The sequence below is a fragment of the Dipteris shenzhenensis genome, chromosome 23 (genome assembly GCF_047967505.1).
Source record: "Dipteris shenzhenensis isolate YYH24624 ecotype China chromosome 23, Dip_SZ_1.0, whole genome shotgun sequence".
Taxonomy (NCBI): Eukaryota; Viridiplantae; Streptophyta; class Polypodiopsida; order Gleicheniales; family Dipteridaceae; genus Dipteris; species Dipteris shenzhenensis.
The window spans coordinates 7,719,277-7,863,455 of NC_141618.1; the positions used below are offsets into that span (position 1 = coordinate 7,719,277).

General features: G+C 44.2%; 1 protein-coding gene across 3 annotated transcripts; it reads left to right on the top strand.

Annotated features, from left to right (window-relative positions):
• The first annotated feature begins 6,550 nt into the window (after positions 1 to 6,550).
• LOC147886941 (urea-proton symporter DUR3-like) lies at positions 6,551 to 103,213 on the top strand. 3 transcript variants are annotated; one of them, XM_087394449.1, is made up of 16 exons: positions 6,551 to 6,846; positions 7,318 to 7,410; positions 18,071 to 18,249; positions 47,823 to 47,885; positions 48,055 to 48,184; positions 66,188 to 66,275; positions 74,862 to 75,004; positions 75,111 to 75,198; positions 75,357 to 75,469; positions 77,337 to 77,529; positions 87,114 to 87,217; positions 87,564 to 87,671; positions 101,751 to 101,921; positions 102,067 to 102,212; positions 102,334 to 102,502; positions 102,685 to 103,213. In XM_087394449.1, exons 2-16 carry the CDS (start codon positions 7,324 to 7,326, stop codon positions 102,874 to 102,876), a joined length of 1,974 nt encoding a protein of 657 aa, XP_087250575.1. In that variant the 5' UTR covers positions 6,551 to 6,846; positions 7,318 to 7,323; the 3' UTR covers positions 102,877 to 103,213. The 3 variants fall into 3 exon arrangements, with proteins under 3 accessions (XP_087250575.1, XP_087250577.1, XP_087250576.1); XM_087394451.1 differs by having other exon boundaries at positions 6,551 to 6,757; XM_087394450.1 differs by lacking the exon at positions 6,551 to 6,846 and adding an exon at positions 6,885 to 7,218.
• Positions 103,214 to 144,179: the final 40,966 nt, after the last annotated feature.

Below are 144,179 nucleotides of genomic sequence, written 5' to 3' on the forward strand. Positions count from 1 at the left end.
CATAATCTGTGCACTATTCTTATCAAATTGAACTTTGAGGTCCCGATCCGTGATTGCGGAAATGGCAAACAAGTTCCTCTTGATATCTGGCACATAAAGAACATCAGATAACTGTTATACGACTCCATCTGACTTGAGAGAAATCATACCTTTTCCTTTTGCTGGACATTTTGCATCATTGCCTAGTGCTACCAGAATGTCATTCCCTACTAGCTGTAGAGAGGTATACCAATCCTTCCGACTGGTCATGTGGCGTGATGCACCACTGTCAATGATCCACGGTTCATCCACATGTACATGAACTGCCTCCGTGCAAATCTCCTCAATTGCGATGAATAGCTCTAGTGATACTGCCTGCGCGCTATTGCTGGACTCTTTCTTTACTCCGTTCTTCTCATCTGCAATCTTCTTTCAGCACTCATTCTGCTTGTGCCCTGCCTTGTTGCAATAGAAGCACTTGATCTTCTTCTTTCTCTTTTTATCATCAAAAGAAGATGGGTTACTAGAGTCCTTACCCTTACCTTTCTTTGATCTGGTCCAGAAAGCCAAATCTTCTCCAGTCCTCGTCTTTTGACGCATCTCCTCCTCCAGAAGCATCGCACTGAAATCCTCAAAAGTTGAGGGGTGAATTTCTGTTCTGTGTATTTAGCGTCGCAACAAGACCGTCATACTTTGGTAGGAGAATTAGTATGCACCTTCGTGCTAGATTCTCGCTGGTGATGGTGATGCCAATCACAGTCATCTGATCGCGCAGATTCTTCACCCCGGTGATGAACTTCTCTGCCGCTTCAGACTCAAACAACTTCTCGTTCGCGAGTTGAGTCTCCAGATTCTGAATCCGCGTCTGATTCGTGGTCTTGTACTGATTTTTCAAGACCGTCCATGCCTCCTCCACTATGGTGTCATGTTGAATTAATGCCATGACGGAATCACTAACACTGCAGATAATAGAACACAGCGCATCTGCATTTCTTCTTGTCCACGCGAGAATCTCATCCGCAGTTGGTACTATCTGTTGTCTTGCATTGGCTAGATCCGGTCTCGCAACCGGCCTCACGTCCACCCCAGTAGCAGTGTCCCAAAGCTCGTATGCGCTTAGGATGGTCTTCATCTTGAACTTCCAGAGCGGATAGTTAGAGCCATCCAACTTTCCGCTTTCGCCGAACGGTGGGATTCGCAGTCTTGCGAGGTGGGCCATCTCTCACAATCTGCTCGCAAATAGAAAACACACTACCAAATCTTCTTGCTAGAGTCTAGGCTCTGATACCATGTAAGAAAATAATACAACATCTGTGCTCAACAGATAACTGGATCTCGTACGCAAGAGAGAAAATAAGATAGTATGGAGAATCAAAATTTTGATTACTGTAGAACTGATACAATAGATGGCGCTACCTCCCAACTGTGCACTCCTATGAAAGAAGCTTCGATGGCGTGCTTCAATTGGGTGACCGACCCAGTCCGCCCAAAACGGTCGACTGGGGGTCGGTCCCAAAATAGGCCATTGACCATACGATAGAGCCGGTGAGCAAAAGATAGCAACTAACCTATGGTCTCCGTTCGGCCCAGAGCCATCCGGGATCATTTGAGGCTCCAAACGGGCCCCACAACCCGAGAGTGGGATGCCCCGAGAAATGCTCCGTCTACCCTCAGTGTGGCTAGTTAATGGATGCCTTCCCACACTTGCATGTAGCCTATTTGGCGGTGTGCCAACTCTATCTGAAGCCGTCCAGCCATCAGGCCACACATGGCTCCCATCTGGTGTCCAAACCAGGACTTACCGGATAACCGAGCTACCCAAATGCCCTCTCCTCATATGGGGGCTTACAAGTAGTTTTAGCTGGTTCCCGCGTAGTTACACGAGAGTGGAGCATTGATATCTAACAAAGTTATGCCTGGAAACAACATACATTCATGTGTGGAGATTTTAATAATGCTCCTCAACTAGGTGATAATACATCAGGTCATACTCATATGTTAGCATCTGAGCTTCAGCATTGGTCTACTTTATTGACTCAGCTTCCTCTTATTGATTTGTGGAAAGAATCACACCTATGCTGCCTAGTTATACTTTTCAACACAATGCTCAGTTTGCTTATCGGGCTCGGTTGGATAGATATATAGTTGATCCTCAACATTATGATTTTCTCATTGTCAATTTATGGGTGGATTACTCATTTACACATTTTGATCATGCCCCTTTGTGGTTGAGGATTGCTCTCCATGAGATACCTGATGACACACTTGTTCATAAAAGATTGCTCATTGTCAACAAGAGTTATTTGCAGCATGAAGCATACAAGACTCTGGTTAAAGATGTGGTTCAGCCACTATCTCGACAGGCTGCCATTGGTATTGATTCTTCTTGGGCAGCTTTTGTTATACGAATGCAAGCTATCATTCGTAGTTATGGCAAAAGCTACATGAAGACCTTGTAGGATAATGTTGCTCGGGCAAAATCTCAGTGTCAGTCTTTGACAGAGTTGAGTCACCTTAGGAATCTTTCTTATAAGGAAAATCAGATTTTATGTCAAGCGAAATACTATCTGCAATGCAATGACAATAGCAAAATAGCTAAATGGGAATTACATGCAAGATAGAGAGCCTTTTTGGATAAAGGCTACTCCTCTAAAGCCTTTTTTAAAGGGTTGCACTACAGAAGGTCTTCTCAAAATATTTGCAGGGCTTTGTTATCAGATGGTGTTTGGACTTCTTCGAGGGCACAACTTGCTGCAGCTTGTGTTCGACATTTTTCTTCTCAGTTTGGAAAAGCTGATTTACCTTTGCAAGAGGTTATTACAACAAGGGGAAAATTATTACAGCATGTCACTCCAATTGTCTCTCAGGCACAGGCCTTGGATTTGGAAGCTCCTTTCATTGAACAAGAGCTAAGTGATGCTGTCAAATCATGTGGTAGATGGAAATCTCCTCGCTAGGATGGTCTCACTGTGGAATTATACATGCGAATAAGATATAATATAATATATTTTACATTACTTTATTATATTATTAAAAGTATATATGTATATATATATATATATATATACATATACATACATATATTGTATATATATAACATACAATATGTAATGATATATATTATATATTATATTTTCCTCTCTCCTCTCTCTCCTCTTTATAATATATTATAATATCCTCTGTGTGTGTGTGTGAGAAGCTTGTCAGAATTTACGTCCCCCCTCTATGCATTAGCATGTCAGGAGCACAGTCTGCTCACTCATTTGGTCGTTGGCAATGCAACACGTGGCCCGTGCAGACTGGCAAACTCGTGGCGCACTGCGATATGTGGAGCAAACTACGGAGCCGCATTTACCGCGTTGCAAAACGTGGCGCAACGGTTCGCAGACTGCATATCCGTGCCCTCTGGCCTCTGTCCTCTCAGTGTCCAGACTCCACTCCACTCAATGCCACGTGGCACTCACTCCTCGAACCTCCATAATTCCTCCTCCATTGCAGAACCTCCCATGAAGCTCGGTCCTGGCAGGTTTGCTAGATGTTTCCTTAATATATAGTAAGGTAACATGAACAAGGGGTCATTGGACGTGCTCGATAGCACTACCCCTTACCAAAATATGAGACTTTGACCACCAAGGTTTCATCAAGGAGGATGTTGGTGGTCTTCACATCACTGTGAATGGAGACGATGGCAACTTAAAGATGATTTGGTGTTCTACGCTAAGGTAAAGAGTTAATGACCCCAAGGTCGCTAAGGTAGAGAGTGTGTGAGTGTAAGTGGTTGTTCTTCTCGATTTCAAAGGGCTCCCAAAATAGCATGATTCTATATGCTCCTAACTAACGGGGCAGTGCTAACAAATATATTTATGAGAGCTTGAACATGAAAATTTGTTTTAGATAAACCAAAAATAAAATTGTTCAAAGTTGTCACTTCACCCGACATGGATCCTTAACGAAACCGGCCACTCAACGACTTCACTCTACGACGTCCAACACGCCTAATAGACTATCATAACAAGCTAATCGACGTTAATCAAAGCCAAAAACAGACAACAGCAACGAGGAAGCCGCAATGGCACATTTACGAACTGAGATGTTTTTGTTTGGAATGAAAGCATTGTTCATACACAAAAGAAAACCATGCATTACGGCAATCATCTTCCGTGGATATATACAAGAAAGCAAAAGTCGACAAAGCGAAACATCCTTGAAATCTTAAGTTGCCAAGTTTTCGATGAGAAATCGACCGTCTCAAAACAAAATATAAGTTTTTTGCGATCACAATATGTTGGTTATTATTCCCCCGAATACCGCTTGATGTGAGAGCTGAATTTTGTACGCGGATCTTCCCCAAGAGGGCGGCCGAGAAGTTATCTGAGGCTCGCACAACTGAAAAAGCATCCTTTGCTCTGCAAAAGCCAGTGATACAAAGATCGATTGCTTTTAAATAGATCGCTCCATCTGTCAGGTGCGACAACAGCTGGTAGATTAACTATATCTCTGGATTGTAAAATTTTGCTTGTCGGTTCCTGTGGGAGAATCTATTCGATTTCTCGTTCGTGCGAAATGCAACAAATTAACTTTTAAAATTAATTACCCCCTTCCAAGTCTAATGTAAGGACGAAGTCATCGTACGATTAACATAAGCAAGAACCAACATTAATTATTTGCAATCATGAGTGGACGTCTAGCCGATAGGATCGAAATGCAATACTCTTGTAGCAGACCGATGGGACACTCGGTGGAACTCCACACACAACTAAGGCTTCCAATGTCGCCAAAATCGAATTAGAAATCTCTTGGTTAGGAGAGCTTATTCTGATGCTTGAATTCATGTACAGGACTTGAAATGATTATGAAGGGCAATAGCAAAATGTCACGTGTAAAATTTGATCATACGTTGAGGCAAGGGAGGCGACATACAAGGGGAAGTAGATGCGAAGTTTCAAAGGGATGGATGCAGCAAGAGCCAATCTTTAGTTGGTCTCTAAGAGGTTGGAGACAACGAGAGTGAGGATACAAGCTCACTACAAGTTGGAGCAATGAGTGTAGAAGGGAGTTGTCCAATATTTATGTGGAAGTTGGGTGGACGCAACTGACAATTATGAGTAAGACTTTTTGTTCTTTTTTTTAATAGTCTGACCAATGCCACACACCAGAAATACCCCCCTCTTTGAAATTCTGCTACCCAATTAATTCTTCGATGTACTACGATTGATCTTGGCTACGTTGTTTGTTTAAAGTTTATGGCTTGATTTTAGATGTCTCGGGTTGTGATTTACCAGCCCTCCATATGGAATTGCAAATGGAGATGGTGGCGATCGCACTATGGGCATCTCATCATTGTGCTCGTCTCGCTCAACTCTCGACATTGCTCCGACATCGTGGAGCTTGTAATTTAATTCTCTCCTTTTGGTAGTTGATGCACATGTGTGTATTTAAGATATAATGTTAGCGAGAGGGGAGAAGAGACGAAGAGGGTAGAAGAGGGAGAGAGGTAGGAAGAGGAGGGAACATGGGCAGAGGAGAGGGGAGATAAGGTGAGGGAGGTGGGGAGAGAGTAACATGCGAGGGGAGGGGAGGTGAAGGGGGCAAGGTATGGTGGGAGGGGAGAGGACAAAAGGAGAAGGGAGAGGGGGGATGAGGGCATTGCAAGGGGAAGGTGAAAGGGTGAGGGGAGGTGCCCTTTGCACTAAGAGAGGGAGGAGGGCAATAAATTATTTCATTTGGGGGAAGGGGGTTTAACTTACCTTAAATTTTCAAGGAACATAACGAAAACTCATGCTCTTACCTTAATCAAGTTAATTAATGTGTAGTTATTAAATGCATTTGGCATGATATTTTTATACTCAAAAAATAAAAAATGTTGGCTTCGGTACGATGGTAATAGGATTTTACGTAAGCATAAAGCTTACATAAAAGCTTTATTAAAAGTTACAAAAATTCACATAGGTTGCTTACGCATATGAGGTCTTATTGTGTGGTAATTGTGAGTTGAAAAAAAAGGCAGTGAATCTACAAACAAGCTTTTACTACATCAGAGTTGGGTGTTGGGCGTAAACAAAAAGATTAAGTTTCAATATCGACACTCCAATAAAAATTTAAAAAAATTCAGCTTCTTAATAGAGCTATCAATCAAGAAATTCGATAGAAAAATATTATTAATAAAGAGATTCACTTCTTAATAAAGAGATTCACTAAAATACTAATCCTGAAGCATAAGTAATATATATATGTGTGTGTGTACATACAATGCTTTTGATTGTTTAAATAGGATAATTAATTATATGAGTAACTTTATAGGTTAAAGTTGCACTTTGTAAGAATTTCATAGAATACTTGGAAGACTTTATGCATAGCTTTATGTACAATATAAGCACTTATAAAGTACACTTTACCATATAAAATCCAACGTGGAAGACTCTATGCATAGCTTTATGTACAATATAAAGCAACAATAATGCGTTTTGAATAGTCATATAGTGACTTATCGATATGGAAAGGAGGTTCTTCTATAATATGGTCAACAAAGACAACAAGAGCAATTATGTTTTTATGGTTCACACACATGTATGAGAGAGAGAGTGAGCGTGCAAGGACTTGGCAAGTCATTGAAGTGACGACGCACGTAGGAATAAAGTAGGCAAAAGAGGTTGTCAAGGCTCAGACAAAAGTTGTTCCTTGGAATGAGGCGTGGGCATTTTTATGGGCAAAAAGAGAGCATCGTTCCAGAATCCACAGTCCACAGCCCACAGCCCACAGCCTGCAGCTTCATCTACAAGTATGAATGTTCAACCAGACGCATCCATCCAGCCTCCAGGGTTGCTGCGTAGCTTCAAACTGACCTAGCAATTCTTCTAACTTAGGCTCGTGAGTACTGTCCTTACCTGTCTAAGGATTCTGCTAATTGCTCTAATATTCTCTCAACTCCGTACTACGTAGCAACTGTCACCTACAAATCTTGTTTTTGCAAAGATGGCAACGAAACAGTACAGCAATTGCCACTTTGTTGCGTTGTGTTTCCCATGGCCACAAGGAACTTGAAATTTGTTGTTTTGGGAGGAGTTCACGCCTGTTACGCAGTCTTCAGTGATCGTTTGAGCTGAAATAATGGCACAGTCGATCTAGCTTTTGCACTTCATCAACCTCTCTCTCTCTCTCTCTCTCACACGTCCTAAGTATTTCGCGGCATCCCTCACTCCTGTTAGCTCGTCTCAGCTTCCCATGTAGCCCTATCGGGAGGTTGCTCCGAGAAACTTTATTGTCGAATTGATAGACACTCAAGAATCATATACGAGCAGAAATGTTGCAAAGTCGCTTATGTAATTTCCTTCTCCACAGGGAATCATGCCTGTTGGAGGTCCGAATCTGTTTGGGCTGCACCAATACGACAATAAAACAAGCTTTTTCAACGGCGAGACACTATTCTCTCCGGTACGTCTTTATTTGACTCGTGCCTCATTTTTTAGCGACAAATACGCTTCTTGCATCGACGATAGCTGCTAAGATTCTCACCAAGTTAGTCAAAGAGCAAGAAAATTTTCACATGTGGCGCGGGAATCCGTGGGAGTTGGAACGCTTCTCTCACATCGCGACAAACTAATTATTTGCCTATTAACGGGAATGCTCAAATAATTCAACGGCAAAATAGACTCGAAGACGTGCACGTACACTACATGCCACATGAACTCCGTAGGACAAATAAACTTCAGAAATGGAATCCTCACTACATATGCCGGTGCATTTTGTGAAACATATACGACTAAGGTCGCATTTCTGCGTTCGTGTTACGTACAATCGCAAGCATAGGTGCATGAAGCATTAAGTCTTACCAAAGCTCCAGTTCGTGTGCCCGCAACTTAGGATATGTCCTTTGCGTAGCTTTGTCCTTAGATTTCCCTTCCATTTCTCATTCACAACAGCGGCCTAGAAAAGCAATCGTATTTAATGCGCTGGAGGGAAGGGGAAGGAGCTCACAGAACGACAAAAAAGCAGAACCAAGCAATGTTAACGGAGCAGATTAATTCCGGTGACCACCCAAGATGGCCAACCTCGGCATAATGGATGCCAATCAGAAGCTGAAAAATGGCATAAAAGATGTAGAAAGGCAGAAGAAGAAAGAAACTGATGGAGGCAGTGGCTGAGGAGGCAAATAACGAGACATATTAGCTTCAACCTTCATGTGGCTGATCTGACAACCCAGAATGCTATCCACAACCTCGCCTATCATCTGACTGACGGATGGCTGATCCATGATGCAATGTGCATCCATTGACCACCTATGCTACTGCTCATGGCTTCTCCTCATATGGGGGACGGCATCATGGCATCCATTGACCACCTATGCTACTGCTCATGGCTTCTCATATGGGGGCCTTAAAGGCAAAGTTACCAGGGAACGTAGTTCCTGCTTTCTGGAATGGGGAAACGTTGTTCTGGGTTTACATGGACCTGGGGAACATCCAAAATGTTCCCGGAATGCCATGTGGGCAGAGCAGATGTCGGAATGCTGGGGAACGGTGTTCTGGCATGCCCAGAACACCGTCCCCTGGCATTCTGCTGGCATGACAGTCCACGGGCTGTAAAATAGCCCCGAACTGCCACTTTGGCAGTTTGTCTCACGCTTGTGCACTCACCCTGCATCCTTCACTCCTCCCATCCTCTCCAACTATCCTTGTACACCACCCCTCCTCTTCTTCAAGCTTCTACCTTCACTCTCCTATCTCCACTCAAGCCGCCCTTCCCTCAAGCTCTCTTCCTTCCTCCTTTTTCTCTCTGTGTTGTAAATTTTTATACGACGATGTGTCATATGACGTAGCATTCCTGTTCTGGGTCCACGTTCCCCCTTCCCAAAATGTTCATGTTCTTGGATCGGAGTTCCGGGAACGTTCCTATTACCTGGTAACTATGGTCAAAGGTGAGTGTCTACGTTAGGTGCATGTCCTATGGTGGAGCATTGATTCTCCAACATATCATACAAGACCTTTCAACCATTGCAGCCATTTGTATATCCTCCTCGTTTTCCCGCAAATGCTTACAGCTTTGCAGGGGTTAGGAGGGCAAGGTGAAACAATTGGTAAATGTAGGTTGAGGTGGACTAGTGGGGTTGTGAAGTAGCTCTACCGGCCATAGAAAAGAAACTTATCTGCTGGCTCATGAAGTGAGTGATAAGTCATTGCAGAGGCACTTATCGGCAGGAGGGGAGTTGATTGCATCGAATTGGGTCAATTTTATTTGAGCTAGAATGAGGATACCTGAAGTCTGGGTTTCCTTGCTCATTGAAGTCAAAACTATTTCAACATGTGGAATGGCAAATTCTTGTGGCATAGGTGAAAAAAGTAACATCTAGATCAAGTGGAATCTCTATGGAAAACGCTGATACTTCTGCAGGCCTTGTCTTTGCCTTTTTTTGGGGCATAATCAGAGTCTTCACTGGACTCAAAATGCTTATCCAGGTCAAGACTTTGTCGTCGATACAGCTCAGTTCATCCTCATTTTGGGATGAAGTGGAGGAGTATGTGAGAGTGTGTTGGCCTATCACGCGCATGTTACGATTGGTGGCTATGTTGTGCTACTTTGAAGAATCTTCCCCCAACCAACACTAGAGGACATCATCGATGCTCAGGGCTGCCCGCTCTCACCGACTCTCTTTGGACTCTACATTGATGAGATCACATCTTTCATAGATCGCCTAGGTGGCTTAACAAGATAAAGGCACGTCTTCACAATGGATGTGCAATATTCTGGAGCCTCCTATTGATGGCCTTGCATTGCCCCCTGCACATCCTAATTTCTTGCAGCAGCAATGCCGGCGTGTTGTTTCTGGTTTTTCTAGTCAGATTTTTATGAAAGCCCATTTCTGGCCACTGAGGCTGGTAGTTTCTTCTTGGTGCCATGAGCGCAGAAAAGAACAAAATAGCTTGAAAAAGCACTTCAAAACAGTGCAGGAGCCTTCTTAAAGGCAACCTCTACTGATGAAGAGTGGGGGATTGTTGATCATTCATGGCAAGTGGATGATTTAGAGCTATGCCCATGAAGAGTGCAAGAGAGGTAAAGGTAATCAAGTACAGACAAGGATTGTTGTAGGTGAAGACGCGGATGCTGGCGAACAGGAGATTGTAAGAAAAGCAATGTCCATGGGCTCAGCAGGGAGGTGGAGGTGATAAAGAGAAGAGGAGAACATAGTCGGTAAGGGGCTGGTCTTGGGTCCACATTTGGTTTGTGTGCCTTATGTCTCCTGCTTTATAATTTTACTGTTTATTGTTTGTTTTTTCTTTTCCTTTAAAGTGTTCTCATCTTACCTCTATTTTCACTCTCTGTTGGCTCTTCTCTCGCTTGAGGGTTTCCCTCTGCTCTTTCTTCTGCCTCCTCTTCTTGTTCGTGGCTTTGGGTTACTACTTGAGATCACAGGTGGCAGGCCTCACAGAGTTGAGGCTCCTGATCAGACAGGAGGAGGAACTGCTTGTTGACTCTGAGTTTGTAGATGACACGGCCTCGTATGTTGAGGGCACCACAGCGAGTTTGGAGAGAGTCAGGGGAGCCTTGGCTATTTACTATGAGGCCTCGGTTGCGTGGATCAACTGGACAAAGTCCATAGGTTTCTTCATGGGCTATGAGGAACACATGATATTCGTGAGTGGGGGAGTGACTTTGGCTTCAGATGGATACCGCGGGGCCAGGCAGTGAGATACCTCGGATGCTAGGTTGGTATTGACATTATAGTAGAGCAGCAGATCGCCCCAGTCCTCGAAAGTATTTGCCGCAAGCTTCTCTATTGGAGTTGGGCCAAGCTCTCCCTAGCAGGTCGTGCCTTAGTGGCAAGCTAGGTCCTTCTTGCCACGGCCTGGTATATTGCCTCCTGTTGGTGCTTTCACAGAGGATGCATTGGGCAGCTCCGACGGTTGGTTCGAAACTTCCTTTGGGTAGGTTCGGACGACACGCGGAATACTAGAGCCCGGGTTGCTTCGATCCCGCACTACCTTTGGAGTTGTCGTAGAGCAGCGAGGATCTAGATGGGAGCCCTCAGGATCATGACCCGTATGTAGAGTCTTCAGAGGGACTACACCTGGGGGATGGTGGCCTGGTTGACTGAGGGAGGACACGCGTTCCAGATTGATGAGATCTCCCCAGCCTACCGGATACAGGGTCAAAGCATTTAGAGGATAGCGCTCCATGAGGCAGTCCCTCCTGATAGCCTAGCTCCCCCTTCTCCTCTGGAGGACAGCGTTTGGGAGGTGGTAGCCAGTATCACTGCATGGAACAGTCTCGTGATGGGTGAGCATCCGGTTCCACCCTGGGCTACCCTGGTCGCCATCTGGCAGGATATCATTTACAGTCTACGCTCCACCTGGGAGCGTGGGACTCCAGGATCTAGAGCGACTATCGAGAGGCATGCTCGATTTTGCAAGGCATGGCCTGCAGGAGTTTTCTACATCTTCACCCCGCGAGGGATTTGCTGGTTGTATAGTCCCCCCACTTGGCTGTTAGCCTCAGTATCAGAGATCCCCTAGGTAGTGAGCTGGGTTTCTCTGGAACAGGCCGGTTCTTTTCTTTCGTCCTTTTTCGGTTTTTTTCCATACTTAGCACCTTCGAGGCTGCTATTTTGTATGAAGTCTTTCAAGCATTAATAGAAGGTTCCTTTCTTTGCAAAAAAAGAAGAAGAAGAAAAAAGAAACGGGAAATACCTCTCTCAGGACATCTTGCTCTAGCCAATGGCCTCCCTCGAGGAGGACCATGTTGCTGCCTGAAGCTGTAAGCAATGCCCAATACGAGTTGTGTAGGAAAAGGAGGAGACCTCCACCCATTCTGATTGCCCTATGCGGGCATGCCCTATGCGGGCTGGCCAAAACCACTCTCTTGGATCCCAATGACTGTTGCATAAGGGTCTACCCTCCCAAATCCACAAGCACCACACTGCTCCCCTCAGATTCTCCAGGTCCGCCTTTGAGTCATCATAACCTTAGTCTTTGCCTATACCGAGCCTCCAGGTCCCACCCTATAAAACCGAGAATGGCAGGATCGGAGAGACTCTCGAAAGAAGCGTATACTAAGAGATACCCATGTCCGCGAGAATTGATTGACCAGCAGTGGGGGGTCTAAGGACTCCCTAATCCGTCCCACCATGAATTCGGGATTGCCGCATCGATCTCCAACATTCTTGTACCTGCCCCTCGAAGATGAGAGAGGGCCTACCTATGGGCCTTTGTCTCTCTGGGAAGCCGCCGCCAAGCCCCAAAGGATCTAGTTGGTCCACTATGCCTGACCAATGTGAGTTCGCTGACCTAACATGCACCCCTCTAAATCTCTAACCTCTGGGAACTCCTCTCTACCTGACAGCCTAGCTTGAATGAGTCCTCCCGCCAATCTCTGCCACAGTCTGTAGAGACTCCCCATCAATGGAGAATCCTTCCCTGTCAAAGGAGCCTCGGAGAAGATCCACCTATAAGGCTGCTGCACTAACCTCCCATGCGAGGAGTGTTCCCAAGCAGGCCCCGCTAGAGGAGGATCTTCCAGGGTTATGCTCTTGGGGTGGGGCCTCTCACTGCCAGCTTGCCCAAGAGGGCTCTGCTCTACATCTTCGAATCAATAATACCCATTCCACCCTGTGCCTAGGGCAAAATCACAGTCTACCAAGCCACCCTTGCTCTGGTGTTAGGCATTCCATCCAATCCTGACCATAGGAAGTTCTGCACCAAGTGTCGTAGCTACCCCATGCAGCCCCAGTGGAAACACCAACAAGAGGCAATATACCAGGCCGTGGCAAGAAGGACATGGTTAACCACCAACACTTTACCTGCAAGCAAGAGTTTGGCGGAGCTAGAGTACAATACCTTACGCCGAACACTCTCTAGGACTGGGCTGAGTTGCTGCTCTATCGAAATGTCAATGCCAACCTGGTAGCCCAGGTACCTCGCCGTCTTCCCTCTCTAGATCCACCAAAAGCCAAAATCAGCTCCCCAATCTCAAACCTCCTGGATCGGGCTTGTGAAGAAACCAACAGATTTGGTCCAATTCATGCGAGCTCCAGAAGCCTCACAATAAATGGACAGGGCTCCCCTGACCCTCTCTAGACTGGATGCTGAGCCATCCACATAGAGAGATGTATCATCTACAAACTCCGAGTCTAGGAGCTCGTCCTCCTGCCGGATTGGAAGCCTCATCCCCATAAGGCCAAGTGCCTGAGGGCGTAGAAAGTAACCTAGGGCCTCTGCTACAAAGAGGAACAAATAGGGGGCCAGTGGACAGCCTTGTCTCACTGAACAGGAAGAAGAAGAATGGTGAGAGGCTACGACTCCTCCTTGGACCAGTCCATTGCCTCCCAGAAAGTGAAGATATTATCCAGGATGCTCCTGGACAAAACCGGTCTACGTCTCGTGAATGATGTCTGGCAAGTGGGTTCTCAAACGCAAGCTCAAGACCTTGGCCAAGGTATTGTAAGCCATGTGAAGAAGGGTGATCAGCCTCCACTGATGAATATCTGACCTATGTCCCTCCTTTGGAATCAGACATATCCAGCCTCTACTCAAGGAGGAATGTGGAAGGGATCCAAAGTTGAAGATCTCCTGGCAGCCAAAAGCACCGAAAGAAGCTTGAAGTCGGGCTTTTCTCTCCAAGGCACTTCTGGGCTGGAAGGACCTACAAGGCCTCCCAAAGCTCTTCATCAGTAAAGGGCGCCACCAAACATCTGCAGACTCGGGAACTTGCTCCCATACTGCCTCTCTAGCTGAAAGAGTGGTGGGTGAAGCCTCCTCCGATTGAAAAAGCGCACGATTTGAGGATCTCCTGAGGGTCTGTGTGCATGTCCCTACAAGTTCCTGAGTCGCTTGAGCTGAATCTTTGCAACCTGTGGTCTGGAAAATTTGTCAAGTCATCATGTCACCTGCTGGACCCATCTGGCCAGGGAAAAGTGATATTAAAACTCTGCTCTACAGGCCTCCAAATCCTGTAACTCCGATCGTGCAAACTCCAGAAGGTCTTTGAGCCACTGGGACCCTGGATCCTGCTCCCTGAGTCTCTCAATAGATGCTACCCGACGAATTTCTCTCCCGCTTCTGAAGAGAGGCTCTCCGTCTTAAGAGCCTGGCACTGGAGCTCTTGACTGCTCCGCTAGATCATCTCAGCCACCCATGCCGCCCATCCCTCACTAGGTCTTTCCTCGTGGGGGAGTCCACAACGGGGCTGCTCCAAGTGAAGGACCGCCAAAGAGTGGTCCAACATCGTGGTTCCTGCTAGAATGCCAGTGGAGCTGCCTTTGTGTAGAGCCCAGTCCCCTATGTAGAATCTGTCTAGGCACTTCAGCAGCCCATCATGACGCTGCTGTCGAAAGATGACTTATTCTTTATTCTCTGTGAGATGACTTATTACATTAGTAATTCAAAGTTCCGAATGGAACCAAAACTAGAAGTCCTAAACATATAACAACTGAATAGATTTTACAACGATCTCTCCTGCAAAGAATGGAAAATAACTCTATATAAGCTTTGTTACATATTTGAAGATGTCCAGACAACATCGAAATCTCTCCAAAGATGTTTGAAAACACACCTCTAAGAATGTGTCCACTATGTAGAAGACCAATAACCTTGCATCAAGCACCAACTATGAGCTCAAGCCGTCTAATGCAGAAGATATGCCAGGATACTACAACCACTTTATTTCACTTCAGCATGTGCACACAAGTAGGCACAAAGCACATATAGATTCTGGATAAAGTACATTCAGATGTACAGTAGAAAGGAAACAGTAGAAAGGAAACATATATAATGTAGAATCCAAGTACAAAACCTGTCAATCATGTACGAACCCTTACAGCATACAGTTGCTGAGATATGGCCCCAAAACTGGCTTTATATGCTGACTCCAACTCACTGTTAGTATTCACTCTTGTGTGCCCTGGGAGCATGCCTCCTTGGCTGACTGTTAACTGTTCCTGCATAATGAACTGCTGAGGAGCCCCAGGGGGCAGGTTCCCTTTATAGGGCACAAGGTCCCCCTGCACCCCGGCCAACTGTATCAGTCTGCGAAATTGACCCAGACAGGGCCGTCTGAGCTTCTGCTCTGCCAATCCAGCCCAGTGTGCCGACTGGGATAGCACACCTACTGAACGACCTACAAGGCCAACCAGAGACTGCTCTTCTGTGGTAATAAAAGGCCCTGCAAGCGGGTGCTTTTCTTCATGCTGTGTGGAGCTCGATGCAACAAAGACCTTCTGATGAAAGCCATGCAGTTCCAAGTCATAGAGATCCACTTTGTTTAATCTAAGGAACTATCCACCCTTGTGCTTTCATCAAACCCATTGTTGTACAAACAAGCAACAAATTTTTGTAGTAATTTTCATCCTCTCTTTCCTGGCTTGAAGTACTTAAAAAAAGGCCATTGTTCCATCCTTCTTGGGGACTAATAACAAATGAATGGGCTCTCTTTCACTGCATAGAAGCCTATGATGCCTACATGTCTACACTCTTTCGCTTTTTCTTTGAATTCAATACCAAGCCACCAAGTGGTATAGTGATAACTTTTATTTGATGTGCCTTTGCTTGCTTCATTAGAGTCTTCATTTCAATGTATGTTGTCATCAAGACGACTCAGCAAATGCTAAAGAATGGAACACCACCATCAAGTGTGTTATCATTGACGATGGACCATCATCTTTACAGATTCGGCTCAAAAGCTTAATCTGAGAAATCTCAAACATTCAGCCTTTTCAGCACATATGGCTGATTAGAGGCGAATACTCTCAAATGGGATGTTGATTGTAATTAGTATGGAAGATAGTGGATATCCTATGCTACTTGGCCAACCCTGGTTGAAGGAAGCCGAACAAAAAATAATGACGATTTGGATTAAGACCAAGGAGGTTCAAGCTCCATCGAATCTTTCAAGAATCATCAGTAAGTGGTATGGAGAGTTGGTACTCCATCAGTCTGTGCCATTGAAATTAGGTTTGGAATAGAGTAAACAAGAGTGCCAAAATTGGAAAAGAAACTGTTGTATAGAGTAGGTAAGCTAGGAAATAGCAGGGTCATACAGTACCCTAATCCAAAGCTAGAATTTGGGAAAAGATCAGGTGCTCATGTTGCAAGGGAGACAAGACAATCTTGCATACAGATGAGGGTCCTCCAAATATTTGTAGAGGCTTACTCTTGAGAAGCAAAGTGAAGCTGGAGGAAGCCATGGCTGAGAATGATAAAGATAAATCCTGTCTTTTGAGAGCTCTCTAAGATGAGCTTTTGGAAAAGTCTTAAAAAGCGAAGAAGATAGACCAGAAGCCCTTGTATGGAGTAGGTAAGCTAGGAAAATGGCAGGGTTCTAGGCTACCCTAATCTAATGCCAAAATCTAGGATAGTTCAAGGAAAACAATGCAATCCTCTTGGTTCCCCAAAGAATGATAGAGGCTTGGTATTGAGTAGCCAAATGAAGTTTGAAGAAGCCACAGCTAAGAAGGATAAATCACATATTTTGAGAGCTCTCTAAGGTCAAATTTGGCTAAATCCACTTGCACATCAGCACGAGAGAAGGATGCTGAAAGGTGACGTGTCCAATAAAGACTGTCCTCACTAATACCCTAGCGTTTGTATTTAGTTTTTCATGCGACTCTTTAAAAGAAAGAATCCCATTCCAATAGGTTGGGGTGGAGTGGATATACAAAGTCCTTTGATCCAAGAGGAGTTGAAGAAGTACGCTTGGCTGCAATAAGAGGAGGGACCGAAATAAAATTGCATGAAAGACAAATAATAAATGGACGGAGTATGGAACACATTGGGTCTTGGAGAAGAAATGAAAAATAATAGAAAAAGCAAACTAAAGACCAAGGCAATGATTTGGATGCAATGAGAAGAGATGTGCTCGAAAAAGGATACTGCTGGCCAATAACAGTAGGAGGGAGAATAAACTGGTAAACAATAAGGCCGACGACAATTGTAAACCTGACGGTTGACAACCTCATGAAGAAATGACGGCAGGAAATTTGCCTGCTTGTGGTAGAAATTGCCACTTAATCTTGGAGAAGACAGGGGTCATGAATCTAACACTTGAGGAACTAATAAGAGCAAGAAGGCCTGAAATTGGCCAGGCAAAGGAGAATTTTCTAAATCAAGGCAAAAACGTAAGAGGCAGAGGAAGAAAAACATATATGCAGTGAGTGTAAAACCACACAGGATGAGCGGATAGTAGTCAAGCATGTGGAAGGAGAGGCCTAAAGTTGAAGAGGAGCGGGCAAGCAAAATGAGGGCATGCAGGCTAGTGAAGAAAGAAGCCCTTCCAAGCACAAAGAAGGTTACTAGTACTAAGAGAGGTTAACAGGCACGAGATTGCAACTGGGATAAGAGAAATAAAAAACTTGATTATAAGACCCCCACACCAAACTTCTGAGATTAGTATTTCATGTATTTGCAATGCTTATTGTGGAATTTTCTTTGTCTACTTCAACTTGTTGAGCTTACTATGTTGTTGAGTTTTTGAGCCCACATTGCTTATACAACCCCACATCTCTATACAGGTTGAAGGTACAAATTTTCATTCATTATTTCCCACCTTGAAGAAGCATTAAAGAGAAATTATAATTATAATACAAGACATCAAAAGTAAGCACTTCATCTTCGTTAGTTGTAAGCCGCCCATACGAAGATAAGTGATTTTCTTTAAGGTGAATGTTAGACAATTAGGCACTTATTTGGGTTTGGGACAAAAAGATGGTCAGTATCATATGAGTCAGTGTTTTGTCCATCAATTTTCTTTTTTCAATTCTCACTTCACATAGAATTTTTCGAGAGTTCTTGACTCTAGTAAAAGCATGAGGAGCAAAAACTGAGGAGAGCCTATATTTTAAGGCTTGTAGAAATAGAAATGTACAATCTTGAACAAAAGTGCCAATTCTCCTTTTTCATTTCAACAATTGAAAATTTGAATTAGTGGTTCACACATTGATGACTTGTTTCGACCAACAATAGGGGTTCCCTAGTTGAAATGTGTGCTGTGCAGTAGGGATATTCAAAGGAAATGTCAAGTACAAAAATTTTAAGGCGCAAGATAAAATGGTGTCTCATTGAACTCATTTACCACACTGGTCTGATTTTCTCGTGAATGTGCCTTGCAGGGTGTAGGATATGCAATCATATTGGGATATGGTGCATTTTTCGCTGTATTGACAATATTGATCACATTTTTTGATGGAAAATTTGCTGGTACAAAATATGATTCTGAAGAATTCAACACAGCTGGTAGATCAATCAAAACAGGTCTTGTGGCTGTGGATGTTGTGAGCCATTGGACTTGGTAAGGAAAATTTCATTTTGCTATACTCAAGCTAGGATTTTTGTGCGTTTATTTAATCGTTTCAAACTAAAGCAAGAATAAATTCAAGAAGCCAGTAAAAAGAAACTACTGAGTTTTGTAGATTTCATAGACATACTTTGCACATGCCCTTTTGTCCTTAGACACCTTTGTGCAATAAACAAGCAAACTTGAGCCACATACTTGCCGAATAGAAAGTGACTATGCATTAATTGAGAACGAAGAAGTGCAAAAAGAAAGACAGAAATACTTTGTTAATGTTTAAAGTCATGCATGAGAGCAACAATAAATGCTAATATATGTGTGCCAAAACGTGAGAGCCTGGATGCTTCTTAACAATGCTAAGTAAGAAACCGAAATGTAATCCTAAATAGACATTGCCAGGCAAGGGTCAAGTAGAGTATCACAAATTGAAGTCTGAGCATTTGTAGTAGACACCCTTAGGCAGTCCATCAACCTTCAAGCAGTCATTTGTTTGAAAGAAGTCTCCTTAACGGACAAAACCTATACCACAAATTACCAGACCTACTCCAAAGACAGTATCTCAGGATGGATTGAGGGAGGAATTCGTGAGTGGATGAAGCACTCACATTTAGCACCACCTTGCAAGGATATTGTGAAGGTTGTATGTATGATGGAGGTTTGTATTTACACACTTTTTTTTTTTGGTGAAAGCTTTGATTGATTATATTACAAGAATAGTCACCTTAGAAAAGAGGCACTAGAAAATACATCAACTAAAGATCTCTGTATAAGCCAAATATACATCCTAATCTATCTGGCGAGTCCGCAAGCAATCAAAGAAAGATTGCTGCAGAGCACGCTTAAATAAAGCAAACAAAGAAAAATTGGGATCACTAAAGACTTTACAATTGCGGTTTGTTCATAAAGCCCAAAGTGCCCAATAGCGAGCCCAAACAAAGAAAAGATGAAACTCTAGTCGCTGTGAATGAAAACCAAAGAGCCAAAAAAAATTCCTAAAGAGAACAGTTGGGAATCTCACTTGTAGCCTCTATTGAAGAGAATCCAGAAACTGCCGACAAGATGGGCAACGCCAGAATAAATGAGGCACAATCTCCTGAGAAATCAGACACCGATGACATAAAGCAAGAGCAATGTGCCTACAGGCCAGCAACTATCCAAATGGAAAAATTCCCAGAAGCACGCACCATAAAAAGAGCTGTTGCCAAAGTGGAATCTGGTCTGCCCAAAGTTGCCGCAGTCTTTCTGTCCACCACTTAGCTGACTGATTCATTCGCAAAAGAGAATTACCCCTTTCTGAAACCCAGGGTTGAGGCAAAAGGATTTTGTATAATGCAGGCACAGTAATCTGAGATAGCCTCAAAGGACGAGAGGAGGACCCAAGGGAAGTCAATGTCCGATCCTCTAATCGATCTTGGAGTTCCAAAGGGGAAATCGGGACCAAAGGTGGAGGCATACAAGTGATTCGCTGCCACAATGTACGATAATGAGAACCCAAACCATACTGTGTGGCTGCCAGAGAAAAGGGAAGCATAGAGCCATCATCATGAATAACATCAGCAACAGTATTGATCCCTTTAAAAGAAATAAAGTAAGAACGGCGAGGTTCCTGTAAAGCAAGCGGAGGCTGAAAAACTTTTGACCAGTGAATGCTTTCAGCCCGCAAAGAATTACCCATCAGAGAAAGTCGACCGTGCCATTCCAGGTGAGACAGAATATGCTTCCAGTCAAGAAGAAAATTGGAGACCATAGGGCAGCAGCCATGCAAAGTTCCATCAATGCACCCAAACAAGAAATCCCACTGACTGGGTTGCCAATGACCAAAAGCAGGAGTACTGATATGTGTGAGCAGAGATTGAATCATGAGAGCCCAGGGCTGATCACCTTTGGGAAATTGCAGCAACATTTTCCCCTTGCGAGCAAGGATGTGCACCTAGATATTAGTGATATTCAAACCTCTATGCATCTTAGGGAAACAATTTCGATGCACCGAAAGTAGTGTGAGACTTTTTCTGCCATGTTTGGAATGCCAAAAGATATTCATAATGACAGACATAAAGGAATCAAGATCTACCTTGGTGAACATGATCAAAGGCAAATAGAATTGAATGTACGCCACAAGTATGGACTGCACTATTCGGAGGCGAGCATGTAGAGATGGGCCACAAACAGCTGTCTGCTTGCGGTCAATGTCGAGGTGGTCGGAGGATGTCTAGTGTGCAGACGAAGGCGCTTTTGTGAAGGTTTCGAAGGAGAGGCCGGATCATCAGACCCATCCTCTAAAACCTTCAGCAGAGGGGAAAGGCCCTTCGTCCCATGGTGGTAAGCTCTCTCTAACCAACTCGAAGCCTCCGCCTGGGAAATACTGTAGAAGCCCGCTACCTTTGAGGTCCTCCAAGGGCGGAGCCCTTCCGCGTAGATCCACTCCAGAGGCGGTCGAATGATGACCAAAAGGCGGAAGCGTTTGGCGCTGTGGCGCCATCTCAGACGAACATCACCTCCTTCCACTGCTGCTGAAGAAGCTTTGCTACTCTGCTACCGATCCAGTCCTACACCTGCTCCTGGGACTGATCACGAATCGTCTCCCAAACATTTTCATTCGTCCATTGCTCATTCTCGTCACTGGTGATAGTGAAGGAATAGCTAGGACCATCATGAGGGGCAAGGACGGACACCTTACCCTCCGCTCCCTTTCGGAGGCAGAAGATGCTGATGTCTAGGCATGCAGGGAAGGAGCCAATACTGGCTGCATCCAAGTAATCCCAAGGTCCTGCTCGGTAAAACTCCAACGGTAGAGCTCTAGGAGCTGCCCTTGGGTGGGGGGACAGAGATGAGGAGTCAGAACCAGAAAGAGGGGTGCTGGCTGTCGAAGGAGCTGGAGTGGTGGTGCTGGCTGTCTACGGGGAAGGGCCTCTCCCCTCCACCTGGCCAGGGGGGATAGGCACGGAGGAGGTCTGTGCTGGCTTCGGGGCCGCAGGCGGATGGGGGGGTTCCCACGGGAACATGCTCGAGGGAGAGGGGGGGCTGAAACCAAAGGTGCCGGGGGGGGTCCCAGAGGGGGGGGAGATAGAGGAACCGAGGAGGAGGGGGGAGGAGGGGGGGGGCGGGGTGAAGGATGAGGGGGAGGCTGGCTAACCTTCTCCTTCCCTTTCTCCTTCCCCTTACCAGGCTGCTGCTGACTGGTGATCACAGGGGTCTCTTGCTCGAGAGGGGGGGGCTTTTTTGTTACTGTTTTGTTTCCTTTCCGTTTCCTTTTGACCTCAGTCCAGCCTTCCCCTTCGGGAGGGGGTGTCGATGCCTGGCGGGGGGGATCCTAAGTTGCCTGGATGGGGGCCATCTGAGGTTCTGTCCCTTGAAGTGAGGGCAAGAGCGCGCCTGGTGCCCGAAGCCGTGGCATCTCAAACACTGACCTGGGCGACCAGTGACCATAATGCGCTGCGTCACCACACCTGTGTCCGTCTCAATCTCGAACTCCGAGGGGATACTCTGCGGATCTAGGACTACCACTTTGACACGTGGCACCCCTTGGGCTGCCGCCGCATCAACGAAGGTGTCCTGCATGGGCCAGCCAAAGTGCGCCCCCAAGTCCTTGATGATCAGGCGAAGCTCTGTTGCGAGGCTTGGGAAGATGAGGGTAACTGGATGGCAGGGAATGCGGAAGCGGGCATCGAAGTCCGCTACACTGAAACCCCTATACCATGGGACCATAAGGATGATCTTCCCACCCACAGAGGTAGGGGACCGTCTGACCATATCGCTCGCAGCCTATGCTGAGGAGAGCTTGAGCCAGAAGATACCACGTCCCATGAGTGCGACCTCCTCAATGTGGCTGTCCTCAAGGTAAAGGATAGACTGCAACCAGTCCCTGATGTCTGCTCGTGAAGGGGCGTAGCCAATGACTCTCCCATAGACGGACGTCTGGGAAAAGTCAGTGGTAGCTTGCTTCACCAAGGAGACCTGATGCTCTGTCAGTGTTATGCGGTAGGCTGAAGGAGGGGGGGGTCCGTCTGGGCGACCGGTTCCGGACTTACGGCCGCCATACCGCACCGACAAACTGCGAAAGCTCCAAAAGGCGGGGGAAAGGAAGTGGCAGAGGAGAGGGAGGGAGGAATGGGGTGGGGGTGGGGGAGGAAAGAGGGAGGGATGGAGACGTACGAGGAAGCGGGGGAAGGAGAGGTGGTAGAGTGGGGAGAGAATGGCGAGGGAGGGGAGGAAAGGAGGAGGAAGGAGGGGGTGGCAGCGCGGCGTACGATGGGGAAGGAGAGGGAGGAGGGCGAGGGTGTGGCAGCGCGACGCGAGGGGGGGCGGGGAAGCAAGGAGGAGAGGAGGGAGGGGAAGGGGGGGGGGGTGGCAGCATGGCGCAAGGGTGGGAAAGGGGGAGGAAAGGGGCGGGGGGGTGGTAGCGCAATGCGAGGGGGGGGAGGCGAGGAAGGGTGGAGGGGCGGAGAAGGAGAAGAGGGGGACGGGGGGAGGCGTGGCGGCTGCAAGTGGAGAAGCGGCAGAGAGGGAGGAGGGGAAGGGGGGAGGGGGCCGTGCAGCGCGAGGGAGGTAGACGGGAGCGGGGAGGGGTGGGAGCATTCGATCTTTCTGCTTTGATGCAAGGTCTTTCAGTTTATGGTTTGGCAGCTGGCCTTCATGTTAACTTTCAAAAGTCTAAGCTGCTCCCATTGCATCTTAAAGACTGGCACAGTCTCTTATGGCCAAGGGAGATCATCCCACCCACTTAGTTAGTTCGACACCTTGGTTATCCTTTGGGTTGGGGACTTACTCGTCGACAACAAATTGATTGGGTTCTAATCAAGCTCCGGAAAAAGCTTGAATATTGGAAATTGGCAACCTGGCCTTCTCTTCATGAGTATACGCATTATCTCTTGGAACGTCAACGGGTTCCACTCATCAGGAACCCGCGGCCCCAGGAAGATGGTGCTCAGACAGGAGCTCCAGCCAGCTTTGGTGGGAAGGGTAGATGTGCTCCTATTACAGGAACACAAGCTTTTGGCTTCTCAGACCAGTAAGTGTGGGAAGGTCCTCACAGGACGCTCCCACACCTACTGGGAACCTTCAATTGGCGAGCAGGGGAGGAGCGGGGCTGTCTGTACCTCCATCAATGCTTCTCTAGTTCAGCATGTGTGTGGTTTTGGCACCTTGATCCCAGAACGAGCGCTTTGGGTGGGCTTGAATATTGAGGGATCCCGCATCGGCATCCTCAATATCTATGCCCCGACCGACCTTAGACAGAGAGCCGCTTTCTGGAGCTCTTTGACAGACAAACTTGTTGCCAGAGATGGATTCTTGGATTGTAGGAGGGGATTTCAATAACCTTGAGACTTTAGAGGATCAGCAGGGACGGGGCCCAGAGTTCCTCGGTATAGCTCCAGCGGAGCAGGCGGAATGGGACTCCTTCGTGTTCGCTGAGGGAGGACGGGACAGTTGGATGGAGCCTTCCTTCTGCAGATGGACAGGGAGCCTGGACTTCTCTTGGGGTTACAGGAGGGAGGGAGGCAGACTTTTGGAGCGGTTGGACCGTTTCTATGTCAGTGATTGGGCGATAGGCAGAGGTGGAGAGTCAGGGGTGGTTCCAGGGACGACCCTCTCTGACCATGCCCCAGTCATCCTAGTCCTGGACTCAGCCTCTCATTCCTTACCTCCCCGCTCGTGCCGGATCCCAGACTCCATCTACTCCAGAGCAGCGGTTCACAGCAGGATAGTGGACTTGTGGGAGCAGGATTGGGACCCCATGGGGGATATGGCAGCTCAGGTAGCTCAGGTTCTTGCTGAGTCTAGTCTCATATGTCAGCAGGAGGCGACTCTGGTCAGGCAGCAGTAGTGGGCGAAGGAGAGGGGTCTCAGACGAGACCTTGCCTCCAGGCTCTGAGGAGCTCAGACAACAAGAGGTTAGAGCCCGAGCTAGAGGAGATCCCCCAGCGACGCTCAGAGTTCTCGTTTCATGCTTCCAAGTCCTTTTGGGCTAGGAAAGGCGACAGGATGTGCAGAGAGTTCTTCAGGACTCATGGCCAGAGGTCAGCAGGGGAACAGCTCTGATCTCTTAGAGCGCAGGATGGTAGTGTCAGGACAGATCCAAACGAGGTCAGGGACTTGGCGACAGATTTCTACAGATCCCTGTTCCAGCAGGAGCCCCCAGACCCTCGTGCCCGCCGATGCAGGGAGGAGGTGTGGAGGTATACGCCGTCGCTCATGCAGCCTAGCATGAGTGAAACCCTTCTCGCCCCTTTCACCGTGGCAGAGATGCAGGATGCTGTGAGCGATATTGATGGGCAGAAATGCCCAGGTGAGGATGGGCTCTCTAGAGCTTTCTTCACCACCTTCTGGGAGCAGATCCACCAGCCCTTGCTCGCAGGCTTCTAGCATATCTTCTCCAGCGGACAGATGCCAGAGAGCCTTGCGACAGGCTTGATTTGCCTCATCCCCAAAGGGGGGGACCGTCAGGAGATCAGACAGTGGCACCCTATCACCCTCCTCCCGACTGCCTATAAAATCCTCGCCAAGATGATATCCGACCCTTGCTACATGACTTGATCCATGACACCCAGACCGGTTTTGTCCAAGATCGCAGCATTTTGGACAACATCTTCACATTCTTAGAGGCGATGGAGTGGGCCCAGCATAGTGGCCAGCACCTTGCCATACTCCTTCTTGACTTTGAGAAGGCGTACGACAGGGTAGACTGGTCCTTGTTGGAGGGCACACTTTCTCGGTTCGGTTTCCCGGACGAGTGGATCAGAGGTATTGCTAGCCTCTACAGATCGGCCTCCAGCCGGGTTATCATCAGTGGCAGGATGGGGGAGAGATTCACCCTCGAGGGCTCGGTACGTCAAGGCTGCCCGCTTGCGCCCTACCTCTTCCTATTTTTTGTGGAGGCCATGACTCACTTCCTACGAGCCCGTACCACTGGTCTTCGAGGGATGCGCCTCCCTATTTGGGATGATGCAGAACTTCTGGATTCCGAGTATGCAGACGACACGGCCTTGTATGTGCAGGATGATATCGAGTCACTGGAGCGAGTGAGACTATCTTTAGAGGTTTTTTGCCTAGCCGCTGGGGCGAAAATCAACTGGCATAAGTTAGTTGGTTTTCTTACGGATCCGGGAGCTAGTTCACAGTAAGGTATTTTCCTGGGGTTTCGCTGGATCCCTAGAGGACAGACGACACGTTATTTGGGATTCCAGGTAGGGCTGGATATCACGCCGGCTTAGCAGTTCCTACCGGTCCTAGTTTCCATACGACGGAAGGCTATCTCTGGCAGACAGGGCCCTTGTGGTCAATCAGGTCCTTCTAGCCACCGCTTGGTACGTGGCTTCTTGCTGGTGTTTCTCGAGATCGTGCGTAGCCTAGCTGAGGAGACTGGTGCGGAACTTTCTGTGGTCTGGCTCAGATGGTTCCGGCACCACCAGAGCCCGGGTGGCCTGGCAGACGGTCATTCTCCCCCAGACAGAGGGCGGTCTTGGCATCATAGATCCAGAACTGCAGAGTCAGGCATTACTTGGCAAGTTAGTCATCCACGGTCTGACCCCAGGAGGGCAGACGTGGAAGCTCTTGCTTCAGCATGGTCTCAGCGCGTGTATCCCCCAGAGAGGGGGCGATTGGCAGCCGTCTATCCGGTGGATCTTCACTTCAGTCCCGCTGACTCAGCCCCGTTCCCCCTTCCTCCGCGGCCTCATCTCGGTCTAGAGGAAGTTGCGGCACAACCTCTCTCAGGTTCCCCCCAGCTGTCGAGAGGAGGTAGATAGATAGCCCCTGATCTGGAGCAGCCAGGTGACAGATGATACAGGTCACCAGCTTGGAGAGAGATCCCATATCCCATGGGCGCTCTGGGCGCGTGGGCCTGCGCGCTCGCTCCGGGTTTGGAGGGACGTCTATAGCCAGTTGGGCCCAGGCGAGTTGGCAGCAGCAGTAGGTACGGCACGTGGGATCCAGGCTCGGCGAGCGGAGATCGATGCTGCCATTCCTGCAATTTGGAGGATTCCAGTGATCACCAGACAGCTCTTCCCAGGAGATGAGAGGTGGCTAGGGTAGTTCACACCCCGCGGCATTCCTTTGGTGGTTGCAGGCCTCTTCTCGGACTCCTCGATCCACTTCTTCTCCGTCACCGATGGTAGCTGTCTCTAGAGCAGAGAGGCCGTGATCGACCCCCTCGTGGAGTGTGCGACTAATCAGGGCAGCACGGTCCTCTATGAGTGGTATGTGATCGATGTAGGTTAGGAGTCTGTTTAGGCGTCCAGAGTAGGCTGGTGAGAGGCTGTGATCAAAGTGTATGTCGTGGTAGGTGTCGTGCTTCCTATGTGGTGTGGCTAAGCGTGGGGTGGCGATAGTGAAGAATAGGTATGTGTGATCAACTCCTGGAGTGGTGCTATGGTGAAGTCGGTGATACATGAAGTGAAGGTAGGGGATCCCATGATGTAATCTACTACACTAGTGCCCCCCCCCCTGTGGGAAGCAAGTAAAACCACCTGAGGAGGGCCATAGGTCAAGCCCGTTGTAGATGATGAGATCATGCATCCTGCCCAGATCAAGGAGCGCGTGTCCATATGGTGTAACAAGCCCGTGTCGGTCCGATGCGGTCTTGGTCATATCTGCTCTGTCTAGGTCCATGTCTAGTAGCATGATAGAGTCGTCTCGGAAGTCCAAGAATGGTGCCTGGCGCGTGCTCGTCCTGGCGTTAAAGTCCCCAACGAGGAGAACTTCCCTGCGGGTTGAAAGGTCTAGGATATCCTGATGTAAGGGTGCATATGGCGATGTCTCACCCTCCTCTCGTGCCACTTTGGCGAAGTGGGATGTGTCTGGCGGGAAGTAGCATATTGCTATGAAAAGGTCATGGGTATCTGTGCGTCAGATCTGGATCCACATGAATCGGGAGTGTGTGTCCTTCCTCTCAATGGAGATGGCTCCAACGAGGGAAAACCTGTACATACTATGACCCCGCCTGATCCTCGGACTCCTCATGTATCCCTCATCTCATCCCTGAAGGCTAACTCCCATGTGTAGCCACTGACTATCGGTAGTGGACGCTCTGGGCTCTGGTGTGTCTCCGTGTAAAAGACTATGTCTCGTCCTGTATAAGATTCCGAGAAGTTCCCTAGGTCTGACCATAAGGTACCATTACAGTTCCAAATGGTGCAGTCTAGGGTCTTGAAAACCTGAGTCTCATAGGCCCCATCCCCCTAGGAGGTACGGGTGGGAGCCCGACGGGTGCCGGTCAACAACCTAACATCTCAAACCATGGCCCATTTTCCCTCCTTGCGGGCAACATCCCGTTGTTGCAGAAGAACTCGTCGCTCCTCAATCTGTAGTGGTGTCAAATCCTCGTCCATGGACAGGGTGGGATGCTCTCGTAGAGAATTCGGCGTCGGAGTGTCACTAGTCAAGCATGTGAATCTCTGAAGCGAATGACTAGGGGCTGCTCTCGGTTGGGATCTCTCCCAACACGCCATGCTCCCTCTATGCCATGGTTGGGGACTCCCATGGTGGTGGTCACAAAGGTGATCGTCTCCTCCATGGGCGTCGTAGTGGTGCTGATGCTGTCTCGCGTGATCCCTCGTATCCAGATGTTGAGGGCCTTCGAAGCCCTCTACTACTGCTCCTATATGGTGGCTGAAACGGTTGCCTTTGCGGGCTCTCGTTTCGCCACGTCCACCCATCTAGTCGTCTCTACTATAGCCGACTGTATCGTGGCTATCTGTGCCTCCATCTCTGTGACTGGGGTCCCTCTGGGCACTGCTCTGAGGGTCCTGAGCTCCTCTCGAAGCTGTGTGATGTCGTGTCTGAGTCCTTGGATAAGGGTGCCCTGCTCGTGTATAATGCGCGCCTACTCCTGGGTGTAATGTGTCAGCTCTGCCTGACGGGCCTGGATGCTGTGTATCTCAGCCAATAGGGAGTCCTAAGCATCTGGTGGGGGCCTAAGATGTCCTAGTCCAGGTGGGAACTGGATCTCGAGAGGGGTTGGAATGAAGGTGGGCTGCTGAGGTTGTACTGAGGGTGGGGACAACATGATCTGGGCGGGGGAGTGATATGTAGGAGTAGCGAGGCCGGACGAGGTAATGAAGGTTGGCTGACTGAGAGGTAGAGGTGATACGAGGGGAAAGTACTGTAGAGCCGTGGCTAGTGGGGCCAGTGGTGAGGCTACTGGAGAGGAGACCTGTGATGATGATGCAGGAGAGGGGGAGGAGAGAGGTGGCGTAGATGATGAGGCGGATGATGGTGGTGAAATAGTGGTGGTAACCATAGAGGTCGAGGATGTGGTGAGCGGCATGGGCTTTGGGTGGGCCCCTTTCTTTTGGGCTGCGGTGCTGTCCACTGTCAAACCGCTCCGGTTGCTACGTTTGTTGAAGTCCTCCAATTTGAGTTGCTTTTGTGTTTTCACTTTGTCTCCGTTTCCCTTCCCCATCTCCATGCGTATGCAGATTTGGATCGAAGGGTCTCCCGCCTAGTCTCCTATCCTTATCCCCCTGTTCCCTTCATTATGGGGGAAACAACAGTGGGCAAAGAAGGGATTGCAGGAGGTCGAAGCTGCCTTTTTTTTTTTTTTTTAAAGTTGGAGTTGAGAGCGGGTTTTTTTTTTTTTTGAGAGAGAAAAAAGAAAAGGGGGGGGGGGTAGCAGAGGGGTAGTGAGGGGGTAGCGGGGGGGGGATAGCAGAGGGTAGCGAGGGGTAGTGGGGGGTAGTGGGGGTAGCGGAGGGGGTTAGTGAGGAGATAGCAGAGGTAGCGGGGGGGTAGCGGGGGTAGCGGAGGGGGTTAGCGAGGGGTAGCGGAGGGGGTAGCAGAGTTAGCGGGAGGGGGTAGCAGAGGTAGCAGAGGTAGTGAGAGGGGTAGCGAGGGGGTAGTAGAGGTAGCGGGAGGGGTAGCAGAGGTAGCGGGAGGAGGTAGCGAAATTATTTGACGACGAGAGAGAGAGAGTATCCCAAAAAGCAAGAAAGAATTCAATAGTGAGGCCATCCCATCCTGGAGATTTCCATTTACCACAAGATTTCACTGCATCTGAAAATTCCCTTTCAGTGAAGGGAAGTTCCAGCTCCAAGGCCTAAGCTTGAGAAAGAATTGGATGGACATGCTGTAAAAGAAGCTGACGTGCAGACAAAATCTCAGGAGAAGGAAAGTCCACATGCCCAAAATGGGAGGAGAAGGGCTGCACACAAAAATCAGCAAGTTCAGAGTGAGATGATGACCAAGAACCATGAGGCATTCAGACCCAACATATATTTGCAGCCTGTCGTTTGTAATGCAAACTTTTGAAAAATTGCTTCGAAGAGCAGCCTTTTTCCAAAAAAGCCCTTTGTCGAGATCGGGTTTCCCATTTAGCAAGCTTTCTTCGATCATTTGATTGGAGGCAAAATTTGGCCCGACATAAGTGCATGCTTTCATCAGAAGACAAAGGCCGAAGGGGACTAAGCTTAGTCAGACTCTGGCAAGTAAGTTTAGCATGCACAAGAGTCTCCCATGTGGCTCACATAAATGATTTACCATAATTTCGAATCACAGCTTGCTTTCGAGCAACAAAAGCCTGCCATGCATAATCCAGATCAAAAAGCATTGGAGAAGAGAGAGGCCGGAAGGCATCAGAAACCATAGCTTTAAAATGTTCCAGATAACTGTTATTCACCAACAAAAGCCTTCTGCAAGGCAATCTGTTATCAGGAAAGTCATGCATGGAGAACCTCAACCAAAGAGGTGCATGATTAGAATACAAGAAGGCATGATCAACCCAAAGTTGACAAGTAAAGGCATCACAATGCTGCGGATCAATATGATATTATCTGTCTAGGCGTGCCTGATAGGAAGATTGAGCATTATGTTGAAAGGTATAGCTTGGGAGTGTGGGCTATAATTCCTTCTAGAGATCCACCAAACACAGAATCAAAAAGTCAGACCATGCCTGCTGTCCAGAAGCCAACATATGAGTGTGGCCCAAAGTATTATCTTCCAGTTGCGGAGCATTGTTGAAATCACCACAGATGAAAGCATAGTGTCTCCACGGATAATTATGCATGGCATTCCAAATCAATGCTCGGCCTTTGGAAGATTGAGGGGCATAAACCGATGCAAATTCAAATCTCTCTCCTTGAATCAGGCATTGCATAATAATCCATCTACCATGGTGATCATTGAGAGCCACAACGGGCTGAAGATCATGCCTCACCAAAAAAGCCACTCCAGAGAAAGAGTGCTCTTTAGCATAGAAAATATCATAACCAGCAAAATGTCCTGTGTGGCCAGTATAGTGTCTCCACGGATAATTATGCATGGCATCCCAAATCAATGCTCGACCTTTGGAAGATTGAAGGGCATAAACCAATGCAAATTCAAATATTTCTCCTTGAATCAAGCATTGCATGATAATCCATCTACCATGGCGATCATTGAGAGCCACAACGGGCTGAAGATCATGCCTCACCAAAAAAGCCACTCTAGAGAAAGAGTGCTCTCCAGCATAGAAAATATCATAACCAGCAAAATGTCCTGTGTGGCCAGTATACATGTGCAGATTATGTTCCTGCAAAGCCACTATGTCTGGCTGCAATTGTCTGATATACATCCACACAAGTTTTCACTTTGTACGATCACACAAACCTTGTACATTGAGTGTAACGCATTTGATGTGGTCAAGCATATTTACAGATATAGGACAAGTATGTACAGAAAACAAACAAGCTGACTATGTCTGCATCTCCACCTCAAGGTCAGGGCCTCAGCCTTGAGAAGAAGAATCAGCTTGAGGAGAAGACAAGAGAGCAGCAACTTCCTCTTCTGGACGGAGGGTACGATTTGCAGTGACTGCTGCCCAAGTCAAACCAATTCCAGAATTTTCACGGGGGTTTTGCCCTGTGAGGATGCACTATTCCAAGTCCTGGATGGCAAAGGTCTCCTATCCAAATTTTTTCCCTTCACTTGAGGCTGAGATGCCAAAGGCATAGAAAGAGGAGCAGGAGCATTCGAGGCAGCCGGGGCTTTGCCTTTATCGTGGACATAAAAAAACTGTTTGACCCCTTTGTTTTTCATCACAGAAGAGGTATTTAAATTCTTACTTGGAGGTGGGACTGTTTTCGCTTGCACTAGTAGTTTGGGAGCTCGAGAAGGGCACTGTGTAGCCATATGCCCAAACTGCTTGCATTCAAAGCGAGCTCTTGCAAACAGCCTTGTAAAAAGCACTCCCCATGGAAACCGAATAACACACTTTTTTTTTGGTGAAATATTTGATTGATTATATTATATGAGTAGCAACCTCAAAATAAGGTGCTACAATTACATCAACTGAAAATTTCAGTATATGCCAAAAAGACCTCATGATCTATGCAGTGGGTCTGCAAGTAATCAAAGAAAGACTGCTGCAAAGAACGCCTAAAAAAGCCAAACAGAGAGAAAGTAGGATTACCAAAGACTTTACAATTCCTATATGTCCATAAAGTCCATAGTGCCCAGTAGCGAACCCAAACGAAGATAAGATGAAACTCCGGTCTGGATGGATGAAACCCAAATAGCCAGAAGAACTTCCCAAATGGAACAGATGGGAATCTCGCTCGCAGGCGCTGTCGAAGCAGATAAAAAAACTCACGAGAGCACGGACAATGCCAAAACAAGTGAGGCACAATCTCCGAAGAAGCATAACATTTGTGGCAAAGTGCAGGAACAATGTGTCAATGAGCTAATAGCTGCCCAGATGGAAACACTCCCAAAAGAACTCGCCAAAAGAAAACCTGTTGCCGAAGCGGTACTTTATAGGGTAACCGAATAACACACACACACACACACACACACACACACTTTTTTTTTTTTGGGTGAAGAAATATTTTATTGCTGTACAATAATTACATTTATAGTTACTTCAAAAGCGGAGTAACTACTACTCAACTGAAAATCTCAGTATAAGCTATATATACATCATGATCAATCAAATGAGTCTGAAAGCAATCATAAAACGATTGCCGCAGAGATCGTTTGAAAAAAACAAAAGATGGAAAAGTAGGATCACCAAAGACTCTATGATTTCTGTCCATCCATAGAGTCCACAGTGCCCAGTAGCGCACCCAAACAAAAAATAAATCAAAACCCTGTCTAGCTGGATGAAAACCAAATAACCAGAAGAACCTGCCAAAAGTAACAGTAGGAAATCTTGCTTGAAGCCCTTGTCGAATGAGAGCGAGGAAATCACAAGTGTGTGGACAGTGCCAAAAGATGTGAGGCACAGATTCAGTAGAATGTAGACATCTGTGGCAAACAGCCGGAGCAATATGTCTATGCGCGAGTAACTGCTCAGATGAAAAAATGCCAAGTAGGACTCACCAAAGGAAAAGCTGTTGCTGAAGAGGGACCGGTTTCTCCACCACATTAGTGGGCGATCCATATGCCAAATAGAATTTGCTCTGTCAGAAATCCAAGGCAGAAGTAACAACACTTTATATAGAGAAGGCACTGTGATATGTGACAGGTTCAAAGGACGGGCTGAAGAGGAAGAAGAATGTAGAGTCCAATCCTCAAGCCTATCCTGAAGTTCCAAACGAGGTACCGGCAAGAAAGGTTGAAGCATTTCAGAAATTTTATGCCATAAAGGACGATAATGAGCTCCCAAACCATATTTACTAGCAGCCGTAGAAAAAGATAAAAGAGTGCCATCATCCTAAAGTACATCCGTCACTAAAAAAATGCCTTTGAAAGATATAAAATAAGAACGCCTGGGTTCTTGTATAGCCAAAGGAGGGTGGAATACTTTGGACCAATAAATATTCTCAGCCCTCAAGGAATTTCCTGACAAAGAATCCCTGCCATGCCATTCCAAGTGGGATAACATATGCTTCCAATCAAGAAGCTTACGAGAGACAAAAGGGCAGCCTCTGATCTTGCCTTGAATAGAGCCAAATAGAAAATCCCACTGTGTAGGCTGCCAATGCCCAAAAGCATAAGTATCAATATGCAACAAAAGAGAGCGGATCATGAAAGCCCAAGGCTGATCCCCTTGCATAAACTACAACATCATTTTCCCCCTGTGAGCAAGTATATGCATTTGAATATTGAGTATGTTCAGACCCCCGTGCATCTTTGGAGAGCAGAGATGATGCATAGAGAGTAATTTGAGACTTTTCTTGCCATTTATTGAACACCAAAAAATCTCCATCAAAATGGATTGCGTTATTCGCAATCGAACACATAGTGGGCCAGTTGCAAGTTTCCAATATTCAAGGTTTGCCCTCAACTTTGTGAGCACCCAATCAGTTTGTTGAGAACGAGTGAGCCCCCAACCTAGAGGATAGCCAAGATGTCGAATCAATTGAGAAGTTGGAACAATTTCCCCAGGCCACAAAAGACAATGCCAGTCTTTAGCATGCAACAGCAGTAGCTTTGATTTCTGAAAATTGACATGAAGACCAGCAGCCAAACCATATGTAGAAAGAGCCTACATAATCATGGAGAGATCGCTTTGAGTATTTTTTGGGGTAAAGAAAGAATCATCAGCATATGCTTGAGCAATCATGCTACGGCTGTGAGGAATTTCCAATCCGTGCAACATGCCAGTGTCCAAAAGGTGGTCCATATATTGAAGCATTGGATGAGTGGCTATGGCAAATAGTAAAGCACTGAGGGGACATCCTTGCCGAACAGAACAACCAAGAGTCCAGGTTGTAGAAATATCCCCTGAAAGTATGCAGGCAGCTTTACTATCTTGATATAGCCAATTGATAACTTGTTGCATTTTTATGCCAAATCCCAAGGCCTGCATAGTTGATGATATAAAGTCCCACTTAATAGTATCAAAAGCTTTGGTAATATCAACTTGCAATAGCAAAATATCCTGCTGCATATATTTGGCATATTTTATTCCAATATAAGCATTAGCAATGTTATCTATGATATGCCTACGAGGAACAAAACCATATTGCGCAGGATGCAACGCATCATGTAAATAGCCTTTTAGTCGATCAATAATCATTTTGGTAGTAAATTTGTAAATGACTGGCATAAGCGTGATAGGTCTCCAATCAGCCAAAGATTCACAAATTTGCTTTTTTGGAAGGGGTTTAACAAGACCTCTCTTCCATGTGTCTGGCATTTTCTGATTTTGCCAAGCAGAGTTCACCATATGCAGCACTGTATGCTTCAAAAGAGGCCAATATTCTAGAAAAAACTCAACTGTAAGACCATCCCATCATGGAGATTTCCATCTACCACAGGGTTTGATTGCATCTGATAATTCCCTCTCAGTAAAAGGTTCCTCCAATTCCAAAGCTTGAGTAGTGGAAATAATAAGAGAAACATGCTGCAAAAGTAAATTTATTGTAGACAAAACCTACTGCGAGGGAGGATCTGCAGAACCAAACTGCTGAGAGAAATGATGTACACAAACAGAAGCAAGCTGTGACCATGATGTAGTCCATGAACCATCAGGTAGAAGCACCCTGCAAACGTTTGTTTTTAATCTCTTCTAATGCAAGCTTTTAAAAAATTGTTTGGAAGAGCAGCCTTTATCTCTAAAAGCTCTTTGTCTTGCTCTAGTCTCCCATTTAGCCAGTTTCTTGTGATCATTGATTTGAAGACAATGTTTAGTTTGGCATAGTGTTGTTTGCTCATGCAAGGACAAGGGATGAAGATGACAGAGTTCAGTGAGGTCTTGACAAGTCAATTTGGCCTGAGCAACAGTTTCCCTCAAAGTCTTCATGTAAGACTTGCCATAACCTCTAATTACAACTTAACAAAAGAATCCCATGCATTATCAATATCAAAGTGGCTCTGAGAAGACAGAGATTGATATGCTTCAGTAACCATTGCCTTGAAAACAACATGCTGCAAATAGCTATTGTTGACAATCAGATATCGCCTTTGAGGCAATCTATCATCTGGCATATCATAAAAAGATAACCTCAACCATAACGGTGCATGATCTGAATGCACAAAGGTGTAGTCAATCCACATTTTGCATGTAAAATCATCATTTTGTTGCAGAGCTACACTATACCAACGATCCAGACGTGCCTAATAAGAAGAAAGAGCATTATGTTGGAAAGTGTATCCTGGTGACAAAGGCTGCAATTCCTTCCAAAGATCAACCAAATCAAGATGCATCAATAATTGAGACCATGTATGCCTTTTAGGGGTTAACATATGAGTATTCCCTAATGTATTGTCACCCTGTTGCGGAGCATTATTGAAATCCCCACATATAAAGGCATGATATCTCCATGGATATTGTTGCATGGCATCCCAAATTGCACTTCTATCTCGAGAAGATTGAGGTGCATAAACAGAAGCAAATTCAAACACCTCGCCTTGAATGATGCATTGAAGAATAATCCATCTGCCTTGATTGTCATTTAAAGCAATAACTGGCTGAAGCTCATGCTTAATCAGAAAGACTACATCTAAGAAAGAGTGCTCCCCAGCATAGAAGAGATCATAGCCACATTAATGACCTGTCTTTCCTGCATAGACATGTTGATTGTGTTCTTGTAATGCCACTATATCAGGCTGAAATCTATTGATATACAGCCACACAGATTTCCATTTCCTACTGTCACACATCCCCTGAACGTTATAGGAGAGAAACAGCTATGTACAGCAGCAACCTTCAGGATGTCAACCCTGCATTTCTACCTCAGGGTCAAGGCCTCTTCCCTGAGAATAAACATCCGCCTGAGGAGTAGACAACAAAGCAGCAGCCTCTTCTTCAGGGAAGAGGATTCTGCTAGCTGTCACTGCAGCCCATGTGATCCCAATTCCTGAATTGACCTCTGGAGAGTTTCCACTAGAAGATGCACCATTCCAAGTGCGAGGGGGTGGAAGTCGTCGAACAAAAATAACTTTTCTTGGACTTTGCCACCCATCAATTGGAGTTTTTTGGTCCTTTAGCTGAGGGTTGAATAGCAGGAAGCGAAGGGGAAGAAGCAGTCCCATTTGAAACCACTAGAGCTTTGCCTTTATCCTGATTCACAAAAAACTATCTATTACCTTTATTTTTATTCCCAATAGAGGCAAGAGCATCCTTATTGGGCAGCTGAACACAGGCAAAGTGGCAGGAGGCATTTTATGCTGACTCATTGGACACTACGAAGCCATGTGCCCAAATTTTTTACATTCAAAGCAAGCCCCTGCAAATAATCCCCATTTCAATTTATAAAATGCACTTCCCATGTCAACATTGTTCACCGTGACTAAATAAGACTCTAGTGTGGGATTATCAGTATCCCAGAGAATGCAAAATCGATTAGAGTTGCTGTTAGGCCGCGGTGGGCAAACCACTTTGCCTAAAGTTGCTGCAATTTTAGGCAAGAGTGAAACCATGCATTGCGGGAAGTCTATAACTTCAACCCAGACCGGACATCTGTGTTGGACCAAAGCCTGAAAATCCCTTGTGGGAGACCATGGCAAAACGTGCACCATTTGCTGCCCAAAAAAGAGTGGCGAATATTCCAAAAGCATTTGCCTGTGAATCTCATCTACCATAATGACCTCAAAAAAACCTCTAGCTGCATAGCGTACCTTCCGAACAAACGAGCCAGCCAGTGTGCGGGTCAACCAGTTGCCTACCTCTGCAGCAAGTGGCATCCGACCTGGGAAAAATAAAATAACTGCATTTTTGGCATATTGTCTAACTGGATCCACAATTTCATCCACTTGAACCATGAGACCAACCGATGGAGCAGAGTCTTTCCACTCTTTCCTTGTGTCTGCAAATCCTTCATGCATGACATCATAAACCAGTTGTGCTCCAACAGAATCATGCACTGGGTCATGCTGACCCTCAGCCTGCTTTTGCTTTTTGCATTGAATCGATCGATCCTTTTGAAAAGTTTTTTCATAAGAGTATTCAGCCATGTCTCTGAAGAAGATGGAACCCAAAAAGGGGGGTACCTGTAAAGTGATAATAGAGAAAAAACAGTCCCAAAAAACAGCCCACAAAGAAGAAGAAAATAGTGTATTTGCAAGGAGAAGAAGGGGAAAGAGAGATTTAGGGATTTAGAGAGAAGAAAATACAAGTTCTGTAGAAGAAAAAGAGCAAAAAACCAGTAAAAGTTCCAAGATGAACTATATTTCAAGAAAAGAAGGGAGATTCTGGCAATGGAAAGAGTACACAGGACCCAGAAACCAAATAGGAGAGAAAGGGGAAGAGAGAGCCCTCAGAACCAGCGTATAGATGCAGTCCGTGAGCAGCCCCGAAGGTGCTGAGTATGAAAAAACCGGAAAAGGCTGAAAGGAAAACCAGCCTGTTCCAAAGAAGCCCAGCTCACTGCCTAGGGGATCTCTGAAACCTGGGCTAACAGCCAAGTGGGGGGACTATACAGCCAGCGAATCCCTCGTGGAGTAAAGATGTAGAAAACACCTGCAGGCCAAGCCTTGCAGAAACGAGCACGCTTCTCAATAGTTGCCCTGGAGCCTGGAGTCCCACGCTCCCAGGTTGACCGTAGAGTGTAAATGATATCCTGTCAGATGGCAACCAAGGTAGCCGAGGGTGGAACCGGGTGCTCTCCCATCACAAGACTGCACCGAGCCAGCCAAATGTTCCATGCTGTGATACTGGCTACCACCTCCCAAACACTGTCCTCCCTAGGAGGAGGAGCTAGGATGTCAGGGGGGACTGCTGCCTTGTGGAGTGCAATCCTCTGAATGCTCTGACCCTGTATCCGGTAGGCTGGGGAGATCTCATCAATCTAAAACGCGTGTCCTCCCTCTGTCAACCAAGCCACCATCCCCCAGGTGTAATCTCTGTGTAAACTCTGCATGTGTGTCATGATTTTGAGGGCTCGCATCCAGATTCTCGCTGCGCACCGAGAGCTCCATAGGCAATGCGGGATAGTCTCCAGGACACCATTTGAGCAGCAGTAGCACTGCCGCTGCCAGCCAGAAGAAGTATGAAATCTTCCTCGGCCGCAAGCTGTGGACCACAACCGCATCCAAAACCTGGAGCGAACATCCCAGGGCACTCTCTGGGTCACCTAGTGTCTTTCCCTCGAGGGAGTCCACCTCGACAAGTCCATCTGAAGTCTCCTGCCAATCTGTGTGGTGTAGGAAAAGAAATCTATCATCTCAGCTAGGCCGCCCATGGAGGGCCAGAACCACTCTCCCGGGTGCCACTGGACCTCCCTCAGGGGTCTACCCTCCCATAGCCAGAGACGTCCTGCTCTGAGATACTGGGATCAATGTGCCACTCCTTCCCCAAGCGTCCTACCACTCTGATCCTCTGCCAGTGTATCCCATCAAGACTCCCATCCATCTCAGGGTCACTCCCAGTGAGGGGCTGAAGCAAGCCTCCAGGTCCCACACGGAAGAAGCCGGGGTGCATGTTGCCGCGCTGCATCAAAATCCTCAAGGGAACACCAGTACGAGAAAACTGCCCCAACCATCTGCTGTCTCTCCAAATGTGAAGTCCTTCCCACCAGGACTCAGGAATGGCTAAGTCGATCTCGCCCATCCGCTGCCCTGCCCCTCTCAGATGCGCTATGGCGTCATGCCTCGCCTCTGCCTCCATAGGTAGTCTGCTCTAGTGACCAAAAGACCCTATTGGACCACTGTCCCACTGTGCCTAGCCAATGTGAGTCCGCTGCCCAAGCATACGTCCCTCCTGATCTCTGACCTCTGGGTGCCACATAAGGGGCTAGCGCTCAAACTCCTCTCTGCATGTGGGCGGAGCACGGATGAGGCCCCCTGCTAGTCTCTGCCAAACCCTGTGGAGGCTCCTCATCAGGGGGGAGCCCTTCTCTGTAAGGGGCGCCTCTGAGAAGATCCATCTATGTGAAGGCTGCCACTGTCCCCCAGTGCATGGGGTGTTCCTCAAAAGCCCTCTCTGTAAGAGGAGCTTCCAAGGCTCAGCACCTGGGGTGAGGCCACGAACCACCAACTTGCCGAGAAGGGCCATGCTCTGCATCTCTGGATCAATGATACCCAAGTCTCCCAGTGCCTGCGGCATGATCACCGTCTGCCAAGCTACTCGGGCCGTAGTGTTCCTCGTGCCGTCTGAACCTGCCCAGAGGAAGTTCCGTACCAACCGTCTTAGCTGCCCAATGCATCCTCTGTGAAAGCACCAACAGGAGGCAATATACCAAGCAGTGGCAAGAAGGACCTGGTTTGCCACTAAGGCGCGACCTCCGAGGGAGAGTTTGGCCGAGCTCCAATAGAGAAGCTTACGCCGAACACTCTCAAGGACCGGGGCAATCTGCTGCTTTGCTGTGATGTCAATACCAACCTGGCATCCAAGGTATCTTGCTGTCTGGACCCACGGTATCCATTTGAAACCAAAGTCACTCCCCCACTCACGGATCTCCTGTGTCTCCTCAAAGCCCGTGAAGAAGCCTATGGACTTCGTCCAGTTGATCCGTGCCCCCGAGGCCTCACAATAGATATCCAAGACGCCTCTGACTCTCTCTAGACTCGATGTGGTGCCCTCAACATACAAGGCTGTGTCATCTGCAAACTCTGAGTCAAGGAGCTCCTCCTCCTGTCTGATTGGGAGCCTCAACCATGTGAGACCCGCCACTTGTGATCTCAAGTAGTAGCCCAGAGCCTCCGCTACAAACAAGAAGAGGAAGGGAGCTAGTGGGCAGCCCTGGCTAACCAAGTGAGAGAGAGGAAAGGCCTCGCCTGTGTGTCCTCTGATAATCATCTGACTAGAGCTCCCTGCGTATAGCGCTGAAACTCCTCTGGCCCAACAGTCTGAGAAACCCAATCTCCTCATAGTGCCCTCAAGGAAAGACCACTCCACCCTGTCATAGGCCTTCTCGAAGTCCAAGAGAAGGATGGCCAGTGGATGTGACTCCTCCCTGGACCAATCCACTGCCTCCCAGAATGTGAAGATGTTGTCCAGGATGCTGCGCTCATGGACAAACCCAGTCTGTGTGTCATGGATGATGTCGGTAAGATGAGGTCGTAACCGCAAACTAAAGACCTTGGCGAGGATCTTGTATGCAGTATCAAGCAAAGTGATCGGCCTCCACTGTCGGATATCTGACCTATCTCCCCCTTTAGGGATCAAACAAATCCACCCCCTACGCAAGGACTGAGGGCCTATGTCGAAAATCTCCTGGCAAGCTAAACGGAAAGGGGTGGAGATAATCTCCCAGAAGTTCTGGAAGAAGGCCAAAGTCAAGCCATCCTCCCCCGAGCATTTCTGGGTTGGGAGAGCCTTGAGGGCTTCCCAGAGCTTCTCATCTGTGAAAGGCTCCTCAAGTCTGCTGCATAGGTCCTGCGAGAGTACTATCGGAATGTGATCCCAAACTAGCTCTCGGGCCACAAGACCGGCTAGGGTCATCCTCTCTGTCTGAAAAAGCTAGCTATAAAACTGGTGGTCATGTCAAGAATCTCCTGCAGGTCAGTGTGCATGATGCCTTGCGAGTCTTGGAGACGCTATAGCTGTGTGCCGGTCGATCGGGACCCAGTGGTCTGAAAGAATTGCTTCGTCATCCTATCTCCCTGCTGTACCCATCAGGCCCGGGAGGAATGATAGGAGAACTCAGCCCACCGCAGCTTCGTGTCCTGAAGCTCGAGACAAGCGCTCTCCAATCTATCACTGGGTCTTGCTCCTTGAGCCTCTCGATGGAGGTGAGGTCTCTCCTCAAAGCCCGCTCGCGCTCTTGAAGGGTCTTCCTCCGCCTGAGGGCGTGAGCCTGCAGCTCCACACTGCTCCTCTGAATCGCATCGGCAACCCATGCCGCCCAGCCCTCACTCGGTGCCATCTCTGAGTGCTCCCAGATCTTTGCCATAACGTGCTGAATCTCCTCATCCTGCAAGAGGTCCTATGGGATGCGGACTCCTTTCTAGGGGAGACCTCGGCGGGACTGATCCAAGTGAAGTACCACTGGAGAGTGGTCGGACATCGTGGTACCTGCTAGAATCCCGGTAGCGCCACCTCTATGTAATGCCCAGTCCCCAACATAGAAGCGATCTAATCTCTCGAGCAATCCATTGTGTCTCCTCTGTCCAAAGGAGAAGAGAAGGCTGCCAGGAGTCCTGCTGAACTCTGGCTCTCTCCATGGGTCCTCTGCCACTGATCATGAAAATGAACTACTCCTAGGTACTACGCTCTGCTGCTGGCATCTTAGAGAACAAGGCGCCACCCTGCTTGTCTTTCCCAAACTCCAGGTTGTTGAAGTCCCCTCCAACAATCCAAGAGTCAACATCCGGAAGACACTCTGACAGCCTCCTCCAAAAGGCCGGGCGATGCTGTCTATACGCTAGGGCATACACGTTCAGGATTCCAATCCTGGACTCTCCCGTCCGAACTCCCATCCAAACTGCCCACCATCCTGGAATGAGGTCGCCCTAATCATAGACCTCTGGAGCCAAGGTCTGTGAGATTGAGATGCAAACCCCTCCGCTCCGTCCTACTGGGGGAGACCATTCCATTGGACCTCTCCCTGGAAGAAGGTGATGGCGTCGTCTGATGTCTGCTACTGAAAACATGTGCTCCCGAATCATAAGGATGTCCACTGCTCGCCCTACCACTTCCCTCTACAACTCTTGCTGGAGCATCAGGTACTGCGGCTGGCTACGACACGGTCGTGGAGCCCGTGTACATTCCAACTCACTATGGTCCAACTCATGAGGACAGGGAAGTCGGGAACAAGGCTCTCCTGTGGGTGGGTGCTTGTCCTAGAAAGACTGACTTGTGTGATTTTGCCGGGGGTTTGGAGGGCGAGTAGTCAGTGTTTGTGCGGCGTCATACTAGGGTGGATACCAACTCAATACTGATCTTATGTGCCCACTTTATCATGAAGGAGGCTTCCACCCCAAACAAATCCACACACGTCTGGAGGGGCCAAAAGTTTGCCTGGTTCACCTTTGCCTCCATCGGCAATCCGATAACTCCCGTCGCTAAACCACACACCGGCTCCTCGCGCATGAAGCTCAACTGAAAGTTTACCTCCGCGCCATGGAGCGTACCAAAGATCTAGTCCCTATGGTCCCATCCACTCGTCCATCATGAGCATAAGATGATTACCCAAAATAGCATCAAACACCTCCAAGGACCACTTCTCCAACCCTTTGGAGGCAAACGGAAATCTCCAAACGGGGTGTGTCTGAGATCCCACTGCACTGATCAAACCCCCCTTGCGGGGCTGAAGGACCATGAGCATGATCTCCAATGGTAGAGGGTATGAGTCCGGAATCTCCAAATAGTTCCAGGGTCCTAACCTCCAGAAGTCCCGCGGTAAGGGACACCCAGGCTGGAGGTTGGGAGCTGCTGGCTGGGAGGACGAGCTTCGTCTCTCAAGATCCCTCTCTGAACGGACCCGTTGTTGCGATGAGGAGGCAGAAGGGGGCGTCGTCGTTCCCTTGCTTGATGGCAGGGGTGTCGAAGCAGAAGAAGCTGCTACTGAAGCGGAGAGGGGAGCGGCGGGAGAGGGAGAGGTCGGGACACGGGGGACAGAGGGCGGGGGGCGGGTGGTGAGAGTGACCATTGGAGGGGGAGCGGAGGGGGGAGGAGGGGGCGGGGGAAACCCTGGAGGGGGAGGGGAAAGTGAAGAGGAGGAGGGGGAGGGGGAGGAGGAGGGAAAAGGGCAACCTCAGGCCCTCCCTGCTGATTAGGCTCGTCGAGGCTTTGGATCGGGACCTCCACGGCCCTCGTCGGGCTAGCACAGGTGGAAATTGCTAAAGCTTTTGGTAGTATACAATGGGATTTCATGTCGCAAAATATGAAATCTCTAGGATTTAGAGTGGTCGAGCGAAAGCCATACCCAGAGGGGGTCGCATCTGCACTCTATGCAATCACCAAGATATCGAGTCAGAGGAGCACTTTGTGCTCAGATGCCCTGTGTCTTACGAGATCAAAGGTCGTTATCATTGCCTCTTCATGGATGGATTCGGACCCCTATCTAGTCTCCTTTCCTACCTAGATAAGGCAGCCTTCATTCATGAGGGCGTCCGACACAGGGATTCTTTGCTCAGGACACATAGGTGTCATTAGGGTACCTAGTTGACTTCTCTTAGAGCATGATCATTGAGTTCTTCAAGCCAGATAGAACCGATCAACATGACTTATAGAGACAATGGAAGCAAGGACCCGAGCCAGAGATACTAGAGACTCACCATAGCAGACTGAGGCACTGATCATTCTAGGGGACCTTCCCTCTATGCTCACTAAACGAGAGACACGACCCACAGGCAGAGACACGACCCATTGATCATACCAAGAGACCATAGCGGGCCATGCATGTTGACCGGCACCAATGCTCCATCACATGCTTTCTTTCTTTCTTTCTTTCTTTCTTTCTCAAGTTTCTGGTCCTTCTTCAGAATGTGTGCCTACTCCTTACTCTGGGCTGGCACACCCACAAGAAAGCCCTCTCTCTCTACACCTAAAATGCCCTAAACTTTAACACTATCCTACATTTGAGGCTCAAGAAATTGGGCCCTCCTCTTCGCACCTATGAGCACATTCAAGACTCATCTCAAATGATATTTCATGCCTTTGAATATCCAAATTGGTTAAATGTCAATGGTCATCATGGTTTGATCATATTCCCAGGTCCTTATCTTAGCTTGGGGTGGTATCTCTTGTAAAATCAAACTACCTCTAATATTTGCATTAAATAAACTGATCAAGATGCATCATATATAGAATATAGCCAACCAGAGCACATTGGAGGGGTGCTGTATATATACTCAAAGGATGATCTGTTCTATTATGTGAATTTTCCCATATATATGTCTTCTTGCAGTTACATAAGTTCTCTATATTGCAATCACCTTGGTCCATGCTTTGGTAGGGCTATCCATGTGATTGAGAGATAACAACATAAGGGGCACTCCTCTTTTGTAAAACTTTAAATTTTTGACAATTCCCCATCCTTCAATTGCAAAAAAGGGTTTGTTTGGGAGACTGTTTACCTATTGATCATTCTTATCGTATTGAAAGGCAACAATGTAAGTGTGATTTCTCTATTTCAAAACTTCAAGAGTTCGAGATGCTTTCCCATTATTCAAAAAATCCCATAAGAAATGTCCTACCAATAGGATCCACATATTTCATAGGTGAAAGTTGTTGGGATATATTTGATCAAGGGCTTGCTAGGTGCATGTGTGCATCCACTAGCAGTCATATGGTTGTGTGTAGAAGAGGCACACTTAGTGCCATAGGCCATGACACAGGTGGTGATGCAATACAAGGCCCCTCACGAGTTCCTATGATTTAAGAGCTACCTCCTTCGATGTAGAAGAGGTGCCATTGATTTAGGCCACCCTCTCTCCATTTCTATAAAAGAGGGACTTCCCTCTCAAATCAATAGAACACCCATTGCAATATCTTTTGTGTTCTCACTCCTCTTGCCACAATGCATCTATTCTTCCCCACATTCCAACAAAAGTCTCACTGGCTTATTCTAATAAACTATCAACCCCCGTCGTTCTGTTGCCACCCGCTCAGAGCCCTAGCCATTGCTTCATGGGGGCGGTGCTGAGTTCTGCGCGGCGGTGCCCCTCTTTCCTATAATTTGCTTGGAAGTTGTTCCTCCCTTCTCCTTTTCGATCGGCTCTTGCTGCGACAATGGAGGGTTTTTACCACTCCTAGTCAAGGCATTGGAGGTTCTTGGTGGACACTTCACTTAGTTAATGCCTGAGCTTCATGCTTGCTCCCTTTCCGTTTATTTGGTGGCGCCCTCTTCAACAGCAGCATCTTCTTCTTTTTGGGTTTTGCTAGTGTGGAGTGCCCCCTGTTGCTCCCCCAGGTCTCATGTTGGAAGATGGCAAATTGTTATTCCACAAGTTTGGTTTCCCTTTGCTGGGTTTGCCATCACACTCTTCTATCTGATGCAATTTTTTGTACAAGGAAAAAGGGTTGCGGATTGAGAGATTCTCTCCGCTTGTGGGGTTTTGTGAGGGGTTTTTGGGATGGAGATTACTCGCAACCGCTGTACCATTGTAGTGGGATTTTTGGACTGACTTCATCTCCCACCTCAAGAGCTGTTTTTGAGGGCTTTTGGATTAATGTTTTTCTCTTGTCTCTGTATTATTGTGTTGTTGAATTGTGTTGTTGAATGATATATCTTACATTTTTCATGTAATAAAGTTGAAACCTTGCATCCACCCAACTCAAACCCTACCTCCACCCAAGTCACACAAAGGATTCAATAAATGATTAAATATATGCCTCCTTGCAAGATCCGCCTTCGACGTAGAAAGGGCATAGCTTCTCATGGAGGCCATCAAAGACCTCTTTGTCTTATGACAATGGAAAGAAAACTGAAGGATCTTGGTGAACTCTGCTTAGCCAAAAGCGAGCCCCATGATCCTTTTCTACCTATGACCATATACCCCCCCCTTTAAATATATCCTTCCTTGCAAAGTCCAACCCTCAACCTTGAAAGTGCCTAGCTTCTCAAGGAGGCCATCAAAGACCTCCCCTTTGCAAGGTCCAGTCCCCCACCTAGAAGCGGTCTAGCCTCTTAAGGAGGCCATTAAAGACCTCGTGTTTACATGGTCTAGTTCCCCCACATAGAAATAGTCTAGCCTCTGAAGGAGCCCATCACTCTTATGAAAATGGAAAGAGAACTAAGGCTCTCCTAGGTCTTGGTGAACTCCACTTCTTCAACCCCAACCAAAAGCTAGCCCCACAATCCTTTTATACCTATGACCATACTATAGACCCCCCCCTTTTTCTTTTTCAATTTGTGGCTCTACTCCATCATGAAGGAACATGGTGGAAAGAGAGAGAGAGAGAGAGGGTAGGCTAGGGAGAGAGGAAGTGATACTCAAAAGGAGACATAATGAAATGGAAATGAAATGACTAGAGCAATGAACAAAAATGAGAGTACTTACATGTAGACCAAAGAGCTTGTAGCTTGATACTTGATTGATTTGACACTAGACAAGTACAACTCTTATATAAGGGCACACACACACATATGAACACCTATGCATATGGGGTAACTCCCAATATGACACGTGGCATCCATAGAACACACTGGACTAGAACTCACACTAGAATACACTAAAACACACCAAACTGACTCTCATATTCTAACATCCCTCCATGAAGGTGGAGGTCAGACCGAGATTGGAGTCCATCGAAGGATCACAGGTGCCACAGGTGTTGGTCATGTAGAGCGTGAGGTCGATGCCAGAGGAGCACTCTATTGAGGATCTGTACAAGCACCCTCTCGTGGTGGAGCTGTACTAGTACTCTGCCGTGGATGGGCACTCTGAAGGTCGAGGAGAAGCTGTACCACAAGGATTTTTAGGCCTCTTCTTCTTTCCAGGGAAGTCCCTAACAAAGTGCCCATAGGTCCTACAGATCCTACACTAATCCCATCTGCCCGCAATTTTGACTCTTTATCGAAAAAAGAAACCATTTGGGCGCTGAAGCATAACATTGTCATCGGATATGTTAGGGTGGTCAACAATGACCCTAACTTTGGGTACCCCATTTGACTTGATTTCCTCTACTGCAGTCGAAGGCAATTTAGAGATTGGGGGGGATCTTAGTGACCACCCCGAATTGCTCACCAATGAGGCCAAGAAGCTGATGATAAACTTGAGGAAGTCCGGGGAATCTAATGAAGACGGATGTGCCAAGCTTATCTGCTTCAAAATGGGTCGAAGCCAAAGTGAAGGGAGCCAAAGAGATCTTTCTGTGGCCCAATTGCTAACATCCCTATTTGAGCAAAGTGCTCACAATCTCTAGAATGTTAAAGACTACGTGGAAATAACCTCTCCCCAGCAAGCGAACATCTTTACGTCGAGGGGTGAGGTTCGAAGGTAAAGCTGCAAGTGAGGTCTGGCTGAAGGGGATCCATTCGCCAATTAAGGATGGAAAGGCTGATTCAAACACTTGAAAGCTCCGTCGAAGGATCACAGGTGCTGTAGGTGTTGGTCATGTGGTTGCTAGCTGTGGGAGATGAGGCAGCTGGGGAGGAGAGCAGCGGGAGGAGGAGAGCAGCGCAGGGGGTAGGGGCTGCATTGGGAGGAGGCAGCTGGGGAGGAGAGCCTGCAGGAGGGGAAACTTGAAGAGTTTGAGACACTTTCCCATCATTTAGAAAAGCATTTGATCAGGAAGACTGTTTCAGAGATGCACTTTAGCTCTGAACTTTAGAACTTGTACCTGAGAGGAGATTCCTTGTAGTAGCAACTCGATCAAATGTTGTTTCCCTTAGTAGCCAATGGGCTACATGTGCTATGTGAGATGTCCCCTCAAAGGAAACAAAATATATTATGCAAGTAGCTTTAAGGATGAAATGGTATTACCTTTTTTTTTTTGGTGCATTGCTTAAAGAAGGGACGCCAGTCATGAGTATATCCACGTTTATAGACTGTATTAGTTAGTATATCACATGCCTTGTATTTGTCTAGATCACAGAATTGTTAGTATCCAGGCTTTGCCTTTTTTTTTTGGTGATTTTGAAGTAAGTTGTCTATCAACCAGTTTGATTGGCTTATACCTGAATACACGGTTCTATTGAGTGTTCATTCAGCTGAAGATCAGTAGCTGTGTGCTGAAGGAATGGAGTTTGATATCAGGGCTTTGACCTAGTTACTACGCTGACAAATCAGCATGATAGATCTCCTCTGCAGCTTAGGATTTCCTAAAATAAGAGAACATGTATATATCCATTTATTGAATCCTTTATCTTTGACTCGGGTGGATGCAGGGTTTCAACTTTATTACAATCAGCCAATGAGACTTTCACATATGGAATAAGTGGATCCTTTTGGTAAGACGTGCCTTGTGGGATTTTGTTCAAAACCATCCTTCAAAGTTTTCTAATTTGTAACCAAACCTCTGGTCAAGATTGAGCATCTCAATCTAGCTTAGGCGAGCAGTCAAGGAAATCAGTATAGCTGAATGGTTGAGTTAAGGTTCATTGATTGACTTGTTTGTAGGTATGCTACCAGCTCAACCGTACAAATACTCTTGTTCGGCATTGTTGCTATGGAGATAAAAAGAAGGGCACCAAAGGCTCACACAGTGTTGGAACTTGTTAGGCGTCGATGGGGAAAAACCACTAGCCTTGCAAGTCTCATAAAACCTGGTTTACTGTGCTCTAGGTTTTGAACTTTCCTGTGCTTGAAGTTTAGAGCATAATTATTTATAGACTTTCTTATTCTAGTGTTAGTGAGCTTGCTACTTAAACCTTTGTGGCTATCAACTTTAATGTCTTTCATTTATGTCCGTGTTGGGTAATTTTGGAAAGAAAATATCAGTTTCTGGACTTGAAATTAATAACACAGTCCAACTCAGCACTGTAGGTAAAGAGAAGCTCCACATAAAATCACTGGATGTAAGGCATTCATATAGGGCAAGGCCTGGGTGGATAAACATTTGTCTTAGCCCTTTGGTTGTTGGAATTATCGCCACAATTCATGGCAGTGACCAATGTATGACCAATAAGTGGGTTAGGGGCACTTTTCCCTCATTAGAGGTATTTCTCCCTAACCACAGTTAGGATCCCTAACTTGTATGTTCTCTTTATCTTATTTTATTTAGACGTTTGTAGCTCGCTCTCTCTCTCTCGTGTAAGTGACAACCTTCTTCCTTGTATGTTCTCTTTATCTTATTCTATTTAGGCGTTTGCAGCTCTCTTCGTCACTCTCTTGCATCCTTCGTTTCCTTCATTTTGGTATTAGAGCAAGCAACTCCTAGCCCTTCCAGCCCGCCATCTTCTTCGTTTGATTCAGCCTCCCGCCTGTACGGCCCATAACTTTTTGTATGTACAGCTCTCGTCAGTCCGTATGCTGTACGGACGATTAAGCTGTCCGTCCGTATGGCGAGCCGCTCCTTCCATACGCTGATCGCACAAGCACCGTCCGTAAGTCGACCGTACATTGCTCTGTCAGCTGTACACTGCAGTCCGTTGGCCACACACTAATCCGTACTGCATCGTTGTATAACTTGCGCCAGCCGTACTGTCGTCCATACTTGCGTTGCTAGTTGTACCACATGTGGGAGACATATTGTCGTCTGTACTTGCTTCGCCAGCTGTACCACACGTGGGAGCCATATTGTCGTCCGTACCTGCCATTCGTACCTACGCTGTCATAATTTGTACAATGTATTAATAGCTGATAGCGTACCTGCCCTGTACATATTACCATACAGTAGTACAGTCCATAATGTTTTACCACAACTCCAATGTGCCTCGAACTTTGTGCCTGTAGCTATCTCATGCAGCTTTTGCGCGCACTTGGGTGCTCTCAGTTTTCTTGCCATTTGCAGGTGACCTTTGTAAGTTACATTTGTAGGTGATAGTTGCAAATTGCATTTGGGGTATTTTGTTTTTGTAGACATTGCAATCAGTTTGCAAAATCTGCTCCAAAATTTGTGGCTTTTGGTTTTGCTTGCAATTTTGCAGAGAAATCTGGGGCTTTTGCAGATAATTGCAAAATTTGGGGCTTTCAGTTAATTTGCCCTCTTTTGGATGCAATTTCCCTGAAGAAATTGGGGCTTTTGGCATTTGGATGTAATTTGGCAAGGTACAAGCTGTTTGACATCTTTGCAGGCAATTTTGAACTCAATTTGAGTGACATTGCAAACAGTTACCATATTTGCAGTGTTATTGGCAATTTTTGGGCATTTGTACATTTTGAGCCTTTGATTGGCTGTGACAGTCATTGTGGACATATTCTTTGGTAGATTTGGGTTGTGGATCTAAAATCCCAAGAATGGATTTTCTTCTCACATTTGCTGCATTTTGTTTTCTTTGGCAGTTATGGCTCAGAACAATCCCAATGAAGTGTTTGGCATCCTCACACAAGAGAATAAGTTGGATAGTACCGATTACTCCTTATGAAGTTTTATGATACGCAATATTTTAGTTGGTAAACATTTATGGGATTATGTCATTGGGGATTAGACAAGGCCATAGAATGTGGTTGCACCTGCCACTCCTCCTCAACATGGTGGAGGAAGGGATAGAGGACAAACTCAAGGTATAGGACAAGTGTTAGGTGTAGTAGCTGCTGCAGTGGTGCCTCCCACACAGGAACATAAAAGGTGGGATTCACATGATGCACAAGCACTTTCAATAATCTCTCTTTATGTCAAAAGGTTTATTATTCCGCACATTCGGTCATGCAAGACCTCAAAGGCAACTTGGGATATTTTAGAGAGTATGTTTTCAGCCTGCAATGATGCCAGGGTCTCTTTCCTGAAGAGAGAGTTGACTCATACTCATATGGATGAGGGTGACTCTATGTCTGAGCACCTCACCAAACTTTAGGATTTGCGAGAGCAATTGTTGAATATTGATGAGATCATTCCAGATTCAGAGATGGTTACTACCACTTTGAATTCTCTTCCCAAGTCTTATCTTGGTTTTCACACCTCATCGAACTTGTCTTTGAGGGGGAGTGGCAACCCTCTCACCTTTCATGAGTTGATAGGGATTTTGTTGCAAGAAGAACAAACTAGAAAGAACATCGCTTCACGGGCTCTAGTGAGCATGCCATGCTTTCAAAATTCAAGCCCAAAGGGAAGGGGCAGCATAAACAGCATGCAAATCAGCCTACACAGCTACATAAAGCTGATTCTGGACAGCCTTCTCACAACGCTAAGAATGATGCAGAGAAGCCCAAGAGAAAGGGCGCTTTCCATTATTACAAGAAGCATGGGTGTCATAGATTCAGCTCCTCATGCACATGATGGTGGTTATGCTTCAACCAACTTAGTGGAAGAAGACTATGCCTTTTTGACTTGCATTTCTTATTTTTGAGGTGGCTGCTCCGGATACTACAGCCACATCTGAGGATGACTCTTATGCTTTTCTGACTTGCAGTTATGATCCTTCTAAGGATTCATGCGCTTTCAATGTCAATGAGACATTGAATAATTGGTACATTGATAGTGGTGCCACCAAACATATCACTTCCAGGAATTGTTTGATTCTCTGCATCCATCACCCGCTGGAAAAAGGGTGTCTTGTGCAAATGATTCTTCTTATTGAGTTCGTGGTATTGGAGAGATTATACTTACAGCCACAGATGGCACAAATTTCACAATTCATGATGTGCTTTATGTACCCGGAATCAAGAAGAATTTGCTTTCAATGTTCTCTCTCAATAAAAGAGGATTTTAGGTTGTCTTTGAAGACGACAAGTGTGCAGTTCGAGATAGAGGAGATGATTATGCCTTGAGACTATCTAGCACGCTGTTTTGTGGTCTTTTTCAGCTTGATATTTTTGAGAAAAGATCAGATAATGCATGTGCAGTTTCTACTCCCATTGTTGCATTGCTTATGCGGAGTTATGGCATGCCAGATATGGACATATGAGTTACGGCAGCTTGACGACACTTTAAAAACATGCTATGGTTGATGCTTTGCCTCCCTTGGAGTCACCTCGCCCGAAAGAGAAAGGCATCACACATCAGCTTACGGTGAGATGAGCGAAAGAATAGAACTCTTATGGAGAGGGATAGATGCATGCTCACAAGCAAAAAGTTGCCTCACAGGTTTTGTCTTGAGGGTCTCATGTGTGCCAACTATGTTTTGGATCGGGCTCCCACTAAGGCTTTGAAAACAAAAAGAAAGCCTTCAGTGGAACATTTTCGTGTCTTTGGATGTGTTGCATATGCCCATGTGCCGTTGAGTTTCAATATAACCTGTAAGACAAGGCACTATAAATAATATTAGTTGGGTATAGTGCAGAGAGCAAAGGTTACTGTCTCTACAATCCTGCTACACGCAAGATTTTTGTCAACAGAGATGTGATATTTTCAGAAAATTCAGCACATACACAAGCTGAATTTAATGTGCTAGACTCTTCTACATCAGATGATGTTTTTGAGGGATTACTACCCATTGGTTTGGGTTCCGCATATGACATCCCTACTGAAAATCAGCATTTACAGCAAGCTCCTTGCTCAGAAGAAGGCATTGATTATGAGGATACATTTTTTTTTTCCAAGAAGTAAATTCTATTAATGCATTATGAGGAGACATTTGCTCCTACTTCCAGGATGACCACTATCGGATTATTGCTATGGCCGCACATTTTGATTGGAATGTTCATCAGCTGGACATAAAAACAACCTTTCTTAATGGAGACTTGTTGGAAGAGGTTTATGTCAAGCAAACTCCTAGCTTTGAAAATTTGGGTACTGCACAGAAAGTTTGCAAGCTGAATAAAGCTTTGTATGGGCTGAAACAAGTCCCACGTGCATGGTACTCCAAGATTGATGCCTTTCTGACCATCAAGGGGCTTCATAACAGTCCAACTGAAAGTACCCTCTACATAAAAAAGGATGGGGGGGATATTTTGGTCATCATTCTTTATGTAGATGACATGCTACTCACATGGTCACATGAAGAAAAAATTACAGATTTTAAAGCTGAATTGAAAGCTACATTTGACATGTCACATTTGAGCATGTTACATTTTTATTTGGGGATTCAATTTATACAAGAGAGACGTGGCATTATTATGTCTCAATCCAAGTATGTGCAAAAGCTCTTGGAGAGGTTCAACATGCAAGATTGCAAGCCTACAGCCACTCCCATGGAGCCAGGGCTGAAAGCTTAATATGTATGAAGTAGGTGAATCAGTAGATGCCACACTCTATAGTCAGGCTGTAGGATGCCTCATTTATTTGTGCAATATACGGCCCAATATTCAATTTGCAGTATCACAAGTGAGTAGACATATGCACAACCCAAAAATAGCACATTGGCACCTTGTAAAACGCAGCACAAAGTCTTATGGCTTAATGTTTCCAAGGGGAGGTGACTTGCAGATTGGGCTGGAGATTATGACACTAGGTAGTCCACAAGTGGTAATTGTTTCTTTTTGGACATGCTTGCATTTCTTAGCTAAGTAAGAAACAATCTACTGTGGCCACTTCCTCATGTGAAGCTGAGTACAGGGCAGCTTTCACAGCAACAGTTGAATGTGTGTGGCTACGCCACTTATTTGCTCATCTTCATCTATCATTGGAGGGTCCTCCTCCAATTCTAGTCAGAGTGCTATAGCAGTTGCAAAGAATCATGTGTTTCATGCTTGCATGAAGCACATTGAGGTTAGTTATCATTATGTGAGAGAGAAGTTGCATGCAGGGGAGATCAGTATGATCTATGATCTATTCAGATGTTTGCAGCTCTCTTCCTCTCTCTCTTGCATCCTTCGTTTCTTTAATTGGTCTGGTCACCCTCCGAGCAACAACACACTTTTTTTTTGGGGGGTGAAATCCATATTTGTTTATATTACAAGAAACAGTTCCCAAAGAGAGAACTTGCCATTACAAAACATAAGAAGATTTCGATATAGGATGAGTAGATAGAGGAATCTATCGATGATCACTGAGGCAATCATAAAAGGACGAAAGGCCCCAATATTGAACCCATGCGAACAAAGATGAAAGTATGGCCTCGGTGGATAGATTCCAAATATCCAGAAGAGCTTGCCAAAGGAAGCAGTAGGGAATCTATCTTGAAGATGCTGCTGTAACAGAAGCAGGAAGTCATGAGTGGCAGGGCAGTTCCAAAAAGATGGATCAAGGATTCCAAACATCTGTGATAGATAGCAGGAGCAATATGTCATCGGGCTAGGAGTTGACCAAATGGAAATTATCCGCCCTGTTGGTGAAGAGGCAATCTACAGCTCCAAAGCAGTCGCAAACTTTTGCGCCACCACTTGGCACTGCGATGCATATACCAAATCTGATTTCCGTGATCTGAAATCCAAGGTGGAGACATCAAAACCTTGTTCAAACTGACCACCGTTATATTAGCCAATGGCAGAGGACGAGTGCCTGAATTCTAGCAATGCAGTGTGCAAAGAAAGATTGAAGCATTTGAGAAAGAGAATGTCGAAACTGTCTATAATGCAGCCTCAAACCATACTGTCTGACTGCCAATGGAAAATAGATTAATGTACCATCCGGATGTATCACATCACCCACTAACTGTATCCCTTTGAATGAAATGAAGTAAGAGCGACTGGGTTCTTGCAAAGCAATGGGAGGATCAAACACGTTCGACCAATGCAGACTTTCCGCACGCAAAGAATTACCCTCCAAGGAGGTGTGGCCTTGCCATTTGAGATGAGAAAGAATTTATTTCCAGTTGGAAAGCATTGTGGAGGAAAGTGGGCAACCCTTAACTTTGCCATCAATACGTCACAAAATAAAGTCCTATTGATTTGGATGCCTGTGCCCAAAAGCGGAAGTCAACTATAAAATCAAATGGCGCATCATAGCAGCCCAAGGCTGATCACCCTGCAGAAATTCCAGCATCATCTCTCCCTTATGTGCCAAAATGTGAATGTGAATATTTAAAATATTCAGACCACCATGCATTTTTGGCAAGCAGAGGCACTCCATAGAAAGTAATCTGATGCTCTTTATGGCCATGCTTGGAGCGCCAGAAGGTTTCCATAAGACTGGACATAAAAGATTGAAAATCGTTCTTGGTAAACATCATTAGAGGCAGGAAGAACCGTATATAAGCAATTAAAATGGATTGCATAATTTGGAGATGAACATTTAGTGGCCAGGTGGCCAACTTCCAATATTCCAGCTTCTTTTTAAGCTTTTCAAGCACCCAATCTATTTGCTGCCGACGAATGACCATCTAGCCCAATGGATAACCTAGATGCCAAACAAGCTAGTTGAGCAATACCATTTCCTCAGGACGTAGAGAGGAATGCCTGTCTTTAGCATGTAAAGGCAGAAGTTTAGATTTTTAAAAATTTATCTGCAAGCTAACAACCAATCCATTACAAGGATAGGGCATTCATGAGTTGCGAAAGAGCCTGCTCAGTATTTTTGGGTTTCGAAGAAGGAATCATCCGCATAAGCTTGTGCAAGCATGAAAGTGGAAAATGCACACACACACACACACACATTTTTTTAAAATAAAAAAAGTGAAAACTTTTAGTGCTTTATATTACAAGATAGCTATTCCAAGAAAAAAAACTGGTAAGCTGAAAGATTACACATGCACACACGCGAGCGCGCTTTTAAAAAAAAAAAGTGAAACCCATGTATTTCTATGTTACAAGAAGCAGTCCCTAGGGAACATGCAATTACAAACATCAGAAGATTTTAATATAAGACAAGTAGACAGAGGAATCTATCTGATGAACACAAAGGCAATCATAAAAAGATTGCTTGAGTGATATCCGGAAAAATTGAAACTTGGAGAAAGTGGAATCTCCAAGGACTCCATGATTTTTATCTTTCCACACATACATCTTTTTGGGGGGGGTAAAATGCAGTATTCATCATAGAAATTGTACATTCATAGCTGTTTCAAAACACACTGTTTTTTTGGGTGGAAAGAACTTTTCATTAAGAGACATTTACACTCATAGTTGTATCAAAGTGAGACAACCACTACTCATATGCTAAAAAAACAAAAAAAAGAAGCATATTGTAGCTACTCCAACAAAGAACAGCTAGAACAAGAAAACTAAAGACAGTGAAAGAACACTTCTAGCAGGGCCGCATAAAGATTTGCGCCTCCTACACGACGGAGCATACAGGGAGGAACGGAATAAATGATAAACATCCACAGTGGATTGTCCATATAGCTGAGAGTTACGGGCATGATATAAAGACCATAGAGACCAATTACGGCACCAACATAAAAACTGAATGTAGTCTAGAGTAGTGGTATATCTCCCAAACAACCAAAACTGCCTGCAAAAAGCAATGCTAGGGCAATTTGAATAAGTCCTCAATTTGGAAAGAAATTCACGGACAAGTCTCAAAACACACACACACTTTTTTTGGTGAAAAGAATTTTCTTTTATATCACAAAGTCACAATCCCAAAGCAGGATATGGTCAAAACACACACACACACACACTTTTTTTTGTAGTGAAAACTCTGAATGCTTTATATTTACAAGATAGCTAACAAGGAAAAAACTTGGCAAGCAAAAAAACCAGCAAGGTCTGTCCACCCAATCATCTCCCAAGGTAGGTGTGCAAGCCTGAATGCGTCCAAAAAACAAATCCTTCCGAGGTTCCTGCCCAAGCATGAGTCCCCTCACCACCACCTTACAAAGCAATGCCCTGCACTGCAAGTCCGGGTCAATGATATTAAGGTCCCCTTCACATGTAGGGAGAATAATGGTCTCCCAGGCCACCCTCACTGCAACATCTGCCGTGCCATCAAGTCCACTCCATAAAAAATTCCTGACTAGTCTAATGAGTTGAGTGATGCAATCCCTAGACCGGCACCAGCAAGAACACACAAACTAGGTGGTGGCCAAAAGAACCTGGTTCACTACCACAACTCTAGATACAAGGTCGAGTTTGGTTGAGCTTCAAAAAATTAGCTTTTTCCTTATACTCTCTAGTACTAGGGCAAATTGCTGTGCTAGAGAGATGCCCAATCCTACCTGGCATCCCAAATATCTGAAAGGAACACCCCTCTGAATCCAGGAAAAACCAATGTCAACTCCCCAGCTTGGAGTGTCCTCATCACTAATCCAAAAGCCAAAGGATTTATGCCAGTTAATGTGTGCCCCTGCAGTTGAACAAAAGATATCCAAGGCTGTCCAGAAAGAATCAAGTGACTGCGAAGAGGCCTCAATAAAAATAGCAGTGTCATCAGCCAACTTACAGTCAAGAAGCTCCTGCTCCTGTCTCAAGGGCAATCTCAGCCTATAAAGATCAGCCTGAGATCTAAGGAAGATACTCATAGCTTCTGCCACAAAAAGAAAGAGGAAGGGGGCTAAAGGGCATCTTTGATGAACTGACCTGGAAATCTGAAACCTGTCACCCCTTACCCCTCCGATCGAAACCTGGTTGTGGGCTGATCTGTAAAGGGAGGCCACCCCTCTAATCCATGCATCTGAAAATCCAAATCATAGAAGAGTGCCAGCTCACAAAGGCAAAATGATGCTCAGTTTTTTCAAGATGATCAGCCTTGGGCTACTATGATGCGCTCGTTACTTGTTCACATCACCACTCCTGCTTTTGGTTTTTGGCAACCCACGCAGTGGGATTTTCTTTTGGGTTGCATTAAAGGCAACATCAAAGGTTTCCCTATGGTTTCTCAGAGGTTTCTAGATTGGAAGCATATTCTTTCACACTTGGAATGGAATGGAAGAGACTCTTTACAGGGTAACTCTTTGTAAGCTGAGAGCATCCATTGGTCGCAGGTTTTTCTCCTCCTTTGGCTCAGCAGGAGCCCCGACACTCTTATTTTCTTAATACAAAAGGGATTTCCAATGTTGCTGATGTTCTTAAGGATGATGGCACTCTTTTATCTTTCCCTTTGGCTGGTGCAAAATATGGTTTGGGCATGCACTATCATCTGGTATGGCAAGTCATTACTCGAATGCTTCAGCCATTTCAGCCGGTACCGCCTCTAGAACTCCAAGACAGGCTTCAAGATTGGACTCTTCTTCCTTTATACTCGTCCATTCGTCCTTTGAAGCTGTCACATATAAGAGTTTCTTCTTTATATAAAGTTTTGTTATGACCACCCTCGGTGTCGGGCAGGGCCAATCACATTTGGGCATTGCGCCGTCCACTCAAATGGTGGAGAAAGAGATTGAAACAGATTTGGCATTCCAAGATTCCATTACGCCACCAGGTCTTTTTATGCTGTGTTCTATTGGGGGTCGTTCTGTCTGGACAGCTTTTATCATGCAGACATATTGCTCCAGCTATCTGTCATCGGTGTTTAGCTCTAAGGGAATCAATATCTCATATCTTTCGGTATTGCCCCATTTCAAATAATATCATGCCTGACATAAAATCTGATTTTCCTGAGAAGAAAGATTCCTAAAGTGACTCAGCTCTGTCAAAGACTAACACTTAGATTTTGCTTGAGCAACATTGTCTCCATGTAGCTTTTACCATAATTACGAATGACTGCCTGCATTCGTGTAACAAAAGCTTCCCAAGCAAAATCAATGCCAATGGCAGCCTGCTGAGATAGTGGTTGAACGGCATCTTTAACCAGAGCTTTATATGCTTCGTACTCCAAATACCTATTGTTGACAATAAACAATCTTTTGTGCATAAGCCTGTCATCAGGTATCTCATGGAGACCAATCCTCAACCACAAAGGGGCATGATCAGAATGTGTGAAAGTGTAATCTACCCATAAAGTGACACTGAGAAAATCATAGTGCTGAGGATCAACTCTATACCATTGATCCAACCAAGCCCGATAAGTTGATTGAGCATTGTGTTGAAATGTGTAACCAGGCATCATAGGCTGTGATTCTTTCCAGAGATCAATAAGAGGAAGCTGAGTCAATAAAGTAGACCGATTCCTAAGCTCAGAAGCTAACATGTGAGTGTGACCTAAAGTATTGTCACCTGGTTGAGGAGCATTGTTAAAATCTCCACAAATGAAGGCATGTTGTTTCCAGGGATAACTTTGCATATCAGCCCAAATCAAACCTCTGCTGTGAGAGAATTGTGGTGCATGGACCGATGTAAATTCAAAAACTTCCCCCTGTATAAGACATTGGATGATCATCCATCTACCTTGACTATCATTTAGAGCAACCACTGGCTGTAACTCATGTTTCACCAAGAAAACCACCCTTGAAAAAGAATGTTCTCCGGCATAAAAAATATCATAACAAAAAATGCCCATGATGACTAGCATACATATGCTGATTATGCTCTTGCAATGCAACTATATCAAACACACACACTTTTTTTGGGTGCAACCACTGTATTTATATTAAGAAAAGTTTTTACAATGAGAATAGTCTAAATATCACACACACACACTTTTCTTTTTGGTGAAATCCATGTATGTTTGCATGAGTAACATCCGGAAATATTAAAACTTGGGAAAAAAAGAATCTCCAAAGACTCAATGATACTATCTTTCCATAGAGTCCAGAGTCCCCAATATCGAACCCAAGTGAAAAAAAAGAGCAAACTCGTGTCTCCTTGGGTAATCCCAAAAAGCCAAAAAAGCTTGCCAAAGTAAGCAGTAGGAAACTGGGCTTGGAGACATTGCTGTAGAAAAAGCAAAAAGTCACGAGTCATAGGGCAATGTTTGCGTGCGTGGATGTGCGCGCGCACACACACATGCACAATTCTTGCTAGGCAATAGAACTTCCTGAAGGATCATGCCCCTTCTGGGATCCCAACAACCATAATGTGCTCACAACTAAACAACCAAAAACATTGCTGGCACCACATTACACCTAGGTAGACACGGAAAGTGAACTGGCTACAACTGCTTAGTAGTCTGTCATCATACCCAGAACGTTTCAATCACTTTCCACACCCCACCTTTATTGAGTCCAACTTTCCAGATAGGTGAAACACAATCTTTACTTATAAATATTAATGGAACCACAAATACGTCTAACAGGTAGTTCATGGACGCCCAAAGTTCATGAATATTGGGGTCCTCACTCTTGCTCCTTCCTAATTCATATTGGTAGTCAACTTGTATAGAGAGAAACCTCTACATGGCTTGACAAGACACTGTACGGATCATCATGTTCCTTTCATTTGGGCAATTACTTACCTGGAACATGCACGGACCTGCTCCAAACAGCCAAGGGTATTTGAAGGAATCCTATTAAAGGCTATAATAGGGATCAGTTATTTATATGGGATAAACAGATTGGCACATTCACAGAGGTCCGAGTCCACCATCCTCTCACTTGGTCAAAGGTAGGCTTATCCATACACTCACATAAAAGTTTTCTTTCGGCACAAGAATTTTATTGACAAAAATTAATGACTCAAAAGTCAACACTTTCCTTAACCTTTCCTTAACCTTTCCATCTCCTTGATCACCTGTGGCTTTGCACGGTGATCTAAGAAAGCAACCTCTAGAACCCAACACCCAACCATAGAGCTCCTCAAGCGCACTCCCATGTACTAGAGAGCCTTCCCATGCTTCTACTTGCTGGCCATCTACGCTCTGTTTGACAGTGAGTTAGTTGGTTGTGTGAATCTTTGCTGCTCCCTTCAGGGCATGTCTTTGCCCTTTGCGTGACACCGTTTGGCCTGGTATTTCGCATTCTGCTTACTAGGCCTTTTGGACCTTTCTCTGTGTGCTTTTAGGGGCCTAGATGAGCCCTTTCTAAACCCATTTTCTAAACCCATTGGACTACCTTTTATGTCGTTGGGCTGCCTTGTTGTAGCAAAAGTCTTGTCATGGGATCTTCGTAGATCCCTTGACCCCTTTTTGGTGCCCCCTTTTTTTCTTTTGGTCACTCTTCCTCTCCTTTTAGCCGGCCATTTGCTCTTGTACCATGATGGGGTTAGGACCACACCAAGGCCCCTTTTTCCAACACCCCCCATGGGCCTAACACCCGAATGTAGAACTGCTAGCCAGGTCTGATACACTGATCACCCACTGGGTTAGCCTAACACATCGCGGCCACCCACTATCGGGCCGGGTCAACCATCAACAACACCTGGGCATCACCTGACGATTGCCCCAAACTTAGGGCCAGAGCCACCAATGCAGAGTTCACTGATGCAGGCCACCAATTCCCGCGTCAGTCATCAAATCATGGACAACACGTACACAGCACGCGAGGGTCATCACTTCCCACGTGTGTAGCAGCCAGAGAACCGCACGCAGCTTTCCACAAACAGTCACTGCCATTACTTCTCAAATTGTCACACGCGTAGAGGAATAGAATCACCACAGTACGTAGGCTAGCCGCCTGCTCTGATACCATGTTAGAAATGTTGCCACATGGCACAAGGAGCGCTGAGTACGGGGGGTCCCACTCCCCCGCCTCCTAGCCACGCAAGCCTCCCCACTACCCAAAAAGAGCCGGCTAGGATTATGGGGAGGGTCTCAAACCCTTCTTTATATCCCAAGATTCCTGTAACTATCCCATGCTTATGGGATTTCTTTCCCTTCATATATCCACGTGTCACCTGTGCGTGCCAAGGGCCTCTAAGACCCCTCTATTTCTTTATTTGTCCATAGTACCATGAGGGGGTTAGGACCACACCAAGGCCTCTTTTTCCACAGGTGACACATAGGGACACCTCAAAGAAACTCTACAATTATAAGTCGGAGATATGGAGTTGTGCTCCTCCCATCCAGACTTCAAGATGGTGAGTTGCGCTCCTCTTGTCCAGTCTTCTTGCTATCATCTCCCCTGCGAGCCCCTAGACTTGATGCTGTCTCTCCCTCTCTCACCCTGTTGCTCTTCCACTCCCTCTCACCCTGTTGTGCTGTCACGCTGCCTATTCCTGATTCACCTCAGGTCGTTCCCTTGGTCGAGGCTAGGGGTGATGCTCCTTTAGGTTCTCTTCTAGACCTTGCCATCCCATCTGAGCAAACCCCTTTCACATGCGCTCTTCAAACACCATTCATTGATAGTGGGAAGGATGTGGCTCAAGCCTCATAGACAAGGATTTTACGGATTCCTACGCCGTACTTGGTTCGAAGGTTTGCTGATTTCGAAGAGAGAGATTTTGTGTCCTCTACTTTTTTCCCCAAGAGGAATGAACTTTCTATTAATGTTTAAATGATGCCATACAAATCAGCTTTTCTGAAAGGAGCTAATAAAGATGAGTACAAAGAAAAGATGGCTGTCAGAAAGAAACCAGCCTGTCCTGGAGAACCCAGCTCATTGGCTAGGGAATCTTTGAAAACAAGGGCTTAACAGCCAGGGTGGGGGTCTATACATCTGGTGAACGCCTCGCTTGGTAAGAGTGTAGAAAATGCATGCAAGCCGAAACACTCCCTTGTTTGTGGTTGCTCTCGATTTTGGAGTCTTGCGCTCTAAGATGACTTGGAGCGTATAGATAATGTCATGCTAAATGGTGACAAGAGTGGCTCACGGATAGACCTATTGGCCTCCCATCACCAAACTACAAAACGGGCCACCCAAATGTTCCGAGTGGTAATGCTAGCTACCATCTCCCAAACACTGATGCCTCTATCTTGAGAACCTGCTACCCATGAATCATGTAAGCTAGGGAAGAAATATCAATAGAGAAGGCATGGCCCCCCTTCCTCAGCCATGCGACCATCCATCCCCTCTGTGAAATCGCTTTGCATCCTCTGCGTATTGGCAACAATCCAAAGAGCACCCGCCTAGATCCTCTGTGCTGCAAGGGAGTCCCAAAGACAGTTCGGGTTTGTCTCTAGATCTCTATTTGCATGGTAGTGGGATTTGTCGTCTACACGCATCTGTTCTAGGCAAGGTCGAGTGGATAGATTTCCATCCTCTCCACTATTCCAAGGGATCATCCATGGAGGAGAGAGTTGTTTTTGAAACCTAGGTCATTTAAGATTTTTCTGCCTTCTTCCTCTTGTCGATGAGGATTGTTAGCTGAAACATACAAGGACTGCACATAGCTATTGATTTTCATGCCTTCCTTCTTTAGTAGATCTTGACACGCATGCCAGAGATGATGCCAGATTTAGAGTTTGGCAGGTATTCCAGCATTTTCACAAAAGTGAGATCCTGTGGAATGTCATCATAAAAAACAGCAGTGAGTTTGGGCACTTCTTATAAGATTTTGGCCAAATCTATCAGTTTACGTTTGCAGCCCATTCTTCGAGATCTCATTCACGGTAGGTAGATGGGCTTTGTGCATGGTTGAAGCATTTTTTATAATATCTTTACAGTTTGGGACGCTTCAAAGTGGCTAGGTAGATTGGCTAGAGGCTCACTACTCTACTTTGGTCTTTGAGAAAGCTTATGACAGAGTAGATTAGGGATCAGTCTGATAGGGATTTTGAGGTCAGTTAGACAGGGGTGCCCGCTTGCCCATTTTCTTTATTTGTTTGTGGTTAAAGCAATGAACATTTTCGTGAGATCTCAAGCTGACATCATTGGGCTGAGACTTCCCTTGAAACAAGATGAGGAGATCTTGGACAGTGAGCTTGCAAATGACACTGTTGTTTTTTTGGATGACATTCCACACAATCGCACTATCCTTGTATTTATTGCCTTGGATTTATTTTGTTTTGCAGTTGGGGCACATATCAATTGGAAAAAATCCAATGACTTTTGGATACTTGGGCTGCTAGTTAGTATGGGTATATCTCCCTTTGCAGCAATTTGCTTTTGTGTTGGAGAGTATCATGAGAAAAGTCCTATTTTGGAGTTAAGCTTTTAGGGTGGTGGTTGGTAAGCATGTACTACTAGCCATTCAAGGGATTGCTTCACTCAGCTCAAAAGGCTTGTAAGCAATTTTTATGGAATGGTCTAGATGGTTTGGTAAACACTAGGGTGGCTTTGGAGACTGTGATCCTCCCACGCGGGAAGAGGACCCCCTCAATGTCATTGACCTAGACTTGAAGTGCAAGATTGTAGTTTGGGGGGGGGGGTTCATGGAAAGATTTCTTCAGCCGATGCATATAGTGCTGTTCTCCTCCCACGGGTGGGGATTTGATGGATAACACCAGATGGATTTTCACGTTAGCTCAACTTAGGGTTCCTTCCTTCCCTTCTATGGTTGCTATCTTGAAAGCTTAGGGAAGCTTTAAGAGTGGTCTTTGGAGAGTTCCCCTATCTTGAAGAGATTGATAGGTAGCCCCTCATGTGGAAGGACAGTATAATTGATGATCATGGCAAACTACTTGGCACCTCTCATTATATGCAATGGTTCAGATGGGAGAGAGGCCTAACTTCCTCTATTCTTGGAAGGATTTCAAAAACCTTCAAGATGATCTAAACTTCAATTAGTAAGCCACTTGAGAGGAACTGCAAGGAATATTCAGTAGATTGATGTAGCCTACCCATGGATTGGGTTCATATAGGTGAGGCCTACTTTTAGCTCTACTTGGCTTGAGGCTTTTACAAGGACACGTATCCCTCTATAGATCATAGGATTACGATGAGAATCGAACAGGGATGCCTTGGTATTCGATGTTCACTCTTGGGGGCAAGTTGTCTAGGTCTAGAGATGGAGATATCCTTGTGGAGGTTGCTTTTCAGCCTGTTAGGGTTTTAGGTCATGTGGAGCAATGTTTCTTGGTTTTTGGATGGAACAAGACCAAAACCTGGATTACATACCCTTGGATTCACGGACAATTTGGATATATAGAGGTATCCCCATAAAATATCTGCAGTGGGAATCCCAGGAAGTGGGAGTGGATTGATGGAGGCACTGAGAGAAGAGCCTCCTATTCTTTTGCTACATGGTTTTTGCTACATGGTTAGTAATGATAGGAAGCTTCAGCTCAGCCTCAGCCGTGGCAAGAAGCCCACCAGAGCTCCTGGTTTGGAAAATTTTCAGATTTCTGCTGACCTGCAAAAATTCTTTTGAAAGAGACTATGGAAATCCCTTAGGAAATGAAAAATTACTCTTTTCTATTGGCTTTATATTCTGGGGAAATTGTGTGAACCACTGCCGGTCCATGTTTGGGGTAGACTCTACTTGTCCTTGTTGCCTTTTTGTTGAGGAGTCTATTGACTATTGTCTTTGGGATTGCAGATAGGCAAGGGTTATTTGGAAGGGGATTGCTAGTCTTTTGAGCACTTTATTCTTTATCCCTTCTTTATGACTTGGGGTTTGGTGGCTTGGCTCTCTCCGAAGATCTTTTATGAGAGGCATGACTCTTCATGGGCTCTTTCAATTGGACGACATTTAGTGGAATTATGCTCTCTAGATGATGTTCTTGGCCTCCCTTACAGACCTACACATGCCGTGGTGGACACTTCTTGGGAGATTTTGGCGAGCATTTACAATTAGACTACTGCATGTTAAACATGGGTTCAAAGTTTCCATGGCAATTTGTGTGTGATCGGGTTCAAAGTTTCCATGGCAATTTGTGTGTGATCCGGTTCATAGCTAGAAAATGCTGCTCACTATGATGTTGACGCATCAAAAGGGCATCTCTGAAACATGGATGGGAGAAGGCCCTGCATAGGAATTGTCAAAGGTATTTGCTGCTGCTGCGGCATTTGACAAAGAATTGGTTTAGTTGTCTGACAAAGTGCATCTGTAGTGTTGCAGACAGGAGTCACTAGCAGTTTGGTGCTGGTAGAGTCCTTTCAGTACCTAATCATAGTTGTGCTAGGAAAATTGGGTAATGAGAGCCAGAAGTGCTGGCTTTTATGGAGGTCGTAAGAAAGGCAGGAAGGGAGGAAGGGGGTAAGGAAGAATGAAAATAGGGCGTGTTTCGGGGGGGGGGGGGGGGAGGGGTGGGCGTGGTAAGGAGACTATAGCTGCAAGGCTGATGAATTATAGGAAGGGCCAGGGAGCCTTGGTTTGGGCTTATAGAACCTAACAATTAGGCGGGGGGATGACCCGCAAGGGCCACTCATTAAATAATCAATTAATGGAGAATGAGAAACAGATTTGACTAATGATGATTGGCATATCAAAATTTGATGCCTTCTAATTAAGAAACTGAGTTTTCATAAATTATGGGTAAAGGGCTGCTATAGGGCAGATAGTGCAATAGTGAATCAGAAGGGTTATGGTTCTTTGCATACCACTGGGTTTCCCTTTTGCTTATGGATGTCTGTAGCTAAAACCATTCATAAAAAGCAAGGACGATTTTCAAGGAAGCATGATTATTCTGCCAAGATTAAATCTACATGTCAAAGATGATACTTCATACCAAAAGATAAAGTTAAAGAAAATGCCACAATTTTGACAGCCTAAGAAGTTGGGTACTCACAAGTATTTGGTTGCTTTCATGGTCCTTCTGATGTCTGCCTTTAATTTGTATCCAACATGCACACCATCTTCTCTTATAATGGGAAGGGTGTGGTGTAAAGCAAGGATAGCAGGCTGAAAGATGATGTGGAATGCCTTGAAATCCCCCCTGTTTGAAGTCTGCTATTTTGTGTAAGCTGTCAAAACAAAGGTCTACCTTGTTCAGATAGAATTTGATGGCGGGCATCACAAGGTGATGGTAATAAACTTTCCACCCTGAGGTAGGCATTGCAATCAACATGTAGATCTTGGTAATTAGGCACTAATGAGTTATTACAATTGCTTGATGTGATTAGGTGATATAACTTTCGAGTCTCGACAGATGCACCCTTAGCTTGACAAATTCTTTTTTAGGTGCAATAATGCTTTCACAACTCAAATTTGTGTATGTATGCTTGTTATAACTATGTACTGACTTGCACATTTTCAATTTCAGGTGTTTTTGTACCTTTGTTACCTGAACAACCTTTTTGTCTGTGCCATTTTATTTATTGGCTCCGGAAATGCACTTGCTGCAGCCACAGGTGCGTTTTAAAATTAGTGTCGTCAACACATTTCCAGTCATGGAATGAATGCTAGGATGCAGTTTTAAATTGGTGTTGTCATTGCGTTTCTAGTCATGATATGAATGCTAGGCTGCATGGTTTTTCATACATGTTGGTATTATGAAACCACGAGTTGTTCTACTTTATGGTAAGAGTTACATTTCATAACTTTGTTTTCTCAGTTATTGAAATTGCTTTAGTTTTAATTCACATCTAAACAATAAAATCTTGCAGAATAAATCAATGTGATAATATGGAGCTCTTCAAGGACATTTAAAGGCATGCAAGAGGTGGCTTAGGATCCACCTGCAAGAAATGACAGGCAAATGATTGGCTAGACTTCATATGGAAGCAAGAAATGGCAGGCTGATGGCATTTAGTTATAGGTGTGTTGATGTTGGTGGTCAACATCTCTTGATGTCACATTGTAGAGAGAGAGGGCCTTGTTTGTGGGTGCGAGAGGTTAGGGTAGGCTGAGTGAGGGCCTGTGTTGTGGGGTGTGCCCGCCCGCTGTGAGGGTAAAGCGGGGTAGGGCAGATCTGCCTGCTGTGGGTCCACCTAACCTTGGTCACTGGTGGGTGCCATGGGTCAGCCACTGCGGTGGTGCACTTTGCTGAGCAGTGTTGAGGGTCTGTGTGGCTGCCACTGGAGCTGCAGACCTGCCCTTATGAGGCCTTGATAGGCTGAGGTGTTGGTCGGCCACCTTGCCCTGTCGGCCACCTTGCCCTGTTGGTTGGCCCATAGACAGGGGGTTCAGACCCCTCTATTTGGCTGCGTGGCAGTCTGTTAGAGGGCCGGAGGGGGTCGGCCCTCTTGGAGCAGCTCTGTCGGGCAGAGGGGCAGGGGAGCACCCCCAATAGGCTGCATGGCAGCCCTCCCATAGGGCAGATGCACTACTGAGCGGCTCGTTGTTGGATGTAGATATGGGCTGCCTTGTGTGGTGAGTCGTCTATTGCAGCGAGGAGGCAACTATGAGGCGATGAGTGTTGGAGGTCTAGCACTCGTTGATGCGTTGGTTGAAGTTGAAGCTGGCTGTAGATTCACTGGCATGTCTAGACCGGTCCACTAGGAGAGGCTGCTGCAGTGTAGAACTGTAGAAGCTACAACATAGAAGTGTAGAAGCTCTATGTCCCGAAGCATGCTAGAGGAGTGTGTCAAGGATGCTAGCCACTAGCTGATGAGAACCGTGGCCAAAGCTGTGAGCGCAGCTGAGTTTTGATAGGTTTTCCAAGGCATCTTGCATAGCTTGGAGACTATGCATTCGCTTGAAGCAAGCCGTTGGGGGTGCTATTGTTGCATGCTTGCTACCTCAGACAGTCCCGGTGCTCAAGGACTCCTTGGAGAAGTCTCGGCTTTCCCTTCTTCTCTTTCGATACAAACCTTTCACTCAAAAACTCTCAACATGGAAGGAAGCTATCTCTTTCTCTCCCTATAGGAGAAGAATCAAATCTCTCTCTCTCTCGGAAGGTAGAGTAGAAGAACAAACTCACAAATCTCTCACAAGAAGAGCTACTCACTCTCACGGAAGAATGAACGGAATAGAGAGAGAGAATCCCTCAATGAAACTCTCACAAAATGAATGGACGGAAATTCCTGTCACATGAACGGAAATCTTTCATCAACGGAATGAAAGATAGAAACCTCTCAATCATTCTCTCACACTCTCAAGGATCACAATGCCTCAGTGGAAGGCAAGGGAGCTCTGATACCATGACAAAATATGAAGAGGGGAGAGGAGAAGAGTGGAGATGAGGAGAGAGGGCACAGCTAGAGAGCGCACCACAAATGAATAACTGTACACTAGATTTAGTTGAAAAAATAGAATATATACAAACCCTTTTAGGGTTAGGGTTAGGGGATCTAACCCTTTCCTTTATAGCACTCTATAAGGTTAGTGCTATGCACATATGATCACGTGATGGTGCTATGCACACATGATCACATGATGTTGAGCGTGAACTCTCAACATGTGGTTATGCTATATGCATTTGCCTACTCAAATTTGAGCATATATATAAACTTTTGTAATGGTGATATTTTAGAATTTCGAAGGTTGTGTTGGTTCCTAGGTAAAGCAATAACAAGCCACGGAGTAGAGGCATTACGTGTCCACCAAAATCAAGCTATATTGTGCCAATGTATGGTTTATTTGGATGGTGGCAGGTTAGTGGAACCTGACCTTGGAGCCTAGACTACCAGACAGATTCAACACTTTTGCACTAATCTTTTTTAAAACATATATTATGTACACCCATATAATGAAAATTTTCTACCCTTAATTGAGCATCATGTGCCGTGTTGTTAAACAATTTTATTTTTTAAACACACACACACCCAAAACTTGTTAACCCTTGGCTGGGTTAACCATGTGCCACATTGGTAATCATTGGTTGGGTTAGCTCATGCCATGTGCCATGTTGCTCACTAAACTCTTATCAAGGCTGAGGTGCCTCAGTTGGCTCACCTAGGGCAGAGGGGGAGCCCTCTTATAGGGCTGTGTGGCAGCCCTTGTAGGCTGGAGGGTGGGGTCGGCCCACCTCAAGCTGGCTGGTCGGCCCCTAGAGCAGGGGGTCGGCCCCCTTGTTGCAGCCGACTAGGGAGGGGAGGCTGCTTATATATAGGTCCCCCCTTCCCTCACTTGTTGTTATCCAAAAAGATTACTTCATTAAGTATGAATGAAAACCGCAAGAGCAAGCTCTAATGTGGGAGTACGTCATGCCATGCATGAGAAAAAAATCGGCTCAAAACGAGCCACGGAGCGAGGTTCTTCTCCACCCCCTCAGAATCGTGTTATCTTGCTCGTGCTTCCTATACATATGGGGCTTGGGCTACAGGACTACTACACCAAGCCGACACCACTAGTGATCGAACTCGGAGGAGGAGAGGAAAATGCCTTCTTTGAAATTAGATTTGTTGCAGACTCTTGGGAGGTAGTTGTAGAGAAACTTGAAATTTTTATAAAAGAGCAAGGAAGAATAGGGCAAAATTAGATCTCAGAGGATGGATAAAATTCAAGAAAGATTAAGGGATTAGAAGCCCTGGCCAGGTTAGAGGATATGGATGCATAGGTTGAGCTATTGGTAGCCAGAAAAGAGCTTAAAAGATAGGAACAAATTATGCTAAATGACACCAAGATATACTTCAGAGAAGGTGGGCAGGAACAAAAATCCAAGGTGGAGGCTGAAAGTGCCACCTCAACCCTAAAGGAGACTCAAAGAAGAAAGGAGATCCTCTCCAAACTCTGAAAAAAGTACCTCTCCTGGCTATAGCTCCTCTGGAGGATCCCTGCATGCTCGCCCAGATGGCCACCAATGTGTGTATATATCAGTCCATATATTGGCCATCTAATGGGAAGGGTGAACTTGGGAACCCTCCATCGCCTCCGTACATCAAGCCCTCCAAATATGCCAAGCTGCAATGCTAGCCAAGATCTCCCATGATGTGTCCACCCAGGCATGAGCAACTCTGAAAGGATCAAAGGGAACATCCTGGAGAGAACAAGACTTCACAGAGTGTCGTCGTATATGAAGGTTGAGTCTGAGTCATGTCCCTTCAAAAAAAAATTTGAGGGCCAATAAGAGATAACCATGCCACTGATCCCCACGTCATGAAGAAGGACGTTCTATGAAATATGCTAAAAGTCCTAGCAACACCCTTCCAGATCATCCTTACCTGTCTGCACTCGATTGACTCAACTACTGCGTGGCATCGAGGACAAGTAGGGTCAACCCCGAACCTTTTTGTCTCTTTTTCATATCTAGTGTCTGGCTCTCCAAAATGAGATATGCCCAAATGGGCTCTCTCTTTGAGAGCTTCGAACTAACCATTTGCTCTTTAACTACCTTCTAATCTTTAATGCAATCTTTTTTTTTTCCCAAAAAGAGACTTCTATTAAGTATTAAAGAAAACCGTTAGAGCAAGCTCCATACAGGATACACCATGCAATGCATGAAAAGCTCAAGAGCCAAAAAGAAAGAATTGGGGCTGATAGTGCCATCTCAATCTAGTAGAAACCTCCAAGAAAAAGGGAGAACCCTTCCAAACTCGAAGAAAAACAGTCCTTCTAGAAGAGGCTGCCCGTGAAGGGCTCTGCATGCTAGCCCAAATGGCTATCAAAGTGTGAACCGTGTCAGTCCAAATACCCGTGAACACCTGTGAAGGGTGTATCTGGGTGCCATCCAAGGCCTCTGTACATCTGACTCTCCAAATGTGCCAAGAGAAAATGCTAGCCAAGATCTCCCAAGAGGTGTCCACTGAAGCATGAGAACCCCTGAAGGGAGGAAGTGGTACATCCTGAAGAGAGCAGGGCTCTATCACCTAGCGGCAGACCGAGAGTGCCCAAGAAGAAGGCTCACCCTCATAAAACACCTGGGGCCTAGTAAGGGATAACCATGCGACCGAGCCCCAAGTCATGGAAATTTTAATGCAAATTTCCCATCTAACATTTGGGATTTTCCTCTGGTTTTTGTCCCTTCTTCACAGAAGGATTCCAATGTCTCCAAGTTTAGTTAATATTGTTTTGGATGAATTCCAACAGAAAATAAAGTAAATGATGGAGGGTAGAAAAGTAGGTTTAAGGAAAGTTTTCATCTTTCAAGATTTCTCCTCAATTTATTCAGTAACCCCAACTCCCTTAGGGACGTGTTAGGGGTTTTTGTACTGGCAGCATGTATTGTGTCTTTTTGTGATTTGTTTGGAGCGTGAGGCCCTACACAGATATTCAGATGATTCAGTCTCTCTTTCATGGACTGTTCATCATTTGAGGAGCTTATTCATTTCATCAGCAAATTGCTGGTTGACTAATCTTTCATCCTAAAGTCTTATACCTTCAATATCTCCTTTCTCGCCCCAAGAAATCAAGAGCAACCGAAAGAGCAATGGTGAGTGGGCAATGTTACGTACAAGGCTTTAGATGAGTCCATTTGGAGCAATCTGGCTCTCGAGCAAACCAACAAGGCTGCTAAGCGTCTTCTAAAAATTTAGTCCCAATCTCATGTCATCCATGCTCTGAACCTGTCTTATCAAATTTTACATTCAAAAGATATGCCTACATTTTGCCTTTTAGTATATTACAGACCCTCCTAGTGGTTAGCAATTGCTTCTAGGATTTATCATCCCTTAATGAAACCTTTCTATTCCTCTCTAATCCACCCCTGTATTTTGTCCCTCAATCTCAAAGCCAATGCCTTGGCAAAAGTTTTGCAGCAAGTGTTCATCATAGTTATAGGCCTTCACTTCTCGAGTTCCCCTCGGCCCCTTGTTTGGAATGAGGTTAATCATTTCTGTTTTGATGGCTAGGTTAACCTTGCCAACTTCAAGAATTTTCTCCAAAATCGCAGCAGCTTATAGTCAAGAGTATCCTGGAAAGGGTTGTAGAATTTAAGAGGAAGCTCCTACAGTTATTTGCAATTGCTATTTTGGGAATGCTTGCTTCAGTTTTTCAACTGTTATATCCTTTCTAGATATTGCAATTGACTCCACCCTGCTTGTATAAGGCCTGATTTCTTTTCGTCTCACAAAATGTTGTGGATGTGTTTCTTAATGACCTGCAAAATTGCACTGTCTGAAGAGGTAAATCCTCCTTCATGCCCGCCAAGTTGGAAAACTTCTCCTGCTTAAACTTGGCAGGAGGTTTGGTTAGGATATCAGCCACCCGATCTTTGTCTGACAATAGGTATGTTCAAATTCATAGCTCAAAATCTTTTCCTGATATAGACTGATGTTGTATCTCAATGTGCTTTGTCCAAATGTGAAATAACATCAAAATCCAAGCACTGCTCCTCCGCGTATGAGCTGCCACTCCCTCCTCTCAGCCTAGCCTCTACCTCAGCCCCCTCCTCCTCCCTCTCAGCCCCTCCCTCTCAGCCCCGTCACCCTCTCCTCCCTCTCTCCCGACTGCTACCCCCCTCCCTCTCCTCCCTCTCAGCCCCATCTCCCTCCCGCCCTCCCTCCCTCCCTCATCTCCCTACCCCTCCTCCTCTACCCCCGCCTCAGCCCTCCCCCCCGGCCTCTTCTTCCCCCACCTCAGGCCCTCCCCCCCCGCCTCCTCTTCCCCCGCCTCAGCCCCTCCCCCCCCACCTCCTCTTCCCTCCGCCTCAGCCTACCCCGCCTCCTCTTCCCCCCCCTTCAGCCTGCCCCGCCTCTTCCCCCCTGCCTTCCTTGCCCCTTGCCCCTCCTCCCCCTCTGCCTCCTCTTCTCCTCGCCTCAGCCTTCCCCTCTCCCCCTTCAGCCCACCCCCGCCTCTCATTGCCCCTCCTCCTCCTTCAGCCTTCAGCCTCTCCCACCCCCTCCTGGCGGCCCTTCTCCCCCCCCCGCCACCCCATCAGCTCCTGTGCGGAAGGACCCCATTGTGTTTGAATCAGCCTTACCATCTTGATTGACGATGGCTCAAACCTTCAGCCAATCCTCGCCCACTCCCACCGGCCGCGAAAACCATCACATTCTCAAAAGACAAGTTGTAGCAGCTCAGAAAAGATACAGAGTAGGAGAGCTCGACATCGCTCTTTGCTCGCATCCATGGGTCCCACCCTTCCAGATTATAGGCCATGGACTGGATGCTCGCGGCTTTACCTGGAGACCTCGCAGGGCACCTCACAGATGTTTGTCTGCTTGGTCGAGGTTTCTTTTAGGTTGTTTTTGATTCCTCGGATGCAGCAGGTACAGTGCTTCAGGCCAGTCGTTTGGCACTAAGCTCCAGGAGGATCTTCTTGATATTGGCAGTAGCCAGAGGAGACCCTAGGGCGAGCAATGGGCATCTTGGGTTGTAGATGCGATCCTACAGTCTCAGGCCCTCAGACGGAGGCTTGCCTTGCAGGATTGCGAGCGAGCCTTGAGATGGGACCTCGCTTCCATAAAGAGGCTCAGAGAGTAGGACCTTGGTTCCCAGTGGCTCAAAGACCATTATGAGAGCGTGAGGTTGGAGCTTCACGACATGGAGATCAGACGCACTGCGTACTCTTACCACTCCGTGAGGGCCATATGAGTACAACTGGGAGACAGGATGGCTAACAGTTCTTTCATACCATGGAGCCACATTTAGCCAAGACACAGCTACGTCGGCTGCACAATGCACAGGGGCAGATGCATACGGAACTGCAGGAGATCCTAGAGATGACCACAAACTTCTATCGGCAGCTGTTTTGGTCTGAGAAGAGACCCCACAAACTTAGTAGCCCGTGAGGCGGTTTGGGCATAGGTCCCATCTGTAGTCCAGTCGAGGGTATGCCAGCAGTCAAAGGCTCCCTTCACAGTTGAGGAGCTTCTGGGAAGACCTCCAGGCCCTCCTTTCCTAGAAGCGCCTTGGAGAGGATGGTCTCACTCTGGCCTTCTTTCGCCCCTTTTCAATTGGCGTGCCATAAATTTTTTGATTCAGGTTCACTCCCTCTTGAGCCAAGGTTATAGATGGATGCTTACAGGCCAAGTAGGAGCGAGACCGGGGATGAGGGGACCATGGATGGTTTGAAGTGGCAGCGGATTAGGGTTGTAGGCTGTGTGGGCAAGGAGTGGCACATTGATCCAGTCTCAATCTTATCAGCCAAAAGAAGCAATTTGGTGTCTTTTGGGTGAGTCCGCCCCTCCGCAATCTTCCGTGGGACCCGAGGGAGTGGTTCTGGCCTGTGCGAGTAGAGCTTTGAGACATGGTGGAGAAGGTTTTATTCTTCTCCTACCTAGACTATGACACAGTCCCTCCCTCGCATGTGTGACCGATTGTATTACTGGAGGATAGTGTATGGGGCACTGTGTCCATCATTACTGCCTGAAACATCTGGGTCGCCCGGTGTGGTCAGGTGATGGGAGGCCAGCAAGTCCCTCTGACGGCACCACTCACCATCTGGCAGGATATCATCTTTACCTTATGTGCCATCTAGGAGCGCAGTACTCCCAATTCATGCGCGGCTGTCGAAAGGCAGGAGCGTTTTTGCAAGGCTTGGCCTGTAGGCATCTTCTACGCTCTTTGAGAGGCATTCACTGGATGTATAGACACCAGCCTAGCTGTTAGCTCCATTTCCGGAGAGACCCTATGCAATGAGCTGGGCTCCCCAAAAACAAGCTTTGTTGACAGCTGGTTTTCTTTTCTTGTATCCACCCTTAGTAGCTTCTGTTGGAAGCTGACTTGTATAGTGTTTTTCTAGTGTTAATATAAGGTTCTTTTTTTTCGAAAAAAAAAGAGTTACTGTGAGGAGACCGTAGAGGACCACAAAGGTTGATTGACATCAGCTCTTTATCACGGGCTTTACCTCTCAATGGTGTCGTTCCCCACCGGAGCCTCTGCCTGCGGAGACCCTCCTATCCATTCTCAGCCGCTTAGTGGATCCGGTTCTCTGGCTATGCTGCTGACGTTTTATTGACAGTCATTAAGCTTTCATAGTTTACAACTTACTGATAAAAGCCTAGGTAGACAAAAATTATTTCATGCTGCATCTGTGTCTGTCTGATTAGCGTTGTTTGAGTTATGTTGTGTTGAAAGATGAGATATGGGTCAAAACACCTTCTCTGCTAGAGCAACTGCAGCTGCAACTGCATACTCATGGCTGATTTAATGTATGTTCATGAATTTTATTTCAGGGATAAACATCTATGCAGCTTTGATGTTGGTTCCATTGACTGTTGTGACCTACACAGTTATGGGGGGCTTAAAAGCCACATTTACATCATCCTATCTGCATACAGTTATAATCTTCATTACCCTCAATTTGTTTGTCTACAAGGTAATGTCAATGGAATTACCGACTTTTGTTGATTTTGTTCTCAACATGTAAAGAAAGTGTAAGTTCTCATGGCATACATCTAAAATGGGTTGGTTTTCATGCTAAGGTATATTCCTCTAGTGTTTATCCCTTGGGGAGCATCAGGAAGGTCTGGAGAAACCTTGGGATTTATGCCCAATCTGTGCCAGTTTCAGGCATGCCTTTTAAACTTGTTGAATTTAGGCAATTTTCTTGGGTGACTTGTTCAAGAATCTTTGGATTCAAATTCAGTGTTATTATTTTTTTCTGATGGCACTTCTATCTTTTCCATCAAAGTTGTAGAAAAGGCTGATATAGCTTTCATGTCTTACAGGGAATAAAGATGGAAGCTACTTGACAATTTTAAGCAGAGGCGGCCTAGAATTTGCAGTATTGAATTTCATTGCTTCTTTCGGAAATGTCTGGGCAGACCAAGCTTATTGGCAGGTGGTTGTCTGTACTCTAAAATAATATGTTTGTCCTCAGTTTGTGTCTCATAGGTCCTGCTTGTTCTCCAAAAGACAACTGTTTTTTTTTTTTGGGGTCATACGTGAAAGAAGGAAGCTCATTGCCCTGAACTCTAGTTTGGCTCTTTTCCCATATCATACATAAGGGATAGCTCTGGGAAGAAGGTGACAAAGGCAAAGTGTTGGATACAAAAGGCATAGCCACCGTAAAACCTGCTTGACAAGTCCAAAGAGTCACCTCCCACATGCATAGGTGTGCAAGGTAAGTTACCTACCCAGCCAACGTGACAGTTCTACACACTTGTTGAACTAGTCACCCCTAGACCTTGGGTCTGCTCACCATGCCCCCTTTTAGCAACTTGCTCACATGGATGCTACACGTATTAAGTCGTGTCACCCGTGAGTACTGAGTCACCTTTGCAACCCACACCAAAAACCTTAACGACTCGATCTTTGACCAATTCAAACCTTGTACAAAAAGCCCACGGGCATATTTACAATTATTTACATCTTCAACTACATTAAACCTCTATTGCCTCTCTAAAGATGACATCCAAGGGCATATTACATTATAGCTGGAATGTAGCACAATGTCTTCTAGATCGTCTATTATTTATTACTGATTCCATGATGGAAAAACAAAGTACTGCATTGTTGTGAGGAGAAAGAGTGAAACAGAGGACACCCAAAGATATAAGGGAGCAATATTGCCTAATACATTGATGTGTTTATCTCGGCAGAGTACTAATATATTGACAGCTCATAGTAATCCTACAGAACCCTGACAATAAGAAGGAATGGTAAGGCCCCTTGAACAGAAGGAGCAAGTCAAATCCTTAATAGTAACCACTAAAGTGCATTGTAGAAGTAGCTGTATAAACAGACTGGACGATCTAAGATATTTGGTGAGCTCGAGGGAATGCAAGGTTGTGAGAAATCTGCTGGAACCACCAGATCTCCAATATGCTTTTTATTGAATCCACATTTCGCTTGCTATCGTTCCCTCATCTTAGTTCTTGTCTCCATAGAAATGCTGAGAAAAAGTGTAACTTTTTATGCTTCTGTATATTTTGTAGCAGCCTTTGTATGTCCCAGGACTTTGTTGATGTAATCATACTGTTGAGAGGAGGAGGTGATATTTGACACCTATATATGCAACCAAGCTGAGGCAGGGAAAGTTCGAAGAAAGTTTATGGTGTTCAACACCTAAGGACTATTGTAGCCAGATTTTCTTGAAATACTCCTGGCAAGTGGTGAAAGAACTGAAATCAGTCCTGAAAGAACTGAATTCAGTTCTTTCAGGACTGATTTCAGTTCTTTCACCACTTGCCAGGAGTATTCGGACTGATTTCAGTTCTTTCACCACTTGCCAGGAGTATTTCCAGAAAATCTGGCTACTATAGTCAGTAAGCATAATTACTGTTCGAGTTTGTGGGCTTCTTTTCTTAGTCTATATATAGCCTTGACATTGTTTAATGTGGTACATTGCTTTAGTTTCTACTCTAGATCACTGGTCTTCTGAGCCACCACTCTCTATATGATAGGGATTTAATGCTTCAATCTTTTGCAAATGTCCCACGGCAGACTTTTCTACTAAAATGTGATCATTTTGTCCAAGAATGGAAAATAATGCCAGGAAGGGTGCATCTTCCATTGTGTCCAATCCTCAATTCAAGATTCTATAGATGCACCTATTTTTAATTCTTTTAGGTGTGAATATTTTAGAATTAAAAATATTGTTTAGGGAAATATGGTGATATCAATGCTACACATGGAATTTCAGAACCGTGTCTTATGGTGCATTGTCTATTTGTTGGGCATGTTTTGAATACGTGTTTTATGTCCAGAGTGCCATTGCAGCAAAGCCAAAGGCTGCTTTTCAAGCTTATATCCTTGGAGGACTGATGTGGATTCCTATACCATTTGCATTGGCAACATCTTTAGGCCTTTCGGTACTGGCAGCAGATCTCCCTGTCACCACTGCTGAAGCCAACCGAGGGCTTGTCCCAGTCGCTGCAGCTCAATTTGTTTTAGGAAAAGGTAACACATTGTCCCTTGATTTAACTTTGTTTTTTTGTTTTTGTTTTTCATGAGAGAAAGGTCCTGCTTATAAATAGGACAAATAGGAAAAAAAATGTTCTCACACATGTCAACCACGGGTCCATCTAGGAGTACAATATCTGAGGCGACCATGCATCGACACATGTCAACCACAGCTCATCCAGAGCTGCGCACATGGAGCAGTCAGGAGTATTTACAGTTGAACATGGTGAAGTCTTGTACAGTGGTTCAGTGGTGCGGAGATCCAGCTCACCTGCATATGAAGTATTTATACCACCCTGACTAGAAGAGGTTGGCAAGTCAGGGAGTCAGGAAGTTGCCAGAGCCATCATGAGAGCCAGCGGTGCAACGGCTATCCTCAACAGCTAAGGAGATAGGAGGATGACCAATCGGGATAAAGGAGGGAGATTCTTAGCGAAGAGGGGACCTCCAAGGCAGAGGGATGAGGATGAAGGAGAAGGGGGGAGAGGGGATTCAGCATTGAGCATTGAGCATTCGGCGTTCCGCATTGGAGCGAGAGAGAGGAGAGTGTGAGGAGAGATAGAGCCTAGAGCTACGAGCTCGTTGAGTAGAGTGTGGAGAGACCTGTTGTAGGCCATCTTCTGGTGGTTCTAGTGATGCCCTATAGGCCATGGTACGTGCCTTGTAGGCATAAGTGTAGGCACTTATAGTGTTAGTGCCTTTTAGGCCACATAGGACACTTAGTCCTATGTGACACCTAGGACACTTAGTCCTAGGTCTAGGTACAAGTACTTTGTACTTGTATGTTATCATCTATCTAAAGTTTGACGTGACTATTGATCTATTGACTCGTTACGTACCTACACTCTCTCTTTCTTCATTCCGTACCTTCAGTGGTATCAGAGCGCTACTGGACCTGTTCCCCTGCCTCCGGATCTGCATCACTCACAGATTTCAATAGCCTGCGCTCCATCCGTACAATCCGTACGATTGTACGGACTTCCGTACAGATCCTGAATCCTGCCACCCAGCTACGTCGCTAGCTGTCTGCTCGTTGCACCTGCTCCGTAAAATAGCACCTACAGCGATAGATCCGTCGTACAACGGTACTTGCGCCGTACAACCGTACCTGCACAAGAACTTCTTAGTACAAGGTACCTACGCCGTACAACTGTACCTGTGCAGAAACTTCTCTGTACAACTGTACCTGCGTAGGAACTTCTCCGTACAAGGTACATGCACCGTACATGTTTCGTACAAGGTACATGTTTTCCGTACGATCTTCCATACATGTATACCTACAGAGCAGTCTACCAGCTTTCCGTACACATGTACATGTAGAACAGCTGATCGTACAGCTTGTACTTGCTTTGGGTATTCCGTACAGTTTCACACGTGCGAATCTAACTACAGGTTCCGTTTTGGCATTGGCTGTGAACGAGGTTCTTGGTTCCTGCTTGCTATAACCCTTTTTGGGTCTCACTGCAGTCATCTACAAACATTTGCAGTTTTGGGGCTTCTGCAGGACATTGGCAAATTTGGGGCTTTCAGTTCTTTTCACCTCCTTTGGTTGCAATTTCTTGCAAAAATATTGGAGTTTTGGGATTTGGTCTGCAATTTCTTGTTTAGATTGCAGTACATTGGGTCAGATTGCAGGACATTAAGTTACATTTGCAGGACATTGAGTCAGATTTGCATACATTGGGTCACATTTGCAAAAATATCAGCAAAATTTGGGGCTTTTCTGCATTTGCCCTCTTTTTGGTCTACTTGCCCTCAATAAATTTGGGGTTTTTGCCAAATTTGCTGTTTTTGCAGTGAACATTGCCTGTCACATTCACATTTGGGTCAGATCTGCATTTGCCCTTTGATTTGGGCAGAAATTTGCAGATATTTGCTGTCATTTTTGGGACAGCCAGCTTTTTACAGTGATAGCCTTGAGGCTTTTGGGTTTTCAGGTCTTTTTCAGGGAATCACAGTTGCTATGGCTGGGAACAATCAAGATTTATTTGGAGTTCTTCGTGAAGATGATAAGTTGGATGGCACCAACTATCCGATGTGGTCTTATCTCATGAAACATATTCTTGTTGCAAAGCATTTGTGGAATATTGTTTCTGGGACTGATCTAAGGCCAGCCAATGCTACAGTGGTTGTTTCTACTGCTGGTCCTTCTGCAGGGGGTACTCCTCCTGATGCCTCTTCCTCTAGCACTCCTAACGCTGCTCTTCCAGCTCAAGAACAATCAAGATGGGATGCAAGAGATGCAAATGCACATTCATGCATTGCTTTATCATGCAAGAGAATCGTTATTCCACACATCCGGTCTTGCAGGACAGCAAAGGATGCTTGGAATAAATTGGCTTCTCTCTATCAGATTCGCAATGAAGCTCGTGTTGCATATTTGAGAAGGCAATTACAGGAAGTGAATATGAATGAAGGTGAGTCAATGGATGCATATTTGACAAAGGTCAAGGACCTCACGGAACAGCTTGCCAACATTGATGAGGTGGTGCCAAATTCACAGCTTGTCAGGACCACATTGAATGGACTGCCAGATACATATCAAGGGTTTGCTACAACCCTTCGATTAGTGGCCATGGGTAATCCAAACCACTATTCTTTTGACCAGCTAGTTACTTTGCTTTTGCAGGAAGAGCAAGTAGAGCTAACAGACAAGCCATTATTCCTGATCATGCATTTGCTTCACAGCAGACAGGAAGAGGCAAGGCTTCCAAGCCTATGGGCAGGCCAAAATCTGCGCATAGAAGCTGCCATTCCTCTACGCATAGCAGCTGCAATTCCTCCCATGCATCTAAAAATACAGCAGATAAGGGAAAGAAGAAAAGATGCAACTATTGTCGCAAGCCTGGACATGACATTTCAGAATGCAAGAAGCGCATTGCTTCAGAGAAAAAGAAAGCAGGATTGATAGTTAATGCCTCACATGCTATTGAATCCCATGAGCCAGCAGATGCTTCACATGCACATGCTCTTCAGGATGATTTGGGCATGGGCTGTCCATTGCTCATTTGATCCCTCCAAAGCTGATGCACTCTTTACTGCTAATGATGCTCAGTCTTGGTACTTTGATAGTGGTGCTTCCAAGCATGTCACATCCTATAGGCAGTTGTTTCATTCTCTAGCTGATGCACCTCGAGGGGGGACTGTTACATGTGCTAATAATGCTTCATATGTTGTAAAAGGAGTTGGAGATGTGCAGCTCACATCCATTTCCAGCCATCTTGTCACTCTGACAAATGTTCTTTTTGTGCCTGGCATTGAAGTCAACTTGATTTCAATTTCAGCAATTGCTACTTCAGGTTTCAGAGTAATTTTTGATGGCTACAGATGCCTAGTATGATGACAATGCCATAGTTCTCACTGGCACTTTGCAAAAAGGGCTTTATCACCTTGATCATCATCCAGCTGCACTTTCTATTGAAGCATTGGCTATTTCAGATTCACAACTTGCTGAAACTCATCTTTGGCATGAGAGAATGGGCCATCTCAATTATAGAGCTCTTGCAAAGCTACATTTACAGCAAATGGCAAATGATGTACCTCAGACTCACATAGTTTCCAAACATGTGTGTGAGGGTTGTCTTTTGGGTAAGATGCATCAATTTCCTTTTTAAAAGAATTGTCCCAAACTCTCACAAAGGAAATTGCAGCTAGTACACAGTAATGTCTGTGGCCCAATTAGGACAAATGCCATTGGAGGATACAAGTATTTCATGACTCTCATTGATGATTTCACAAGGTATTGCTGGGTATATCCTTTAAAGGCCAAATCTGAAGTTTTCTTATGCTTTCAGAGATGGCTGAATATGGTTGAGAATGAATCAGGAAACAAGCTTGTCACCCTCAACACAGATAGGGGGGGTGAGTATATGTCAAAGGAGTTTGATGCATTTCTATCCTCACGGGGCATTATTCACTCATGCACTACTCCTTACACTCCTCAACAGAATCCTGTTTCTGAAAGGAAAAACAGGTCCACAATGGAGATGGCCAGCAGATGCATGCTTAAGGCCAAGTCTTTGCCTAATAAATTTTGGCTTGATGCAGTAATGTGTGCCAACTATGTGCTGAATAGATCACCTACACGGGCATTGAAGACTATTACACCTTATGAAGCATGGAAAGGCAAGAAGCCTTCACTTTTACACATGAAAGTTTTTGGGTCTCTTGCATATGTTCATGTACCATCTCAGCTGAGACATAAGCTTGATGACAAGGCAATCAAATGCATATTCATTGGTTACAGCCAGGAGAGCAGAGGGTATAGGTTATATCAACCAAATACTGGAAAGATTATTGTCAGTAGAGATGTGATCTTTGCTGAACATTCAGCTTCTCCTCTTGTGGACTGCAAGGTTAGATTCCTGCAGGCCCTCCACTAAGCAATAATCAGCCACAACCTCATGCTGATTTGCAGGTTTCTCTTCCGGCACAAAATGATCCCACTACTCATGCTGCAGTCATTGAAGAAAGAGCTGTCAATAGACAGCAAAGGCAAGTTTCCAGATGGCTTCTTGATACATTGAGGGACAGCAAACAAGATCAGCCTTTTGCTGCCCGGACAAGATCAGGGAATAGACAACATGGTCACTTTCTTGAGTTTGCACTCCTTGCTACAGCTTGCAATGAAGAGCCTTTGTGCCATAAAGATGCTTTTGACAGCAAAGAGTGGATGGATGCAATGAAAGCTGAGTTACAATCTATTGCCAAAAATGACACATGGGAATTAGTAGATCTCCCTCCCGGCAAGCATGCCATTGGAACGCGGTGGGTTTACAAATTAAAAAGGAAATCTAATGGCAGCATAGATCGATACAAAGCCCGTCTTGTTACAAAAGGGTATGCCCAACAACAAGGGATTGACTTTGAGGAGACATTTTCTCCCACATCCAGGATTACTACCATTAGATGTGTCATTGCCATTGCAGCCCATCATCATTGGCAAGTGCACCAACTTGACATCAAGACCGCTTTTCTTCATGGGGATCTGCAGGATGAAGTCTATGTCACACAACCTCCTGGCTTTGAGGTTGTCAATTCTGAAAATAAGGTATGCCGGCTTAGAAATGCCCTTTATGGTTTGAAGCAGGCACCCAGGGCATGGTATGCCAAAATTCATGCACACTTACTATCCCTTGGTTTTCAGAATAGTCCCACAAAACCCACTCTTTATGTCCGTGGGAGCGGATCTGATTTTTTAGTGTTGATTTTATATGTGGATGATATGCTTATCACGGGCCCAGATACTCAGCAAATTGCAGCTTTCAAGGCTGATTTGCAGCAGATTTTTGACATGTCAGACATGGGACGGCTCCATTATTATTTGGGCATTCAGTTTGCTCATGTTGAGGGGGGTATCATGATGTCTCAATCCAAGTATATTGGACAGCTCCTTGATCGTTTTCAGTTTGAGGATTGCAAGCCAATCTCTACTCTAGTGGACCCTGGCTTCAAATTCTCAGCTCATGATGGGAGCCCACCATGTGATATCACTCTTTATCAGTAGGCTGTTGGATGCCTTATTTATTTATGTCACACCAGACCTGACTTGCAGTATGCAGTATCTCAGCTCAGCAGATTCATGCACATGCCTAGTTCACAGCATTGGCAGGCAGTGAAGAGAGTCTTGAGATATCTCAGAGGCACTCAAGATTTAGCCCTCTTCTATGGTGATCAGGGTTCACTTACCATGCATGCTTACACGGATAGTGACTGGGCAGGATGTTTCGACACCAGAGTGTCACATACTGGCAATTGTTTTTTGCTTGGCAATTCATGTATTTCTTGGCTCAGCAAGAAGCAACCGACAGTTGCCACGTCTAGCTGTGAGGCTGAGTACAGGGCAGCTTTCACCGCTACAGTAGAGTGTGTTTGGCTTCGACAGTTACTTACAGATCTTGGTATTTGCCAAACATCCTCCACTATTGTCTACACTGACAGCCAGAGTGCTTTGGCCATTGCGCGTAACTTAGTGTTTCATGCGCGTACCAAGCATATTGAAGTTCACTATCATTATGTTCGGGAGCGGTTGTTAGCAGGAGACATAGAGTTGTCCTATCTTCCCACAGAGGACAACATCGCAGATATGTTTACAAAGGCACTTCCTCATCCCAAGTTCGAAGTCTTCCGACAGGCTTTACACTTGGTTCCCTTTGTTACATGATCTGACATTCCTTGTACATTCATAGGTGGCTATATCCTTTTGCATGAACATGTGCCACCATGACCAGAAACTACCAGGTATTCTGAGATGTTTCCAGAGTACTTTAGCCCATCCCATGGAGGGGGGTTTGTAGGCCATCTTCTGGTGGTTCTAGTGATGCCCTATAGGCCATGGTATGTGCCTTGTAGGCAAAAGTGTAGGCACTTATAGTGTTAGTGCCTTTTAGGCCACATAGGACACTTAGTCCTATGTGACACCTAGGACACTTAGTCCTAGGTCTAGGTACAAGTACTTTGTACTTGTGTGTTATCATCTATCTAAAGTTTGACGTGACTATTGATCTATTGACTCGTTATGTACCTGCACTCTCTCTTTCTTCGTTCCGTACCTTCACCTGTGTGTACCTCTTTGTCCACTATGGGGATAGACCTGTGTGTTCTTGTGACTTGTGACTTGTGACCTACCGGTGCTGATCCAGTAATATGTACTTCGGCCAACTTGGTCACTTTCTCATTCCTTTTGTCTCTTTTCGATATGAGGATTGTTCACTAGTACATGACGTCTATCTCTTCTTATGCTCATGTTTTGGAGTTCCATGTGACTGTCATTTAGCATAGTGCACTCATATATCGCGATTCACTGCAGTACAACCTATGACACCCGCACACCACCGCACGGTGCATTCCGCGCGATCCACTGCATTAGAGCATTGCAACACTCATGCTTCTCACACCAGCGGCCTTTGGCCTCCGGTAACACCTATGGAAGGATAGGAACCCCTCCTTCTTCAGATAGTCATCCACAAAAGTGAGAAAATAATAGAAACCTGCATGTCATACCATGTACTATCTGAAAGTACGAAGAGAGTTGGAACTGGAACTAGAATTCAGAATCCGAAACCTGGTATTGTGGTGTCTCATCTATGACCGGCGAAAATGTCTCGGATTTGCGTCTATCTAGCCATCTCATGCTATGGTGGCGAAGGGGGATGTGGTCTCGTCGATCTTTGAACCCGCTGAGCTATGTTCAGAGTGACCCCTCGTCTTAGGCGGTCTCCTCTGAGGAAAGCTGTGATAGGTCGGACCTCAATCGAGTGTGCTCTAGTCGCTCTTCGTGTCATGGGTAGCCTTTGTAGTCCTCTCTCGGCAATCCATACTGATCGCACATCAGCTAGCTTCTCCTCCTCCATCGCCATGTGTCTTGGAGATGACTCAAATGCATAGAAATCTGTGACATGTCGCTGTGTCTGGTCAACCTCTGTAACGTGTGGTATGGTCCCCTCTTGCTGCTCCTTGTTCCGTCATAGCAGGGTCTCCCTGTGTCGGCACATCTCAAGCAGATAAAGCCCAATGTAGACCTGGTCATGCAAAGAGCAGCTCCAATTGTTATAGCTTGGAAAAACATAATTAGCCATACATCAGTTTAAGACTGAGAGTCTTTTGGCTTAGATTTAAACTCCTTAATGATTGCTATGACCTGCCCATTTTTCATCCTTCCTAGCAGCCTTGACCTTAGCTAATTCCGTTGCCTTATTTTTCAGTTGAGCTCATGTAAGTTCCTCAGCTATCCATATCTTAGTCCCTTCCAATTTGTAAGATTGTTGGAAAATCTTGATACATAGATCGCTTGAGTTGAGCATAATGATAGCATGAGCTTGAGATTGTGAGATTTAAGTTGGTCTTGCTTCATCATCATCCGTGATATCATCACCCTTGTCAACCGTCCAATCAATGTTAGGCATGGCTGCTTTGACATGTGCTATAGTGTCACTGAAAGAGTCCTCCTCTTTATACCATCCTTCAGGAAGTCCCCCTCTTCTTATCTTCAAGTCATTAGAGAGAGAGAGAGAGAGAGAGAGAGAGAGAGAGATGTATTACCGTCATCAGGAGGCCAGCCAAAAAGTGTAGCTACCACGTTTGAGTACTAGAGAGTCGAGGAAGTGCACATGGCAGGTATTGTTGAGTGCATAAAGCAGCTCCAAAATTGTTATAAAACATAACTATGTTCTAGTCCTATCATAGGATGACCTTCATTACATTAGTTTAAGACAAGAGGGTCTTTAGGCTTAGATTTGAAGTCCCTAATCAGCACTTGTCCCTCCCTATAGACGGCCCATTTGCCTGCCCTCTTGGCTTTCCTTGACTTTGGTAAGCTCAATGGCTCTTTGTTTGAGCTGTGTCGGAGTAAGCTCCTCAGATGTCCATATTTGCATGCCTTCAGCTTGTGGGTTTGTCTAAGAATCCTTATCCTTGCTGCCTTGTTTTGATAAAAGACTATTGTTTCTGTTCCCTTTTGATGACTAACCTTCCATATGTAATCTTGATCCCACTCAACCTGTTGTATTTTCTCCTTGAGATGATTGATTCCGTCTTCTATATACTCCTTCAGGTGCTGGTTTGAGCAACTGGTACTCCACATGGATAAACTTCCCCCCTTCCAGTATAGGATTGACGCGCCTTTTTCCCCTCTCTTGTCTCATGAGGTCAACCAATTCATTCGTGAGGATCTTTTGCATGGTTGAGTAGGAGTACCAATTGGTGGGGGTCAAGGTAGCAAAGGTCTTTGTCTTCAAGAACTCCATGGTGGCGCGGGACTATCCGGGGACCCCTGTGTTGAGGTTGATAGCATTGACGCGCCTTTTTTCCCTCTCTTGTCTCATGAGGTCAACCAATTCATTCGTGAGGATCTTTTGCATGGCTGAGTAGGAGTACCAATTGGTGGGGGTCAAGGTAGCAAAGGTCTTTGTCTTCAAGAACTCCATGGTGGCACGGGACTATCCGGGGACCCTTGTGTTGAAGCTGACCGGTGAGTTGGGCAAAGGGTTTAGCCCAAATCGGAGTGGAAGAAAGATCTGACCGTCTTGGACTACTTTTGAAATGGAATTCTGAGCAGTAGCAAAGTGTTTACATGCACCAGGTGATGCAACATAGTCTTCAAATTCTCATGGAGCCCTGCATTCAACTAGTGGCGGCAATTGCCATCCAGCACGTGGCTTGGACCTAATAGCAGTCCATTTATGTCAGAACTTGAGCATTTCTATCCCAAAAGTGGTCCCTCAGAAGTGAGAAATCACCGCCAAACAAAATTAGTGTAGATTGCAATATGGTGGACTTAAAATGCATGCACTTGATCATATCCAAGACAAAGAGGACCATTTAGGAGGACATGTGATGAGCAGAGTCATTTGTTTTGACAGAGAACCGTTCACTGTTATTCATAACTTATTTTCATGTTTTTTAATGCACTTAGGGCCAGTGGACACACAAATCTTCCCTAGCAAATACTAGACCTGCCTCATCCAAATTTTTATGTTTTAAGCTAGTCCCATGTGTACATGTTTGTTAAAAAATTGGCATATCCATCTTGCTTGGAATATGATATTTTTTACACATATGACCATGTTTTGTTTTGCTTGCAGGAGGAGTGATTCTTATACTATCAATTGTGTTTATGGCTGTTACATCCTCGGGATCTGCGGAATTCATTGCAATGAGCTCACTTTTTACATATGATATCTACAAGGTTGGGATCTTGAACTTACATGTCATATAAGATTTATAAGTGCTCATTTAGAAGAGAGTAGAATGAAATTGTATGCTTATTTGGGAGAGACTAAAATGAAATTTCATAGTCTTCACTCTTCACAAGTTGTAGCTTGAATGCATAGTAGTTTAGTCACTTCTATGTGGAGTTTATGGTTTCTAACCTTGTGAATGATTGTCATGAGATTGAAACTGCACTATTCGTTGTCTTTTCAGAGGATGGCTTTAGGCATGTCCTAGATTTATCTAGATGCATAAAAGAGTTATATGTGATGGTGAGATACTGATTTGGAGTTTTCCTTATGAATGTGGAACACTTTGTGTAGACTTACATCAAGCCTCAAGCTACCGGCAAAGAGTTATTATATGTCTCTCAAGCTGCAGTTTTCAGCATAGGAATTGCAATGGGGACATTTTCATGCCTCATCTACAAGGTTGGCAATAATATTATATAGTTCAGACCTTGTCTATTCACTATAAACTGGACGATGTGCTCATTCTTGATGTATGCATATAACCAGTTTTTGAGAAGGACATCGTTTTATTCACATCTATCTCATCCTGTTCTCCTCTAGTTTGGTTCTCTCTTCATATTTGAGTAATTTGCTTTCTGTATTTTTGTGCTAAATCTCAATTCCGTCTACATATTAGAATGAATCTGTGTTTCTTATTTCTACTTGTTCTTCTTCATTCTCAGAAAGAGCACAATTGTATCAGTGTTTAGAATGTTTGAGAGACTCTGTTATGTCATGTGCTTGTCATGCTTTGATCGATCTCTTTTGGCTGTTTCCCTGTGCGTGAGACTCAGCCAGAGCAGCATAGAAGTCCTCCAACACTCTCTTGTGTTAATGCGTGTAATACTAGCTAAGATCAATGGAGACCGTTTTTACTAGCTCTTCAAGATTTTGGAATGAAATATTGTTACTATTCAGGGACTGATATGGGGATTCTACATATAGGTCAAGAACCAATTGAAAAGTAACTGATAAGAATAGCATTGTTTTGTAAAGTGGATAAACGTTATGTGTCATTATTTCCAACAATCCAAAATTTTTTATTGAAGAGGGGTGACTAGGACAAACCATCATAGGGGGTTGAAGAAGGCTTTGTCTGGAAATGAATTGTGGACTGCGCTTGAGGAGATGGAATATGATTGGTGGAAATGGTGTAGGAGGCTTGCTGAAGGGGGCTTTGTTGGTAAGTGCAAATGTTGTGCCTTTTACGCTCATTTCTAAGAAGCAGAATATGGTTGTGCTAGAGGGCTGGAGGTCAGTTTCCATGCTGAGTACTGCCTTCAAAATCATGGCGGAGGCAGTGGCTTTGAGGCCGAAAGTATGTGTTGCCAAATCTTGCTAGCGAGCAACATGGGTTTATCACTATGCGGGAATTTCTTGAATGTGGCACTAGCTGTGGATTGTGCATTGGAGAAGAGGATGAATAGTGCTATGCTCGGGCTGTATTTTGAGAAATCTGATGACAGGATGGGAGGGAGGATTATATGATTAAGGTCCTCTAGTCTATGGGTTTAGGGATGAAGTTTGTGCATGATCAAAACATTGTTGGGAAAGTGTGTGCAGTGGTAGTAGTAAATTTGCAGGAAGAAGGGGGGGGGGGGGGGTAGGTCATTTTCAGTGCAGGGTTCAGTAAGTAGGGCTGCCCTGGGTAGTACCCAGTGGATCTTTACTTCAGCCCATCTCAGGTCTCCCGCCTCCCCTCTTATGGCTACTATCTTGAAAGCTTGGGTCACTTCAAAAGTACTCTTCGGAGAATTCCCCCTTCCAAGGTTGATAGACAACCTATCATGTGGAATGGCAACATACTTGATGAGTATGGTGGACCACTTGGCACTACTCATTATATGCAATTGTCTAGATGGGAGAGAGGCCTTGCTTCTTCTGTGGGATCATGGAAAGTTTTTAGAAGGATCGCAAATTATAATTAGTAAGTTCCTTCAAAGGAATTACAAGGAGCATCGAGTAGATTGATGTAGCCATACCCGTGGATTGGTTTGATCCAAATGACAGCCCTATTTCTTGCTCTCCTTGGATGGGGGCTTTCATGGGGATAGGTATTTCACTTCAAGTCATAGCATTATGACGAGCAAATGAGGATGCCTTAGTATTTGATGTATAGTTAGGGGACAAGCTGTCTAGATCTACACATGATGAGGATGCCTTAGTCTTTGATGAGGAGAGCATTGGGGGGGTGAACCTAGGTTTTGAGAGAGAGCCACATGGGCAGCAACCGCTGTCATGTGGATATCAGACAAACAGCAAAGAGATGAGAGTACCTGGCAGATGGAAGCTTGCCTGGAGGCCAAATCTGGCAAAGAATGGCTAGGCTACTGTCAAGAACAGGATGGAGCAGATCTGTGCAGAATTCTCCAGCCTAGAACAAGGTTGCGATGACATCAGCAGGATACGGTGCTGTATGGGGCAGTGACATGTGGCTGTACGGACTGTTAGTGAGCTGTTTGGCATAGTCTGTGGGCAGGTGTACGACCTGCAGTAGGGCCATGAAGATGGCACAACAGGGTGGGGCAGACCAGTGGCATGGGTTGGCTAAAGGAAAGGCTGGTTGGGGCTGGTTGGGCTGGTCAAAGGGCTGGGCCCTTGCATGGTTTTGTGGGCCAATAGGCCACAGTTTTGTGAGCCTCCAAAGTCAAGGGGGGGCTGCAGTCAAGTCGACCAGCACGGGGTCAGTTCATTCCCCTGCTGGGTCGGTTGATTTAGGGGCAGCCTAGCCCTATAAAAGGAGGGGCCATAGGCCCATTTTGGCATCCAGCAGGCAGTCGCCATTTGGAGCAGAAAGGAGCACTTGAGCCTATATCCATGAGGTGAAGAAGGGTCAGAGGAGCTGCAGACTTATCTCAGGAGAGGCTGAAGCCTATGCTGTATTCCAAGGCAGTAAGGTGCTGAGATCTGGACGGAGAGTCTACATAAGCTCAAGGCGAAGCACACGGGCTTAGAGATCTAGATGTGCTAGGCATATAGTAGGAGAACCTTTTGGTATCGTATCTTGTCCAGTTTGTGGACAGTCTATTTGCTAGTTTGTAGATACACATGAATGTTGTGTGAAGTACAGACACTTGATGAAGCATTGATTCCATAGTGAAACACTTATGTGTGTAATCCCTGGGCTAACAATCAGTTGTCCGCTGCGGGATACCCTCTGTGTGAGAGTTCACTTTTCTAATATGGTATTAGAGCCCTGACAGAAGTTCTCAAGAAGTGGAGCTTGAAGGCAAGAACCTTGCTGAAGGGTGACCTTGATGCATTGCTTGGAGGAATTAGCTTTGGTGTCTGAAGGATTGTACCCAGATCGAAGGCTTAGGTTCAGGCAAGCGCTTGAAGGATTTTACGAGGCTCAAGTTCAGATAGGTGTACGATGCTCTAAACTCTTTTCTTATTTCAGTTCATTATCATGGCCAATAGATACCACGTTCCAAACTTTGGTGAGATAGGCAAGCTTGACAAGACCAACTACCCGTTATGAATAATGGAGTTCCGGAGCCACTTGGTGTTAAGGGAGTCATGGGGGATTTCGATGGGGACGGAGATGATACCTTAGGCCACCGTGACTACTCCAGCCACAGGAACCGCGACGGCGGTGAGAACGCTTGCAGACCCTATCTTAGTGAGGGCATGGCATATACGGGATGCGGAAGCCTTGGCTATCATTGTGGGTACAACGGTGGACGTGGTGTTGCCGCATATCCAGATGGTGGACACTTCTTTCGAGGTGTGGACGACTCTGAGGGATATGTACCAGCTCGACAATGAGGCAAAAATCTTAGACCTCGAGACAAAGTTGTACAACACGAGTATGGATGAAGGGGAATCGGTACAGGAATACATGACCAAGATGAAGGTGGTGCGGGATCAACTGGCGGCAGTTGGTCAAAGGATGAGCTCGACCAGGATGGCAAGGCTGTTGCTATAAATGTACAATAGTTTTGTGACTATGATGACTGCAGGGCATAGGGTGACGCCAGTGAATTTTGAGGAGTTGGTTCCATTACTGTTGTAGCAAGAAGCTCAGGGAAAGAAGTATGATGGTACGAGCAAGGATGACAAGGCCCTGATAATGCAGGATAAGAGCTAAGGCAAGGGCAAGGGTAAGCCTAGCAAAGGCAAGCCCAAAACTGACGACAGAGCGGACTCTTCAGAAGAAGACAACAAGAAGAAGAGAAAGAAAGAAAGGAAGTGCTTCTACTGCGATGAACCAAGACATTTTGTGAAAGATTGCAAAAAGAAGAAGGCTGATCAGAAGAAGGGTGCTAGCTCAGAGTCAAGGGAGTCAGCTCAGGTGGCGATAGGGGAACTTTTCTTGGTGGCCACTTTGTGTGCTGCTGAGATTAGATACATGGATCCCGGTGCTACTATCAAGATGTCAAAGATTGAGGAATGTTCCCTTACCAAGCTGGTTAGGAAGCACTGCACAAACACATGCAGGACTAGCAACACATAACAGATAAAGGAGAATGGAGAAGGGCTGTGGCTGCCTGGGGGGTTTATTTTAAGGCCTGATGGATATGTCAGGCTCATAGAATGGAAAGAAAAGCATATGGATGCTACATCAAGGGCTGGCTTGGTGTCCTTCAATCCCTATTATGTGGTAGAAATGCTATCCAAAAAATAATAATAACCCTAGAGAGAAAGCGTATCTTAACGTGTGGTGGAGACATTAGGAATATCCAATGGAAAGAAAAGAAGCTGAAATCTACATACAGGACATGCCTGAAACTCTTCCATCTCCATTATGCAGTACAAATGCTATGTCAAGGATGTTGTAAATAAATGAAAGGTTAACTCAACAGGAAAAGACACAATGTTTTGTGTACGAAATATAGTGTCAACAATGTTGTGCATCTTTCTTGCAAGGATCATGGCCTGTTGGAACATGTGGGGGAAAATAGTCGCCAAGTGCTGGTTATCTTCTAAAACTCAAATTCCAAAATCCATTGGTTTGAAAATGTGACGAAGTAACACAGGTTCTAGATCCAAGAAACATAAGAGCTCTATATAATGTCAGTTCTCATCTGAATCTACTTGGCTTCTTTGCTCCTTAATCAAGTGAATGTGATTTATTGTCTCCATTTTTTCCAAAGCTTGAACATCTTTGAATATATATTCCTGAAATTATAGAGTAAATGCTGAATCCTGTAATTTTTCATAAATCAAGAATTAATTCTTTAGAAAGCATCTTTTTTCACGGGAAAGGGAGGTGGCACTCCAAGCACTTTATTTTAGGGGGTCAAGCCCTAACACAGACCCAAGTATATATAAATTAGGAACCAAGTTCTCAGTTCCACTCTGCAAAATGCAGAAATATCAAAACTATGTAAGGGACCAACTACTTGGCTTCTTTGCTCCTTAATCAAGTGAATGTGATTTATTGTCTCCATTTTTTCCAAAGCTTGAACATCTTTGAATATATATTCCTAAAATTATAGAGTAAATGCTGAATCCTGTAATTTTTCATAAATCAAGAATTAATTCTTTAGAAAGCATCTTTTTTCACGGGAAAGGGAGGTGGCACTCTGTACTTTATTTTAGGGGGTCAAGCCCTAACACAGACCCAAGTATATATAAATTAGGAACCAAGTTCTCAGTTCCACTCTGCAAAATGCAGAAATATCAAAACTATGTAAGGGACCAACTACGGCAATCCTTAGCCATAATATCAAGCTTACCTCCGTTACAACCCAACATGAATCTTACAGTTTACAAAACCATCCCACTGACTTTTCTACCTCAAACCCATTCACTTCAACACATTGGAACATCACAATCTTCCTCACTATCCAAATTTGCCCACACCACCCCCAACCTAAGCACCAGCCAAATCAACTAGGGAACCTTGTATCAACCCCAAACAGGCATTCTGCATCCCTTCACCTCAAATTCCCACCCAACTACTGCGCTATCCCTGTTTTCTCTATCCCTCTTAGCATCGGCTTGAAATCACCCTTGCTACCGGTAGTACACTGTACAACCCCAAAATAGATGCATAATATTCTCCTTTGCAAAGCCCACCCCTCTCCCCTTTTTAAATAGGAACACACATGTTCCATCATAGTTCTCCCCATATTTCCTGAGTTAAACATTAGCTTCCACATAAACACTCTCAGACACTCTTTGCTGTGGGGCTCTTACCTGCTGCCAGACCCTCCATAATCTAGGCCCCCCATACTCTTGGTGAATCCCACGTCCCCCTATGCACATTCAGCATCAAATCAACTCATCTTCCCAGGTCAACAACTCATGGACCTCTGCCATCCTCAACCTCATTATTCCTCTCACCAGCCATTTCTAAATCCAACCCTTAGTAGTATACACAGTATTCTTTGGCCAATCCCCTCCCAACCCTTTTAACCTAAGACTAGTGTGGAAACAATACAACACATCAAATGGGGAAAAATATTCTCTCTCACAAAAGTATATTATCTGATAGTTTTCTCATCCAGACTCAATCTCCATTATCCTAGCATTTTGAGAAATTAATTTTCATGGACAAAACAATCATACTTAGTAGTGGGATTGAAACTGCACTATGTTGTGTTTAGAGGATGAGTTTGGGAATGTTCCTGGATTCATCTAGGTATATACATAATAGTGGGACCATGATGGATGGAGGTTGGACCATGATCAATGCCAGCCCCTATCTGACTCCTTCAGCTGAATTTGTGCCTTAGCCTTTTGAAATCTCTTCCAATCTGCCCTACTGATGCAATCAATACTTCAGACCCTTGTTATTGTTTTGGGACCACCAAATGCTCTCAAAAGGACATTCATCTCCTCGCCTGGATTGCCCCCTCCATTTGCAGTAGAGGAGCTAACCCCTTCCATGCCTTAACCAAACCCTTAGCAATATTTGATCCCTTGACCTTAAGCAGGAATTGAGACATGCCCTTCTAGCGCCGCTCCAAATCCCATATACCTTCTTTCCTGACATCAGCCCTATCAATAAACCACATTAGTGTACGCACCCAAGGTGCCTCCACCACTTATAAGTGCATAGCCCTGGCCTGCTAATCTGGAACCCTGGGGTAATCAGCCCTTTTCAAGAGGTTGAGTGTAACTTTCTGCCACCATCATCATCCCGCAGCAACATTCTCAGCTCCCTCTCTTGAGGACCAATAGGTCTTTGAAAATAGCACAAGCTTGACACATAAACCATTGAAGCAGCCAGCAGATGCTGCAACACCATTAACCTTGAGTTCCATGTCGCAAACCTACCTTTCCAAAACTGCAATTTAGCCTTCATCCTCTCCATTATCCGCTGAAACCTCTGCTTCATCTAGATCCACCCCAACCGGAAAACTAAGACACCTCACTACAACTCATTTTTATCAAGCCACATCAGCCTCGCAACCCTTGAAGCCACAAGGCATAAGACTTTTCCAGGTTACACTTGACTCTGAAATCCTACAAATCAGCTCAATAGGCAGCATCAAATTATCAAAATTTCCCTCATCAAACAATGGCAAGGCATTTGTGTCATTTGCAGACAACTGCAAATGCCAGCTGTTCCCCACTATAGGCATTTAAATACAACCCCTATATCTTCCCTTTTCCTTGCAAAAATCCTTCACCATAGCTATCAATGGTTCAGCCGTGAGGGCATACAATAGTGGGGCAAAGGGCAGCCCTGGCTTCCCCCCCCCCCCCCCCCCGTGAAAAAGACCTCTATTAAGTATGAATACAACCCGCAAGAGCAAGCTCAAGGTGAAAGTACATCATGAGAATAGTACACCCTACATGGGACAAAATACCTTGCAAGGAGTGAATGCGCTTAGAAGTACCACTGTCAAAGTACCATGTGCTGAATGCATGCGAAACTGCCATGCAAAGAATCATGAATAGAAGGATTATATGAATATGTAATCAGAAAAGCTTCAATCATGATGATCCACATTAGCTGATTCATCTTTCTCATGAGAAGTGGAATCATCAGTAACTACAAGGCTAGATTGCTGCTTCTTCCTCTTCTCTAACTCTATGCGCTTTCGGGATTCAGATATATTGTGACCTGGTTTCCTGCAATAATTGCATCTTTTCTTTATCTTTTCAGCACTTTATTGGCATTCGAAGTACCACCACAATTGTGCTTGAGTTTACCACCAGGCTTTGGGTGGCAAAAGCCTGATCACTAGAGATAGAAGCATTCCAATTGGCACGGCTTTGCTCCTCCTACAACAAGAGAGTGACCAGCTAGTCAAAGCTATAATGGTTGGGATTGCCCATGGCAACCAACCTCAATGTAGTAGCAAACCCCTGATATGAGTCAAGAACTCCACTCGGCATCATGGACACAAGCTTACTCTCTAGCACAACCTCATCAATATTTGCTAGCTGCTCTTTGAAATCCTTTACATTGGTCAAGTAAGCATCCATACTTTCCCCTTCAGCCATCTTCAAATTATCCAATTGCTTCCGCAACTATGCAACCGGTGCTTCATTGCAAATCCGATTACAATGAGGCTAACCTATCCCAAGCATCCTTTGCAGTAGCGCAAGATGTGATGTGAGGGATTATCATCCTCTTAACGACAACACAATCAATTCATGAGCTTGAGCATCTTACCATCCCATCTGATCTAATCTTGAGTAGGAGGTGTTGCGGCAGCAGTGGTAGATGATGAAGAGCTAACAATCGCACTACCATCCATCGTGACGGATGCAGTGGCAATGTATGACTATGATGGAGGTCTTGCCTCAACATCTATAAATGTTCTACAAGTTCTTGGCTACCAGCACATGATACAGACCACATGTGGTAGATGGTGCCATCAAGCTTGTCTTCAGGAGCAAGCATATCAAAAAGATCATTACCTGCCATTGCAGGTAAGGCACAAATGTAAATAACCCAAAGAAAAGAACAGAATCAAATGACAGCACTAGGCAAGTGCAATGTTTTATTTTGAACATACAAGGTCAATAGCCTACACAATTTTTGTAGCTGGAATGATCTCCAAATAAAACCCAAGGTATGAAAGAAAATGTGCAAGAGAAAGGGCAAGGCAGGCCCAAATTCTTTGCAGAAGAGCTTGCACGGCAAGTGCACAAATGCAGTTAAGTCCAATGCAAGCAAAAGTGACTGCTCCTTCCTAAGAGCTTCAAAACTGCATTAAGTACTGCTGAACTTCTCCAACCAGTTTGAATTAGCAAAAAAGAGCCAAACTGAACTTCGAAATTGCGGCAAGAGCTCACAAATTGAGAAAACCAATGCCAAAACAGTTCAAAATGTTCTCCTGAAGGAAGCTGCTCCACAAAAGTGCCTCCAAAAGCAGCTGCACAAAGACAATAGCCACCTGAAATGCATCTTCAAAGAACTGATGTTGCGCTGTTTGAGCTCCAAAACAAGAACAATTGAGCTACGCCCAAGATTTGAAGAAGCATCCACACTTTCCTTTCTGTCTTCGAAGAAGGCACATTCCTTTCAATCTCGCATTTCCCGAGACACGTGAAGAGCAGATTCTCTCCACAGCATGTTATAAAGGTACAAATTAATGACATCAAGTACATACCATAACGTCGTACTGCCTATGTGCTTGCTTTGAAAGCAAACCGTGTACCTCATGGAGGCACATACCAACAAACTGTGTAATCCTATAATGCCCCCTTTTGAATTACAACATCCATATGAACTTGAAACCCTAGGGCCCTCCATGGAATCCACCGTCACGTTTGTATCAACAGCTACGCACCTAGTAGAGTCTCCTTGCTGTCCTTCACCATCACAAGGGTCCTTGACTCCCCATTAGCCATGCAAGAACCAAGCGGGGAGGGCATCAGGCAATGGGTTTGCAAGGAAAACTCTTGCACGTCCACCAATGACACATACATCTTCACTGTGAATTCTAGGTCAGCATATGTGACATCAGTAACACATGGAGATGCCACCAAGAACAATTCTTTGATTACATTACCACATTAGTCGTAGCTTTTGTTTCACCATCTGAATCTGAGTCAGACTCCTTCTTGTTCTTTTGATCCACCTTCTTTCTGCAATCCTTCGCAAAATGGCCTGGCTCACGACAATAGAAGCACTTCTTCTGCTTCCTCTTCTTATTGGAAGTGTCCTCGCCATCTCCAAAATCATCTTTCTTGGGCTTGCCACCGCTAGGCTTGCCCTGACCTTTACCAGCAATGCCTTGTCATTGTTGTCTTTATTATAGAGCTTCTCCCGAGCCTCCTCTTGTAGCAGTAACGGACCCAACTCCTCAAAAGTCAGAGGTTTGGTGCTCTGTCCTGTTGTCACAGTCATAACGAAGCTCTTGAAACTCTGTGGTAGCATCCCAAGTACCATCAAGGCCAACTGGCTTGAGTCTACCTTTTTGATCAACCATGCTAGTTGATCCTCACCACCTTAACCTTTGTCAAGTGGTCATGAAATGAATCTCCCTCATCCATATCCATATTGTAGAGTTGATGTTGAAAAGCCAAGATTCGGGATGTATTCTTTGTCTCGTACACCCACATCTCTACTGACGTATCAGTTTTCTAGATATGAGGAATTACCAAGTCTGCCGTAGTCCCTATGATCATGGCCAGGGTATAGGCATCTCTATCCTCCTTCGAGTTCATCTCCATCTACCAGTATAAGTAACCTCCCCTTATTGTCCAGCACATCCTTCGGCTTCACCTCTGCTTGTGTTGTCAGCTTTCACAGTTTTCAACCCACTGAATGACTCCGGATCTTTACCTTCTAGGTAGGATAGTTGGTCCCATCCAATTTCCCAGAGTCTCCACTGAAGAGGCTTCTGCTTCTGAAATTGACATCTCTGCTACTACATAGCACAACAAAATAAAAAAGCAAATACCACCGTCTATAGACAAGAACTCTGTACACACCTGACTGAACCTGAGTCACCCTCCTTCTCGCAAGATCACAATCCTCCAATCATGGAGGTCGATTCCCTAGAGCCTCCAATTAGGGTCGTCCTTCAGCAAGGTCCCTGCCTTCAAGCTCCCACACTTGTGAGCCTCCTATCTGGGCTCTGATACTATGTTAGAAATCGACCAACAGAGGGTATGCACAACGAAAGGCTGATAGAATAACCCAGGAGCTCACACAGTAGCTCACACAGTGTCTGGTGTGGGAGGAATCACAAACTTCTTTACTTAATGTGCTTCACATAGATGTGTTATGCAGACTAGCAAATAGATAGTGATCCAAGCCAGAGATAGAATCCACCACAAGAATATATTTCCGTCCAAAGCTATGGACACAATACAAAAGATAGAACTAGGTCCCACCAGGATGTGGTCCTCTGATCTTACCAAAAGATTCTTCTACTATTTGCTGGATACCTCTAGATGTCTGAGCCCGCGTGCTCCACCTCGAGCATATGTAGACTCTCTGTCCAGATCTCAGCACCTTGCTTCCGTAGTAGAAAGCCTAGGGTTCAGCCCTGTAAGCTAAGTCCGCAGCACCACCTCCAGCACTCCTTTACCTCCTGGTTGTAGGCCCAAGGATGAGGGTAAGCTGCTCCTTTCTGCTTTTCTGATGGCTGACCTGCTGGATGCAGAAATGGGGCCTATGGCCCCTCCTTTTATAGGGCAAGGCTGCCCTCAAACCAACCAAACCAGCAGGGAGTTGAACCGACCCCATTGCTGGCCAACTTATCTGCCTGCATATACGTGGGGGCCCAGCCCCCTTGTTGTGTATGCTAGGTGACGTGGCTGGCCCGCTTCACCACACCCTTTTCTAGGGCTTGTGCCAGGCCCAAATCCTGACCCAATGAGGGTCTGCTGGCCGACCTGTTCTCTGCCTCCCCACCGACCTGTGGGGCTCTATAAACCAGGCCTCTGCCCCTTGATTCCATGCAGGGACCCAGCCTCTTTCTCTGCGCTCTTGCTGGCCTGGTTGGCTGGCTCCAACCAGCCTTACCAGCCCTAACCAGTGGCCGACCAAGCCCCCTACCATGTCTGTGCCATTTTTCGAGCTCCAATAGCTCAGTACATGCTGCTCCACAGACCTGTACAGTTGCTGTGAGGTGCTGCCCATGTGGCAGCCCCCGCTCTCTCTCTCTTATCTGGGCATATCCTACCCTAGGTCTCCCTCCCCCATGCTCTCCTCATTTGGGGGCTTACAGATGGGGAGGTGACATACAGCGTAGTGCCTATCAGCATCTGCCCTTCTAGATGTTTCCATCTTTTAGTGGAGCTTTTGCATGACCCTTGGTCGCTTTGGCATTGTTGCTTCTATGAAATTTTTCCTTACCACGGGTAGGAAGTGCTTGCTCTCCATGACTCCAGGCATGAAAAAAATGAGAGACCCTTTCTCCTCCCAGCAACAGACCCACCAGCTTATCTGCCCATGGGAAACAATGAAATAACAAATACTCCATATGAAGGGGCGAAACTGTAAACTAATCTTCTATCCTCTACAGTCTCATCACTGCTATTAAGATGCTCTCTCAAATCTTAGATTTTTGACACATGATTAGTTTTAGTTTTGCCCACGTGGTAGATTGAGAGGAGAGCTACACTTTTGGTTTCACAACACCTTGATTTGAGCTTTCTAGCTTAAGATATATAAGGTCGGAGCATTTAGCTTCTCAATTTCTAGAACTTCTATTATTTGAGAGTTTTGTGATCCATTTGAAGAGAGAGCCTTTTTTCTTTAGTTTGTGGGAGCCCTCATGTGGAGGTCCCTCTTGTGCAGCTTGTTGCAATTTATAGTTCTTTGGAGCACTGAGGCCAGTCATTGGCCTTGGGAGGCTCTAAGCCCCTGTGTCCTTGACAAAACATAGCGCTCATTGACCTCGAAGCTTAGGCCAATCAGTGGCCTTGGAAGTCCTCCACACTTGAGAAAACCTCTTCCAAATTTCGCTAGTGACGCCTATAAGGCTGTCCACATCCTTTCCTGTTGACCTCGTGTTCAGCTCTAGCATTAGTTACCCTTTCCTGGCGCACATCACATTGTGCTGCTTGTGGTGATGGTCCCTTTAGCACGCTGCCACGCACCCCGGGTAGCCCTCCATCGACCATGTCCCATGTGGACATTTTACATGCTAGATTGCATATTTGTATCTAGGCTATGATTACCAAACAAACATCTCTCTTTACATGATATCTTGTATGATGTGTAATATATGAATGTTTTTGTATGCTCAATGATTATTTGTGATCATGTAAAAAAGGCACATACAAGTGATCGCATTGAGTGCTTTATATAATATAGTCTCGGGATTCAATGGCATGGTAATGTTAGGCACTGTTCCTATCTTTACTTGAATTGCTTAGCTTTCACCGCTTGGTTCTGACTTACTCATTTACAACCCTTGGGCTGGTTGGCCAAGTAGCTCTCTGTTTTAAAAACTCCCAGCACATTAGTTGTAACCAGCCTAGTGGTTGGACTAAACCAAACTGTTGGTTTGATGGCTGGTCAAACACAGTGATGCAAATGAAAAGAAACTAGCATAATGTTCTAGGGGGGAAAAAAGATAGCTGTAGACAGCATTGGAGGGCCGCCTCTATATTAACTTGCATTGTGCCAAGGATGTGTATGATGCACTCATCATATTGCTTGCATCCCTTCCAAAGCCTATAAATGTCCTTCCTTGTTGGACAACATATCGTGTTATCGTGCCAAAACAATGTCACTATATCGATGATTTTCTCCCTTAGGCTGTCTCTCCTTTTCTTATGTTTTTCGTGGGTCAGACTGCATTGCTTCCACTTGATTGCACAGTTTTGAAATGGTAGCAATGCATAGTCTTGGGATGCAAATCTGAATACGAATTGCGAACTAAGCTGAGATAGTACAAATCAATTAAGAAGTGAAACCTTGCTGAGATTCAACCCCTGGCCATGAAATCAGCCACCAAGAGTAATGCCCACGAAGTCAATGCTCAACTTCCAGGACGTATGTTGGGCAGGAATTGCCCACGAACGAGGACACATATGCCCATGAACAGTGCAACGAATTGTAGCAAGCAACAACAACGTCGAACTGTGTCCATGCTTCAGGACACGTCGACCACGAACAGAAATTGTGACCCACGACTATGAATTGAGTAAGCAATGCTGCCATGAGTTCAGGAACTTCCTCACAACCAAAAACTGAGCCTTATAGACTGTCACGAATTGTGACCTCGAACCTCAGGAGTTGAAAACAACCTACCATTGCTCCAGACTATCTACGATATGGTTTGAACTGAGTGCCTGTGCCCACGACTTGAGGGAAACTAGTAGCTTGGAGTTGTAATGAAGTTCTCTTCTGGAAGGTTGAATATGCTCACAACCTACAAAATGAAATGAACATTCACCGCCGACAGATGTGAAGATTCAATCAAAGGTGCTTTTGTATGCTGTCAAAATTTCCAGATCCTTACATGATAATGTCCTGCACAACATTGAGTTGCCTCCACTACGTATTAGATGGACTTTCAATACAACTGCTTTCAGCTATGGCACGGGTTTTCGGAGTAGTTAATTCCTTTGTTCAAATTTAGTCAATTTTAAACAATCGACTTACCCTGAGAATTTGTGTCGTTTTAGGTGAACATTGATGTGAACTTTCTGTTTCTGGTGATGGGGTTAATGGTTTCGTCCACAGTTCCCCCACTCACATTTATGCTTACCTGGCCAGCGGTTCCTAAAGGGGCTGCAATGAGTGCTGCAATCGGTGGGCAAATTTGTGCGATCACTGCTTGGATTGTCCATGCAAAGGTTGTAGTACAGGCTGATTCTAGTGTGTTATGAGGATGGCCTGCAATTGAAGTTTTTGGTCAGCATATTGATGTCAGCATTGAGATCAAAATTAGGCTGCCGCTGTGTCAGTAGCTAAATAAAACATTGATTGTATTTGAGGCAGGTTTCATATCATGAGCTGACTGTTAGTGATACACTCCAAAGGTTGGGACCAACTTTAAGTGGAAGCGTGGTGTCAGTCATGGCTTCAGCCATAATTTGCATTGCTTGGACAATTTTTTACCCAGATGAAACAGACAGCTATGCAAGGTTGGTAATGCATATTTCGGTACAGTAAAGGCTTGTTGTTTGTGATTCCCACTTAAAGGATGGCTTCTTGTATTGGAGACTCCATAATCTCTATTTCACAATCATGGAATTCTTTTGTCAGGTTCCAAGAAATTCAGGTGATGGATGATGTACAGATCATTGAGCTAACTGAAGAAAGTCTCAAGATGGATAAGTCTTTCAGGCTTTCTTCAGCGATAGCTCTAATCTTAACTTTTCTATTGGTTGTTGTATGGCCAGTATTAGCTGTGCCTGCAGGTGTCTTTTCAGAGGTGAGCATAATGCTTGCATGTGATCACGCATTTTGTTTATATGCTGCATTTGCAGACCTTTAAGCATGCTTCATACTTTTGATTTCCTTGGTTTGTTAAACAGAAGGTCATTTTTCAACAGTTTTTCTTACAGAAGAACAACAATTAGCGACCTTTTTAACATGTTCATCTGGTGATTTCAGAGGTACTTTGGACTCTGGGTGGTGATCTCTATGATCTGGGCACTGTTAGCCACAGTCATATGCACTTTCTTACCCTTGCTAGAATCAAGACAAACCATAATTCTTGTTTTAAAGAGTATGTTCTTTGCCAGAAAATCAACATCCGAGGAAAGGGAGGGTGAGAAAGATTCAAATACATTGTCAACCATTTAAAATCATTTGCTTGATTGTCATGGTAGACATCCTTTTGAGGGTTCATACAGCCTCTTTTTCTTTTAAGCCAACGGCTGGTAACTGGACTTGCACAACCAATGTAAGCGGTATATAAGTTCTGTATTGTTGCAAAGCTGTGGCTGTACATGCAATATCTGGAGGTGTAGGTCCACCTTGCTAGTATGTTCAAACAAGACCTGCCTTCTATTTGTGTTTTCTTTCCATCTTGACGACCTCAACATGTATTTCAATAGTTCATGTAGCGCGTAGCCTGTATAGCAAGTATAGTAGAGGAGCAAACCTACTTGATTGTAGGTCAGCAGCGTGCATGGTTCTGTTACAAGCCAATGGAAGTGTAGCCTATATAGCAAATATGGTAAAGGTTTGGCAAAGCAAGCCTACATTGGCTGTAATTGCTCAAAAGCTCCTGCCTGCCTGCCATCCGGAAGACTGTATAGTTGCACTCCTCCGACGCCTCTCCACGTGAACCAGAGTCGGACACTCCCGGCAGGAAAGTGCATGGACCCTGCTCAGGCCAATTGATCGACTCTTGGCATTAAACCGCCGGTTTCTGTGGATCGTGAGATTCAATCTGAGCCGACCGCGAGCCTACCGCGCGAATCTTTACGTATGAAGTGACAAAGAAACAAGAGAGCACCGGGGGGGGGGGGGGGGGGAGAGAGAGAGAGAGAGATCGACCACACACGAACAAAATATGTGTGAGAGAGAGGGAGAGAGAGAGATCAACAAAATTAGAATAGAAAGAATGATTAGAGGGACACTTTAAAAAACAAGCCATTACAAGTACTCGTGAGGAGTGCCTTTACTACGGGAGGGAGGCAGAGAAGAGTGACTTTACTACTCGGGAGAGAGGGAAAGAGGGAAGGGGGGGGAGAGAGAGAGAGAGCGCACAAATATAGAAAGAAATGGGCTACTCCACGCGGCAAAAGGTTGTGTGGGATACTTTTTAATGAAAGTGTAAGTAGAGCGTTGCCTGGGTCCATACTAAAGGAGCGATTGCCAATGCTCTAGCCTTGGAAGAGAAAACCCAAGTATCCTTTGTAGAACTTCCTTGGCACAAATCACCACCACAAAAGGTCACGTCAACTCCACCAAAGAAGTGTTCATAGTTATGCTTGATTTCTCTCTTACGCATGTCACATGCTATGAACATGCTTAGACCACTAAAGAAATCTCATTGATCCCAATAATCTTTAGGTCTTTGTACAAATGTGACAACACTTGTAGACGTCTTTTGGATGTCTTTTAATGAAGAGTGTGGGTTGCATGACATTGCTGCGCAAGGCGTTAATGTAGTCTTCTTTCGACAACGTCAATGGCCCAAGAATGACTCTAAATCTTGGTAGTGTACGATGTCGCTCGCTAATGTGGACGAATTTTTTTGGTAGTTGATCTTGACATATTGGTAGCTTCCTTGTCCACCAAGGGGGTCGATATTTTTGTCTCACGCTTGGGTGGTTGAGGGAAGTGGAAGCGAGAACTTTTATTCCATTTTTTGCATGTGCTCCTACGTTTGTGCTATTGCATGTCTTTGGGCTCACATGTAAATTTTGAGATGTCAGTGGTTATGTACTCGTCGATGAAATTCTCAATCTCTTTGTTTTGTTGCTTCGCCATACACTGGTGCATCTTGAATTCATAGCAAGCCATGGTCATGCTGACTCCCTCAAATTTGGAACTCCATGACAAAGAAAAAATCTACAACTTTACTGAGGATAGTAGGATCTCATTTAAGAAGACGCTTCAAAGCTTGGAACTTGTGGATGTAGTACCTTGCAATTGTAGTAGCATCAATGTGCAAAAGGTCACAAATGGCAACATTGTTGCTTGGTGCCGGTGTATTGTTTGTGGCTATAGCCAACTTCTGAAGGCACACAATAAGGGGCTCCGATGTCTTCTTCGCACAGCAGCTGAGAATGTGATGAAGAAAGTTGGATGTCCTAGCTGGTGCAACATTGCAAAAAGATTCTTCTTGAGCTTGTGCTTGTAGTCTATTGATGCCCGCATGGACATGAAGTCGTGGAAGCCTATGTGTAATTGAAGCAATCGCTCGATGTTAGTATCTTGGGCTACGTCTTGTGCAAGGATGGTTTTGCCTTGCAACTTCCCTTTCCTCATGTGTACCCATGTCGATAACAGAATTAGGATTTTCATTTTTTTGAAAAATAGGCTCTATTGAGCGCACAAGATGACGATCCTTGTTAGTGAGCTCCCATTGTGCTATTTCTTGGTAAGATGTGCATTCTGGCAACATGTATTGTCTTGGGTGTCCATAAATTTTAGGAAAAGCAAGCTCTTTGCAATGTTCTTTCTTTGAATATACTTAGTGTGGGTTCAGGCCTTCAGCACAGCCACGTCTACTGTTTTGTCCTTGAAATCAACTACCTGTTGTGCCATGTAGATCATATGCACCAGTGTGTCCATTGCGAGGTCATCTACTTCTTCATCAATCGATGATGCTAGTGGAATTGGGTTGTTCATCAATTAAATGTAAAGTTTGCATGTGGTCAGCCCACAAAGGATTGAGGGGCAAATTGAATTCATGATACGACGGGGTTTGAAGGAGTTCGCACAAGGCTTTCAAGGTAAGCATGTGACGCACGAGCCTGCTTATATAGTTGTGCGTGTACGCTAGCTTACGGTTTAGTGCAACCATGAGTCGCACTGCCACTCAAAATGCATGGAAGCACACGTTGCTCCCTGTCAACATTTGTGAAAACGTTCACGACCGCGCCCTGCAGGCGGTACTAGCCATCATATCTTAGCTTGCGAATTTGTGCGAAGGGTATTCGAACTGCAATGAGATGTGCCTCTATCGTGTTGAGCATGCTTGTGTAGTGAGAGTAGGTGCCAAAGTCATTTTTCAAAGAAAATATAAGGACCAAGCCTTTGCGGATCTAACCATGGCATAAAGAACACACGAGTTCTTCCTTGCCAAGCAAGTTTGTGTCGATGACCAACAGTATGCCTCTCCAAAAACTGTCATATTGGCAAAGAGATACCTCTAATTTTAGACCTAAAGCATAGCAAACCACATCAAATGCACGGAAAGGATGGTGTATCTTTGATGCTTTTGAGGTACCGTGATGTTGCACAATTTACGATTTTATGGCACACTCACGTCACTGATTTGCAACCATGTTTGTGTCCCTTGCTACTAGGAGGTAGCATGGGCAAATTAGCATGTGCCCTTGTTGCTAAGGCCTTCCTTGTTTGGTACACTATTTTCAAGGTGGTTTCCATGCAGTAGCTTTAGCCAGGATGCAAGGACATGTATTTTGTACCTTAGCGATTGCATCTAGTCCATTTGCCAACAACACAGCAAGTGACGCCTCGTCTTTGGCTACCCATGTTGTGTACCATCATTTAAGCTATTTTGGGAAAAGGGGCATGATTTCAATAGAATCCTTAAGCTTGTCCATTAATACGGCATGCGTGTATGGAGAAGGTGAACTGGCAATGCTAAATATTTTTCACTCTCCTATTGAGTCATGACAAAGGACTTTGAAAGAAGATTGCAAGACAACATTGAGTCGAGACAGGCACTCATGCACTAAAGAGCGTGAGTTTGATGTGGTTCTCACAATGTTCGTTGCTAGCTTCACAATGGATGCATTAGGAGAAATAGTATGAGCTTGTGATAGTAGCTCGGCCTAGGGTGATTTAAGTGCATTGCTACCCAAGAAAAGAGACTCAAACAATATCTCATGTAAGAGTGTAGGGAAAAACTCAACTAAACATTGTAACAAATCAGTGTTGTGCGGGTGTGTTCTCTTAAATAAAATTTGTTTAGTTGAGTCAAATCCGCAAAGATACTCTCAGACTTGCATTGATAAAAGTAGTGCATTTAATGGAAGTACAATCATGCATTTGTCTCAAAGGCAACCAGATGGCCAGAGCTATTGATTGTGAAACTACCACTAGGTCTAATGCCTGAAAGCAAGGACGTCACATGAAGCACATCCTAGCTATACAAGTCCAAGAAAGGTGACTCGAACCCAAGCAAGTTGTCAACCTGTGAGCGCCACATCCAAACCATCACGATTGAATGCGTCCTTTCAAGAGAGGCACGATGAGGTGCCTTGCAAACATAACAAAAAGGTCCAAATGGATCACAGCTAACACGAACTGCTTGACAAATGTTGCACAAGTACTCTACAAGTTGAGCATTCAGGTTCGTGAAGCACAAGACTCCTGAAACCGCAAAGCAACAAAAAGATCGTGTTATGTTCAAGAATGGAGCTAGCCCATATAAAAGAAATCAAGCCAATTACCTTTTGTCCATATCCAAGCTTAGACACTTGGCTCACGAATGCTTCTTGCAATTCGTTGCGCCATTCTCCATCAAACAGCTCCGCAAGAATAGTAGTCATAGAAGCTCAAGGTATTCTTGGATGTCATGTACAAGCAATTTTGTGTACATAATAATACCATCATCATTGTACTCTTGGATGAAGCATGTGGGGACGTTCTTGTGTTCACTGACAAATGAGAGTTGCGCAAAGACCATGTGAGGCAGTTTCCTCCCCCTAAAGCCTTATTGCACTTCCATAGTCAAATGCAGTTTTGTTTAGAGAGGTTTTCATTTATAATTACAATTAATAAAACGAATGCAAAAAACGTGTCCATGTATTCCATCTAGGCCTTTAAAAATCAAGACACAATTCCACGTAGGTGCAAACATAAAACAAAGCCCTGAAAAAAAAAAAAACCATGTAAACCTTCTCATGCTGCCACAAAATTGGCTACGAACGCAACAAAAAACCACAGCATGCCATTCACCATAAAATTCCAAATAACTTGAATATTGATAAGAGTATCATCATCCAAGTAGCGACTCTTACTAAAATCCGAAACTGTCAGAGGAAACCTTGGCAGATAGAAACCAACATATCACTACTTAAAATTCGAAACTCAAACTAGGTCCTGAAAATCGAAAGGCTCTAATCGTCAAAGACCTGTAGTAATAGGTAGAAAGTCTGCTGGGAATAAAAAACTCATTCACACCAATCAAAAAAGTCAAGCGCAAATAGACTATCCACTGCACATGACCGAACTGGAGAAAAATGCAGATTACAAACCTTCAGCGTACGCCTCTTGTGCAGCAGCTTGAAAGGCCTTGCGCAGATGTCGCTTGGCACTCTTGTTGATGGCAGAGTTTTTTAGGAGAGTAGACTGTTTTGGTGGACTGACAGTAGAAGTAAGCAATACAAGGGAACGCATCACTGAATTGCTTTTCCGCTCCAACTTTCGGGACTCAAATAGCAAGCCAATTGCCCTGCACAAGGACCTGCATGCACAAACCGATAATCAGAGTAGAACTAATGACACAATACTCTAACACAAACGCAATACTTCGTTTCTATTTCGTCAAAAACAGATGACAAATTATTTTGTCAGGATTAGCTATTAGAATTTGCCATCAAAAATAGAAATACAATGCAATAGAAATAGAAATAGAAATACAATACATCAAAAATAGAAATACAATGCAATACTTCGTTTCTCACGCATGATAGAAGTGGTGTCGTCGGTAGTCTCCTCCACTCGCTTACCAGTGACTCGCTTCAGCATCTCTACAAGCGTCCCATAAAGAATTTGCAATCATAAAAATGAAACAAAATCACCGAAATAGAAGTCAGAACAAAATAAGAGTAATACGAAAATGGAATCTTCAGGATGAGAACATGAGACCACCATGCTGGAAGGTATTGTCCGTGTCCATTGAGAATAGAGACCCCTGACCTTCGCCCATAGATTTAGGAGATAGCTCACACTCAGCCATGGGAGAAGAACAGATGAAGATGACAAGCAAAGACCACAAGACGTTCTTTCCACTACCTCCACCTCGCCTTTTATAATTGAGTTCTCCTCCGCTGCATTTTCCTTGCATGCAGTAAGAGGAACACAATCAGAGGAGTTATTTGATGAATATCGTTGCAGGTGTCTACCGCTAGAAATTCCAAAGGACAACGAACGAGCGATTTCTTCTTTGCCTCATCATGGAGAAACAATGCTTTCATTCCTCTCAAACTCTTTCACAAAACCTTCGACGACTACGTTCTCCAACACCGATGAAACCAAACCTTAAATATAGCTCTGTATGCCATAAAATAGGAACGTCACGTGGCAAATTGGCGGCGTGCAATGAATGGAGCTCACGCATGAGTACTAAGAGGGCCTCCCTGCGTCCCAGATTCAGCACGGGAGGCCCCCGATTCTACAGGGGAAGCTTTAGCTTTATTTGCATCCCTGCCTGTCTGTTGCTAGATGATGATGTGCAAAAGTGACAGATTGCACTGGTTGGAACCTACTTTGCAGGTCTCTAGCATATTGCAGATACCTTGCTCCCCCAGCCAAAAGTGTTGCATTTCAGCAATAAATAATTAAGAGGCCGGTTGAACCATTCTAGCATCAAATTGTTGGGCTGGAGTTGGTAAAATCGAGGCCGCGAATGTAGCAGTCCACTGCCACCAGAATTACATCGTTCAGCATTTGCAGAGCCATGGAGCTGCAAATAAATTCAGCTAGTGAGGCTCCCCCCGCACCACTGGCTCACACAGGGAAGTCCTTTAAGGCCTTCGGATGGGCAGACCAAAAATGGTTACCACGTAGACAACAATAATAGGCCGGTAGTGGGGAAGAAGAGTTCATGCATGTGTAATTAATCTAGAATGCTTGGCCAACTGCTAAGTATATTGTAAGCAGCTAATAATAGGCCAGTTGATCTTCGTGCCACATGGCTCGTAAGTTTTTTGAGTTTCATTAAACACTCTAGTGTTGGCCAAGTAATAAGCGAGTACAAGTACTCGTGAGCACTGCCTTTACTACAGGAGGGAGGGAGGGGGAGGGAGGCAGAGAAGGAGTGACTTTACTATTCGAGAGTGAGGGAAAGGGAAGGGGGGGAGAGAGAGCGCCCATAAAAATAGGGCTACTCCACGCAGCAAAAGGTTGTGTGGGACACTTTTTTAATGGAAGTGTAAGTAGAGCGTTGCCTAGAAGGCAGTGCTAAAAAGTGTCAAGAGCACAAGAATTCTTAACCCCCCCAATGGGCAAAAGAAGGCAATTATTGGAAGAGCAAACTTCTCCCCCATAGGAGATTTGAACTCAAAACCACACGAGCCCTACCATCACCTTATGGAGCATAATATTGGCCTTAAAATGAGCCAACACACACACGCACACACACACACACACACACACACACACACACAATAGTATATATAGCACCATTGGAGGGTGCTTTCCTTCTTGTGCATGGTATTGCCCTTCATTAATGAATCCCCCCCACCTCCCCAGCTTGTCACCTCTCTCCCTCTTGAAATATGCAATTCTCCCTCCCATCCCTCCCTTTAGTTGAATGAGGCTATCCCTCTTTCCTTTTCACCCTGGATAAAGCTTATGACAAAGCTTATGATAGACTTGATTGGGAATTCCTAACCCAATCCATGAGAGACATGGGACTTGGTCCAAATTTAATTTCTTCTATCAAACTTTTACTTTCAAATGCCTCAGCCAAGGTGCGCATCAATGGTGAGATGTCTTCACCCTTCCCTTTGAAAAGATATATTAGACAAGGCTGCCCCATTGCCCCCTCCTCTATGCTATTGTTGCTGCTCTGCTACTGATGCTTTGGGTGCCTAGGAACTCCCCTCGAGACATGTGAGTATTAATGGAGTGGCTGGAGACATTTTGTATAGCATCAGGTTCTCTTATTAGGACTACTCTTGCCCAAAGAAGGACAAATGGCCCAAATACCTAAATACAAACTCTACAATTAACAAACGACAATTGTGGCGTAGTGATAAATTCAGATGGAAAAGTATGCTCAAATTTAGAAGGGTTTAGACTTACGAATCAAGATGCACTGTTTGTAACTACTATGTTAGCTCTTTGGGAAGGAGACACACAGTGGAAGGGGGGTTTGATTCTTAACTACGCCTTAGAGTTCAATTGGAACCTTTCCCCTCACGTGCTTCCTCTACCCACTCCGTTTGAGGATATAGGAGACATGATCCCGATCCTGAATACTAGATGGGAACACCTCTGACTCTGCTCAGTGTTGGAAGCGAAGATTTCTGTACATTTGGTCAAAATCTATACCTGAGAAGATGTCAACCTTGCTCTGGCTTATCATGCATAAAGTAGTGTGGACCAATGTAAGGGGGATGAGGATTGGAAAAGGTGATGCCAAATGTTGATGATGTCCAGGCTCCCAAGAGGATGTCTTTCATCTATTCGTGGCATGTCCGTCTGCCAGAAAAGTCTGGAAAATGGTTCAGATGTAGCTAGGAGAGCCAGTGAATTGGAAAGCCATACTTTTTAGGGATGTAGCAAAAGTCAAACACTCACATTGGGAACTTTTTTGGGCACATGCCTAACTTGAATGTTACTAATGCAGAACATTTTTTTGCTGAATGGATAGCAGACCTCCCGGATCTATGATAGTGACTTGGAACGTTTCTTCTCGGACATTCATGATCATGAACAGTAGCACCTCAAGTATTTCGATGAAGAATGCCATCATCTACTACAAGTCTAAGTCAGAATCAGATTGATCTATTCTCTTGTTGCCACTTACCTTGATGTCAAACCCTGGATAAGTAGTATTACTGTTATGATTGTATTTTTGGACATGATTAGATATCTTCTGAAAAATATATAATATAATCACCTCTTTTTCTAAAAAACAATAATATTATAATCCCTCCTTTGATTGATACTTGAGCCTTTCAGAGGATCCTCAAAGGATCTAATACCCTTGCATTGAGATTGCACTTGCCCCTAGCACCCTCACATTTTGTGATGTTCTCCCAAAATCTTATACATTGAAGATTTGACATTGATATCACATTTTTCCCATCAAGTTCCCACCCTTACTTTTTGGTGGTGCACCCAAGCCTATTTTCATCCTATATGTGAGAATTCATATTTGAATGAGCTGGTCAATGGAGAGGTACACAGGCATTAAAGAAAATACTATATTTAAAAATTATAAGAGAGAAAACTTTAGAGATGATTGAAACAAGAATGTAGAAGTTTGTATATTGACAAATAATTTTTTGAATTCTAAGTTAAACACTTATTTCATTAATTTTGGACTTGTCAATATACAAATTCATTTTTACAGATACTTTTGGACTAGTTTTTGGATAAACTTTAAGAAAAAACCCACTTTCAAAGCACAGATGAAAACATAAAAACAAGCAATTTTTTAGATATTTTTAAAGGAGATGAAATCAAAATGATTAAATTTAACATGGCACAGATAAGTTACACCAAAAGATAAGATTCATCAGTTGTAAACTCTCATAATATTTATAATGGTGTTAACAAACACCTTCAAAAGTTACAATATTAAGCAAATCTTGCAATATTAAATGTCTGATGAGAAGAACATAATAATTGTTCGTAATCTTTCACTTCCAATTATTGATTCCCAATGCTCCACTTACTTAAAGTAGAGCATTCCCAATGCTCCACTCACTTTATTCCAATCCTTTCATTTCACACTATCAATTAAAGTGTCAGTTGGACCGTTCACCCATACACATCTGTGCAAACACATATGGTGCACACCCATCATTATCATAGCAAACACACCTTTCTCTCATTCTTGCTCTATTTATTTTCTTCACTCCTCACCATCGACATTGCATTATTGAACTTGTATTCTTCCATCCTAGTCCTTCCACAAAAAACACTCTCTTCTTTCTTCCATCCTAGTCCTTCTGCAAGCACTTCCTTCTTTCATCTCTCTTTCTTTATCATCTCCCCACCCATGAATATATATAACATCATTGGAGATGTGGAGTTAGGAATTAATAGTCTCAAAGAATGGATTGCTAAGCAAGGAGCAAGGAGAGGGGCCAGAATTCGACAAGGTTCTCCATTGACACAGATGGAGAGAGAGGAATTTGATGCATAGAGGCGCATAGAGAGGGAGGAGACTCTAAAGATAGCAGAGAGAAAGAATTTTACAAAATATTCTAAAAGCACGACAAGATTTGTTAGACTTCTTAAGTAACCTTCATTCACAACACTTAGTATGGGTGATTTGATGTGGATGCTGAAGAAACAATAAGGGCCTCATAAAGAAATTATCAAGAAACAATCTGTGACTACTTGAATTTTTTCCTTCATTGTATAATTATGTTGAGGATACAAACATGGAGTCAGTGGAAGATTGGGTTGCTAATTAGCTAACAGAGAAAAATGATGAGATCTTCTAGTATGGCCTATAATACATGTTGGAATCCATCATCATGTGATTTTCCACAGTGATGACTATCATCATAGAGGCTTCTTCCATAAAGAAGATTGAGAGGCTGATGAGAAATGACCCAAGGGTCCCAAGTTAGTGAGTGGTTAAGGTAAAGGTAGCCACACCTATCAAAGTTAAATTCCATGATTTCAAAGGAATTGAGGACGAAGGCCCATATAGTCATTTGCAAAGTTTTTTACGAGTCTATCACACTAATGGGGCCATGAACAAGGAAGATACATGAATTATTTTCCTTGCACATTGACAAAGGTAGCATATGGGGGTTTAGCCAATTTCCAATTGGCTATTTCAAGGATTGGTAGCAAATGCTTGAAGCTTTCCTCAAGTGGTTTACATAAGAAATCAATGAAGAATATTTTTTGCACAAATATAAGTGATCTAAAACAAAAGGAGAATGAATCCATTCATGAATTTGTGATAAGAATGCAAGCTCTTATCAATCAACTCAACATGCTGCCAGACGACAAGTCACTGTGTGCATGGTTGATTATAGGTTGCACTTAGATTGATCTAAGATCTCTAAAAATTTTCAACCCAACAAAGACTTATGATGATTTTTTGATCCGAGCTATTGCATTGGAGAAAAATGGACCTACAAGAAGAAGTCAAAGAAAAAGGTTGAAGGAAGTGATGAAGAGGATGCTTCCATAAAACCACACAAGATGAAGTCTACATTGAAAAAGGCCTTAAAGGAGATGGGTTTTTTAGAGAAATTGAGGCAGAATGAGAAATGGTGTAACAAGTGCTCTAGGAATGGACACACAGAGAACAAATCCAAAATGAACTATTGTGAAACTTGCATTAAATTCTGTCACAACAACTTTGATTATTGGTATGCAAAGAAGAGGACTGCAAACAAACATGAACCACATGGAAATAGATCCCAAGCCAAAGGATGGATGCCCATATAAAAACCTAAGTGAGACAAGAATATGGGTAAGAATGGCAAGGACACGAATAAAGGCTCATCACAAATTTTGTGTTACTTTTGTGGAGGTAACCACACCAAGGTTGAGTGTCCGTTGTGGTAAGAGCATGGGAGGTACTATGTAATACCAAGATCAGCCTCACAATGGTAGAATTATTGAAGATTTCTCCATAATGTAGAAGTTCTTTTGCATGAAACCACATAGAAGGCTATCAAAGAAGTGGAATCTCTTGTGATCGTCTTGGTCATTGACACCCTGATAATGGATGGAGAAGTTCCAATAATCATAATGAAGATTGAAAAATAAAATGTTTTGGGCGTAAGTGTGGATTGCAGTTCTAGAGTAATTATAATCTCAGAAGCTGTTGTGAAGCAACTAAAGCTCAAAATTTTAAAGCTCCATTCTGAGTTTGCATGGAACATCAAGAACATGTCAAATCATTAGATATGCTATTTGATATTTTTATTACCATTAGTGGGGTCCATTATGCGATTTGTTTGCTCATAATTCCAATGGAAGAGACCACATCCAATACTATTTGTGAGACCATGTTGAAAAATGCCAAGTTCATTATAAAAAATTTGGACTAAAAAAGCGCCCTGTAAGGGAGCCCTTGGGTTGGTGACATCGAAGAATAAGGTGAATAAAACCCAATAGAATATTGGCTAGTGGAGGGCAATATAATATTGGAAGTGGCCTAACTTCTCTATTTCTTTATTCAATGGCCCAAACAATGAGGTGGAGCACCCACTTGCTACCTCAACTCTCCCATCACGTGTTTTAATTGTAACCAAACTGAGAAACCTAGTTTCTCAACCAAACTTGTACCATTTGACCTAAAACCAAATCCTCCCATCCAACTATCACACTCCTTTCATTCTCTCTCATTCCTCTTGCTTCCCCCTCATTTCTGAGCACCATTTCGAGTTTTTCTTTGCTCTAGACCTCTTTTCAAAATTCCTGTTGGCTCCTGAGTGGGAAGCTACTTTCTCCCTCTCATGGGATGGACTCTCACGCCAAAATCTCATCACTTCTCTTCTCTACTTGCATTTCCCTCACATTTCACTCTCATTCTTTCAAAACATTCAAAAGTTTTTAATGACATTCAGCCTACCTTCTTCTTTCTCTATTTTGGGCACTTCTCCTTCAAATCTCACCACTTCCTCTCTCATATGAGATTCTCCCACGATCTGAAATCATTTCATTTAGGAAGATAAGGAAATCAATATTATGAGCGAGCCATGAATGATGCAAGGTGTTTGGAGCTTAGAAGGAGCTACTAGACGAGATTCTTTGAGAAAGGATAAAAGAAGATTGACTTTCAGGCATTGCAGTTGCTGATGCATGAGAATCAATCTTTCTTTTGCCCATCAATCAATACTAGTTACTTTCCCTACTACAATCTCTAAGGGTGCATGATTTTGAACCATTTATGAAGTTTTGGGGTCCATCCCGAGCTTGTATGGAGGATTAGGTGAGATAATCTTTGGAACAATGCAATGCAGTGATTATGACAAGATTTGTTTGCTAATAATGATGTAACTTTGAAGAAATTGTTAGTTCGTAGTTCATTTTGTGTAGTTGTGTTGTTTTGTTTTATTTCATGGTTTGAAAACGTTGAAAATTTTATTTGTTTTATAAGAAATTCCATGAGAAATGAGTCTTTTTCACTCTTACTATCAATGGTTTTCTATAGAATATTGCTTGAAATAGATTTTAAGATGTTTGGGAGCATATAATTTGTTTTGAAGCAAGAACCATCAACTTCATCAATCTCGGAACACATTTGGGACCACTAGGAGGGACAAGTTTGATCACATTTTTCTTTCAAAGAACCTTGCTCCAAGAATCAGGTACTGTTCATTCATGTAGTTTTAGAATGTTTTTAGTTTTCAACTCAAATCAGGGTCTATTAGAGCAACTTGCATGGAGATTTAGGTGAGATAACCTTTAGAACAATGCAAGATAATGAAAATAATGAGATTTAATGATGCAACTTTGAAGAAGCAGTTAATTTGTAGTTTGTTTTGGTAATTTTGTTGTTTTCTTTTAATACATTATTTGAAGAGGAAGAAATATTTTTTTGTTTTAAAAGATACACTCTTACTAAAGAGGTTCTTTACAAAATATGGTTTGAAATAGATTTGGAGTTGTTTGGAAGCATATAATTAATATTGGAGAAAAATCCATCAACTTCAGCATCCTAGATTACAAGAGGCACCATTGAGGAGGACAAGTTTGATCACGTTTTTCCTTCAAAGGTCCCTGTGAGGTATTGTTCATTCACATAGTTTAACAACGTTTGATGATAAGTAAATGTTTTTTTGAATTTGTAGATTTCAATAATAAGATTTTGCATGCAATTGGGGTTTTGCTTGGTCTGATACTTTTCTAAAACATGTCATGTTTGTATATTATTTGTTGATGTCAATGCTATATTCTATTAGGTGGAAAGTGCATGAAATCATGCAAGCCGCTCAGAATTTAAAAAATTGGATATCCATTTTCAAATAGATGCAGAGAATGCACCATTTTAAAGAGGAATGATTCCTCCTTAGCAAGTGAAAGTGATTTAGTAGCTCTTCAAAATCAAGGAAAAGCACATATGGATTTGTGGTTAGAAGGGAAAATATATCCCATAGATCCACAAACTTGTCAGACTCCTCAATTCCATGGATTGACTAGCTTAATAAAGTTCCTAAGTAAGGGTGAGAATGGTTTGTTAGGATATTGTCGAAGGTTGATTGGTCATGGAGCAAGTAGCCTTCATAGTCTTTGCTTAATGAAAGAGACAAAAGGATTGCAATGTTGGAGGCTTGGAATCAACATTTGGTATGTGGCACATGGAGCAAATACAAGCCATCCTTGTCCACTATGCATGCAAACGAGAGTACCTACAAAGGGTGGTAAAAAGAATCAATAGCAATGGGCCTTTGAACTTGTAGAGATAGATCAAACTAAGGCACCAGATAGGGATGCTCCAGGGAAAGATCCATCATGGAGCCCAATTCTTGAAATTCCTCTTGAGTAAGTACACATTTGTGTGCTTCATGCTATTGTGAGAATAATTGAAAAGTTGTGCATCTGTACATCATTGATGCATATAACTTGAAGCGACAACTAGAGAGTGAGAGGATGATTGCAAGAATTGAAAAGGTTCTTTCAGATAAGGGACTACACTCTGGGCAAGTAAAGATTACAAAATATGAGAAAAGATATGGAAAAACATGCAATGTTCCTTGTAAGCCAAGCTTTGGTGGTGTCAGCAAAGAAGAAGAATGACAAGCTTAAATGTGCTAATGAGTTTGATGTATGGAGAAAGTTATACAATGCCTGTTGTGAATGAGGGGGGAAGGGACAAAAAATACTGGAAAAGGCACGAGTGTGGTTAGCACTTGATAGCTTGGTACCTTTAACTACAAAAGAAACTATTTGAAGATGATGATGCACAGTGTTTCATCAATGCTGTGAATGACTTTAGCTAGAATACGGAGATAGCTTGGGGAAAGAATCATTTCACACAGTACATGGTAATCTCTAACTTGGACATTGAGATGTGCATATTGAATAGTCCTATATTTACTGATTTGTTTTTCTATTTGGCAACACATTTTATATGCTCATGCACCATACATGGCATGGAATTATGGAAGCATCGGAGTGTGGTCCACTCAGGGCATGGAAAGATCGCATTGGCAAGCATGTTGTGCATATAATAGAATGACCCAACATAAGGGTGGTAGAACTAAGTCAAGCCCAATGAGGGCCCAATGGCTCAATTGGTTCAATGGTGGTACACGTGTATCGAAATAAGAGCAATTGCAACTCTAGCATTCAAAGAGTCCTTAGTGTCCCATGCAGTGCAGGATGTTTTAACACAAAACATCGAAGAAGAATATACAACTCATCGAATGCAAGATAGGATCATGCAAGGTGTCATGCAACCCATCATAGATAAGGGTGGATATGGGTGGAGATAGATGAAAATGATGGTGTAGACTCTTCCAATGTGGATGCCCATGCATAAGTTTCATAATTTCTTTCTAATTTTAGTTATGTGATTTGCAGTAAAGCCAACGTATAATGGACATGAATTGCAGTATAAATGAGAAATTTTGTGTTATTGGATGTTAATTATAAGTATTTAGCTTAAGGTTGCCCTAATTTTACTTTTTTAAGGGTTTTTATTAAAACAAGTATTTTTAAAAATTAGGGTTTTGGGCCCTCATTTTCATTTTATTATTTAAAGAGCTCTCCACTCCCACACCATCGTCCACTTGCCCCTGACATTTCCACCCTATCTCTTGCACCCTCACCCTTTCTCTCGCACACTCTCTCCATCCCCCATGGCCACGCCCAAGATCAAGGCACCATGGAGATTGGCACAACCAGACCCACTCCAGACTCAAAGATAGAGAGTGATAGCCTCCCCCCTCTCCCCCCGATGATCCCCGTCGAAGGGAGAAACTGCCAATCCGGAAGTCAGACAAGGAGCAAGAGGGACAGAGGAAGGCATAAGAGGAGAGACAGAGGAAGGCACAAGAAGATCCTTATGTAGAGATAGATGACTCAAAGAGCACAGAGGAGGAGTGTGAGGAAGAGGAACAATGAAGGACAGAGTAGAGGACCAAGGCAAGAACATACAATCAGGGTCCATGCCAACGGGGGAAAGGTGCCCAAGCTCCAAGTACAGGGCAAAGAGGCAACATCCAGGAAGAGGCCCTCCACATCAAGGGTAAAGAGGCCCTCCTCCAGTGAGGCAATACAAATTCAAGTCGGGGATTCAGGAGATCAGAAAGTTTAAGAAGTCCATCAATCTACTCATCCCGATGGCGAGCTTCACAAGGGTGGTATGCGAGGTCATGCAGGACCTCAATCTTAGCCCAATGTCTTGGATTTATAGGTGCAAAGTTGTGGAGGCTCCTTGGCATATTTCTAGAGATGCCTTGCTTGCCATGTAGCATGCAACTGAGGCCTACCTAGTAGACCTCATGGATGACACCCAGTTGGCTGCCATTCATAGGAAAAGGGTCACGGTGACTGCCGCAGACATGTAATTTATTGTATGTCTAAGGAAGCCCAAGGGCACTTAGGGATTTTGTATGCTCTGCCTTGTACTTTGCCTACAGGCATCTATCTTGTACTCTGCCTACGGGCATCTATCTTGTATCAGCCTCTTTTCAATATAATAAAATGTCTTTTTTTGAATTGTCTTTGTATGTGCAATCTCAAATTTATTTTTAGTGTATTTGCAATCTATTAATTTACTTACATGTGATCTCAATTTACTTAGGAAGGACTTTTTGATGACATATACAACAACAAAATGAAATAATGAACATCAAATCTCAATAGAACATGCAAAAGGAAATAATACTCAATTTTACTTAACATGGAAAAGGAAACAATGTTCTGTAGTGGGAAGAGAAAATAATTTGAAAATGGTATTCTTTATTGACATAAAGTAGTATCATAAAGATCACCCACTTGAATGCATAAGCTACTCTAGTCTACACTTCTTCCTGCTTGGCTCAGATCCCTTTTTTGCTTGCTGAAGCAGAGAGGGTTGCATAATTTCATTCTCTATAGCCTGGGGATCTGTAATGCTAGCTAGACCTGCAATAGCTATAATACTATGGAGAGGACTGGATCGTGTGTTCGAGAACAAAAATAAAGCTACTCTACGCCTAATCAGAACAATACGATCTCTAGTAGGATGGATGGGCCTCATCTTCACCATCCGACTGAGGACCCTAAACTTCATAATGTTCATCTTTCCATCCGACAATAATTGTCGATGGAACACCAAAATGTGTTGAGCCACTCTATTGATGTAGTGGCTGATCAAAGCCATCCCCCCACCATAAGACCCTCTGGTTCTACCCTTTTGTCCAGTATATTCATCAACCCATAAGATATCCTGCAACCAACATATTACATCAAAACCCAAAGATTATATAAATTAATAAAATATCATTTTTCAAGAATTAATAAGAATAAGGGATTTCACATATGAAAAATAATATCTTTAAAAAATCATATTTGGGAGGCCATTGAGACCCTAGCAACCATGTGCATCAATTTGTAGAAACTGGGCTTTGGTTGCACGATATCGGATTTTGGGCTTGCAGGGGGTTTTTTTTGCATAAAATTGATGCACATAAATGCTAGGGTCTCAGTGGCCTCCCAAATATGATTTTTAAAAGATATTATTTTTCCTCTGTGAAAAAACTATAACCCTAATTGTTTCCACAAATGGAGTGGGAGGGGCAAGTGGCAGGGGCATGTGTCAGGGGTAAGTGGCATTGGTAGGATGTCCTGGGTTTAAAATCATAGAATTTTGTTGGGTTTTGTACTCTAAACCCTAAACCCTAATTTTTATTCCCTAAAACTAATTGTATTCCATGTGGCCTGAATAAAAACCACAAACCTGTTATTTTCCCTATGTTTCAAAACCATAGCCCTAATTTTTTCCACAAATGAAGTGGCAAGGGCAAGCGACAGTGGCAGGATGTCTTGGGCTTAAAATCATAACATTTGGTTGGGTTTTGTACCCTAAACCCTTAACCTTATTTTTTATTCCCTAAATCAAATTTGGGAGGCCATTGACACCCTAGCAACCAGGTGCATCATTTTCAAGCAAAAAAACCCCTGAAAACCCTGAATCTGATATCATGTGACCAAAGCCCAGTTTTTGTAGGTCGCATGATGTCAGATTCAGGGTTTTCAAGGGGCAAATGCTGGGCTTTGGTCACATGATGTCAGATTCAGGGTTTTCAAGGGTTTTTTTGCTCTGGTCACATGATGTCGGATTCAGGGTTTTCAGGGGGCAAATCCTAGGCTCTGGTCATCACGATGTCAGATTCAAGGTTTTTAGGGGTTTTTTTTGCTTGAAAATGATGCACATGGTTGCTAGGGTGTCAGTGGCCTCCCAAATTTATTTTTTTAAAAATATTTTTTTCCTAAATTACAAAACCATAACCCTAATTGTTTCCAAAAATGGAGTGGCAAGGGCAAGTGGCAGTGGCAGGATGTCCTAGGTTTAAAATCATAAACTTTGGTTGGGTTTTGTACTCTAAACCCTAAACCCTATTTTTTATTCCTTACTAGTTGATGAAAAAGCAATGATTTTTGTTGCTAAAATGAAACCTAGAATTATACTGATGATTTTGAATCACATGATGAAGCTGGCAAAGTTACATACCTTTTTTGCCTCATCGCAGAGTGCGTCATCTACTATAGTGTCCAACTGGACTCACTTTTGTGGTTGGTCTTGAACTTCATGTTGGATTGAGGTGCCAGCTTCTTCATCTCTCTTCCCAAACAATTGCCTCTACAAATTCATGAACTACTCATCGAACATGTCGTACTCTAGTGCGGCATCCTCAATTGCCTTCTGTGTTAGTTGGATTGCCTCTAGATTGGTGAGGCTTGAGCTTACTCTCTCTCTCTCTCTCTCTATCTCTTTCCCTCCCTTTGTGTCCCTATTTGCTCTGTGTGCGTGCGTGTCTCTCTCTCTCTCTCTCTCTCTCTCTCTCTCTCTCTCTGACACCCGATGATCATCTTGTTTCCATGTTGCCCTTAGCTATCTATGTCATGGACATTGATTTTACATATACACTTTTTGTATTTTGTTAGCGGCTCCACCCTTTGGATCAGTTGTATCTGGGTTTTTTTTCAATCTCATAGTCTCTCAAAGACCTTAATTAACTTTCTTATTTTTCTCTTTCTCAACTTAGAGGTGCAAATGAATATATGCAATCTTAACTCTCTCTCTCTTCCCATTCTCTACCTCTCTCTCTCTCTCTATCCCACTCTCCATCTCCCTCTTTCTGTCCCCATCTCCATTGTCATGGACATTGATTTACATATACACTTTTTGTATTTTGTTAGCGGCTCCACCCTTTGGATCAGTTGTATCTGGGTTTTTTTTCAATCTCATAGTCTCTCAAAGACCTTAATTAACTTTGTATTTTTCTCTTTCTCAACTTAGAGGTGCAAATGAATAAATGCAATCTTAACTCTCTCTATCTCCCTTTGCGTCCTTCCCCCTCCCTCTATCCCTTTCCCTCCCTTTGTGTCCCTGAGTGCTCTCTCTCTCTCTCTCTCATAGTATATATCTCTCTCTATTCATACATCTAACAATGTCTCATGGCCAGGTGCATTATTGTGTCGCTGACTGCTCTCTCTCTCTCTCTATTCATACATCTAACTCTGTCTCATGGCCAGGTGCCTTATTTGTGTCGCTTATTGCATTCTCAACTTCTCTCTCTCTCTCTCTCTCTCTCTCTCTCTCTCTCTCTCTCAGTCTCTCTTGCACACTCTAATTGCTATCTACCTCTCTCACACACTCTCTCTCTTGCATGATACAGATATACAAATACCCACACAGATTTAAAATTATGAATATTTATTACTTTATCATTCATAGACCATAGAGAGCCATCAATCTAGAGGTGCAGACTTAATAAATAAAATCTTAACAATAAATGAAACAACACTTTATATTATTTATGATTTCTATTCATACATGTAACAATGCCTCATTGCCAAGTGCATTGTTGAAGCACTAAGGATCCAAGAAACTGGATATTATGAAATACCTGCCATCATGTCTCTACTATCTCTAGAGTATGGGGGGCAACAATTGTTACAAAGGATACTTGTCTCATCCCTATATCTAATTTTGGGATTATCAAGTCTAAAATAATAGTCTTGGGGAGGGCTTGTTGTTGCCAACTGCAATTCTTCCTTGATAAATCGCATGGTCCACTCCTCTTCCAATTCCAACATTAGATCAGGATGTCCTTGCCGATAAATTGATACCTCGACAATAGGACTATGAGTCCCATCGCGCAGATCATCATTCATTTCTTCCCATTGAAGGTTCTTCTATCTAAACCTTTTATATGTGAAAGTCATGTAGAGATTTTGCCTTCCAATGAAATACCTACAAAATTTGGGATCTGTTAATACATAGTATCCTGATCATTTTTTATACAAATAAGAATTGTAAGATTTGCTCACTGAAATGTCACATCTGAAGTGTTCAATCGACATTGTACTAAATCTTCATCATGACATGTTCTTGTTGTCCATCAATTGTCAAATAACTCAGATAGCCAGTCCATTTCTAAGCTCTTGCAAGTGTAAGAAATCTTTGTTTTCCTTAATTGCCTGCAACTTACAAAGAAATCAACAAAGCATGGAAATGGAAGAAACCAGGTCAACCTAGCATTTCTTCCACTAGTAGTTGGCTTCATAGCATTTCTCACATCATTAAACATTCTATTTCTATATGATTCACTTATCTCCATGCTTGGAAGTGCGGCCATTTTGGACTATCAAAAGAGGGCAAGAGAAGAGATTCTAATCTACCATACTGTCCTTCTTCATCTGGCACAATGAGTCATAGAAGAAGATCCCGTCCTTTTAATTATGATGGTGTGCAACCTTCATACTGAAGACTCCTGATCTCAACATGGAGGACATGCAACACCCCAATTACGCATGCTGTAGGCTCCCACTCTTTGTAAGTAGATGGATATAAGTCTATGAAACAAATACAAGGCTTAAGATAGTTGTGTCAAAGTCCCTAAATAAATGCAAATACTCTAAAATGAAGTACTAGTACACCTTGAAAAACTTACAATTGGGCCTATGATATGGAAGTCCTACATTCGAATGCACATATATGTTTGCATGGGTAAAGACATGCTGAATATATACTTGTGTTACTGTGTTACTGCTAGGAGAAACTTCAAAATCTAAGATCCTTCCCTTCCAATGTTTGGAGATGTCCATTGCATCCTTTTGACCCACTTTGTAGCACCCATGATCAGTGGGTTGCATTGTGATCCAAGAATATTTCCTATAGAGCTGAGGAATCCATTCCCCATGATCATCCTTAACATTGTTGAATACAATAGATTGTAAACTACTTCTATATCTATCATTTTCTACTTCTACAGTTTCTGCCCTTGTACCATATGATTAAAATTAGCTCTTTCTACTTCCAAAGACCCTCTACATTTATAACTTCTATTCTCTCTTTCTCTATCCCTCTCTTCTCTTTCTTTGTAAGTCTCTCTCTCTCTCTCTCTCTCTCTCTCTCTCTCTCTCTCTCTCTCTCTCCCCTTCTCTCTCTCTCCTTTAGCTAAACCTCTCACAAAAACAAACAAAATATTATTACAAAAAACATAGAATACTTCACTCTCTCTCAGTCTGTCTTCCAAGGTACCCCTCACACAAACAAACATCAATTTTTGTTGAAATACTTAGTTTATGATATGCTCTCCTCCTACTCTGTTTCTCCACAAACAAAGAAAACATTATCAATATCATATCACTCTCTCTCTCTCTCCCTTTTAAAACTCTTTGATTAGGATCTCTTTTTCTTTCTTCCTTCTCAAATACTTCTAAAACCTAGCAGTTTGAAATACAATCTCTGTCTCTCTCCCTTAATCATCCCCTCAACAGAAGAAAACATAGCAATTCAAAATATAATCTTTCTCTCTCTCTTTTCCCTTCCTGTATCTACCCCTCCTATACTAGCAAAGAAAAAAATGACTATTTTCTATCTCTCTCCCTCACTCATCCCCTCAAACAGATAAAAAAACATAGCAGTTTCAAATATAATCTCTCTCTCTCCCTCTCTCTCTCTCTCTCTCTCTCTTTCCCTTCCTATATCTATCCCTCCTATACTAATGAAGAAAAGAATGACTATTTTATGTCTCTCTCTCCCTCATGCATCCCCTCAAATAGAAAACAACATAGCAGTTCAAAATAATCTTCCCTCTCTCTCTCTCTCTCTCTCTCTCTCTCTCGTTACAAACATACAGATAAAGTGTGATACAAAAATGTATCTACTTAATACAAACAAAACTTTCAAGGTGAAATCACTTCATTACTAGGAAAGTATGTGTTCCTTCTCCTAGAGTTGACTCTATATACTCCAAAAAGGTAGAGAAAGAGCCGAAAATGATAGAACACCCATTTTTCTCACTCCTTCCAAGTAGATTTAGGTCACAACTTCAGGAGATGACTCTCCATACTCTAAAAAGGTGAGGAAAGAACCAAAAATAAGAGAACACCCATTTTTCTCTCCTTCCAAGTAGATTTAGGTCGCAACTTTGGTTTCTAAGAGAGAGTGAAATTAGTAGAGAATAAATGGAAGAGAAGAAGGATGAACAGAGCGTGGACAGAAGTTTCTTTGAGAGATTTTCAAATGTGGAAAAAAAATGTGAGCAAAGAGGAGAGAGAATGACTAAGCAAGAGTGGAAAGAAGATATTTTGAAACTAGCTGCTAGAAAGTGGCAGGAATGAATGCTTGAAACATTTTGTAAGAGAGAGAATAGGGGGAGAGCTGGTTAGGAAGTCAAAGTTTGGGCCAAATGGTTGAACCAAATGGAAAACTTGAGCATAGTTCTAGCTAGGGGATAGTTTGCCATGGGAGGAAAACAAGGAGGCCTGACATGGTCAAGGCAGGCCTGCCAAAAATAAGTTTTTATTGTGAACCACCAATGGCATTTTTTGGCGTATTTTGAAAAAAAATGGAAATTTCCCCTAGATTTGGGGATCCTCTGTTACAAAGAAGTCCACATGGCATAATCTGCTTCATGAATACCATATTCCCTTATCCAAGCCTCTAATATTTTAGTAATTCTCCAAAGCGCCCCTTTTTGAGTCCAAATTTTTTGTAATGATTGCATGACTAGGGTTCTAGGTTGATGACTATTATGATTGGAGAGGCAAAAGTCTAAATTTTGACCAATCCAAGCAAAGTTCCAAGTAGTTATAGACTAAAATATTTGAAAGTTTGAGATCAATTTCCAAAAGATGTTGAAACTCAACTAATCAAACTTGAAATACTACCTGTTGGAGAGCCAACCTACTCCAAGTAGCCATCAAGCTTAAGCTGAAGATAAAAGCTAAAAACATAATAGAGTAGGAGAACCTTTATCCAAGCAATTTCATCAAGATGACGTGGGTAAAAGAGAATAAGTTGAGCCAAATATGGCAATTATTTGGCTCAATTCCAAAAAATTAATACTGGAGCCAAGACCGGGACTAAATTTGGGAATAAAAGAGAAACCATATATAGTAGTAATTAGTGGCCAAGTGGTTGATGATCAACTTAAAGTAGTAGAAAACTTGTTCATGAAATATAGAGATGTCTTTGCTTGAATTTATACTTATTTAAAAGGGATTTCTTTAGAGATTTGCCAGCAAAGAATTCTACTTCAAAGTCTATTAGATAATAGACATATAGAATGTATTCTTATTACACTAAACAGACTAATGCCAAGACGGATAAACTCATTCAAGTAGGATTCATCTACACTATGGAAAAAAGTGATAGCCATTTTCCATTCTTATGGTACCAATGAAAATAGCAAACTCAGAGAATATGCGGATTATAAAAAGTTGAACACAAACTATACTAGATGCATTCGTGAAAATGTAGAATTCATAAGAATTGGGGGAAAAATGTGACACGTGGCTCAAGGAAAAGGACGTATTTCATTTGATGGCACAATGCTACCTACCTAACTAAATCTGGGCTATTTGAATTTAGTACATAGCAATGTGCATTTGGCACACAACACTTTCTATTTGGTACATAGTACTTTGCACTTTAACACATAACCACATACTGTGTGGGAGGAAATTTGCAAAATAAATTTGAAGACAATTTACAAATATTGTAATTCAAAAAAAGTAAAATTAACTTTAGATATTAGAGATGAGATAAGTTATTATTGTATTATATAATTAGATTGCAATTTGTATTTTTTAAATAGCAATTTGTATTCAGCATATGACCACATGTTTTATTTTTATTTAGCACTTAGCAATTTGAATTTGGTTAATAGCACTTTGCATTTCGTACATCGCACTTCGCATTCTGCACATACTTTCCATTTAGAATGGGAGGAGAGTTGGCACACTTCCTCTCCAAAAAGTATAAGACCAAGGAATGTGCCCTTCCTTGGGTTTATTTCAATTTGCATTTAGCACAGAGCAATTTGAATTTAGCACAGAGAAATTTGAATTTGGCACATAGGACTTTGCATTTAGCACATAGTACTTTGCAGTTAGGACATAACCACACATTTGCGTGGGGGGAGAGTTGGCACACTTCCTCTCCAAAAATTATAAGACCAAGGAACATGCCCTTCCTTGGGTTCATATCGACTTGCATTTAGCACATATAGCAATTTGCATTTGGTAAATAGCACTTTGCATTTGGCACATAGCACTTTGAATTTGGCAAATAGCACTTTGACTTTAGGTCTTATGGTGTAATGACATTTTTAATCTTAACTTTGAATTTGGCACATAGCACTTTGAATTTGGCAAATAACACTTTGACTTTAGGTCTTATGGTGGGATATATGATTCTAATAATGACATTGTTAATCTTAACTTTATGAAAGCACCTACGCTACATTATATTTTGCCATAAAAAACATAATATTGCATTTTCAAAATGTATCGAGAACATTCTTATTGATGAATTACCATGAGAAAAAACTCTATTACAATCATCTTTTCTTTTTTTGAATGTTAATTTGAGAAGAAAATTCAAAGAGAGAATTTGCTTCTCATATGAACATGAGAATGAAAATTCAAAAAGAAATTTGCTATGTGAAGAGAGAATTTTCTTCTCATATTAACTTTTAAAAAAATAACATGTTACTTTCTTTTGATTTTTGTAAAGTAAGTTATATGTAGAAGTAGAATACTTACTTTATTTATGTCCTTGTAGATCAAGCTCAATATAACGACTTGCAATTCAGTAATTCAGTGGAGCTACAAATAAATTGGAAGGCATTTTACAAAGATTATCAATCAAAGAAAGTAATCTTGACCTGTAAGTATCTTGAAATAAGCATAACTTGCAACTTACATCTACTTTATTTAACCCATGCAAAACTTATAAAGTTAGCAAAATGAAAACCAATCTACATTGAGACTCCATATCTAGTTATGATCGAAAATTGTATGGCCTCAGGCCAGAAGTCACTCGGTAGCAACATGAAAATCCATAATGCCCTAAAAAAGGCCACACACTAGTGTGACTACATAAATGCTACAACCAAGTGTGATAGCACTAGATGCCTTTTCACATAGTAGGCTGATGTTGAGAATTGATTCAAAATTTCCCACATCCAGTACTCTTGAAAATGAGCCAAACTTATCAACAGCCTCTGTGGTGCGTTTTGGACAATTCTCTGAAAGAAATAGACCAGGAAACCTCCAACAAGTATAGACAAGTAGTCAGCCAAAAATAAAGCTGATGGGTTAATGTGACAACCATCTATGCAAGACACTACCCCAAGTGTCACCACAGCATGAGAGAAGAGTCTTAGAAACAATGAAAATGGATATGTTGATTGCTATTATCAGTCGAACACCCTCAGAGGCATCGATAGTTTGTACAAGCATTTTCACAAGAGACCATTGAAAAATAGTGAAGGCTTCTCGCATGAAGCATCGCCATCAGATGCAGTGAATGAGGAGGACACTAGCTTGAAATTGATCTAAAAAGCCTTGTATCAAGCAGGGATGCAGTTTCGACGATCTTTTATCATGGTCTAGGAAAGGATTATGCACAATTCCGGACATCCATTGCTGTCCGTGAGAATTTTCTTGATTTTGAGGAGTTGATTGCTCTTCTAATTTCTGAAGAGTAGAGAAATGGTGGTGTATCTTCTTTAGGAGGAACTTCAAAAAAAGCTGTCTTTTACTCAAATGCTGAAAGAGGTAAAGGCAGAGGTAGAGCAGGCCGATTTGGAGGCCATGGCAAAAATCAAAATATGCAGCAAATTTAAGAAAACCAGTCCTATGGAGGAGGACGTGGTAAATTTAGAGGCAGGGGGAGCCAAAGAGGTCATGGTGGATGGCAAAGAGGCCAGAATGCAAACAACAATGTTGAATGCTACTACTGTGGTAAAATGGGTCATATGGCTAAAGACTACTATAAAAAGCAAAATGACATCATGACTGGAAAATTGCAGCAAGGCAATTATGCATCCTCTAGTAGACAGGGTGATGACAGAAATGAGCATCTGCTTATGGTGTAGCACATGACCAATTCTGTGACAAGTGCAGAAGAAAGCAATGATGTGTGGTATGTTGACTCAGGTGCGTCAAACCACATGATAGGTCATGCAGAATGGATGTAGGATGCAAGGAAAATGGAAAGACCAGGATTTGTGGAGACTGGTGATGATACTGCACATCCTATTGTGCAGATTGGTAAAATTCCTTTGTCTCTATAGGATGGAAAAAAGAAATATCTGTCTGATGTATTTTATGTCCCGAATATCACCAAGAACCTGGTTTCTATTGATCAAATGGTCGAGGAGGGCTTGCAAGTCAGAATTAATCCTCATGGATGCTTTGTTGAGGATATGAAAAATAAAGGTCGTTTGATAGCAAAAGGGAAGAAGAAGGGCATGATGTTTACATTGGATGTGCAGATGCCTGAATTGAATGCAGAAATGTTTGCACATGGGACCAGTGTAGTTGTAGATATTGATATCTGGCATAAATGCATTGGTCATGTTAATGTACAACTTAAATTAATGCAGGCCCAAAATATTGTTGCAGGATTGCCTAAGTTCAAGGTTGCAGAAATGCATAAGGTATGTGAAGCCTGTCAATTTGGAAAATAGGCAAGGAAACCATTATCTAGACATGTTTAAGAGAGTAAGAGGCCATTGGAATTAATCCTCTCTGATGTATGGACTACTAAAGCTGCATCTATTATTTTGTCACTTTTATTAATGACTACAACAGAAAAGCTTGGGTGTATTTTATGAAAAAGAAAAGTGAAGTGTTTGGGCATTTCAAAGCTTTTAAAGCTATGGTTGAAAAAGAAATAGGCCTACAAATAAAATGCCTAAGGTCAGATGGAGGGGGAGAGTACCTCTCAAATGAGTTTGCAAGTTTCCCACAGGAGCATGGCATAAAGCATCAATATTCATGTAGTCATACCCCACAGCAAAATGGACTTGCAGAAAGGAAAAACATGCATAGAGAGGTATCTCGTGCCATGCTCAATGAAAAAGACCTGCCAAATTATTATTGGGCTAAAGCAGTTGCTACAGCAGTCTACATAATGACTGTTTTCAGCCTCCACCTTTGTGTATATTCTCCCATTGCGTATGTGAGAAAGCTACAAGTGAGATTCCTTCCTTCTCTCCCACTCTCTTCACAAGTTCTACATACGACTTATACATGCAAGTTCTACATGCAAGTTCCACATACGACTTGTACATGTGAGTTCTACATGCAAGTTCTACATGTAGAGAGAGAATGTGTTACACTTCCTACATGCAGAGAGAGAAGCTCTCCAACTTGTATAAATACCCCATAATGGAATGAAGCCCAGAGTATTTGGGGCATTGTGTTGAGTTCTACTTTGGTATTCCAAGCAATTGTCTCAAGTGTCCATGCTTCCTTGCACTCCACGTCCAAAAGCATGTCCTAACCTTGCAACTCCTCCCCTCTCCTCCAACCTTGCAACCCATCCTCTCCCTCTCCTCCTCCCTCCTCCTCTTCCACCTCTCTCTTCCACCTCTCTCCTCCTCCCTTCTCCCCCTCCCCCTCTCTCCTCCTCCCTCCTCCTCCTCCTCCTCCTCCTCCTCCCTCCTCTCTCTTCTTTTCCCCATGCTCTTACACCTTCTTCCTCTCCCACTCCTATGCTCCCCCTAAACCCTTTGTTCCTCAACCCTTAAACTCCATGATCTATGAGGGAGACGAGTTCTCCACCATGTACTCTACTCTAAACCTTGGAACCTATTCGAAACTCTGGAACCCCCTTCTAAACCTTGGAACTCCTTCTAACCCTGGAACCTCCTTCTAAACCTTGGAACTCCTTCTAACCTTGGAACCTCCTTCTAAACCTTGGACCTCCTTCTAAACCTTGGAACTCCTTCTAACCCTGGAAGCTCTTCTAAACCTTGCAACCTCCTCCTAAACCCTGCAACCTTTAATGAAGACAAAAGCCTTCATTACCTCAATCATGATAATACACGTTCCTTTTACACATGTATGTTTGCTTACCACACTTAAGCATACGTCTCTCAACGGGACACGACTCGACGTCCTAAGCTACACATATACTACAACTGACAACCGCAATATATCTGTAGGTAATGAAAAGCCTCGAAACCCTGCATAATACTGAGAATATCCTGTTCTTCCTATGAAAGCCCTATGAAAGAGCCAACATTTGATGCCGCTACTGGGGAGACTAGCATCTCAAGTAATGAGTAAACATACACAGGTATGTGTAAAAACAAATAAAAAACAAACTACTTTGAATTTTCACGAACATAACACTTAAGGGCAAGGAGAGTAAAATTTTTTCCATTTCTAGCCAAACATATCAACCCCAAGCATCAACCTTGGGTTACTGCCTTAAGAAATTTTCTTTATTTCTTTTAAATAGAAGCCACTTGATAAACAATTAGGCTAGGTAGTGGACACAAATGCATAGAGCTTGCAATTTCGATCATTTCACCTTTTTACAAAAGAGCAAACCAAGCTATCCATAAAAAGTTACGGCTCAGGAAGAGTTTAGGGTTTAACCATAAACCTAAACCCATTTCCTAGAAAAACCCACTCCACCCCCTCATTCTTCATCTTTCACATTTTGCCTCCATCCTCTTCCCCATTCCAAGCCCTATGCAAGACACTCCTCCCTCTCCATTGACCACCACCTTACTCCCATCCTCACATGGTAAGTGACTTCGAGCCCATCTCGGAGTGATAACCTAGGCATCCACCCACCGTCGATTGGTCCTCGACAATCCCGTTACATCGAGAAAGACTTGGAGAGCATTCAGGTGGCCACCTCTTCGTCCCTTTGGATTTCCGTCTGTCAAGTTTTTTTTTTCTCCTCTTTTTTTTCCCCCTCCCATTTCCACCACCCCCTCCCCCCTCCCCCCCTCCATCTCCACCACCCCCTCCCCCTCCATCTTCACCACCCCCTTCCCCCTCCCCCCCTCCCCCCTCGATCTCCACCACCCCCTTCCCCCTCCCCCCTCCCCCTTTTCCCCCCTCCATCTCCACCACCCCTTCCCCCCTCCCCCCCTCCATCTCCACCAACCCCTCCCCTCTTTCCCCCTCCATCTTCACCACCCCCTTCCCCCTCCCCCCCTCCCCCTTTTTCCCTCCTCCATCTCCATCACCCCCTTCCTCCTCCTCCCCCTTTTCCCCCCTCCATCTCCACCACCCCTTCCCCCTTTCCCCCCTCTCTGTCTCTCCCTCTCCCTCTTCTGTTCTTGCTTCCGTTGAGAGCACTCTCAACTGGTATCAGAGCCCGGGTGATCTAGCTGAGCGTGCGTGAATGCTTGAAGCTCAGCAGCTCTGTGAGAGGAAGGAGAAACTCTATGGGAAGCTTTATGGGTGACTTTACTTGCATCTGAGTGTCCAGAGACCTTGGAGGAACCTTTGGAAAAGTCACTTTGGTTTTGTGAAGTGATTTTGAGAGCCTGTTAAGTGTTTTCAAAGAAAAAGTCGTTTTTTGAGCTTTTCCCTGTTCTGTTCGATGATAGAGACTTCGTATTGACTTGTAGAGGCAACTATTGCTTGCTTTTGTTGTCCACTTCACTTCAAGAGCTTGAAAACACCTTCATTCTTGAATCTGGGATCATTTCATTAGATTTTTGTCTCACTGTGTCAGTTTCTGCGTTTTTCTGCCCGAGTGTTGAAACTCAAGTTTGGAGTTTCCAGGTATTTCAGAAATGGCTGGCCTTGGTTGAGAATCAGTCAGGTAGAACGCTTAAATGCCTACGGACTGACAATGGTGAAGAGTATCTCTCTCATGACTTTCAACATTTCTGTGATACACATGGGATTAAGAGGGAGCTCACATCCCCTTGTACTCTAGAGCAAAATCCAGTTGCAGAAAAGATGAACCGTACCATTCAAGAAAGGTTGCAATGCATGCTTTCCAATGCAAGTCTTTCTGGTGGTTTTTGGGCTGAGGCAATGAAGACTGCAGTGCATGTGATCAATAGATCACCTAGTAAGAGTTTGGATGGTGGTATTCTTGAAGAGGCATGGAGTGGCAAGAATCCCTCTTACTCTCAATTGCGTATATTTGGGTGTGAGGCATATGCACATATGCCAAAAGAGCTTCGAAAGAAGCTAGATCCTAAGTCTAGGAAATGCATCTTTCTGGGTTATGGTGAAAGTGGAGGGATGGGCTATCATCTCTGGGATCCAGAAGCAAAGAAGATCATACGCAGCCATGATGTAGTCTTCAATGAGAAGAAGATGCATAAGGCACACATGAGGGATGTTGAAATGAGGAGAATCACTTTCCAAGATGTGAATCCACCTGCATATGTTGATAGACAGCAAGCTGTCCATGCACCAAATGTGCAAGAAATGGTACCACCAAGTACTTCCACAAGTATACAATCAAGGGTAGATGATGGATCATCTATTGGTGGAAATGATGAGCCAAATGTGGCTGATATGCAGGTGGGACAGCAAGCTGAAATGCCCTTAAGAAGATAATCTAGAGTGTCTAGACTGCCTAATAGGTTTGTTCCAGGGGTAGACTATGTGATGCTTACTGATTGCAGGGAGCCTTCTTGCTACAGAGAGGCTATGATGCGCGAGGATCAATGCAAGTGGGAGTATGCTATGCAATCAGAGATGAGTTCACTTATGTGAAGATGACCACACTTAGATGCATGCTTGGACTAGTGGCATCAGAGGATATGGAGCTTATGCAGATGGATGTCAAGACAGCTTTCTTGCATGGGGATTTGCATGAGGAAATTTACATGGTGCAGCCGGAAGGCTTTGAAGAAAAGGGCAAAGAGCATTTAGTTTGCAAGTTGAAGAAGAGTCTCTATGGTCTTAAGCAAGCACCTAGAGAATGGTATCAAAAGTTTGATGCTTTCATTCGGTCCCAGGGTTTTAGGAGGAGTGAAATTGATCACTGCCTCTACACTAAAAGGGCTAAGGATAATAGCCTGATAATCTTGGCACCATATGTGGATGATATGCTATTGGCTAGCAAGAATACTTATGAGCTAGATGCATTAAAGGCCAAGTTGCATGAGGCCTTTGATATGAAGGATTTGGGACTTGCAGGTCATATTCTTGGTATGCGCATCACACGTGATCGGAGTAGGAAACTCCTTTGGCTTTCACAAAAAGAGTATGTTACAAAAGTATTGCAGCATTTCAATATGGAGGGGGGGAAGAGAGTGAGTACTCCATTGCCTCCATATGTGAAACTGAGTCATACAGATAGTCCCAAATCAGATGAGGAAAGGGCCATGATGGCTAAGGTTCCTTATGCATTAGCAGTTGGGAGTCTTATGTATGCTATGATAGCTACTAGACTAGACATTGCATTTGCAGTGGGAGTTGTTAGCCGGTATGTGGCTAATCCAGGCTAGAGGCATTGGGAGGCAGTTAAGTGCATCATGAGGTACATGAAGGGTACCAAGGAGATGTGCATCTGCTTTGGTAGAGGAGACATGTGTGTACTTGAGTACACAAATTCAGACTATGCAGGGCATGTGGATAGTAGGAGATCCACTTCTGGTTATGTGTTCACCTTTGCAGGTGGTGTAGTGTCGTGGATGTCTCGCGCACAGAAGTGCATTGCTTTGTCTACCACAAACACTGAGTATGTTGCAGCCATAGAGGGTTGCAAGGAGGCTATATGGCTTGATCGGCTAATGGGAGATTTGGGAATTCATATAGGTGTACCGACATTGCATAGTGATTCCATGAGTGCTATTCACAGCTAGCACGGAATCCGGTCTTTCATGCAAAGACCAAACACATTGAGGTCAGGTACCATTCATCACAGGGAGGTACTTGAGGACAAGCGCATAGAGCTTGTCAAGGTTCATACAGATGATAATCCTGTAGATATGCTGATGAAGAGTCTACCTAGTCAGCGGTTTGAGTATTGTTGTGTATTAATGGGCATTGGATAGTATGCTCACTAGTTGTTCTCCCTTAAAGGCACATTGTCCTTTAAGTGGGAGGTGGTGGGGGTTAAAGGTCACTGTGCCTTTACCCCGGTTATGTACAATACTCAAACACATATATAAATGAATGAAAAAGAAGATTAGGGTGGTTTTGCACCCACCAAAACTTGTGTGGCTCTCTGTCTCTCTCTCTCCCTCTTCCGTTCTCGCTTCTGTTGAGAGCACTCTCACCCTTCCCCCTCCCCCCCTCCCCCTTTCCCCCCCTCCATCTCCACCACCCCTTCCCCCTTTCCCCCCTCCATCTCCACCACCCCCTTCCCCCCTCCCTCCTCCATCTCCACCACCCCCTTCCCCCTCCCCCCCTCCATCTCCACCACCCCCTCCCCCTTCCCCCCTCTATCTCCACCACCCCCTTCCCCCTCCTCCCCTCCCCCTTTCCCCCTCTCTCTCTCTCTCTCTTTCCCTCCCCCTCTCTCTTTCTCTCTCTCTCTCTCTCTCTCTCTCTCTCTCTCTCTCTTTCCCTCCCCCTCCCTCTTCTCTCTCATACCTCTCTCTCTCTCTCTCTCTCTCTCTCTCTCTCTCTTTCCCTCCCCCCCCTCTCTCTCTCTCTCTTTCCCTCCCCCTTTCTCTTTCTTTCTCTCTCTCTCTCTCTCTCTCTTTCCCTCCCCTTCCCTCCTCTCTCTCTCTCTCTCTCTCTCTCTCTTTCCCTTCCCCTCTCTCTTTCTTTCTCTCTCTCTCTCTCTTTCCCTCTCCCTCCCTCCTCTCTCTCTCTCTCTCTCTCTCTCTCTCTCTCTCTCTCCCCCCTTTCCCTCTCTCTCTCTCTTTCCCTCCCCCTTATCTCTCTCTCTCTCTCTCTCTCCCTCTCCCTCTTCTCTCTCTCTCTCTCTCTCTCTCTCTCTCTCTTTCCCCTCCCTCCTCTCTCTCTCTCTCTCTCTCTCTCTCTCCCCACCCCCCTCCCCCTCTCTGCTCTCCCCCTCCCCTCACCACAACCCCCTGCCCCCCCCAACCCCCTCGAGTCGAACCCCCCCATAGACCTGCCTGCCCTGTTGCCCGCCACCCATGCTCGTGCCCTGCAGCTCGCCCCCTGCCTGCCCCGCCGTCTAAGCCCAACCCACCTTCCCCCCACCCACCCCTCACCCCTCCCCTCCATCCCCCTCTCCAACCCTCCCCTTCCCCCTGCCCTGCCCCACCACCCGTTGCCCACCCGTCGTGCCGCCCTCCGCCCCCCGTCCTCGTCCCCTCTTCCCCCCCGTGTGAAACCCCCCCTGTCGCACCACCGCTAGGGAAGCCCCCCCCCACATTTACTATTAAAAAAAAAAAACCTAATACTAACCCTAGGTTAGGTTAGTTACGTTAGTTTTCACCTAGGTTAGGTTAGCTATAGCATAGGTTAGTCTTAACCTAGGTTAGTTTTAAGCTAGGTTAGATTATCTTTAACTTTAGTTAGGTTAGCTTTAACTTTAGCTAGGTTATTTTAACCTGGGTTAGTTATTGACAATTAGGTTAGTCTAACTAACTTTCAGTTAGTCACCAACTGAAGTTAGTGCACTTAGTTAGGTTAATCTCCCAATTACAGTAACTGGAAGGATCTAGGGTTAGTTAATCTAACTTGGTTCAAACCCCTCAGTTGGACTTAAAGTCCATTCACACCTCCCTTAGGACCTCCCCTCACAAAAAAACAAAATTTACCCCTTCTTTACCCCCTCGTAACTCGTCTGTTTGGGACCCAAACTGAACCCCGTTTGAACCCAAATTTCACACATGAAAACACTACATTATGGGGTATTTTTCTTGCCCATTGCACACCATTTTGGCATCCCTAGAACTCAATCATTCGCGCCCCCGTGTGGGCCTTGTTTCGCACAAATTTGCTTGTATCTTCATGCCATGACCTTCGATTAACGATCCGTCTGCATCGGCACATTTTCCTACACATGTAGGACCATCTTAGGCACATTATTAACACGACGGCAAACTAACACCACTCTAACCCTCCCAACAAAACTACATCCACACCCACACTTGTGGCAGAGACACCCTTGGCAAATCTTGCCCAATCTACATGCAGCTACGTTTCGGTGAATGCCTTCAACTCCAATGCTCGCCACATCTGCATACAACTCCATTGCAACCACTACCCTCGCCAATCCTCTACCCTAAATCCCCTCTGAAATTCAATCGCTCTTTTTAACTCCACGCCCCAACATGGCTGGATGCTATTGTGACAATGATGGGGATATCGACCTTGATGCAGAAGGCTGACAATTTCTTTAATCGCGAAAATAATTACAATCAAGGCAGATGCCCCTTGGGAAAATTGGGACATCCTAAATATAATGGTAGGGGTGATCCAACCCGATTCCTCTAGCATTTTGATGTCGCATGCCACGCAGGTGGAGATCAATCCCATGAAACCAAGGTGGCTTGGTTTCTCATGGCCTTAACTGATGAAGCATTTGAATGGCACCTAGACCTTCAAACAGAATTCAAATGACGCTTTCAAACGGAGAGGCTACAAGATGATCCCACTCTCCAACTCAACAAGATCGAACAAGGCCGACGAGAAGATGTACGTACGTACTTGGGTAAGATGAAAAGATTAATTACCAAATGTGACCCACGCCTAGATGCAAAGTACCTCATGGCATGGTTCATTGTAGGACTAAGAAAGAAACTCCAAAAGGATATGAAAAAGATAAGCAACTATGAAATGTTCAGCACTGCTCATGTGGCAGCCATTGACATCGAGGATGGCATGACTGACTCAAACACTCGCAATGATGACGGTAGATCTAGTACATGCGATAAGTGCTCGAAAAAGGGTAAATCAAAGGCCACTACGGAAACATCAAATGAAGATCGCCTAGAGGCCATGACCATGAAGCTGAAAGAAGACATGATGCAAGCCATGGAACAAAAACTTTACTTGTCTCAGCCGCCAACTCAGACATATCCATGGCAAGAAAATGTTTGGTGTCCATACTGCATGGCCAATCATGTAGCAAATGAGTGCCCAGTCCTAAGAGCAAGGATCACTGCACAAGCAAATCTACCACCAAGGTTGTGGTGCCATATCTACATCGTCGGTGGCCATGATGAGAACAGTTGCATCTTCAACATGTGCAACAACTCGCCTCGACCTCAACAATACCAAGGGGCACCCATACCAGTATACAGGTAACCGGCACTTGCACAAGCGCCCCTAGCTTTGAGGCTAAATCCTGTTCCCATTCGGACACAAGTCCCACAACTACTCAAGAATCCAAATCCATGACCATATCCAAGAGCACCAAATCCAACTCCTCAGGCAGTTCCAATACATCAATTACAAGCCGAGGAAGTAGACTCGCCATTTGAGTATGAAGCTGAGTTTCGTGCCTCACTCATTTAACATTTCCTTCTTTCTTTAGCATACATCTCCACTTAAGGTGGCATATAGTTGACAACTACACATTATGGCTGCATAATGTCAAGAGCCAGAGCTCCACTACAGCACTACCCCATTAGAATTAATTCTTAATTAAGGCAATGGCCATTGTGTAGTCATAATTAAGCTTAGGGGCAATGGCACTTTTTATCCTTACATAAGAGGTTTTCCCCTAGCTAAAGTTATGCGCTCATTATGTGAAGAACCAAAATTACAAGAATGCAAATGTGTGAAACGCATGCAAAACGTTGACGCTAATTGGGGTGTCCAATGGGGGAAGAGTGCCATCGGAAGAGTACTTGTTTTCGTTTAACCCATATGCAAGCTAGAGTACACAGTGCATGTGCCATATCTTGTCTTTTCTTCAATCTCTATGTGACATATATCAACTATAGGTCGATATCTATGCGATTTGGAGCCTTTGTGGCTCTAGTCTTTGTATCTTGTAATAAGTAAACCTCCACAACATGCCTATAGGGATGCATGGATGTTGCTAGTCCTTTAAAAATATAGTGAGATTGCAGTGTCTCTTTTTGTTTTATCTCTCAGCTCTGTTTATATGTGCTTCAGTTTGAAGTTGTGAACTAGTCTTGAATGCTAACAATTGGTATCAAAGCAATCGATGAGGGTCTATGTGTTGTCATTAGATCTATCACATTGCCATGGAGAACTAGTCAAAGTCCTTGTCTAGTCTACAAGATACATCGATCGTGAAATTCTATGGGAGAAACTAAAGCAAACAACAAGCAGGAAAAAGTAGTGGAATGTACTCATGCAAACGATAGAGCGGAAAATTGCATCTTTATTTATCAATCATATCCAATATATATAAGTGGCCGAAGCCCACCAGTATGATTAGCGTTGAGCATTTGATCCTTATTACTACTGCCCAATACTAGATTTTGATATGAGATTCTTCCAAGCTGTTTGATGACATAATGGCTAGCATCATTATGTTTTCATCACTCCTACCCACCATCAGACAGCTTCTATTATTCAACTCCTACCTCATGGGCTCCCACCTGACAAAAGCATGTCTTATTGAATGTCAACCTAGCTGACTCCTATTACTCCTACCCAGTCGTTGGCCTGATCGATTTTCTAAGGCATTGTCATATGTTGGAGCAGCTGTAGATGGTCCACGCCCATCAAGAAGACTGCTAATTTGAGAACAAAGGAGACGATGATGCTCAAGAGACAAAGGTTTGGTGAAATGCATGCTAATTGTCAAATAGTGGGATAGTATGTCAACTAAAGTTCTTGAACATGTAGCACCTGACAGATGCAATGGTAGTGGACTTGAATATGCTTGGTGCATTTGTGAAAAGAACCATTGCTAGAGAGGCATAACACGCCTTGACTATCTGTAAAGATTTTGAGAGGCACAAAGGGTGGGTGTAAAACTTTGATAAGAAAGCAGAAAAACCATAAACCTTCACGAGCAGCACGATTGAGCCTAATGTATTGCACTTCAGTGCTAGAAAGTGCAACACATTCATGCTTACAAGAGGACCAATTGATAGGACCATCGGCGACGAGGAAGACATAACCAGAGGTAGACTTGCGAGAGTGAGGATCACCAGCCCGATCATCAGCATCGGCGTAGCCAATGGGTGTAGAGGCATCAGAGTGATAGGAGATGGAGGGTCAATGTTTACTTGGGTGTAGCCAATCGCAAAACTATTTTGGGGCCATGACGCGATGCGCTCTTGGGTGAATATTTGAATTTTATGCAGACCCATGCTCTCGTCGAAAATTTTCCCGATGTCATGAAGGCGCACTGGCATAATAATGAGATGCAATCTATTTGTTTTGAACATTGCATAGCTCAATACACGGCATCTTTGCACTGCTTCACGTAGTGTGGTCTTTGGCCTTTGCCACCTGGTCACTTATCATCGTGCAGCCTTTTGTCGCCGTAGCTTTGCCACCTGGCACTAGGCACGCACCCATACAGATGATTAAAATTGAAGGTTGGCTTGGACAGACCATTGTGTTGGTTCTTGGCATTATAATTAGATGCAATCTATCCATTTGAACACTGCCGTAGTGTAATAGTCTCTAGCCTGCTGACCACCTGTCATCGTGCAGCCTTTTGCTGCCTCTTTGCCCACAGCCTACCCACAGCCCATGCAAATCATAGGTTGGCTTAGAGAGACCACTGCGCTAGTTTTGGTGTAATAATGAGACATAATCTATCATTCTGAGCATCGCCTCAGTGTAGTCTTTGGCCTGACAAGCCTATCGTTGCCCAGAATTCAAGGTTCTTGGAGAGACCACCGCACTGGTTCTTGGAGTTATAGCTTTGTTACCTATTTTTACATATTACAGGAGGAGGTTTAAAGCAACTAGTGCATTGGCAAATAGAAGGAGATCTATGAAAGCCACTGTGCTGTTTGTGTACCAAGGAAAATGTATTCCATTGTGCAACCAAGAAAAATGCAATTGACAATATCGCCCTTGAGGGGTCCCCTTTAGGGGCAAGGGCCATATCGACATGTCATTTCTATCCAGTGACATTCTGGATATTGTATAATGCATGTCAATATGACCCTTGCCCCTAGAGCGGACCCCGCAAGGTGTTGGTTCATAGATGGAGCAATGAGGCACAATGAACAAAACTTTATTCATGAGTGGTTACATATATAGGCAACTACCTCCATGTTGATAGATCCTAGATCCACAATCATCTCCATGATTATCTCAATCAGTCACCTCCTATGATCACTCACACATCACATCAACCTGACATACCTAACTGCCAAGTCACTAGAACCTTCTAGCACACCTACACTCACACACTCCTTGCATAGTACTCCAAAACCATAGGCACACACACACACACATACATCGATTTTCCCTTTATTCCCCCCCACAAATTGATGCCCTCATCCCTCAGCAGTAGTACATGGGATGCTCCATGGCTTGTCCACCATCATGTGGCAACACACATGGCCCCAACTTGTGACTCACTCTTAGGATTCTTGGTTTACAACTGGGAGATAGACAATGACTATGTATGAAAAGACCCATGAGTCCAACAAGGAAAAATCTCAAAATACTAACAATCATTTAAGGATGGACTATCCATGGTAGAGAACCATTATTGACCTCACACACACAACTTAGAAAACATATGGGTCCTCACCCTTATCGAAATTGACTTGGGTGTTGTAAGCAGTGAGAGCTTTAACATTCTCTAGTTCTTCTTCTTCTTTTGCCTCTGCTTCTTCAACAAGGTTGGATGAATATCTCTTCTCTGCATAACATTATTTTTCAAAGTGTCCAAGTTTTCCACAAAAGTTGCACTTCATTTTGCTCTTTCCCTTGAAGTTGCTTTTGGCCAAATATGCCCCTTCTTTGTAGTCACTTCTTTGTTTGATCTTCCTTTCCTCTTCCAAGAGGGATGCTTCAATTTCCACTAGACTTATCTCTGGTATATTGGTGAGTGTGGTGACAATAGTGCCATATTGTTCAGTTAGACTTCTAAGTAAGATGGCAATTACAATATCTTCATCAAGATTAAACTTGATGCTAGATAACTATGTCAATATGCTCTTCATTGAATTTAGATGTGAAGAGATGGATTCTCCTTTATCCAATTTTAAATCAAAGAACTTGATAAGCAAGCTAAAGTTAGAGCATCTCCCCTATGCTCCAAAAACATGAGCAGTCTCACATCCATCGATGCGGTGGATAAAAGAATCACTCAAACCAAGAGCAATTATGGCTAGTGCTTTTTCATCTTTAGGAAGCCATGAAGCATCTCCTTCCCTAGTTGTAGGTTTAGTTTCTTTTCCATTAGCCACCTCGCATATTCCCTTTTTCATGAGAATAAATTTTAGTTTGGTTTGCCAAGTGTGAAACCCCTCTCGTTCAAACTTATCTATTTTGAGTTTGGAGGCTATTTGGGAAGGTCTTACCAATTTAATGGCAGTGTCTAATCCCTTTACAAAATATCAATCTTTGGATTCTGAAAATCCTAAGTTGTTTGGCATGTGCATAACCAGTTGGCTTCTCCCACAACCTCTTAACTAGGATCTTCTTTACCTTGTACTTTGTCGTTGTAGTCTTCTTGGCATTTAAAGAAGATTGAGAGCTTGGCATGTTGTCAAGAAATCACAATAAACTAAGCTCCAAATAACATCCTCTGAACTAAAAAATGAATCTCTGAATCTCTGAATTGGATTTTAACTCCTCAAGCATCAACTTAGCATTTAGTGTAGCATCAAACTTCAAAAATAGTCTAGAAATGCTTGCAAAAAATAGAGGAACTTTGAAGGATTGCTACCTCACTCCACATAGCATCAAGTAGAGGGCATTTTTTGTGCAATCAAAGGTACTTGGAAGTAGAAGACTCAGTGCAAGTCTCATACCAAATGAAGCTTCACACCACCAGGGGCAGTAGCATCTTCTCGAACACCAAAAACCATGTCTTAACCTGACTAGTTTTTCTTTAGTTTCTCCTCATTACCTTGACCATTTGCCCTCATGTTTCACCAGTAGGTAGCCCATAGAGCTGCCTGAGTGTACCTCAGACCATTTTGGGAGTGGAGGCTCCAGTAAGCTGAATCGATAGAAATGATGTAGGATGGAGCGAGTCTTAGCACAGGCTGTAGAAGCAATATTCCTTCGATTCCTCTCAAGTGGAAATGTACCCTAAGTAGGGGAATATATAACTAAAAGGGCAGGAGCAATGGTGGCATATAGGAGGAGAATAGGCTTAAGGCAATTCATGGGAGGAAGGTGGAAGAAAACTCCATTTGGGGAAGAAGAGAGAATCTAGAGGGAATCCTCAAAGAGTCTCATGGCTTCTCTTTCTAGGCACTAGGATTCTCAACATGCTCGGATACCACATGTTGGTTCATAGATGGAGCAATGAGGCACAATGAACAAAAATTTATTCATGAGTGGTTACCTATATAGGCAACTACCTCCATGTTGGTAGATCCCAGATCCCCACAATTATCTCCATGATTATCTCAATCAGTCACCTCCTATGATCACTCACACATCACACCAACCTGACATACCTAAATGCCAAGTCACTAGAACCTTCTAGCAAACCTACACTCACACACTCCTTGCATAGGACTCCAAACCCATAGGCACACACAGACACACATACGTCAATTTGCCCTTCACAAGGGCCATAGGATCGATTGCATTTTTTGAAAGTTTAATTCTATTTTTCTAGATGTATCTCCATGCAACCCTATGTACTATGTTTGCAAACAATCGAAGAGCGATTGTTGCAAAGGACGATGAAAGAAAACAAAAGTAGAAAAAATTGGATCACCGAAGACTTTGTGATTCCTAGCTTTCCAGAGAGTCCAGAGTGCCCTATAGTGAACCCAGGTAAAGAATAAATCAAAGTCTGGCCATTTAGGATATATCCCAAACAACCAAAAATGCTTGGCAAAAATAGCCTGAGAGAATCACAAGCTCAATCTGTCCCGAAGGATACCCAAGAAATTCTATGTCTCAGAGCAGTGCTAAAAGATATGAGATACAGATTCCCTTGGAGAGAAACACCGATGACATGTAGCAAGAGCAATACATCTGCAAGATAAAATCTATTCTAATGGTAAAACCCCAAGTTGAACATGCCATAAAAAGCCTGGTGGCGTAATGGAACCTTAGAGTGCCAAATTTGCTTC

Bases quoted from the DNA above. Each gene is read 5' to 3' on its own strand.
- LOC147886941 (XM_087394449.1), top strand. From the start codon at position 7,324: ATGCCTGTTGGAGGTCCGAATCTGTTTGGGCTGCACCAATACGACAAT. The intron at 77,530-87,113 runs GTAACACATTGT...TTTTGCTTGCAG, and splicing joins TCAATTTGTTTTAGGAAAAG to GAGGAGTGATTCTTATACTA. The intron at 102,503-102,684 runs GTGAGCATAATG...TGGTGATTTCAG, and splicing joins CTGCAGGTGTCTTTTCAGAG to AGGTACTTTGGACTCTGGGT.